The 144,179-nt window shown below is 46.7% G+C and overlaps 1 protein-coding gene across 1 annotated transcript; it reads left to right on the top strand.

Annotated features, from left to right (window-relative positions):
• Positions 1-25,714: 25,714 nt before the first annotated feature.
• GABARAP (GABA type A receptor-associated protein) lies at positions 25,715-141,773 on the top strand. Its single transcript, XM_073654631.1, has 4 exons — positions 25,715-25,895; positions 28,942-29,020; positions 29,095-29,213; positions 141,510-141,773. The coding sequence occupies exons 1-4, from the start codon at positions 25,806-25,808 to the stop codon at positions 141,573-141,575; spliced, it is 354 nt and encodes a 117-aa protein (XP_073510732.1). The 5' UTR covers positions 25,715-25,805; the 3' UTR covers positions 141,576-141,773.
• The last annotated feature ends 2,406 nt before the right edge of the window (positions 141,774-144,179 follow it).

Here is a 144,179-nt window from a genome sequence, read left to right as displayed (position 1 = left end):
GTCAGTAATGAGCCGGTTCTTCCTCTCTCATCCACTAGAGGACAGTAATAAGCCGGTACTTCCTCTCTATTCCACTAGAGGACAGTAGTGAGCCGGTTTTTCCACTCTCCTCCACGAGAGGTCAGTAATGAGCCGGTTCTTCCTCTGTCCTTTACTAGAGGACAGTAATGAGCCAGTTCTTCCGCTCTCTTCCACTAGAGGACAGTAGTGAGCCAGTTCTTCTTCTCTCCTTCACTAGAGGTCATTAATGAGGCGGTTCTTCCTCTCTCCTCCACTAGAGGTCATTAATAAGCCGTTTCTTCCTCTCTCCTCCACTAGAGGACAGTAATGAGCCAGTTCTTCCTCTCTCTTCCACTAGAGGACAGTAGTGAGCCAGTTCTTCTTCTCTCCTTCACTAGAGGTCATTAATGAGCCGGTTCTTCCTCTCTCCTCCACTAGAGGTCATTAATAAGCCGTTTCTTCCTCTCTCCTCCACTAGAGGACAGTAATGAGCCAGTTCTTCCTCTCTCCTCCACTAGAGGACAGCAGTGAGCCGGTTCTTCCTCTCTCCTCCACTAGAGGTCAGTAATGAGCCGGTACTTCCTCTCGTCTCCACTAGAGGACAGTAATGAGCCGGTTCTTCCTCTCTCATAAACTAAAGGTCAGTAATGAGGCAGTTCTTCCTCTCTCCTCCACTAGAGGTCAGTAATGAGCCGGTTCTTCCTCTCTCCTCCACTGTAGGACAGTAATGAGCCTGTTCTTCCTCTCTCCTCCACTATAGGACAGTAATGAGCCGATTCTTTCTCTCTCCTCCACTAGAGGACAGTAATGAGCCAGTTCTTCCACTCTCCTCCACTAGAGGTTAGTAATGAGCCGGTTCTTCCTCTCTCCTCCACTAGAGGTCAGTAATGAGCCGGACCATCCTCTCTCCTCCACTAGAGGTCAGTAATGAGCCGGTTCTTCCTCTCTCCTCCACTAGAGGACAGTAATGAGCCGGTTTATCCTCTCTCCTCCACTAGAGGTCAGTAGTGAGCCAGTTCTTCCTCTCTCCTTTACTAGAGGACAGTAATGAGCCGGTTCGTCCTCTATCCTCCACTAGAGGTTAGTAATGAGCCGGTTCTTCCTCACTCCTCCACTAGAGGTCAGTAATGAGCCAGTTCTTCCTCTCTCCCTTACTAGAGGACAGTAATGAGCTGGTTCTTCCTCTCTCCTCCACTAGAGGACAGTAATGAGCCGGTTCTTCCTCTCTCCTCCACTAGAGGGCAGTAGTCAGCCGGTTCATCTTCTCTCCTCCACTAGAGGTCAGTAATGAGCCAGTTCTTCCTCTCTTCTTTACTAGAGGACAGTAATGAGCCGGTTCTTCCTGTCTCCTCCACTAGAGGACAGTAATGAATTGGTTCTTCCTCTCTCCTCCACTAGAGGACAGTAATGAGCCGGTTCTTCCTCTCTCCTCCACTAGAGGGCAGTAGTGAGCCGGTTCATCTTCTGTCCTCCACTATAGGACAGTAGTGAGCCGGTACTTCCACTCTCCTCCACTAGAGGTTAGTAATGAGCAGGTTCTATCTCTCTCCTCCACTAGAGGACAATAATGAGCCGGTTCTTCCTCTCTCCTCCACTAGAGGACAGTAATGAGCCAGTTCTTCCTCTCTCCTTTACTAGAGGACAGTAATGAGCCGGTTCATCCTCTCTCCTCCACTAGAGGTCAGTAATGAGCCAGTTCTTCCTTTCGCCTTTATTAGAGGACAGTAATGAGCCGGTTCTTCCTCTCTCCTCCACTAGAGGTCAGTAATGAGCCAGTTCTTCCTCTCTCCTTTACTAGAGGACAGTAATGAGCCGGTTCATCCTTTCTCCTCCACTAGAGGTCAGGATTGAGCCAGTTCTTCCTCTCTCTTTTACTAGAGGACAGTAATGAGCCGGTTCTTCCTCTCTCCTCCACTAGAGGACAGTAATGAGCCGGTTCTTCCTCTCCTCTCCGCTAGAGGTCAGTAATGAGCCGGTTCTTCCTCTCTCCTCCACTAGAGGTTAGTAATGAGCCGGTTCTTTCTCACTCCTCCACTAGAGGTCAGTAATGAGCCGGTACTTCCTCTCTCCCCCACTAGAGGACAGTAATGAGCCGGTTCTTCCTCTCTCCTCCACTAGAGGTCAGTAATGAGCCAGTTCTTCCTCTCTCTTCCACTAGAGGTCAGTAATGAGCCAGTTCTTCCTCTCTCCTTTACTAGAGGACAGTAATGAGCCGGTTCTTCCTCTCTCTTCCACTAGAGGTCAGTAATGAGCCAGTTCTTCCTCTCTACTCCACTAGAGGACAGTAATGAGCCGGTTCTTCCTCTCTCCTCCACTAGAGGACAGTAATGAGCCTATTCTTTTTCTCTACTCCACTAGAGGTCAGTAATGAGCCAGTTCTTCCTCTCTCCTTTACCAGCGGTCAGTAGTGAGCCAGTTCATCCTCTCTCCTCCACTAGAGGTCAGTAATGAGCAGGATCTTCCTTCTCTCCTCCACTAGAGGTCAGTAATGAGCCGGTTCTTCCTCTCTCCTCCACTAGAGGTTAGTAATGAGCCGGTTCTTCCTCTCTCCTCCACTAGAGGACAGTAATGAGCCGGTTCTTCCTCTCTCCTCCTCTAGAGGTCAGTAATGAGCCAGTTCTTCCTCTCTTCTCCACTAGAGGACAGTAGTGAGCCGGATCTTCCTCTCTCCTCCACTAGAGGTCAGTAATGAGCCGGTTCTTTCTCACTCCTCCACTAGAGGTCAGTAATGAGCCGGTTCTTCCTCTCTCCCCCACTAGAGAAAAGTAATGAGCCGGTTCTTCCTCTCTCCTCCACTAGAGGTCAGTAATGAGCCAGTTCTTCCTCTCTCCTCCACTAGAGGTCAGTAATGAGCCGGCTGATCCTCTCTCTTCCACTAGAGGTCAGTAATGAGCCAGTTCTTCCTCTCTCCTTTACTAGTGGACAGTAATGAGCCGGTTCTTCCTCTCTCTTCCACTAGAGGTCAGTAATGAGCCAGTTCTTCCTCTCTCCTCCACTAGAGGACAGTAATGAGCCGGTTCTTCCTCTCTCCTCCACTAGAGGACAGTAATGAGCCTATTCTTTCTCTCTACTCCACTAGATGTCAGCAATGAGCTAGTTCTTGATCTCTCCTTTACCAGCGGTCAGTAGTGAGCTAGTTCATCCTCTCTCCTCCACTAGAGGTCAGTAATGAGCAGGATCTTCCTTCTCTCCTCCACTAGAGGTCAGTAATGAGCCGGTTCTTCCTCTCTCCTCCACTAGAGGTCAGTAATGAGCCGGTTCTTCCTCTCTCCTCCACTAGAGGACAATAATGAGCCGGTTCTTCCTCTCTCCTCCTCTAGAGGTCAGTAATGAGCCAGTTCTTCCTCTCTCCTCCACTAGAGGACAGTAGTGAGCCGGATCTTCCTCTCTCCTCCACTAGAGGTCAGTAATGAGCCGGTTCTTCCTCTCTCCTCCACTAGAGGTCAGGAATGAGCCGGTTCTTCCTCTCTCCTCCACTAGAGCAGGGTTCCCCAACTCCAGTCCTCAAGGCCCATCAACAGGTCATGTTTTCAGGATTTCCTTAGTATTACACAGGTGATAATTGCATCACCTGCACATGCAATAATTCCATCACCTGTGCAATACTAAGGAAATCCTGAAAACATGACCTGTTGGTGGGCCTTGAGGACTGGAGTTGGGGAACCCTGCACTAGAGGACAGTAATAAGCCGTTTCTTCTTCTCTCCTCCACTAGAGGACAGTAATGAGCCGGTTCTTCCTCTCTCCTGCACTAGAGGACAGTAGTGAGCCGGTTCTTCCTCTGTCCTCCACTAGAGGACAGTAGTGAGCCGGTTCTTCCTCTCTCCTCCACTAGAGGACAGTAATGAGCCGGTTCTTCCTCTCTCCTCCACTAGAGGACAGTAGTGAACTGGTTCTTCCTCTGTCCTCCACTAGAGGACAGTAATCAGCCGGTTCTTCCTCTCTCCTCCACTAGAGGTTAGTAATGAGCCGGTTCTTTCTCACTCCTCCACTAGAGGTCAGTAATGAGCCGGTTCTTCCTTTCGCCTTTATTAGAGGACAGTAATGAGCCGGTTCTTCCTCTCTCCTCCACTAGAGGTCAGTAATGAGCCAGTTCTTCCTCTCTCCTTTACTAGAGGACAGTAATGAGCCGGTTCATCCTCTCTCCTCCACTAGAGGTCAGGATTGAGCCAGTTCTTCCTCTCTCCTTTATTAGAGGACAGTAATGAGCCGGTTCTTCCTCTCTCCTCCACTAGAGGACAGTAATGAGCCGGTTCTTCCTCTCCTCTCCGCTAGAGGTCAGTAATGAGCCGGTTCTTTCTCACTCCTCCACTAGAGGTCAGTAATGAGCCGGTTCTTCCTCTCTCCCCCACTAGAGAAAAGTAATGAGCCGGTTCTTCCTCTCTCCTCCACTAGAGGTCAGTAATGAGCCAGTTCTTTCTCTCTCCTCCACTAGAGGACAGTAATGAGCCGGTTCTTCCTCTCTCTTCCACTAGAGGTCAGTAATGAGCCAGTTCTTCCTCTCTCCTTTACTAGTGGACAGTAATGAGCCGGTTCTTCCTCTCTCTTCCACTAGAGGTCAGTAATGAGCCAGTTCTTCCTCTCTCCTCCACTAGAGGACAGTAATGAGCCGGTTCTTCCTCTCTCCTCCACTAGAGGACAGTAATGAGCCTATTCTTTCTCTCTACTCCACTAGATGTCAGCAATGAGCCAGTTCTTCCTCTCTCCTTTACCAGCGGTCAGTAGTGAGCTAGTTCATCCTCTCTCCTCCACTAGAGGTCAGTAATGAGCAGGATCTTCCTTCTCTCCTCCACTAGAGGTCAGTAATGAGCCGGTTCTTCCTCTCTCCTCCACTAGAGGTCAGTAATGAGCCGGTTCTTCCTCTCTCCTCCACTAGAGGACAATAATGAGCCGGTTCTTCATCTCTCCTCCTCTAGAGGTCAGTAATGAGCCAGTTCTTCCTCTCTCCTCCACTAGAGGACAGTAGTGAGCCGGATCTTCCTCTCTCCTCCACTAGAGGTCAGTAATGAGCCGGTTCTTCCTCTCTCCTCCACTAGAGGTCAGGAATGAGCCAGTTCTTCCTCTCTCCTCCACTAGAGGACAGTAATAAGCCGTTTCTTCTTCGCTCCTCCACTATAGGACAGTAATGAGCCGGTTCTTCCTCTCTCCTGCACTAGAGGACAGTAGTGAGCCGGTTCTTCCTGTGTCCTCCACTAGAGGACAGTAGTGAGCCGGTTCTTCCTCTCTCCTCCACTAGAGGACAGTAATGAGCCGGTTCTTCCTCTCTCCTCCACTAGAGGACAGTAGTGAGCTGGTTCTTCCTCTGTCCTCCACTAGAGGACAGTAATCAGCCGGTTCTTCCTCTCTCCTCCACTAGAGGTTAGTAATGAGCCGGTTCTTTCTCACTCCTCCACTAGAGGTCAGTAATGAGCCGGTTCTTCCTCTCTCCCCCACTAGAGGTCAGTAATGAGTCGGCTCTTCCTCTCACCTCCACTAGAGGTCAGTAGTGAGCCGGTTCTTCCTCTCTCCTCCACTAGAGGACAGTAGTGAGCCGGATCTTCGTCTCTCTTCCACTAGAGGTCAGTAATGAGCTGGTTCTTCCTCTCTACTCCACTAGAGGTCAGTAATGAGCCGGTTCTTCCTATCTCCTCCACTAGAGGTCAGTAATGAGCCAGTTCTTCCTCTCTCCTTTACTAGAGGACAGTAATGAGCCCGTTCTTCCTCTCTCCTCCACTAGAGGTCAGTAATGAGCCAGTTCTTCCTCTCTACTCCACTAGAGGACAGCAATGAGCCGGTTCTTCCTCTCTCCTCCACTAGAGGACAGTAATGAGCCGGTTCTTTCTCTATACTCCACTAGAGGTCAGTAATGAGCCAGTTCTCCCTCTCTCCTTTACCAGCGGTCAGTAGTGAGCCGGTTCATCCTCTCTCCTCCACTAGAGGTCAGTAATGAGCCGGATCTTCCTTCTCTCCTCCACTAGAGGTCAGTAATGAGCCTGTTCTTCCTCTCTCCTCCACTAGAGGACAGTAATCAGCCGGTTCTTCCTCTCTCCACCACTAGAGGTCAGTAATGAGCCAGTTCTTCCTCTCTCCTCCACTAGAGGACAGTAGTGAGCCGTTTCTTCCTCTCTCCTCCACTAGAGGTCAGTAGTGAGCCAGTTCTTCCTCTCTCCTTTACTAGAGGACAGTAATGAGCCGGTTCTTCCTCTCTCCTCCACTAGAGGTTAGTAATGAGCCGGTTCTTCCTCTCTCCTCCACTAGAGGTCAGTAATGAGCCAGTTCTTCCTCTTTCCTTTACTAGAGGACAGAAAAGAGCTGGTTCTTCCTCTCTCCTATACTAGAGGACAGTAATGAGCCGGTTCTTCCTCTCTCTTCCACTAGAGGGCAGTAGTGAGCCGGTTCATCTTCTCTCCTCCACTAGAGGACAGTAATGCGCCATTTCTTCCTGTCTCCTTTACTAGAGGACAGTAATGAGCCGGTTCTTCCTGTCTCCTCCACTAGAGGACAGTAATGAGCTGGTTCTTCCTCTCTCCTCCACTAGAGGTCAGTAGTGAGCCAGTTCTTTCTCTCCCTCCACGAGAAGACAGTAATAAGCCAGTTATTCCTCTCTCCTCCTTTAGAGGACAGTAATGAGCCGGTTCTTCTACTCTCTTCCACTAGAGGAAAGTAATGAGCCGGTTCTTCCTCTCTCCTCCACTAGAGGTCAGTAATGAGCCGGTTCTTCCTCTCTCCTCCACTAGAGGTCAGTAATGAGCCGGCTCTTCCTCTCTCCTCCACTAGAGCACAGTAATGAGCCGGTTCTTCCTCTCACCTCCACTAGAGGTCAGTATTGAGCGGGTTCTTCCTCTCTCCTCTACTAGAGGACAGTAATGAGCCGGTTCTTCCTCTCTCCTCCACTAGAGGTCAGTAATTTGCCAGTTCTTCCTGTCTCCTCCACTAGAGGACAGTAATGAGCCGGTTATTCCTCTCTCCTCCACTAGAGGACAGTAGTGAGCCGGTTCTTCCTCTCTCCTCCACTAGAGTTCAGTAATGAGCCGTTTCTTCCTCTCTCCTCCACTACAGATCAGTAATGAACCTTTACTTCCTCTCTCCTCCACTAGAGGTCAGTAATAAGCCGGTTCTTCCTCTCTCATCCACTAGAGGTCAGTAATGAGCCAGTTCTTCCTCTCTCCTCAACTAGAGGACACTAATGAGCCGGTTCTTCCTCTCTCCTCCACTAGAGGACAGTAATAAGCCGGTTCTTCCTCTCTCCTCCACTAGAGGTCAGTAATGAGCCAGTTCTTCCTCTCTCCTCCACTAGAGGTCAGTAATGATCCGGTTCTTCCTCTCTCCTCCACTAGAGGACAGTAATGAGGCGATTCTTCCTCTTTCCTCCACTAGAGGTTATTAATGAGCCGGTTCTTCCTCTCTCCTCCACTAGAGGACAGTAATCAGCCGGTTCTTCCTCTCTCCACCACTAGAGGTCAGTAATGAGTCAGTTCTTCCTCTCTACTCCACTAGAGGACAGTAGTGAGCCGTTTCTTCCTCTCTCCTCCACTAGAGGTCAGTAGTGAGCCAGTTCTTCCTCTCTCCTTTACTAGAGGACAGTAATGAGCCGGTTCTTCCTCTCTCCTCCACTAGAGGTTAGTAATGAGCCGGTTCTTCCTCTCTCCTCCACTAGAGGTCAGTAATGAGCCAGTTCTTCCTCTTTCCTTTACTAGAGGACAGTAAAGAGCTGGTTCTTCCTCTCTCCTCCACTAGAGGACAGTAATGAGCCGGTTCTTCCTCTCTCTTCCACTAGGGGGCAGTAGTGAGCCGGTTCATCTTCTCTCCTCCACTAGAGGACATTAATGCGCCATTTCTTCCTGTCTCCTTTACTAGAGGACAGTAATGAGCCGGTTCTTCCTGTCTCCTCCACTAGAGGACAGTAATGAGCTGGTTCTTCCTCTCTCCTCCACTAGAGGTCAGTAGTGAGCCAGTTCTTTCTCTCCCTCCACGAGAAGACAGTAATAAGCCAGTTATTCCTCTCTCCTCCTTTAGAGGACAGTAATGAGCCGGTTCTTCTACTCTCTTCCACTAGAGGAAAGTAATGAGCCGGTTCTTCCTCTCTCCTCCACTAGAGGTCAGTAATGAGCCGGTTCTTCCTCTCTCCTCCACTAGAGGTCAGTAATGAGCCGGCTCTTCCTCTCTCCTCCACTAGAGCACAGTAATGAGCCGGTTCTTCCTTTCACCTCCACTAGAGGTCAGTATTGAGCGGGATCTTCCTCTCTCCTCTACTAGAGGACAGTAATGAGCCGGTTCTTCCTCTCTCCTCCACTAGAGGTCAGTAATTTGCCAGTTCTTCCTGTCTCCTCCACTAGAGGACAGTAATGAGCCGGTTATTCCTCTCTCCTCCACTAGAGGACAGTAGTGAGCCGGTTCTTCCTCTCTCCTCCACTAGAGGTCAGTAATGAGCCGTTTCTTCCTCTCTCCTCCACTACAGATCAGTAATGAACCTTTACTTCCTCTCTCCTCCACTAGAGGTCAGTAATAAGCCGGTTCTTCCTCTCTCATCCACTAGAGGTCAGTAATGAGCCAGTTCTTCCTCTCTCCTCAAATAGAGGACACTAATGAGCCGATTCTTCCTCTCTCCTCCACTAGAGGACAGTAATAAGCCGGTTCTTCCTCTCTCCTCCACTAGAGGTCAGTAATGAGCCAGTTCTTCCTCTCTCCTCCACTAGAGGTCAGTAATGAACCGGTTCTTCCTCTCTCCTCCACTAGAGGACAGTAATGAGGCGATTCTTCCTCTTTCCTCCACTAGAGGTTATTAATGAGCCGGTTCTTCCTCTCTCCTCCTCTAGAGGACAGTAGTGAGCCGATTCTTCCTCTCTCCTCCACTAGAGGACAGTAATGAGCCAGTTGTTCTTCCTCTCTCCTCCACTGGAGGTCAGTAATGGGCCGGTCCTTCCTCTCTCCTCCAATAGATGTCAGTAATGAGCCGGTTCTTCCTCTCTCATCCACTAGAGGACAGTAATGAGTCAGTTCTTCCTCTGTCCTTTACTAGAGGACAGTAATGAGCCAGTTCTTCCTCTCTCTTCCACTAGAGGACAGTAATGAGCCGGTTCTTCCTCTCTCATAAACTAAAGGTCAGTAATGAGGCAGTTCTTCCTCTCTCCTCCACTAGAGGTCAGTCATGAGCCGGTTCTTCCTCTCTCCTCCACTATAGGACAGTAGTGAGCCGGTTCTTTCTCTCTCCTCCACTAGAGGACAGTAATGAGCCAGTTCTTCCACTCTCCTCCACTAGAGGTTAGTAATGAGCCGGTTCTTCCTCTCTCCTCCACTAGAGGTCAGTAATGGGCCGGACCATCCTCTCTCCTCCACTAGAGGTCAGGAATGAGCCAGTTCTTCCTCTCTCCTCCACTAGAGGTTAGTAATGAGCCGGTTCTTCCTCTCTCCTCCACTAGAGGTCAGTAATGAGCCGGACCATCCTCTCTCCTCCACTAGAGGTCAGTAATGAGCCAGTTCTTCCTCTGTCCTCCACTAGAGGACAGTAATGAGCCGGTTCATCCTCTCTCCTCCACTAGAGGTCAGTAGTGAGCCAGTTCTTCCTCTCTCCTTTACTAGAGGACAGTAATGAGCCGGTTCTTCCTCTCTCCTCCACTAGAGGTTTGTAATGAGCCGGTTCTTCCTCTCTCCTCCACTAGAGGTCAGTAATGAGCCAGTTCTTCCTCTCTTCTTTACTAGAGGACAGTAATGATCTGGTTCTTCCTCTCTCCTCCACTAGAGGACAGTAATGAGCCGGTTCTTCCTCTCTCCTTTACTAGAGTACAGTAATGAGCTGGTTCTTCCTCTCTCCTCCACTAGAGGACAGTAATGAGCCGGTTCTTCCTCTCTCCTCCACTAGAGGCCAGTTGTGAGCCGGTTCATCTTCTCTCCTCCACTACAGGACAGTAATGAGCCGATTCTTCCACTCTCCTCCACTAGAGGTTAGTAATGAGCAGGTTCTATCGCTCTCCTCCACTAGAGGACAGTAATGAGCCGGTTCTTCCTCTCTCCTCCACTAGAGGACAGTAATGAGCCAGTTCTTCCTCTCTCCTTTACTAGAGGACAGTAATGAGCCGGTTCATCCTCTCTCCTTCACTAGAGGTCAGTAATGAGCCAGTTCTTCCTCTCTCCTTTATTAGAGTACAGTAATGAGCCGGTTCTTCCTCTCTCCTCCACTAGAGGTCAGTAATGAGCCAGTTCTTTCTCTCTCCTTTACTAGAGGACAGTAATGAGCCGGTTCTTCTTCTCTCCTCCACTAGAGGACAGTAATGAGCCGGTTCTTTCTCTCCTCTCCGCTAGAGGTCAGTATTGAGCCAGTTCTTCCTCTCTCCTCCACTAGAGGTTAGTAATGAGCCGGTTCTTTCTCACTCCTCCACTAGAGGTCAGTAATGAGCCGGTTCTTCCTCTCTCCCCCACTAGAGGACAGTAATGAGCCGGTTCTTCCTCTCTCCTCCAATAGATGTCAGTAATGAGCCAGTTCTTCCTCTCTACTCCACTAGAGGTCAGTAATGAGCCAGTTCTTCCTCTCTCCTTTACTAGAGGTCAGTAATGAGCCAGTTCTTCCTCTCTCCTTTACTAGAGGACAGTAATGAGCCGGTTCTTCCTCTCTCCTCCACTAGAGGTCAGTAATGAGCCAGTTCTTCCTCTCTCCTTTACTAGAGGACAGTAATGAGCCGGTTCATCCTCTCTCCTCCACTAGAGGTCAGTAATGAGCCAGTTCTTCCTCTCTCCTTTACTAGAGGACAGTAATGAGCCGGTTCTTCCTCTCTCCTCCACTAGAGGTCAGTAATGAGCCAGTTCTTCCTCTCTCCTTTACTAGAGGACAGTAATGAGCCGGTTCTTCCTCTCTCCTCCACTAGAGGTTAGTAATTAGCCGGTTCTTTCTCACTCCTCCACTAGAGGTCAGTAATGAGCCGGTTCTTCCTCTCTCCCCCACTAGAGGACAGTAATGAGCCGGTTCTTCCTCTCTCCTCCACTAGAGGTCAGTAATGAGCCAGTTCTTCCTCTCTCCTCCACTAGAGGTCAGTAATGAGCCGGTTCATCCTCTCTCTTCCACTAGAGGTCAGTAATGAGCCAGTTCTTCCTCTCTCCTTTACTAGAGGACAGTAATGAGCCGGTTCTTCTTCTCTGCTCCACTAGAGGTCAGTAATGAGCCAGTTCTTCCTCTCTACTCCACTAGAGGACAGTAATGAGCCGGTTCTTCCTCTCTCCTCCACTAGAGGACAGTAATGAACCGGTTCTTTCTCTCTACGCCACTAGAGGTCAGTAATGAGCCAGTTCTTCCTCTCTCCTTTACCAGCGGTCAGTAGTGAGCCGGTTCATCCTCTCTCCTCCACTAGAGGTCAGTAATGAGCCGGATCTTCCTTCTCTCCTCCACTAGAGGTCAGTAATGAGCCGGTTCTTCCTCTCTCCTCCACTAGAGGACAGTAATCAGGCGGTTCTTCCTCTCTCCTCCACTAGAGGTCAGTAATGAGCCAGTTCTTCCTCTCTCTTCCACTAGAGGACAGTAGTGAGCCGGTTCTTCCTCTTTCCTCCACTAGAGGTCAGTAATGAGCCGGTTCTTCCTCTCTCCTCCACTAGAGGTCAGTAATGAGCCGGTTCTTCCTCTCTCCTCCACTAGAGGACAGTAATGAGCCGGTTCTTCCTCTCTCTTCCACTAGAGGTCAGTAATGAGCCAGTTCTTCCTCTCTACTCCACTAGAGGACAGTAATGAGCCGGTTCTTCCTCTCTCCTCCACTAGAGGACAGTAATGAGCTTATTCTTTTTCTCTACTCCACTAGAGGTCAGTAATGAGCCAGTTCTTCCTCTCTCCTTTACCAGCGGTCAGTAGTGAGCCAGTTCATCCTCTCTCCTCCACTAGAGGTCAGTAATGAGCAGGATCTTCCTTCTCTCCTCCACTAGAGGTCAGTAATGAGCCGGTTCTTCCTCTCTCCTCCACTAGAGGTTAGTAATGAGCCGGTTCTTCCTCTCTCCTCCACTAGAGGACAGTAATGAGCCGGTTCTTCCTCTCTCCTCCTCTAGAGGTCAGTAATGAGCCAGTTCTTCCTCTCTTCTCCACTAGAGGACAGTAGTGAGCCGGATCTTCCTCTCTCCTCCACTAGAGGTCAGTAATGAGCCGGTTCTTTCTCACTCCTCCACTAGAGGTCAGTAATGAGCCGGTTCTTCCTCTCTCCCCCACTAGAGAAAAGTAATGAGCCGGTTCTTCCTCTCTCCTCCACTAGAGGTCAGTAATGAGCCAGTTCTTCCTCTCTCCTCCACTAGAGGTCAGTAATGAGCCGGCTGATCCTCTCTCTTCCACTAGAGGTCAGTAATGAGCCAGTTCTTCCTCTCTCCTTTACTAGTGGACAGTAATGAGCCGGTTCTTCCTCTCTCTTCCACTAGAGGTCAGTAATGAGCCAGTTCTTCCTCTCTCCTCCACTAGAGGACAGTAATGAGCAGGTTCTTCCTCTCTCCTCCACTAGAGGACAGTAATGAGCCTATTCTTTCTCTCTACTCCACTAGATGTCAGCAATGAGCCAGTTCTTGATCTCTCCTTTACCAGCGGTCAGTAGTGAGCTAGTTCATCCTCTCTCCTCCACTAGAGGTTAGTAATGAGCAGGATCTTCCTTCTCTCCTCCACTAGAGGTCAGTAATGAGCCGGTTCTTCCTCTCTCCTCCACTAGAGGTCAGTAATGAGCCGGTTCTTCCTCTCTCCTCCACTAGAGGACAATAATGAGCCGGTTCTTCCTCTCTCCTCCTCTAGAGGTCAGTAATGAGCCAGTTCTTCCTCTCTCCTCCACTAGAGGACAGTAGTGAGCCGGATCTTCCTCTCTCCTCCATTAGAGGTCAGTAATGAGCCGGTTCTTCCTCTCTCCTCCACTAGAGGTCAGGAATGAGCCGGATCTTCCTCTCTCCTCCACTAGAGGACAGTAATAAGCCGTTTCTTCTTCTCTCCTCCACTAGAGGACAGTAATGAGCCGGTTCTTCCTCTCTCCTGCACTAGAGGACAGTAGTGAGCCGGTTCTTCCTCTGTCCTCCACTAGAGGACAGTAGTGAGCCGGTTCTTCCTCTCTCCTCCACTAGAGGACAGTAATGAGCCGGTTCTTCCTCTCTCCTCCACTAGAGGACAGTAGTCAGCCGGTTCTTCCTCTCTCCTCCACTAGAGGTTAGTAATGAGCCGGTTCTTTCTCACTCCTCCACTAGAGGTCAGTAATGAGCCGCTTCTTCCTTTCGCCTTTATTAGAGGACAGTAATGAGCCGGTTCTTCCTCTCTCCTCCACTAGAGGTCAGTAATGAGCCGGTTCTTCCTTTCGCCTTTATTAGAGGACAGTAATGAGCCGGTTCTTCCTCTCTCCTCCACTAGAGGTCAGTAATGAGCCAGTTCTTCCTCTCTCCTTTACTAGAGGACAGTAATGAGCCGGTTCATCCTCTCTCCTCCACTAGAGGTCAGGATTGAGCCAGTTCTTCCTCTCTCCTTTACTAGAGGACAGTAATGAGCCGGTTCTTCCTCTCTCCTCCACTAGAGGACAGTAATGAGCCGGTTCTTCCTCTCCTCTCCGCTAGAGGTCAATAATGAGCCGGTTCTTTCTCACTCCTCCACTAGAGGTCAGTAATGAGCCGGTTCTTCCTCTCTCCCCCACTAGAGAAAAGTAATGAGCCGGTTCTTCCTCTCTCCTCCACTAGAGGTCAGTAATGAGCCAGTTCTTTCTCTCTCCTCCACTAGAGGTCAGTAATGAGCCGGCTCATCCTCTCTCTTCCACTAGAGGTCAGTAATGAGCCAGTTCTTCCTCTCTCCTTTACTAGTGGACAGTAATGAGCCGGTTCTTCCTCTCTCTTCCACTAGAGGTCAGTAATGAGCCAGTTCTTCCTCTCTCCTCCACTAGAGGACAGTAATGAGCCGGTTCTTCCTCTCTCCTCCACTAGATGTCAGCAATGAGCCAGTTCTTCCTCTCTCCTTTACCAGCGGTCAGTAGTGAGCTATTTCATCCTCTCTCCTCTACTAGAGGTCAGTAATGAGCAGGATCTTCCTTCTCTCCTCCACTAGAGGTCAGTAATGAGCCGGTTCTTCCTCTCTCCTCCACTAGAGGTCAGTAATGAGCCGGTTCTTCCTCTCTCCTCCACTAGAGGACAATAATGAGCCGGTTCTTCCTCTCTCCTCCTCTAGAGGTCAGTAATGAGCCAGTTCTTCCTCTCTCCTCCACTAGAGGACAGTAGTGAGCCGGATCTTCCTCTCTCCTCCACTAGAGGTCAGTAATGAGCCGGTTCTTCCTCTCTCCTCCACTAGAGGTCAGGAATGAGCCAGTTCTTCCTCTCTCCTCCACTAGAGGACAGTAATAAGCCGTTTCTTCTTCTCTCCTCCACTAGAGGACAGTAATGAGCCGGTTCTTCCTCTCTCCTGCACTAGAGGACAGTAGTGAGCCGGTTCTTCCTCTGTCCTCCACTAGAGGACAGTAGTGAGCCGGTTCTTCCTCTCTCCTCCACTAGAGGACAGTAATGAGCCGGTTCTTCCTCTCTCCTCCACTAGAGGACAGTAGTGAGCTGGTTCTTCCTCTGTCCTCCACTAGAGGACAGTAATCAGCCGGTTCTTCCTCTCTCCTCCACTAGAGGTTAGTAATGAGCCGGTTCTTTCTCACTCCTCCACTAGAGGTCAGTAATGAGCCGGTTCTTCCTCTCTCCCCCACTAGAGGTCAGTAATGAGTCGGCTCTTCCTCTCACCTCCACTAGAGGTCAGTAGTGAGCCGGTTCTTCCTCTCTCCTCCACTAGAGGATAGTAGTGAGCCGGATCTTCGTCTCTCTTCCACTAGAGGTCAGTAATGAGCTGGTTCTTCCTCTCTACTCCACTAGAGGTCAGTAATGAGCCGGTTCTTCCTATCTCCTCCACTAGAGGTCAGTAATGAGCCAGTTCTTCCTCTCTCCTTTACTAGAGGACAGTAATGAGCCGGTTCTTCCTCTCTCCTCCACTAGAGGTCAGTAATGAGACAGTTCTTCCTCTCTACTCCACTAGAGGACAGCAATGAGCCGGTTCTTCCTCTCTCCTCCACTAGAGGACAGTAATGAGCCGGTTCTTTCTCTATACTCCACTAGAGGTCAGTAATGAGCCAGTTCTCCCTCTCTCCTTTACCAGCGGTCAGTAGTGAGCCGGTTCATCCTCTCTCCTCCACTAGAGGTCAGTAATGAGCCGGATCTTCCTTCTCTCCTCCACTAGAGGTCAGTAATGAGCCTGTTCTTCCTCTCTCCTCCACTAGAGGACAGTAATCAGCCGGTTCTTCCTCTCTCCACCACTAGAGGTCAGTAATGAGCCAGTTCTTCCTCTCTCCTCCACTAGAGGACAGTAGTGAGCCGTTTCTTCCTCTCTCCTCCACTAGAGGTCAGTAGTGAGCCAGTTCTTCCTCTCTCCTTTACTAGAGGACAGTAATGAGCCGGTTCTTCCTCTCTCCTCCACTAGAGGTTAGTAATGAGCCGGTTCTTCCTCTCTCCTCCACTAGAGGTCAGTAATGAGCCAGTTCTTCCTCTTTCCTTTACTAGAGGACAGTAAAGAGCTGGTTCTTCCTCTCTCCTCCACTAGAGGACAGTAATAAGCCGGTTCTTCCTCTCTCTTCCACTAGAGGGCAGTAGTGAGCCGGTTCATCTTCTCTCCTCCACTAGAGGACAGTAATGCGCCATTTCCTCCTGTCTCCTTTACTAGAGGACAGTAATGAGCCGGTTCTTCCTGTCTCCTCCACTAGAGGACAGTAATGAGCTGGTTCTTCCTCTCTCCTCCACTAGAGGTCAGTAGTGAGCCAGTTCTTTGTCTCCCTCCACGAGAAGACAGTAATAAGCCAGTTATTCCTCTCTCCTCCTTTAGAGGACAGTAATGAGCCGGTTCTTCTACTCTCTTCCACTAGAGGAAAGTAATGAGCCGGTTCTTCCTCTCTCCTCCACTAGAGGTCAGTAATGAGCCGGTTCTTCCTCTCTCCTCCACTAGAGGTCAGTAATGAGCCGGCTCTTCCTCTCTCCTCCACTAGAGCACAGTAATGAGCCGGTTCTTCCTCTCACCTCCACTAGAGGTCAGTATTGAGCGGGTTCTTCCTCTCTCCTCTACTAGAGGACAGTAATGAGCCGGTTCTTCCTCTCTCCTCCACTAGAGGTCAGTAATTTGCCAGTTCTTCCTGTCTCCTCCACTAGAGGACAGTAATGAGCCGGTTATTCCTCTCTCCTCCACTAGAGGACAGTAGTGAGCCGGTTCTTCCTCTCTCCTCCACTAGAGGTCAGTAATGAGCCGTTTCTTCCTCTCTCCTCCACTACAGATCAGTAATGAACCTTTACTTCCTCTCTCCTCCACTAGAGGTCAGTAATAAGCCGGTTCTTCCTCTCTCATCCACTAGAGGTCAGTAATGAGCCAGTTCTTCCTCTCTCCTCAACTAGAGGACACTAATGAGCCGGTTCTTCCTCTCTCCTCCACTAGAGGACAGTAATAAGCCGGTTCTTCCTCTCTCCTCCACTAGAGGTCAGTAATGAGCCAGTTCTTCCTCTCTCCTCCACTAGAGGTCAGTAATGAGCCGGTTCTTCCTCTCTCCTCCACTAGAGGACAGTAATGAGGCGATTCTTCCTCTTTCCTCCACTAGAGGTTATTAATGAGCCGGTTCTTCCTCTCTCCTCCACTAGAGGACAGTAATCAGCCGGTTCTTCCTCTCTCCACCACTAGAGGTCAGTAATGAGCCAGTTCTTCCTCTCTCCTCCACTAGAGGACAGTAGTGAGCCGTTTCTTCCTCTCTCCTCCACTAGAGGTCAGTAGTGAGCCAGTTCTTCCTCTCTCCTTTACTAGAGGACAGTAATGAGCCGGTTCTTCCTCTCTCCTCCACTAGAGGTTAGTAATGAGCCGGTTCTTCCTCTCTCCTCCACTAGAGGTCAGTAATGAGCCAGTTCTTCCTCTTTCCTTTACTAGAGGACAGTAAAGAGCTGGTTCTTCCTCTCTCCTCCACTAGAGGACAGTAATGAGCCGGTTCTTCCTCTCTCTTCCACTAGGGGGCAGTAGTGAGCCGGTTCATCTTCTCTCCTCCACTAGAGGACAGTAATGCGCCATTTCTTCCTGTCTCCTTTACTAGAGGACAGTAATGAGCCGGTTCTTCCTGTCTCCTCCACTAGAGGACAGTAATGAGCTGGTTCTTCCTCTCTCCTCCACTAGAGGTCAGTAGTGAGCCAGTTCTTTCTCTCCCTCCACGAGAAGACAGTAATAAGCCAGTTATTCCTCTCTCCTCCTTTAGAGGACAGTAATGAGCCGGTTCTTCTACTCTCTTCCACTAGAGGAAAGTAATGAGCCGGTTCTTCCTCTCTCCTCCACTAGAGGTCAGTAATGAGCCGGTTCTTCCTCTCTCCTCCACTAGAGGTCAGTAATGAGCCGGCTCTTCCTCTCTCCTCCACTAGAGCACAGTAATGAGCCGGTTCTTCCTCTCACCTCCACTAGAGGTCAGTATTGAGCGGGATCTTCCTCTCTCCTCTACTAGAGGACAGTAATGAGCCGGTTCTTCCTCTCTCCTCCACTAGAGGTCAGTAATTTGCCAGTTCTTCCTGTCTCCTCCACTAGAGGACAGTAATGAGCCGGTTATTCCTCTCTCCTCCACTAGAGGACAGTAGTGAGCCGGTTCTTCCTCTCTCCTCCACTAGAGGTCAGTAATGAGCCGTTTCTTCCTCTCTCCTCCACTACAGATCAGTAATGAACCTTTACTTCCTCTCTCCTCCACTAGAGGTCAGTAATAAGCCGGTTCTTCCTCTCTCATCCACTAGAGGTCAGTAATGAGCCAGTTCTTCCTCTCTCCTCAAATAGAGGACACTAATGAGCCGATTCTTCCTCTCTCCTCCACTAGAGGACAGTAATAAGCCGGTTCTTCCTCTCTCCTCCACTAGAGGTCAGTAATGAGCCAGTTCTTCCTCTCTCCTCCACTAGAGGTCAGTAATGAGCCGGTTCTTCCTCTCTCCTCCACTAGAGGACAGTAATGAGGCGATTCTTCCTCTTTCCTCCACTAGAGGTTATTAATGAGCCGGTTCTTCCTCTCTCCTCCTCTAGAGGACAGTAGTGAGCCGATTCTTCCTCTCTCCTCCACTAGAGGACAGTAATGAGCCAGTTGTTCTTCCTCTCTCCTCCACTGGAGGTCAGTAATGGGCCGGTCCTTCCTCTCTCCTCCAATAGATGTCAGTAATGAGCCGGTTCTTCCTCTCTCATCCACTAGAGGACAGTAATGAGTCAGTTCTTCCTCTGTCCTTTACTAGAGGACAGTAATGAGCCAGTTCTTCCTCTCTCTTCCACTAGAGGACAGTAATGAGCCGGTTCTTCCTCTCTCATAAACTAAAGGTCAGTAATGAGGCAGTTCTTCCTCTCTCCTCCACTAGAGGTCAGTCATGAGCCGGTTCTTCCTCTCTCCTCCACTATAGGACAGTAATGAGCCGGTTCTTTCTCTCTCCTCCACTAGAGGACAGTAATGAGCCAGTTCTTCCACTCTCCTCCACTAGAGGTTAGTAATCAGCCGGTTCTTCCTCTCTCCTCCACTAGAGGTCAGTAATGGGCCGGACCATCCTCTCTCCTCCACTAGAGGTCAGGAATGAGCCAGTTCTTCCTCTCTACTCCACTAGAGGTTAGTAATGAGCCGGTTCTTCCTCTCTCCTCCACTAGAGGTCAGTAATGAGCCGGACCATCCTCTCTCCTCCACTAGAGGTCAGTAATGAGCCAGTTCTTCCTCTGTCCTCCACTAGAGGACAGTAATGAGCCGGTTCATCCTCTCTCCTCCACTAGAGGTCAGTAGTGAGCCAGTTCTTCCTCTCTCCTCCACTAGAGGTCAGTAATGAGCCAGTTCTTCCTCTCTCCTCCACTAGAGGACAGTAATGAGCCGGTTCTTCCTCTGTCCTCCACTAAAGGACAGTAGTGAGCCGGTTCTTCCTCTGTCCTCCACTAGAGGACAGTAGTGAGCCGGTTCTTCCTCTCTCCTCCACTAGAGGACAGTAATGAGCCGGTTCTTCCTCTCTCCTCCACTAGAGGACAGTAGTGAGCCGGCTCTTCGTCTCTCCTCCACTAGAGGTCAGTAATGAGCTGGTTCTTCCTCTCTCCTCCACTAGAGGTCAGTAATGAGCCGGTTCTTCCTCTCTCCTTTACTAGAGGACAGTAATGAGCCGGTTCTTCCTCTCTCCTCCACTAGAGGTCAGTAATGAGCCAGTTCTTCCTCTCTCCTTTACTAGAGGACAGTAATGAGCCGGTTCATCCTCTCTCCTCCACTAGAGGTCAGTAATGAGCCAGTTCTTCCTCTCTCCTTTACTAGAGGACAGTAATGAGCCGGTTCTTCCTCTCTCCTCCACTAGAGGTCAGTAATGAGCCAGTTCTTCCTCTCTCCTTTACTAGAGGACAGTAATGAGCCGGTTCTTCCTCTCTCCTCCACTAGAGGTTAGTAATTAGCCGGTTCTTTCTCACTCCTCCACTAGAGGTCAGTAATGAGCCGGTTCTTCCTCTCTCCCCCACTAGAGGACAGTAATGAGCCGGTTCTTCCTCTCTCCTCCACTAGAGGTCAGTAATGAGCCAGTTCTTCCTCTCTCTTCCACTAGAGGTCAGTAATGAGCCAGTTCTTCCTCTCTCCTTTACTAGAGGACAGTAATGAGCCGGTTCTTCTTCTCTGCTCCACTAGAGGTCAGTAATGAGCCAGTTCTTCCTCTCTACTCCACTAGAGGACAGTAATGAGCCGGTTCTTCCTCTCTCCTCCACTAGAGGACAGTAATGAACCGGTTCTTTCTCTCTACGCCACTAGAGGTCAGTAAAGAGCCAGTTCTTCCTCTCTCCTTTACCAGCGGTCAGTAGTGAGCCGGTTCATCCTCTCTCCTCCACTAGAGGTCAGTAATGAGCCGGATCTTCCTTCTCTCCTCCACTAGAGGTCAGTAATGAGCCGGTTCTTCCTCTCTCCTCCACTAGAGGACAGTAATCAGGCGGTTCTTCCTCTCTCCTCCACTAGAGGTCAGTAATGAGCCAGTTCTTCCTCTCTCTTCCACTAGAGGACAGTAGTGAGCCGGTTCTTCCTCTTTCCTCCACTAGAGGTCAGTAATGAGCCGGTTCTTCCTCTCTCCTCCACTAGAGGTCAGTAATGAGCCGGTTCTTCCTCTCTCCTCCACTAGAGGACAGTAATAAGCCGTCTCTTCTTCTCTCCTCCACTAGAGGACAGTAATGAGCCAGTACTTCCTCTCTCCTCCACTAGAGGTCAGTAATGAGCCGGTTCTTCCTCTGTCCTCCACTAGAGGACAGTAATGAGCCAGTTCTTCCTCTCTCCTCCACTAGAGGACAGTAATGAGCCAGTTCTTCCTCTCTCCTCCACTAGAGGACAGTAGTGAGCCGGTTCTTCCTCTCTCCTCCACTAGAGGACAGTAATGAGCCGGTTCTTCCTCTCTCCTCCACTAGAGGACAGTAGTGAGCCGGATCTTCGTCTCTCCTCCACTAGAGTTCAGTAATGAGCTGGTTCTTCCTCTCTCCTCTACTAGAGGACAGTAGTGAGCCGGATCTTCCTCTCTCCTCCACTAGAGGTCAGTAATGAGCTGGTTCTTCCTCTCTCCTCCACTAGAGGACAGTAATGAGCCGGTTCTTCCTCTCTCCTCCACTAGAGGTCAGTAATGAGCCGGTTCTTTCTCTCTCCTCCACTAGAGGTCAGTAATGAGCCGGTACTTCCTCTCTCCTCCACAAGAGGTCAGTAATGAGCCGGTACTTCCTCTCTCCTCCACAAGAGGTCAGTAGTGAGCCAGTTCTTCCTCTCTCCTTTACTAGAGGACAGTAATGAGCCGGTTCTTCCTCTCTCCTCCACTAGAGGTTAGTAATGAGCCGGTTCTTCCTCTCTCCTCCACTAGAGGTCAGTAATGAGCCAGTTATTCCTCTCTCCTCCACTAGAGGACAGTAATGAGCCGGTTCTTCCTCTCTCATAAACTAAAGGTCAGTAATGAGGCAGTTCTTCCTCTCTCCTCCACTAGAGGTCAGTCATGAGCCGGTTCTTCCTCTCTCCTCCACTATAGGACAGTAATGAGCCGGTTCTTTCTCTCTCCTCCACTAGAGGACAGTAATGAGCCAGTTCTTCCACTCTCCTCCACTAGAGGTTAGTAATGAGCCGGTTCTTCCTCTCTCCTCCACTAGAGGTCAGTAATGGGCCGCACCATCCTCTCTCCTCCACTAGAGGTCAGGAATGAGCCAGTTCTTCCTCTCTCCTCCACTAGAGGTTAGTAATGAGCCGGTTCTTCCTCTCTCCTCCACTAGAGGTCAGTAATGAGCCGGACCATCCTCTCTCCTCCACTAGAGGTCAGTAATGAGCCAGTTCTTCCTCTGTCCTCCACTAGAGGACAGTAATGAGCCGGTTCATCCTCTCTCCTCCACTAGAGGTCAGTAGTGAGCCAGTTCTTCCTCTCTCCTTTACTAGAGGACAGTAATGAGCCGGTTCTTCCTCTCTCCTCCACTAGAGGTTAGTAATGAGCCGGTTCTTCCTCTCTCCTCCACTAGAGGTCAGTAATGAGCCAGTTCTTCCTCTCTCCTTTACTAGAGGACAGTAATGATCTGGTTCTTCCTCTCTCCTCCACTAGAGGACAGTAATGAGCCGGTTCTTCCTCTCTCCTTTACTAGAGTACAGTAATGAGCTGGTTCTTCCTCTCTCCTCCACTAGAGGACAGTAATGAGCCGGTTCTTCCTCTCTCCTCCACTAGAGGCCAGTTCTGAGCCGGTTCATCTTCTCTCCTCCACTACAGGACAGTAATGAGCCGATACTTCCACTCTCCTCCACTAGAGGTTAGTAATGAGCAGGTTCTATCGCTCTCCTCCACTAGAGGACAGTAATGAGCCGTTTCTTCCTCTCTCCTCCACTAGAGGACAGTAATGAGCCAGTTCTTCCTCTCTCCTTTACTAGAGGACAGTAATGAGCCGGTTTATCCTCTCTCCTCCACTAGAGGTCAGGAATGAGCCAGTTCTTCCTCTCTCCTTTATTAGAGTACAGTAATGAGCCGGTTCTTCCTCTCTCCTCCACTAGAGGTCAGTAATGAGCCAGTTCTTTCTCTCTCCTTTACTAGAGGACAGTAATGAGCCGGTTCTTCTTCTCTCCTCCACTAGAGGACAGTAATGAGCCGGTTCTTTCTCTCCTCTCCGCTAGAGGTCAGTATTGAGCCAGTTCTTCCTCTCTCCTCCACTAGAGGTTAGTAATGAGCCGGTTCTTTCTCACTCCTCCACTAGAGGTCAGTAATGAGCCGGTTCTTCCTCTCTCCCCCACTAGAGGACAGTAATGAGCCGGTTCTTCCTCTCTCCTCCAATAGATGTCAGTAATGAGCCAGTTCTTCCTCTCTCCTCCACTAGAGGTCAGTAATGAGCCAGTTCTTCCTCTCTCCTTTACTAGAGGTCAGTAATGAGCCAGTTCTTCCTCTCTCCTTTACTAGAGGACAGTAATGAGCCGGTTCTTCCTCTCTCCTCCACTAGAGGTCAGTAATGAGCCGGTACTTCCTCTCTCCTCCACTAGAGGACAGTAATGAGCCGGTTCTTTCTCTCTACTCCACTAGAGGTCAGTAATGAGCCAGTTCTTCCTCTCTTCTTTACCAGCGGTCAGTAGTGAGCCAGTTCATCCTCTCTCCTCCACTAGAGGTCAGTAATGAGCCGGATCTTCCTTCTCTCCTCCACTAGAGGTCAGTAATGAGCCTGTTCTTCCTCTCTCCTCCACTAGAGGTCAGTAATGAGCCGGTTCATCCTCTCTCCTCCACTAGAGGTCAGTAATGAGCCGGTTCTTCCTCTCTCCTCCACTAGAGGACAGTAATGAGCCGGTTCTTCCTCTCTCCTCCACTAGAGGTCAGTAATGAGCCAGTTCTTCCTCTCTCCTCCACTAGAGGACAGTAGTGAGCCGATTCTTCCTCTCTCCTCCACTAGAGGTCAGTAATGAGCCTATTTTTCCTCTCTCCTCCGCTAGAGGTCAGTAATGAGCCGGTTCTTCCTCTCTCCTCCACTAGAGGACAGTAATGAGCCGGTTCTTCCTCTCTCCTCCACTAGAGGACAGTAATGAGCCGGTTCTTCCTCTGTCCTCCACTAAAGGACAGTAGTGAGCCGGTTCTTCCTCTGTCCTCCAGTAGAGGACAGTAGTGAGCCGGTTCTTCCTCTCTCCTCCACTAGAGGACAGTAATGAGCCGGTTCTTCCTCTCTCCTCCACTAGAGGACAGTAGTGAGCCGGCTCTTCGTCTCTCCTCCACTAGAGGTCAGTAATGAGCTGGTTCTTCCTCTCTCCTCCACTAGAGGTCAGTAATGAGCCGGTTCTTCCTCTCTCCTTTACTAGAGGACAGTAATGAGCCGGTTCTTCCTCTCTCCTCCACTAGAGGTCAGTAATGAGCCAGTTCTTCCTCTCTCCTTTACTAGAGGACAGTAATGAGCCGGTTCATCCTCTCTCCTCCACTAGAGGTCAGTAATGAGCCAGTTCTTCCTCTCTCCTTTACTAGAGGACCGTAATGAGCCGGTTGTTCCTCTCTCCTCCACTAGAGGTCAGTAATGAGCCAGTTCTTCCTCTCTCCTTTACTAGAGGACAGTAATGAGCCGGTTCTTCCTCTCTCCTCCACTAGAGGTTAGTAATTAGCCGGTTCTTTCTCACTCCTCCACTAGAGGTCAGTAATGAGCCGGTTCTTCCTCTCTCCCCCACTAGAGGACAGTAATGAGCCGGTTCTTCCTCTCTCCTCCACTAGAGGTCAGTAATGAGCCAGTTCTTCCTCTCTCCTCCACTAGAGGTCAGTAATGAGCCGGTTCATCCTCTCTCTTCCACTAGAGGTCAGTAATGAGCCAGTTCTTCCTCTCTCCTTTACTAGAGGACAGTAATGAGCCGGTTCTTCTTCTCTGCTCCACAAGAGGTCAGTAATGAGCCAGTTCTTCCTCTCTACTCCACTAGAGGACAGTAATGAGCCGGTTCTTCCTTTCTCCTCCACTAGAGGACAGTAATGAACCGGTTCTTTCTCTCTACGCCACTAGAGGTCAGTAATGAGCCAGTTCTTCCTCTCTCCTTTACCAGCGGTCAGTAGTGAGCCGGTTCATCCTCTCTCCTCCACTAGAGGTCAGTAATGAGCCGGATCTTCCTTCTCTCCTCCACTAGAGGTCAGTAATGAGCCGGTTCTTCCTCTCTCCTCCACTAGAGGACAGTAATCAGGCGGTTCTTCCTCTCTCCTCCACTAGAGGTCAGTAATGAGCCAGTTCTTCCTCTCTCTTCCACTAGAGGACAGTAGTGAGCCGGTTCTTCCTCTTTCCTCCACTAGAGGTCAGTAATGAGCTGGTTCTTCCTCTCTCCTCCACTAGAGGTCAGTAATGAGCCGGTTCTTCCTCTCTCCTCCACTAGAGGACAGTAATAAGCCGTCTCTTCTTCTCTCCTCCACTAGAGGACAGTAATGAGCCGGTTCTTCCTCTCTCCTCCACTAGAGGACAGTAGTGAGCCGCTTCTTCCTCTCTCCTCCACTAGAGTACAGTAGTGAGCCGGTTCTTCCTCTCTCCTCCACTAGATGACAGTAATGAGCCGGTTCTTCCTCTCTCCTCCACTAGAGGACAGTAATGAGCCAGTACTTCCTCTCTCCTCCACTAGAGGTCAGTAATGAGCCGGTTCTTCCTCTGTCCTCCACTAGAGGACAGTAATGAGCCAGTTCTTCCTCTCTCCTCCACTAGAGGACAGTAGTGAGCCGGTTCTTCCTCTCTCCTCCACTAGAGGACAGTAATGAGCCGGTTCTTCCTCTCTCCTCCACTAGAGGACAGTAGTGAGCCGGATCTTCGTCTCTCCTCCACTAGAGTTCAGTAATGAGCTGGTTCTTCCTCTCTCCTCTACTAGAGGACAGTAGTGAGCCGGATCTTCCTCTCTCCTCCACTAGAGGTCAGTAATGAGCTGGTTCTTCCTCTCTCCTCCACTAGAGGTCAGTAATGAGCCGGTTCTTTCTCTCTCCTCCACTAGAGGTCAGTAATGAGCCGGTACTTCCTCTCTCCTCCACAAGAGGTCAGTAATGAGCCGGTACTTCCTCTCTCCTCCACAAGAGGTCAGTAATGAGCCGATTCTTCCTCTCTCCTCCACAAGAGGTCAGTAATGAGCCGGTACTTCCTCTCTCCTCCACAAGAGGTCAGTAATTAGCCGGTACTTCCTCTCTCCTCCACAAGAGGTCAGTAATGAGCCGGTTCTTCCTCTCTCCTCCACTAGAGGTCAGTAATGAGCCGGTTCTTCCTCTCTCCTCCACTAGAGGTCAGTAATGAGCCGGTTCTTCCTCTCTCCTTTACTAGAGGTCAGTAATGAGCCGGTTCTTCCTCTCTCCTTTACTAGAGGACAGTAATGAGCCGGTTCTTCCTCTCTCCTCCACTAGAGGTCAGTAATGAGCCGGTTCTTTCTCTCTCCTCCACAAGAGGTCAGTAATGAGCCGGTACTTCCTCTCTCCTCCACAAGAGGTCAGTAATGAGCCGGTTCTTCCACTCTCCTCCACTAGAGGTCATTAATGAGCCGGTTCGTCCTCTCTCCTCCACTACAGAACAGTAGAGAGTCAGTTCTGCTTCTGTCGTCCACCAGGTGGCAGTGATGAGAATGTTAGTCACTCATGTGACAGGGGGCGTGTCTGCTTGTGTTGTCGATGCTGTAGTGTCCAGGATTGGCTGAATTTTACGTCACTGACAGTGCTGTTGATCTTGGACTGTGATTGGTCACATGCTGTCCGTCATTGACGTGCCCTCGCCATATTGTTGGAGTTTCCCGTGACGTGGGCGGCTGTTGTTGGGCAGCTTGTGCTCTAGGGGCGTGTCCTCAGTGTGATGTGGGCGTGGTATAGTGCGGAAGCGGAGGGGGCGGGGCTGTTTATCTGTCTCCGTCAGTCTCAGCTGCAGCCGCCGACATGAAGTTCGTGTATAAGGAGGAGCACGCGTTCGAGAAGCGGCGGTCAGAGGGCGAGAAGATCCGCAAGAAGTACCCGGACCGAGTGCCGGTGAGCGGGGGCGGAGCGAGGGCGGGGCCTCGGGGGTGGGAGGGGGGAAGAGGGACGGGGGCCCCCAGAGAGAGAGGGAGAGAGGGCCCCCCAGAGAGAGGGGGACCGGGCCCCCTAGAGAGAGACAGAGAGGGATGGGGGCCCCCAGAGAGAGATCGAGAGAGGGCCCCCCAGAGAGAGAGACAGAGAGGGATGGGGGCCCCCTAGAGAGAGACAGAAGGAGCACCCTAGAGAGAGACAGAGGGGGCCCCCCAGAGAGAGAGGGCCGGGGCCCCCCAGAGAGAGAGGGCCGGGGCCCCCCAGAGAGAGAGGGCCGGGGTCCCCCAGAGAGAGAGGGCCGGGGCCCCCCAGAGAGAGAGGGCGAGAGGGCCCCCTAGAGAGAGACAGAGAGGGATGGGGCCCCCCAGAGAGAGAGGGCCGGGGCCCCTCAGAGAGACGGAGAGAGAGGGAGAGAGGGCCCCCCAGAGAGAGACAGAGGGGGATGGGGGCCCCCCAGAGAGAGACAGAGGGGGATGGGGGCCCCCCAGAGAGAGAGACAGAGGGGGATGGGGGCCCCCCAGAGAGAGAGACAGAGGGGGATGGGGGCCCCCCAGAGAGAGAGACAGAGGGGGATGGGGGCCCCCCAGAGAGAGACAGAGAGAGGGATGGGGCCCCCCCCAGAGAGAGACAGAGAGAGGGATGGGGGCCCCCCCCCAGAGAGAGACAGAGAGAGGGATGGGGGCCCCCCCCCAGAGAGAGACAGAGAGAGGGATGGGGGCCCCCCCCCAGAGAGAGACAGAGAGAGGGATGGGGGCCCCCCCCAGAGAGAGACAGAGAGAGGGATGGGGGCCCCCCCCCAGAGAGAGACAGAGAGAGGGATGGGGGCCCCCCCCCAGAGAGAGACAGAGAGAGGGATGGGGGCCCCCCCCCAGAGAGAGACAGAGAGAGGGATGGGGGCCCCCCCCCAGAGAGAGACAGAGAGAGGGATGGGGGCCCCCCCCCAGAGAGAGACAGAGAGAGGGATGGGGGCCCCCCCCCAGAGAGAGGGATGGGGGCCCCCCCCCAGAGAGAGGGATGGGGGCCCCCCCCCAGAGAGAGGGATGGGGGCCCCCCCCCAGAGAGAGAGACCGAGAGAGGGCCCCCCAGAGAGAGAGACAGAGAGGGATGGGGGCCCCCCAGAGAGAGAGGGATGGGGGCCCCCCAGAGAGAGAGGGGGATGGGGGCCCCCAGAGAGAGACCGAGAGGGATGGGGGCCCCCAGAGAGAGAGGGCCGGGGCCCCCCAGAGAGAAGGAGAGAGAGGGATGGGCCCCCCCAGAGAGAGGGCGAGAGGGCCCCCTAGAGAGAGACAGAGAGGGATGGGGCCCCCCAGAGAGAGAGGGCCGGGGCCCCTCAGAGAGACGGAGAGAGAGGGAGAGAGGGCCCCCCAGAGAGAGACAGAGGGGGATGGGGGCCCCCCAGAGAGAGACAGAGGGGGATGGGGGCCCCCCAGAGAGAGAGACAGAGGGGGATGGGGGCCCCCCAGAGAGAGAGACAGAGGGGGATGGGGGCCCCCCAGAGAGAGAGACAGAGGGGGATGGGGGCCCCCCAGAGAGAGACAGAGAGAGGGATGGGGGCCCCCCCCAGAGAGAGACAGAGAGAGGGATGGGGGCCCCCCCCCAGAGAGAGACAGAGAGAGGGATGGGGGCCCCCCCCCAGAGAGAGACAGAGAGAGGGATGGGGGCCCCCCCCCAGAGAGAGACAGAGAGAGGGATGGGGGCCCCCCCCCAGAGAGAGACAGAGAGAGGGATGGGGGCCCCCCCCAGAGAGAGACAGAGAGAGGGATGGGGGCCCCCCCCCAGAGAGAGACAGAGAGAGGGATGGGGGCCCCCCCCCAGAGAGAGACAGAGAGAGGGATGGGGGCCCCCCCCCAGAGAGAGACAGAGAGAGGGATGGGGGCCCCCCCCCAGAGAGAGACAGAGAGAGGGATGGGGGCCCCCCCCCAGAGAGAGACAGAGAGAGGGATGGGGGCCCCCCCCCAGAGAGAGGGATGGGGGCCCCCCCCCAGAGAGAGGGATGGGGGCCCCCCCCCAGAGAGAGGGATGGGGGCCCCCCCCCAGAGAGAGAGACCGAGAGAGGGCCCCCCAGAGAGAGAGACAGAGAGGGATGGGGGCCCCCCAGAGAGAGAGGGATGGGGGCCCCCCAGAGAGAGAGGGGGATGGGGGCCCCCAGAGAGAGACCGAGAGGGATGGGGGCCCCCAGAGAGAGAGGGCCGGGGCCCCCCAGAGAGAAGGAGAGAGAGGGATGGGCCCCCCCAGAGAGAGGGAGAGAGGGCCCCCCAGAGACAGGGGGACGGGGCCCCCCATGGAGAGACAGGGGGACGGGGCCCCCCATGGAGAGACAGGGGGACGGGGCCCCCCATGGAGAGACAGGGGGACGGGGCCCCCCATGGAGAGACAGGGGGACGGGGCCCCCCATGGAGAGACAGGGGGACGGGGCCCCCCATGGAGAGACAGGGGGACGGGGCCCCCTAGAGAGAGGGGGATGGGGGCCCCCCAGAGAGAGGGGGATGGGGGCCCCCCAGAGAGAGAGGGATGGGGGCCCCCCAGAGAGAGAGGGATGGGGGCCCCCCAGAGAGAGAGGGATGGGGGCCCCCCAGAGAGAGAGGGATGGGGGCCCCCCAGAGAGAGAGGGATGGGGGCCCCCCAGAGAGAGAGGGATGGGGGCCCCCCAGAGAGAGAGGGATGGGGGCCCCCCAGAGAGAGAGGGATGGGGGCCCCCCAGAGAGAGAGGGATGGGGGCCCCCCAGAGAGAGAGGGATGGGGGCCCCCCAGAGAGAGACAGAGAGGGATGGGGGCCCCCCCAGAGAGAGGGGGACCGGGCCCCCCAGATTGAGACAGGAAGGGATGTGGGCCCCCCCAGAGAGAGGGGGACCGGGCCCCCCAGATTGAGACAGGAAGGGATGGGGGCCCCCCCAGAGAGAGAGCGGGGGGGATGGGGCCCCCCCAGAGAGAGAGAGGAAAAAAGGACTGGGTCCCCTGAGAATGTGGAGAGGAGCTGAGTTACTGGATGCTAATGCTTTGTTGTCAGGTGATTGTGGAGAAGGCTCCTAAGGCGAGGATCGGAGACCTCGACAAGAAGAAATATCTGGTGCCCTCCGATTTGACAGGTATCAGTGCTGCCCCCTGCACCCCACCCCACCCCGCTGTCACCACTTCTGACTGAAAAACCCCTTCTGGTCAGTCGGCCAGTTCTACTTTCTCATCAGAAAAAGGATTCACTTACGTGCAGAGGACGCCCTGTTCTTCTTTGTCAACAACGTGATCCCCCCAACAAGCGCCACCATGGGACAACTCTATCAGGTGAGAATGAATAGCAGAGTTGAGTGTGTACAGTACAGGAATAGTAGATACAGGACAGGATGGAGGTGTAGTGTAGAGCTGTGTACAGTACAGGAATAGTAGATACAGGACAGGATGGAGGTGTAGTGTAGAGCTGTGTGTACAGTACAGGAATAGTAGATACAGGACAGGATGGAGGTGTAGTGTAGAGCTGTGTACAGTACAGGAATAGTAGATACAGGACAGGATGGAGGTGTAGTGTAGAGCTGTGTACAGTACAGGAATAGTAGATACAGGACAGGATGGAGGTGTAGTGTAGAGCTGTGTGTACAGTACAGGAATAGTAGATACAGGACAGGATGGAGGTGTAGTGTAGAGCTGTGTGTACAGTACAGGAATAGTAGATACAGGACAGGATGGAGGGGTAGTGTAGAGCTGTGTGTACAGTACAGGAATAGTAGATACAGGACAGGATGGAGGGGTAGTGTAGAGCTGTGTGTACAGTACAGGAATAGTAGATACAGGACAGGATGGAGGGGTAGTGTAGAGCTGTGTGTACAGTACAGGAATAGTAGATACAGGACAGGATGGAGGGGTAGTGTAGAGCTGTGTGTACAGTACAGGAATAGTAGATACAGGACAGGATGGAGGGGTAGTGTAGAGCTGTGTGTACAGTACAGGAATAGTAGATACAGGACAGGATGGAGGGGTAGTGTAGAGCTGTGTGTACAGTACAGGAATAGTAGATACAGGACAGGATGGAGGGGTAGTGTAGAGCTGTGTGTACAGTACAGGAATAGTAGATACAGGACAGGATGGAGGGGTAGTGTAGAGCTGTGTGTACAGTACAGGAATAGTAGATACAGGACAGGATGGAGGGGTAGTGTAGAGCTGTGTGTACAGTACAGGAATAGTAGATACAGGACAGGATGGAGGTGTAGTGTAGAGCTGTGTGTACAGTACAGGAATAGTAGATACGGGACAGGATGGAGGTGTAGTGTAGAGCTGTGTGTACAGTACAGGAATAGTAGATACGGGACAGGATGGAGGAGTAGTGTAGAGCTGTGTGTACAGTACAGGAATAGTAGATACGGGACAGGATGGAGGTGTAGTGTAGAGCTGTGTGTACAGTACAGGAATAGTAGATACGGGACAGGATGGAGGAGTAGTGTAGAGCTGTGTGTACAGTACAGGAATAGTAGATACGGGACAGGATGGAGGTGTAGTGTAGAGCTGTGTGTACAGTACAGGAATAGTAGATACGGGACAGGATGGAGGTGTAGTGTAGAGCTGTGTGTACAGGAATAGTAGATACAGGACAGGATGGAGGTGTAGTGTAGAGCTGTGTACAGTACAGGAATAGTAGATACAGGACAGGATGGAGGTGTAGTGTAGAGCTGTGTGTACAGTACAGGAATAGTAGATACAGCACAGGATGGAGGTGTAGTGTAGAGCTGTATGTACAGTATAGGAATAGTAGATACAGCACAGGATGGAGGTGTAGTGTAGAGCTATGTGTACAGTATAGGAATAGTAGATACAGGACAGGATGGAGGTGTAGTGTAGAGCTGTGTGTACAGTACAGGAATAGTAGATACAGCACAGGATGGAGGTGTAGTGTAGAGCTGTGTGTACAGTACAGGAATAGTAGATACAGGACAGGATGGAGGTGTAGTGTAGAGCTGTGTGCAGTACAGGAATAGTAGATACAGGACAGGATGGAGGTGTAGTGTAGAGCTGTGTACAGTACAGGAATAGTAGATACAGGACAGGATGGAGGTGTAGTGTAGAGCTGTGTGTACAGTACAGGAATAGTAGATATAGGACAGGATGGAGGTGTAGTGTAGAGCTGTGTGTGCAGTACAGGAATAGTAGATACAGGACAGGATGGAGGTGTAGTGTAGAGCTGTGTGCAGTACAGGAATAGTAGCTACAGGACAGGATGGAGGTGTAGTGTAGAGCTGTGTACAGTACAGGAATAGTAGATACAGGACAGGATGGAGGTGTAGTGTAGAGCTGTGTGTACAGTACAGGAATAGTAGATACAGGACAGGATGGAGGTGTAGTATAGAGCTGTGTGTACAGTACAGGAATAGTAGATACAGGACAGGATGGAGGTGTAGTGTAGAGCTGTGTGTACAGTACAGGAATAGTAGATACAGGACAGGATGGAGGTGTAGTGTAGAGCTGTGTGTACAGTACAGGAATAGTAGATACAGGACAGGATGGAGGCGTAGTGTAGAGCTGTGTACAGGAATAGTAGATACAGGACAGGATGGAGGTGTAGTGTAGAGCTGTGTGTACAGTACAGGAATAGTAGATACAGGACAGGATGGAGGTGTAGTGTAGAGCTGTGTAAGGTACAGGAATAGTAGATACAGGACAGGATGGAGGTGTAGTGTAGAGCTGTGTGTACAGTACAGGAATAGTAGATACAGGACAGGATGGAGGTGTAGTGTAGAGCTGTGTGTACAGTACAGGAATAGTAGATACAGGACAGGATGGAGGTGTAGTGTAGAGCTGTGTGTACAGTACAGGAATAGTAGATACAGGACAGGATGGAGGTGTAGTGTAGAGCTGTGTGTACAGTACAGGAATAGATACAGGACAGGATGGAGGTGTAGTGTAGAGGTGTGTACAGTACAGGAATAGTAGATACAGGACAGGATGGAGGTGCAGTGTAGAGCTGTGTGTACAGTACAGGAATAGTAGATACAGGACAGGATGGAGGTGTAGTGTAGAGCTGTGTGTACAGTACAGGAATAGTAGATACAGGACAGGATGGAGGTGTAGTGTAGAGCTGTGTATACAGTACAGGAATAGTAGATACAGGACAGGATGGAGGTGTAGTGTAGAGCTGTGTACAGGAATAGTAAATACAGGACAGGATGGAGGCGTAGTGTAGAGCTGTGTACAGGAATAGTAGATACAGGACAGGATGGAGGTGTAGTGTAGAGCTGTGTGTACAGTACAGGAATAGTAGATACAGGACAGGATGGAGGTGTAGTGTAGAGCTGTGTGTACAGTACAGGAATAGTAGATACAGGACAGGATGGAGGTGTAGTGTAGAGCTGTGTGTACAGTACAGGAATAGTAGATACAGGACAGGATGGAGGTGTAGTGTAGAGCTGTGTGTACAGTACAGGAATAGTAGATACAGGACAGGATGGAGGTGTAGTGTAGAGCTGTGTGTACAGTACAGGAATAGTAGATACAGGACAGGATGGAGGTGTAGTGTAGAGGTGTGTACAGTACAGGAATAGTAGATACAGGACAGGATGGAGGTGCAGTGTAGAGCTGTGTGTACAGTACAGGAATAGTAGATACAGGACAGGATGGAGGTGTAGTGTAGAGCTGTGTGTACAGTACAGGAATAGTAGATACAGGACAGGATGGAGGTGTAGTGTAGAGCTGTGTATACAGTACAGGAATAGTAGATACAGGACAGGATGGAGGTGTAGTGTAGAGCTGTGTACAGGAATAGTAAATACAGGACAGGATGGAGGTGTAGTGTAGAGCTGTTTATACAGTACAGGAATAGTAGATACAGGACAGGATGGAGGGGTAGTGTAGAGCTGTGTACAGTACAGGAATAGTAGATACAGGACAGGATGGAGGGGTAGTGTAGAGCTGTGTGTACAGTACAGGAATAGTAGATACAGGACAGGATGAAGGTGTAGTGTAGAGCTGTGTACAGGAATAGTAGATACAGGACAGGATGAAGGTGTAGTGTAGAGCTGTGTACAGGAATAGTAGATACAGGACAGGATGGAGGTGTAGTGTAGAGCTGTGTACAGTACAGGAATAGTAGATAAAGGACAGGATGGAGGTGTAGTGTAGAGCTGTGTACAGGAATAGTAGATACAGGACAGGATGGAGGTGTAGTGTAGAGCTGTGTGTACAGTACAGGAATAGTAGATACAGGACAGGATGGAGGTGTAGTGTAGAGCTGTGTACAGTACAGGAATAGTAGATAAAGGACAGGATGGAGGTGTAGTGTAGAGCTGTGTACAGGAATAGTAGATACAGGACAGGATGGAGGTGTAGTGTAGAGCTGTGTGTACAGTACAGGAATAGTAGATACAGGACAGGATGGAGGTGTAGTGTAGAGCTGTGTACAGGAATAGTAGATACAGGACAGGATGGAGGTGTAGTGTAGAGCTGTGTACAGTACAGGAATAGTAGATAAAGGACAGGATGGAGGTGTAGTGTAGAGCTGTGTACAGGAATAGTAGATACAGGACAGGATGGAGGTGTAGTGTAGAGCTGTGTGTACAGTATAGGAATAGTAGATACAGGACAGGATGGAGGTGTAGTGTAGAGCTGTGTGTACAGTACAGGAATAGTAGATACAGGACAGGATGGAGGTGTAGTGTAGAGCTGTGTGTACAGTACAGGAATAGTAGATACAGGACAGGATGGAGGCGTAGTGTAGAGCTGTGTACAGGAATAGTAGATACAGGACAGGATGGAGGTGTAGTGTAGAGCTGTGTGTACAGTACAGGAATAGTAGATACAGGACAGGATGGAGGTGTAGTGTAGAGCTGTGTGTACAGTACAGGAATAGTAGATACAGGACAGGATGGAGGGGTAGTGTAGAGCTGTGTACAGGAATAGTAAATACAGGACAGGATGGAGGTGTAGTGTAGAGCTGTGTATACAGTACAGGAATAGTAGATACAGGACAGGATGGAGGTGTAGTGTAGAGCTGTGTACAGGAATAGTAAATACAGGACAGGATGGAGGTGTAGTGTAGAGATGTGTACAGGAATAGTAGATACAGGACAGGATGGAGGGGTAGTGTAGAGCTGTTTATACAGTACAGGAATAGTAGATAAAGGACAGGATGGAGGGGTAGTGTAGAGCTGTGTACAGTACAGGAATAGTAGATAAAGGACAGGATGGAGGTGTGTAGAGCTGTGTACAGGAATAGTAGATACAGGACAGGATGGAGGTGTAGTGTAGAGCTGTGTACAGTACAGGAATAGTAGATAAAGGACAGGATGGAGGTGTAGTGTAGAGCTGTGTACAGGAATAGTAGATACAGGACAGGATGGAGGTGTAGTGTAGAGCTGTGTGTACAGTATAGGAATAGTAGATACAGGACAGGATGGATGTGTAGTGTAGAGCTGTGTGTACAGTACAGGAATAGTAGATACAGGACAGGATGGAGGTGTAGTGTAGAGCTGTGTGTACAGTACAGGAATAGTAGGTACAGGACAGGATGGAGGTGTAGTGTAGAGCTGTGTACAGTACAGGAATAGTAGATACAGGACAGGATGGAGGTGTAGTGTAGAGCTGTGTACAGTACAGGAATAGTAGATACAGGACAGGATGGAGGTGTAGTGTAGAGCTGTTTATACAGTACAGGAATAGTAGATACAGGACAGGATGGAGGGGTAGTGTAGAGCTGTGTACAGTACAGGAATAGTAGATACAGGACAGGATGGAGGTGTAGTGTAGAGCTGTGAGTACAGTACAGGAATAGTAGATACAGGACAGGATGGAGGTGTAGTGTAGAGCTGTGTACAGGAATAGTAGATACAGGACAGGATGGAGGTGTAGTGTAGAGCTGTGTACAGTACAGGAATAGTAGATACAGGACAGGATGGAGGTGTAGTGTAGAGCTGTGTACAGTAGAGGAATAGTAGATAAAGGACAGGATGGAGGTGTAGTGTAGAGCTGTGTACAGGAATAGTAGATACAGGACAGGATGGAGGTGTAGTGTAGAGCTGTGTGTACAGTACAGGAATAGTAGATACAGGACAGGATGGAGGTGTAGTGTAGAGCTGTGTACAGTACAGGAATAGTAGATAAAGGACAGGATGGAGGTGTAGTGTAGAGCTGTGTACAGGAATAGTAGATACAGGACAGGATGGAGGTGTAGTGTAGAGCTGTGTGTACAGTACAGGAATAGTAGATACAGGACAGGATGGAGGTGTAGTGTAGAGCTGTGTACAGGAATAGTAGATACAGGACAGGATGGAGGTGTAGTGTAGAGCTGTGTACAGGAATAGTAGATACAGGACAGGATGGAGGTGTAGTGTAGAGCTGTGTACAGTACAGGAATAGTAGATACAGGACAGGATGGAGGTGTAGTGTAGAGCTGTGTACAGGAATAGTAGATACAGGACAGGATGGAGGTGTAGTGTAGAGCTGTGTGTACAGTACAGGAATAGTAGATACAGGACAGGATGGAGGTGTAGTGTAGAGCTGTGTGTACAGTACAGGAATAGTAGATACAGGACAGGATGGAGGTGTAGTGTAGAGCTGTGTACAGTACAGGAATAGTAGATAAAGGACAGGATGGAGGTGTAGTGTAGAGCTGTGTACAGGAATAGTAGATACAGGACAGGATGGAGGTGTAGTGTAGAGCTGTGTGTACAGTACAGGAATAGTAGATACAGGACAGGATGGAGGTGTAGTGTAGAGCTGTGTGTACAGTACAGGAATAGTAGATACAGGACAGGATGGAGGTGTAGTGTAGAGCTGTGTGTACAGTACAGGAATAGTAGATACAGGACAGGATGGAGGCGTAGTGTAGAGCTGTGTACAGGAATAGTAGATACAGGACAGGATGGAGGTGTAGTGTAGAGCTGTGTGTACAGTACAGGAATAGTAGATACAGGACAGGATGGAGGTGTAGTGTAGAGCTGTGTAAGGTACAGGAATAGTAGATACAGGACAGGATGGAGGTGCAGTGTAGAGGTGTGTACAGTACAGGAATAGTAGATACAGGACAGGATGGAGGTGTAGTGTAGAGCTGTGTGTACAGTACAGGAATAGTAGATACAGGACAGGATGGAGGTGTAGTGTAGAGCTGTGTGTACAGTACAGGAATAGTAGATACAGGACAGGATGGAGGCGTAGTGTAGAGCTGTGTACAGGAATAGTAGATACAGGACAGGATGGAGGTGTAGTGTAGAGCTGTGTGTACAGTACAGGAATAGTAGATACAGGACAGGATGGAGGTGTAGTGTAGAGCTGTGTGTACAGTACAGGAATAGTAGATACAGGACAGGATGGAGGTGTAGTGTAGAGCTGTGTATACAGTACAGGAATAGTAGATACAGGACAGGATGGAGGTGTAGTGTAGAGCTGTGTACAGGAATAGTAAATACAGGACAGGATGGAGGTGTAGTGTAGAGATGTGTACAGGAATAGTAGATACAGGACAGGATGGAGGGGTAGTGTAGAGCTGTTTATACAGTACAGGAATAGTAGATACAGGACAGGATGGAGGGGTAGTGTAGAGCTGTGTACAGTACAGGAATAGTAGATACAGGACAGGATGGAGGGGTAGTGTAGAGCTGTGTACAGGAATAGTAGATACAGGACAGGATGGAGGTGTAGTGTAGAGCTGTGTACAGGAATAGTAGATAAAGGACAGGATGGAGGTGTAGTGTAGAGCTGTGTACAGGAATAGTAGATACAGGACAGGATGGAGGTGTAGTGTAGAGCTGTGTGTACAGTACAGGAATAGTAGATACAGGACAGGATGGAGGTGTGTAGAGCTGTGTACAGGAATAGTAGATACAGGACAGGATGGAGGTGTAGTGTAGAGCTGTGTACAGGAATAGTAGATACAGGACAGGATGGAGGTGTAGTGTAGAGCTGTGTACAGTACAGGAATAGTAGATAAAGGACAGGATGGAGGTGTAGTGTAGAGATGTGTACAGGAATAGTAGATACAGGACAGGATGGAGGTGTAGTGTAGAGCTGTGTGTACAGTACAGGAATAGTAGATACAGGACAGGATGGAGGTGTAGTGTAGAGCTGTGTGTACAGTACAGGAATAGTAGATACAGGACAGGATGGAGGTGTAGTGTAGAGCTGTGTGTACAGGAATAGTAGATACAGGACAGGATGGAGGTGTAGTGTAGAGCTGTGTGTACAGTACAGGAATAGTAGATACAGGACAGGATGGAGGTGTAGTGTAGAGCTGTGTGTACAGTACAGGAATAGTAGATACAGGACAGGATGGAGGTGTAGTGTAGAGCTGTGTGTACAGTACAGGAATAGTAGATACAGGACAGGATGGAGGTGTAGTGTAGAGCTGTGTGTACAGTACAGGACTAGTAGATACAGGACAGGATGGGGGTGTAGTGTAGAGCTGTGTACAGTACAGGAATAGTAGATACAGGACAGGATGGGGGTGTAGTGTAGAGCTGTGTACAGTACAGGAATAGTAGATACAGGACAGGATGGAGGTGTAGTGTAGAGCTGTGTACAGTACAGGAATAGTAGATACAGGACAGGATGGAGGTGTAGTGTAGAGCTGTGTACAGTACAGGAATAGTAGATACAGGACAGGATGGAGGTGTAGTGTAGAGCTGTGTACAGTACAGGAATAGCAGATACAGGACAGGATGGAGGTGTAGTGTAGAGCTGTGTACAGTACAGGAATAGCAGATACAGGACAGGATGGAGGTGTAGTGTAGAGCTGTGTACAGTACAGGAATAGCAGATACAGGGCAGGATGGAGGTGTAGTGTAGAGCTGTGTGTACAGTACATAGTAGGTACAGGACAGGATGGAGGTGTAGTGTAGAGCTGTGTGTACAGTACAGGAATAGTAGATACAGGACAGGATGGAGGTGTAGTGTAGAGCTGTGTACAGTACAGGAATAGTAGATACAGGACAGGATGGAGGTGTAGTGTAGAGCTGTGTGTACAGTACAGGAATAGATACAGGACAGGATGGAGGTGTAGTGCAGAGCTGTGTACAGTACAGGAATAGTAGATACAGGACAGGATGGAGGTGTAGTGTAGAGCTGTGTGTACAGTACAGGAATAGTAGATACAGGACAGGATGGGGGTGTAGTGTAGAGCTGTGTACAGTACAGGAATAGTAGATACAGGACAGGATGGGGGTGTAGTGTAGAGCTGTGTACAGTACAGGAATAGTAGATACAGGACACGATGGAGGTGTAGTGTAGAGCTGTGTGTACAGTACAGGAATAGTAGATACAGGACAGGATGGAGGTGTAGTGTAGAGCTGTGTACAGTACAGGAATAGTAGATACAGGACAGGATGGAGGTGTAGTGTAGAGCTGTGTACAGTACAGGAATAGTAGATACAGGACAGGATGGAGGTGTAGTGTAGAGCTGTGTACAGTACAGGAATAGTAGATACAGGACAGGATGGAGGTGTAGTGTAGAGCTGTGTACAGTACAGGAATAGCAGATACAGCACAGGATGGAGGTGTAGTGTAGAGCTGTCTGTACAGTATAGGAATAGTAGATACAGGACAGGATGGAGGTGTAGTGTAGAGCTGTGTGTACAGTACAGGAATAGTAGATACAGGACAGGATGGAGGTGTAGTGTAGAGCTGTGTGTACAGTACAGGAATAGTAGATACAGGACAGGATGGAGGTGTAGTGTAGAGCTGTGTACAGTACAGGAATAGTAGATACAGGACAGGATGGAGGTGTAGTGTAGAGCTGTGTGTACAGTACAGGAATAGATACAGGACAGGATGGAGGTGTAGTGTAGAGCTGTGTGTACAGTATAGGAATAGTAGATACAGGACAGGATGGAGGTGTAGTGTAGAGCTGTGTGTACAGTACAAGAATAGTAGATACAGGACAGGATGGAGGTGTAGTGTAGAGCTGTGTGTACAGTACAGGAATAGCAGATACAGGGCAGGATGGAGGTGTAGTGTAGAGCTGTGTACAGTACAGGAATAGCAGATACAGGGCAGGATGGAGGTGTAGAGCTGTGTGTACAGTACAGGAATAGTAGATACAGGGCAGGATGGAGGTGTAGTGTAGAGCTGTGTGTACAGTACAGTAATAGTAGGTACAGGGCAGGATGGAGGTGTAGTGTAGAGCTGTGTGTACAGTACAGGAATAGTATCTACAGGGCAGGATGGAGGTGTAGTGTAGAGCTGTGTGTACAGTACAGGAATAGTAGGTACAGGGCAGGATGGAGGTGTAGTGTAGAGCTGTGTGTACAGTACAGGAATAGTAGGTACAGGACAGGATGGAGGTGTAGTGTAGAGCTGTGTACAGTACAGGAATAGATAAAGGACAGGATGGAGGTGTAGTGCAGAGCTGTGTACAGTACAGGAATAGTAGATACAGGACAGGATGGAGGTGTAGTGTAGAGCTGTGTGTACAGTACAAGAATAGTAGATACAGGACAGGATGGAGGTGTAGTGTAGAGCTGTGTACAGTACAGGAATAGCAGATACAGGGCAGGATGGAGGTGTAGTGTAGAGCTGTGTGTACAGGAATAGTAGATACAGGACAGGATGGAGGTGTAGAGCTGTGTGTACAGTACAGGAATAGTAGATACAGGGCAGGATGGAGGTGTAGTGTAGAGCTGTGTGTACAGTACAGGAATAATAGGTACAGGACATGATGGAGGTGTAGTGTAGAGCTGTGTGTACAGTACAGGAATAGTAGATACAGGACAGGATGGAGGTGCAGTGTAGAGCTGTGTGTACAGTATAGGAATAGTAGATACAGGACAGGATGGAGGTGTAGTGTAGAGCTGTGTACAGTACAGGAATAGTAGATACAGGACAGGATGGAGGTGTAGTGTAGAGCTGTGTACAGTACAGGAATAGTAGATACAGGACAGGATGGAGGTGTAGTGTAGAGCTGTGTACAGTACAGGAATAGTAGATACAGGACAGGATGGAGGTGTAGTGTAGAGCTGTGTACAGTACAGGAATAGTAGATACAGGACAGGATGGAGGTGTAGTGTAGAGCTGTGTACAGTACAGGAATAGCAGATACAGGGCAGGATGGAGGTGTAGTGTAGAGCTGTGTACAGTACAGGAATAGTAGATACAGGGCAGGATGGAGGTGTAGTGTAGAGCTGTGTGTACAGTACATAGTAGGTACAGGACAGGATGGAGGTGTAGTGTAGAGCTGTGTGTACAGTACAGGAATAGTAGATACAGGACAGGATGGAGGTGTAGTGTAGAGCTGTGTACAGTACAGGAATAGTAGATACAGGACAGGATGGAGGTGTAGTGTAGAGCTGTGTACAGTACAGGAATAGTAGATACAGGGCAGGATGGAGGTGTAGTGTAGAGCTGTGTGTACAGTACATAGTAGGTACAGGACAGGATGGAGGTGTAGTGTAGAGCTGTGTGTACAGTACAGGAATAGTAGATACAGGACAGGATGGAGGTGTAGTGTAGAGCTGTGTACAGTACAGGAATAGTAGATACAGGACAGGATGGAGGTGTAGTGTAGAGCTGTGTACGGTACAGGAATAGTAGATACAGGACAGGATGGAGGTGTAGTGTAGAGCTGTGTACAGTACAGGAATAGTAGATACAGGACAGGATGGAGGTGTAGTGTAGAGCTGTGTACAGTACAGGAATAGCAGATACAGGGCAGGATGGAGGTGTAGTGTAGAGCTGTGTGTACACTACAGGAATAGTAGATACAGGGCAGGATGGAGGTGTAGTGTAGAGCTGTGTGTACAGTACATAGTAGGTACAGGACAGGATGGAGGTGTAGTGTAGAGCTGTGTGTACAGTACAGGAATAGTAGATACAGGACAGGATGGAGGTGTAGTGTAGAGCTGTGTACAGTACAGGAATAGTAGATACAGGACAGGATGGAGGTGTAGTGTAGAGCTGTGTGTACAGTACAGGAATAGATACAGGACAGGATGGAGGTGTAGTGTAGAGCTGTATACAGGACAGGATGGAGGTGTAGTGTAGAGCTGTGTGTACAGTACAGGAATAGTAGATACAGGACAGGATGGAGGTGTAGAGCTGTGTGTACAGTACAGGAATAGTAGATACAGGGCAGGATGGAGGTGTAGTGTAGAGCTGTGTGTACAGTACAGGAATAGTAGGTACAGGGAAGGATGGAGGTGTAGTGTAGAGCTGTGTGTACAGTACAGGAATAGTAGGTACAGGACATGATGGAGGTGTAGTGTAGAGCTGTGTGTACAGTACAGGAATAGTAGATACAGGACAGGATGGGGGTGTAGTGTAGAGCTGTGTACAGTACAAGAATAGTAGATACAGGACAGGATGGGGGTGTAGTGTAGAGCTGTGTGTACAGTACAGGAATAGTAGATACAGGACAGGATGGAGGTGTAGTGTAGAGCTGTGTGTACAGTACAGGAATAGTAGATACAGGACAGGATGGAGGTGTAGTGTAGAGCTGTGTGTACAGTATAGGAATAGTAGATACAGGACATGATGGAGGTGTAGTGTAGAGCTGTGTACAGTACAGGAATAGTAGATACAGGACAGGATGGAGGTGTAGTGTAGAGCTGTGTACAGTACAGGAATAGTAGATACAGGACAGGATGGAGGTGTAGTATAGAGCTGTGTACAGTACAGGAATAGTAGATACAGGACAGGATGGAGGTGTAGTGTAGAGCTGTGTACAGTACAGGAATAGTAGATACAGGACAGGATGGAGGTGTAGTGTAGAGCTGTGTACAGTACAGGAATAGCAGATACAGGGCAGGATGGAGGTGTAGTGTAGAGCTGTGTACAGTACAGGAATAGTAGATACAGGGCAGGATGGAGGTGTAGTGTAGAGCTGTGTGTACAGTACATAGTAGGTACAGGACAGGATGGAGGTGTAGTGTAGAGCTGTGTGTACAGTACAGGAATAGTAGATACAGCACAGGATGGAGGTGTAGTGTAGAGCTGTGTACAGTACAGGAATAGTAGATACAGCACAGGATGGAGGTGTAGTGTAGAGCTGTGTACAGTACAGGAATAGTAGATACAGGACAGGATGGAGGTGTAGTGTAGAGCTGTGTACAGTACAGGAATAGTAGATACAGGGCAGGATGGAGGTGTAGTGTAGAGCTGTGTGTACAGTACAGGAATAGTAGATACAGGACAGGATGGAGGTGTAGTGTAGAGCTGTGTGTACAGTACAGGAATAGTAGATACAGGACAGGATGGAGGTGCAGTGTAGAGCTGTGTACAGTACAGGAATAGTAGATACAGGACAGGATGGAGGTGTAGTGTAGAGCTGTGTGTACATTACAGGAATAGTAGATACAGGGCAGGATGGAGGTGTAGTGTAGAGCTGTGTGTACAGTACAGGAATAGTAGATACTGGACAGGATGGAGGTGTAGTGTAGAGCTGTGTTTACAGTACAGGAATAGTAGATACAGGACAGGATGGAGGTGTAGTGTAGAGCTGTGTGTACAGTACAGGAATAGTAGATAAAGGACAGGATGGAGGTGTAGTGTAGAGCTGTGTACAGTACAGGAATAGTAGATACAGGACAGGATGGAGGTGTAGTGTAGAGCTGTGTACAGTACAGGAATAGCAGAAACAGGACAGGATGGAGGTGTAGTGTAGAGCTGTGTGTACAGTACAGGAATAGTAGATACAGGGCAGGATGGAGGTGTAGTGTAGAGCTGTGTGTACAGTACATAGTAGGTACAGAACAGGATGGAGGTGTAGTGTAGAGCTGTGTGTACAGTACAGGAATAGTAGATACAGGACAGGATGGAGGTGTAGTGTAGAGCTGTGTACAGTACAGGAATAGTAGATACAGGACAGGATGGAGGTGTAGTGTAGAGCTGTGTGTACAGTACAGGAATAGTAGATACAGGACAGGATGGAGGTGTAGTGTAGAGCTGTATACAGGACAGGATGGAGGTGTAGTGTAGAGCTGTGTGTACAGTACAGGAATAGTAGATACAGGACAGGATGGAGGTGTAGTGTAGAGCTGTGTGTACAGTACAGGAATAGTAGATACAGGGCAGGATGGAGGTGTAGTGTAGAGCTGTGTGTACAGTACAGGAATAGTAGGTACAGGGAAGGATGGAGGTGTAGTGTAGAGCTGTGTGTACAGTACAGGAATAGTAGGTACAGGGAAGGATGGAGGTGTAGTGTAGAGCTGTGTGTACAGTACAGGAATAGTAGATACAGGACAGGATGGGGGTGTAGTGTAGAGCTGTGTGTACAGTACAAGAATAGTAGATACAGGACAGGATGGGGGTGTAGTGTAGAGCTGTGTGTACAGTACAGGAATAGTAGATACAGGACAGGATGGAGGTGTAGTGTAGAGCTGTGTGTACAGTACTAGAATAGTAGATACAGGACAGGATGGAGGTGTAGTGTAGAGCGGTGTGTACAGTATAGGAATAGTAGGTACAGGACATGATGGAGGTGTAGTGTAGAGCTGTGTGTACAGTACAGGAATAGTAGATACAGGACAGGATGGAGGTGTAGTGTAGAGCTGTGTGTACAGTATAGGAATAGTAGATACAGGACAGGATGGAGGTGTAGTGTAGAGCTGTGTGTACAGTATAGGAATAGTAGATACAGGACAGGATGGAGGTGTAGTGTAGAGCTGTGTACAGTACAGGAATAGTAGATACAGGACAGGATGGAGGTGTAGTGTAGAGCTGTGTACAGTACAGGAATAGTAGATACAGGGCAGGATGGAGGTGTAGTGTAGAGCTGTGTGTACAGTACATAGTAGGCACAGGACAGGATGGAGGTGTAGTGTAGAGCTGTGTGTACAGTACAGGAATAGTAGATACAGCACAGGATGGAGGTGTAGTGTAGAGCTGTGTACAGTACAGGAATAGCAGATACAGGACAGGATGGAGGTGTAGTGTAGAGCTGTCTGTACAGTACAGGAATAGTAGATACAGGACAGGATGGAGGTGTAGTGTAGAGCTGTGTACAGTACAGGAATAGTAGATACAGGACAGGATGGAGGTGTAGTGTAGAGCTGTGTACAGTACAGGAATAGTAGATACAGGACAGGATGGAGGTGTAGTGTAGAGCTGTGTACAGTACAGGAATAGTAGATACAGGACAGGATGGAGGTGTAGTGTTGAGCTGTGTACAGTACAGGAATAGTAGATACAGGACAGGATGGAGGTGTAGTGTAGAGCTGTGTACAGTACAGGAATAGTAGATACAGGACAGGATGGAGGTGTAGTGTAGAGCTGTGTACAGTACAGGAATAGCAGATACAGGGCAGGATGGAGGTGTAGTGTAGAGCTGTGTGTACAGTACAGGAATAGTAGATACAGGACAGGATGGAGGTGTAGTGTAGAGCTGTGTGTACAGTACATAGTTGGTACAGGACAGGATGGAGGTGTAGTGTAGAGCTGTGTACAGTACAGGAATAGTAGATACAGGACAGGATGGAGGTGTAGTGTAGAGCTGTGTGTACAGTACAGGAATAGATACAGGACAGGATGGAGGTGTAGTGTAGAGCTGTATACAGGACAGGATGGAGGTGTAGTGTAGAGCTGTGTGTACAGTACAGGAATAGTAGATACAGGACAGGATGGAGGTGTAGTGTAGAGCTGTGTGTACAGTACAGGAATAGTAGATACAGGGCAGGATGGAGGTGTAGTGTAGAGCTGTGTGTACAGTACAGGAATAGTAGATACTGGACAGGATGGAGGTGTAGTGTAGAGCTGTGTTTACAGTACAGGAATAGTAGATACAGGACAGGATGGAGGTGTAGTGTAGAGCTGTGTGTACAGTACAGGAATAGTAGATAAAGGACAGGATGGAGGTGTAGTGTAGAGCTGTGTACAGTACAGGAATAGTAGATACAGGACAGGATGGAGGTGTAGTGTAGAGCTGTGTGTACAGTACAGGAATAGTAGATACAGGACAGGATGGAGGTGTAGTGTAGAGCTGTGTGTACAGTACAGGAATAGTAGATACAGGACAGGATGGAGGTGTAGTGTAGAGCTGTGTACAGTACAGGAATAGTAGATACAGGACAGGATGGAGGTGTAGTGTAGAGCTGTGTGTACAGTACAGGAATAGTAGATACAGGATAGGATGGAGGTGTAGTGTAGAGCTGTGTACAGTACAGGAATAGTAGATACAGGACAGGATGGGGGTGTAGTGTAGAGCTGTATGTACAGTACAGGAATAGTAGATACAGGGCAGGATGGAGGTGTAGTGTAGAGCTGTGTACAGTACAGGAATAGTAGATATAGGACAGGATGGAGGTGTAGTGTAGAGCTGTGTGTACAGTACAGGAATAGTAGATACAGGACAGGATGGAGGTGTAGTGTAGAGCTGTGTACAGTACAGGAATAGTAGATACAGGACAGGATGGAGGTGTAGTGTAGAGCTGTGTGTACAGTACAGGAATAGTAGATACAGGACAGGATGGAGGTGTAGTGTAGAGCTGTGTACAGGAATAGTAGATACAGGTCAGGATGGAGGTGTAGTGTAGAGCTGTGTACAGTACAGGAATAGTAGATACAGGACAGGATGGAGGTGCAGTGTAGAGCTGTGTGTACAGTACAGGAATAGTAGATACAGGACAGGATGGAGGTGTAGTGTAGAGCTGTGTGTACAGTACAGGAATAGTAGATACAGGACAGGATGGAGGTGTAGTGTAGAGCTGTGTACAGTACAGGAATAGTAGATACAGGACAGGATGGAGGTGTAGTGTAGAGCTGTGTACAGTACAGGAATAGTAGATACAGGACAGGATGGAGGTGCAGTGTAGAGCTGTGTACAGGAATAGTAGATACAGTACAGGATGGAGGTGCAGTGTAGAGCTGTGTGTACAGTACAGGAATAGTAGATACAGGACAGGATGGAGGTGTAGTGTGGAGCTGTGTGTACAGTACAGGAATAGTAGATACAGGACAGGATGGAGGTGTAGTGTAGAGCTGTGTGTACAGTACAGGAATAGTAGATACAGGACAGGATGGAGGTGTAGTGCAGAGCTGTGTACAGTACAGGAATAGTAGATACAGGACAAGATGGAGGTGTAGTGTAGAGCTGTGTGTACAGTACAGGAATAGTAGATACAGGACAGGATGGAGGTGTAGTGTAGAGCTGTGTACAGTACAGGAATAGTAGATACAGGACAGGATGGGGGTGTAGTGTAGAGCTGTATGTACAGTACAGGAATAGTAGATACAGGGCAGGATGGAGGTGTAGTGTAGAGCTGTGTACAGTACAGGAATAGTAGATATAGGACAGGATGGAGGTGTAGTGTAGAGCTGTGTGTACAGTACAGGAATAGTAGATACAGGACAGGATGGAGGTGTAGTGTAGAGCTGTGTACAGTACAGGAATAGTAGATACAGGACAGGATGGAGGTGTAGTGTAGAGCTGTGTGTACAGTACAGGAATAGTAGATACAGGACAGGATGGAGGTGTAGTGTAGAGCTGTGTACAGGAATAGTAGATACAGGTCAGGATGGAGGTGTAGTGTAGAGCTGTGTACAGTACAGGAATAGTAGATACAGGACAGGATGGAGGTGTAGTGTAGAGCTGTGTGTACAGTACAGGAATAGTAGATACAGGACAGGATGGAGGTGTAGTGTAGAGCTGTGTACAGTACAGGAATAGTAGATACAGGACAGGATGGAGGTGTAGTGTAGAGCTGTGTGTACAGTACAGGAATAGTAGATACAGGACAGGATGGAGGTGTAGTGTAGAGCTGTGTGTACAGTACAGGAATAGTAGATACAGGACAGGATGGAGGTGCAGTGTAGAGCTGTGTACAGTACAGGAATAGTAGATACAGGACAGGATGGAGGTGTAGTGTAGAGCTGTGTGTACATTACAGGAATAGTAGATACAGGGCAGGATGGAGGTGTAGTGTAGAGCTGTGTGTACAGTACAGGAATAGTAGATACTGGACAGGATGGAGGTGTAGTGTAGAGCTGTGTTTACAGTACAGGAATAGTAGATACAGGACAGGATGGAGGTGTAGTGTAGAGCTGTGTGTACAGTACAGGATTAGTAGATAAAGGACAGGATGGAGGTGTAGTGTAGAGCTGTGTACAGTACAGGAATAGTAGATACAGGACAGGATGGAGGTGTAGTGTAGAGCTGTGTACAGTACAGGAATAGCAGAAACAGGACAGGATGGAGGTGTAGTGTAGAGCTGTGTGTACAGTACAGGAATAGTAGATACAGGGCAGGATGGAGGTGTAGTGTAGAGCTGTGTGTACAGTACATAGTAGGTACAGAACAGGATGGAGGTGTAGTGTAGAGCTGTGTGTACAGTACAGGAATAGTAGATACAGGACAGGATGGAGGTGTAGTGTAGAGCTGTGTACAGTACAGGAATAGTAGATACAGGACAGGATGGAGGTGTAGTGTAGAGCTGTGTGTACAGTACAGGAATAGATACAGGACAGGATGGAGGTGTAGTGTAGAGCTGTATACAGGACAGGATGGAGGTGTAGTGTAGAGCTGTGTGTACAGTACAGGAATAGTAGATACAGGACAGGATGGAGGTGTAGTGTAGAGCTGTGTGTACAGTACAGGAATAGTAGATACAGGGCAGGATGGAGGTGTAGTGTAGAGCTGTGTGTACAGTACAGGAATAGTAGGTACAGGGAAGGATGGAGGTGTAGTGTAGAGCTGTGTGTACAGTACAGGAATAGTAGGTACAGGGAAGGATGGAGGTGTAGTGTAGAGCTGTGTGTACAGTACAGGAATAGTAGATACAGGACAGGATGGGGGTGTAGTGTAGAGCTGTGTGTACAGTACAAGAATAGTAGATACAGGACAGGATGGGGGTGTAGTGTAGAGCTGTGTGTACAGTACAGGAATAGTAGATACAGGACAGGATGGAGGTGTAGTGTAGAGCTGTGTGTACAGTACAAGAATAGTAGATACAGGACAGGATGGAGGTGTAGTGTAGAGCTGTGTGTACAGTATAGGAATAGTAGGTACAGGACATGATGGAGGTGTAGTGTAGAGCTGTGTGTACAGTACAGGAATAGTAGATACAGGACAGGATGGAGGTGTAGTGTAGAGCTGTGTGTACAGTATAGGAATAGTAGATACAGGACAGGATGGAGGTGTAGTGTAGAGCTGTGTGTACAGTATAGGAATAGTAGATACAGGACAGGATGGAGGTGTAGTGTAGAGCTGTGTACAGTACAGGAATAGTAGATACAGGACAGGATGGAGGTGTAGTGTAGAGCTGTGTACAGTACAGGAATAGTAGATACAGGGCAGGATGGAGGTGTAGTGTAGAGCTGTGTGTACAGTACATAGTAGGCACAGGACAGGATGGAGGTGTAGTGTAGAGCTGTGTGTACAGTACAGGAATAGTAGATACAGCACAGGATGGAGGTGTAGTGTAGAGCTGTGTACAGTACAGGAATAGCAGATACAGGACAGGATGGAGGTGTAGTGTAGAGCTGTCTGTACAGTACAGGAATAGTAGATACAGGACAGGATGGAGGTGTAGTGTAGAGCTGTGTACAGTACAGGAATAGTAGATACAGGACAGGATGGAGGTGTAGTGTAGAGCTGTGTACAGTACAGGAATAGTAGATACAGGACAGGATGGAGGTGTAGTGTAGAGCTGTGTGTACAGTACAGGAATAGATACAGGACAGGATGGAGGTGTAGTGTAGAGCTGTGTGTACAGTACAGGAATAGTAGATACAGGACAGGATGGAGGTGTAGTGTAGAGCTGTGTACAGTACAGGAATAGTAGATACAGGACAGGATGGAGGTGTAGTGTAGAGCTGTGTACAGTACAGGAATAGCAGATACAGGGCAGGATGGAGGTGTAGTGTACAGCTGTGTGTACAGTACAGGAATAGTAGATACAGGACAGGATGGAGGTGTAGTGTAGAGCTGTGTGTACAGTACATAGTAGGTACAGGACAGGATGGAGGTGTAGTGTAGAGCTGTGTACAGTACAGGAATAGTAGATACAGGACAGGATGGAGGTGTAGTGTAGAGCTGTGTGTACAGTACAGGAATAGATACAGGACAGGATGGAGGTGTAGTGTAGAGCTGTATACAGGACAGGATGGAGGTGTAGTGTAGAGCTGTGTGTACAGTACAGGAATAGTAGATACAGGACAGGATGGAGGTGTAGTGTAGAGCTGTGTGTACAGTACAGGAATAGTAGATACAGGGCAGGATGGAGGTGTAGTGTAGAGCTGTGTGTACAGTACAGGAATAGTAGATACTGGACAGGATGGAGGTGTAGTGTAGAGCTGTGTTTACAGTACAGGAATAGTAGATACAGGACAGGATGGAGGTGTAGTGTAGAGCTGTGTGTACAGTACAGGAATAGTAGATAAAGGACAGGATGGAGGTGTAGTGTAGAGCTGTGTACAGTACAGGAATAGTAGATACAGGACAGGATGGAGGTGTAGTGTAGAGCTGTGTGTACAGTACAGGAATAGTAGATACAGGACAGGATGGAGGTGTAGTGTAGAGCTGTGTGTACAGTACAGGAATAGTAGATACAGGACAGGATGGAGGTGTAGTGTAGAGCTGTGTACAGTACAGGAATAGTAGATACAGGACAGGATGGAGGTGTAGTGTAGAGCTGTGTGTACAGTACAGGAATAGTAGATACAGGATAGGATGGAGGTGTAGTGTAGAGCTGTGTACAGTACAGGAATAGTAGATACAGGACAGGATGGGGGTGTAGTGTAGAGCTGTATGTACAGTACAGGAATAGTAGATACAGGGCAGGATGGAGGTGTAGTGTAGAGCTGTGTACAGTACAGGAATAGTAGATATACGACAGGATGGAGGTGTAGTGTAGAGCTGTGTGTACAGTACAGGAATAGTAGATACAGGACAGGATGGAGGTGTAGTGTAGAGCTGTGTACAGTACAGGAATAGTAGATACAGGACAGGATGGAGGTGTAGTGTAGAGCTGTGTGTACAGTACAGGAATAGTAGATACAGGACAGGATGGAGGTGTAGTGTAGAGCTGTGTACAGGAATAGTAGATACAGGTCAGGATGGAGGTGTAGTGTAGAGCTGTGTACAGTACAGGAATAGTAGATACAGGACAGGATGGAGGTGTAGTGTAGAGCTGTGTGTACAGTACAGGAATAGTAGATACAGGACAGGATGGAGGTGTAGTGTAGAGCTGTGTACAGTACAAGAATAGTAGATACAGGACAGGATGGAGGTGTAGTGTAGAGCTGTGTGTAAAGTACAGGAATAGTAGATACAGGACAGGATGGAGGTGTAGTGTAGAGCTGTGTACAGGAATAGTAGATACAGGACAGGATGGAGGTGCAGTGTAGAGCTGTGTGTACAGTACAGGAATAGTAGATACAGGACAGGATGGAGGTGTAGTGTAGAGCTGTGTGTACAGTACAGGAATAGTAGATACAGGACAGGATGGAGGTGTAGTGTAGAGCTGTGTACAGTACAGGAATAGTAGATACAGGACAGGATGGAGGTGTAGTGTAGAGCTGTGTACAGTACAGGAATAGTAGATACAGGACAGGATGGAGGTGCAGTGTAGAGCTGTGTACAGGAATAGTAGATACAGTACAGGATGGAGGTGCAGTGTAGAGCTGTGTGTACAGTACAGGAATAGTAGATACAGGACAGGATGGAGGTGTAGTGTGGAGCTGTGTGTACAGTACAGGAATAGTAGATACAGGACAGGATGGAGGTGTAGTGTAGAGCTGTGTGTACAGTACAGGAATAGTAGATACAGGACAGGATGGAGGTGTAGTGCAGAGCTGTGTACAGTACAGGAATAGTAGATACAGGACAAGATGGAGGTGTAGTGTAGAGCTGTGTGTACAGTACAGGAATAGTAGATACAGGACAGGATGGAGGTGTAGTGTAGAGCTGTGTACAGTACAGGAATAGTAGATACAGGACAGGATGGGGGTGTAGTGTAGAGCTGTATGTACAGTACAGGAATAGTAGATACAGGGCAGGATGGAGGTGTAGTGTAGAGCTGTGTACAGTACAGGAATAGTAGATATAGGACAGGATGGAGGTGTAGTGTAGAGCTGTGTGTACAGTACAGGAATAGTAGATACAGGACAGGATGGAGGTGTAGTGTAGAGCTGTGTACAGTACAGGAATAGTAGATACAGGACAGGATGGAGGTGTAGTGTAGAGCTGTGTGTACAGTACAGGAATAGTAGATACAGGACAGGATGGAGGTGTAGTGTAGAGCTGTGTACAGTAATAGTAGATACAGGTCAGGATGGAGGTGTAGTGTAGAGCTGTGTACAGTACAGGAATAGTAGATACAGGACAGGATGGAGGTGTAGTGTAGAGCTGTGTGTACAGTACAGGAATAGTAGATACAGGACAGGATGGAGGTGTAGTGTAGAGCTGTGTACAGTACAAGAATAGTAGATACAGGACAGGATGGAGGTGTAGTGTAGAGCTGTGTGTAAAGTACAGGAATAGTAGATACAGGACAGGATGGAGGTGTAGTGTAGAGCTGTGTACAGGAATAGTAGATACAGGACAGGATGGAGGTGCAGTGTAGAGCTGTGTGTACAGTACAGGAATAGTAGATACAGGACAGGATGGAGGTGTAGTGTAGAGCTGTGTGTACAGTACAGGAATAGTAGATACAGGACAGGATGGAGGTGTAGTGTAGAGCTGTGTACAGTACAGGAATAGTAGATACAGGACAGGATGGAGGTGTAGTGTAGAGCTGTGTACAGTACAGGAATAGTAGATACAGGACAGGATGGAGGTGCAGTGTAGAGCTGTGTACAGGAATAGTAGATACAGTACAGGATGGAGGTGCAGTGTAGAGCTGTGTGTACAGTACAGGAATAGTAGATACAGGACAGGATGGAGGTGTAGTGTGGAGCTGTGTGTACAGTACAGGAATAGTAGATACAGGACAGGATGGAGGTGTAGTGTAGAGCTGTGTGTACAGTACAGGAATAGTAGATACAGGACAGGATGGAGGTGTAGTGCAGAGCTGTGTACAGTACAGGAATAGTAGATACAGGACAAGATGGAGGTGTAGTGTAGAGCTGTGTGTACAGTACAGGAATAGTAGATACAGGACAGGATGGAGGTGTAGTGTAGAGCTGTGTACAGTACAGGAATAGTAGATACAGGACAGGATGGAGGTGTAGTGTAGAGCTGTGTGTACAGTACAGGAATAGTAGATACAGGACAGGATGGAGGTGCAGTGTAGAGCTGTGTACAGTACAGGAATAGTAGATACAGGACAGGATGGAGGTGTAGTGTAGAGCTGTGTGTACAGTACAGGAATAGTAGATACAGGACAGGATGGAGGTGTAGTGTAGAGCTGTGTGTACAGTACAGGAATAGTAGATACAGGACAGGATGGAGGTGTAGTGTAGAGCTGTGTACAGTACAGGAATAGTAGATACAGGACAGGATGGAGGTGTAGTGTAGAGCTGTGTACAGTACAGGAATAGTAGATACAGGACAGGATGGAGGTGCAGTGTAGAGCTGTGTACAGGAATAGTAGATACAGTACAGGATGGAGGTGCAGTGTAGAGCTGTGTGTACAGTACAGGAATAGTAGATACAGGACAGGATGGAGGTGTAGTGTGGAGCTGTGTGTACAGTACAGGAATAGTAGATACAGGACAGGATGGAGGTGTAGTGTAGAGCTGTGTGTACAGTACAGGAATAGTAGATACAGGACAGGATGGAGGTGTAGTGCAGAGCTGTGTACAGTACAGGAATAGTAGATACAGGACAAGATGGAGGTGTAGTGTAGAGCTGTGTGTACAGTACAGGAATAGTAGATACAGGACAGGATGGAGGTGTAGTGTAGAGCTGTGTACAGTACAGGAATAGTAGATACAGGACAGGATGGGGGTGTAGTGTAGAGCTGTATGTACAGTACAGGAATAGTAGATACAGGGCAGGATGGAGGTGTAGTGTAGAGCTGTGTACAGTACAGGAATAGTAGATATAGGACAGGATGGAGGTGTAGTGTAGAGCTGTGTGTACAGTACAGGAATAGTAGATACAGGACAGGATGGAGGTGTAGTGTAGAGCTGTGTACAGTACAGGAATAGTAGATACAGGACAGGATGGAGGTGTAGTGTAGAGCTGTGTGTACAGTACAGGAATAGTAGATACAGGACAGGATGGAGGTGTAGTGTAGAGCTGTGTACAGGAATAGTAGATACAGGTCAGGATGGAGGTGTAGTGTAGAGCTGTGTACAGTACAGGAATAGTAGATACAGGACAGGATGGAGGTGTAGTGTAGAGCTGTGTGTACAGTACAGGAATAGTAGATACAGGACAGGATGGAGGTGTAGTGTAGAGCTGTGTACAGTACAAGAATAGTAGATACAGGACAGGATGGAGGTGTAGTGTAGAGCTGTGTGTAAAGTACAGGAATAGTAGATACAGGACAGGATGGAGGTGTAGTGTAGAGCTGTGTACAGGAATAGTAGATACAGGACAGGATGGAGGTGCAGTGTAGAGCTGTGTGTACAGTACAGGAATAGTAGATACAGGACAGGATGGAGGTGTAGTGTAGAGCTGTGTGTACAGTACAGGAATAGTAGATACAGGACAGGATGGAGGTGTAGTGTAGAGCTGTGTACAGTACAGGAATAGTAGATACAGGACAGGATGGAGGTGTAGTGTAGAGCTGTGTACAGTACAGGAATAGTAGATACAGGACAGGATGGAGGTGCAGTGTAGAGCTGTGTACAGGAATAGTAGATACAGTACAGGATGGAGGTGCAGTGTAGAGCTGTGTGTACAGTACAGGAATAGTAGATACAGGACAGGATGGAGGTGTAGTGTGGAGCTGTGTGTACAGTACAGGAATAGTAGATACAGGACAGGATGGAGGTGTAGTGTAGAGCTGTGTGTACAGTACAGGAATAGTAGATACAGGACAGGATGGAGGTGTAGTGCAGAGCTGTGTACAGTACAGGAATAGTAGATACAGGACAAGATGGAGGTGTAGTGTAGAGCTGTGTGTACAGTACAGGAATAGTAGATACAGGACAGGATGGAGGTGTAGTGTAGAGCTGTGTACAGTACAGGAATAGTAGATACAGGACAGGATGGAGGTGTAGTGTAGAGCTGTGTGTACAGTACAGGAATAGTAGATACAGGACAGGATGGAGGTGCAGTGTAGAGCTGTGTACAGTACAGGAATAGTAGATACAGGACAGGATGGAGGTGTAGTGTAGAGCTGTGTGTACAGTACAGGAATAGTAGATACAGGACAGGATGGAGGTGTAGTGTAGAGCTGTGTACAGGAATAGTAGATACAGGACAGGATGGAGGTGTAGAGCTGTGTGTACAGTACAGGAATAGTAGATACAGGACAGGATGGAGGTGTAGTGTAGAGCTGTGTACAGTACAGGAATAGTAGATACAGGACAGGATGGAGGTGCAGTGTAGAGCTGTGTACAGGAATAGTAGATACAGTACAGGATGGAGGTGCAGTGTACAGCTGTGTGTACAGTACAGGAATAGTAGATACAGGACAGGATGGAGGTGTAGTGTGGAGCTGTGTGTACAGTACAGGAATAGTAGATACAGGACAGGATGGAGGTGTAGTGTGGAGCTGTGTGTACAGTACAGGAATAGTAGATACAGGACAGGATGGAGGTGTAGTGTGGAGCTGTGTGTACAGTACAGGAATAGTAGATACAGGACAGGATGGAGGTGTAGTGTGGAGCTGTGTGTACAGTACAGGAATAGTAGATACAGGACAGGATGGAGGTGTAGTGTGGAGCTGTGTGTACAGTACAGGAATAGTAGATACAGGACAGGATGGAGGTGTAGTGTAGAGCTGTGTGTACAGTACAGGAATAGTAGATACAGGACAGGATGGAGGTGTAGTGCAGAGCTGTGTACAGTACAGGAATAGTAGATACAGGACAAGATGGAGGTGTAGTGTAGAGCTTTGTGTACAGTACAGGAATAGTAGATACAGGACAGGATGGAGGTGTAGTGTAGAGCTGTGTACAGTACAGGAATAGTAGATACAGGACAGGATGGAGGTGTAGTGTAGAGCTGTGTGTACAGTACAGGAATAGTAGATACAGGACAGGATGGAGGTGCAGTGTAGAGCGGTGTACAGTACAGGAATAGTAGATACAGGACAGGATGGAGGTGTAGTGTAGAGCTGTGTACAGTACAGGAATAGTAGATACAGGACAGGATGGAGGGGTAGTGTAGAGCTGTGTACAGTACAGGAATAGTGATACAGGACAGGATGGAGGTGTAGTGTAGAGCGGTGTACAGTACAGGAAGAGTAGATACAGGACAGGATGGAGGTGTAGTGTAGAGCTGTGTACAGTATAGGAATAGTAGATACAGGACAGGATGGAGGTGTAGTGTAGAGCTGTATACAGTACAGGAATAGTAGATACAGGACAGGATGGAGGTGTAGTGTAGAGCTGTATACTGGACAGGATGGAGGTGTAGTGTAGAACTGTGTACAGTACAGGAATAGTAGATACAGGACAGGATGGAGGTGTAGTGTAGAGCTGTGTACAGTACAGGAATAGTAGATACAGGACAGGATGGAGGTGTAGAGCTGTGTACAGTACAGGAATAGTAGATACGGGACAGGATGGAGGTGTAGTGTAGAGCTGTGTGTACAGTACAGGAATAGTAGATACTGGACAGGATGGAGGTGTAGTGTAGAGCTGTGTGTACAGTACAGGAATAGTAGATACAGGACAGGATGGAGGTGTAGTGTAGAGCTGTGTAAGGTACAGGAATAGTAGATACAGGACAGGATGGAGGTGTAGTGTAGAGCTGTGTGTACAGTACAGGAATAGTAGATACAGGACAGGATGGAGGTGTAGTGTAGAGCTGTGTACAGTACAGGAATAGTAGATACAGGACAGGATGGAGGTGTAGTGTAGAGCTGTGTACAGGAATAGTAGATACAGGACAGGATGGAGGTGTAGTGTAGAGCTGTGTACAGTACAGGAATAGTAGATACAGGACAGGATGGAGGTGTAGTGTAGAGCTGTGTGTACAGTACAGGAATAGTAGATACAGGACAGGATGGAGGTGTAGTGTAGAGCTGTGTGTACAGTACAAGAATAGTAGATACAGGACAGGATGGAGGTGTAGTGTAGAGCTGTGTACAGTACAGGAATAGTAGATACAGGACAGGATGGAGGTGTAGTGTAGAGCTGTGTACAGTACAGGAATAGTAGATACAGGACAGGATGGAGGTGTAGTGTAGAGCTGTGTGTACAGTACAGGAATAGTAGATACAGGACAGGATGGAGGTGTAGTGTAGAGCTGTGTGTACAGTACAGGAATAGTAGATACAGGACAGGATGGAGGTGTAGTGTAGAGCTGTGTGTACAGTACAGGAATAGTAGATACAGGACAGGATGGAGGTGTAGTGTAGAGCTGTGTGTACAGTACAGGAATAGTAGATACAGGACAGGATGGAGGTGTAGTGTAGAGCTGTGTGTACAGTACAGGAATAGTAGATACAGGACAGGATGGAGGTGTAGTGTAGAGCTGTGTGTACAGTACAGGATTAGTAGATACAGGACAGAATGGAGGTGTAGTGTAGAGCTGTGTACAGTACAGGAATAGTAGATACAGGACAGGATGGAGGTGTAGTGTAGAGCTGTGTACAGTACAGGAATAGTAGATACAGGACAGGATGGAGGTGTAGTGTAGAGCTGTGTACAGTACAGGAATAGTAGATACAGGACAGGATGGAGGTGTAGTGTAGAGCTGTGTACAGTACAGGAATAGTAGATACAGGACAGGATGGAGGTGTAGTGTAGAGCTGTGTACAGGAATAGTAGATACAGTACAGGATGGAGGTGCAGTGTAGAGCTGTGTGTACAGTACAGGAATAGTAGATACAGGACAGGATGGAGGTGTAGTGTGGAGCTGTGTGTACAGTACAGGAATAGTAGATACAGGACAGGATGGAGGTGTAGTGTGGAGCTGTGTGTACAGTACAGGAATAGTAGATACAGGACAGGATGGAGGTGTAGTGTGGAGCTGTGTGTACAGTACAGGAATAGTAGATACAGGACAGGATGGAGGTGTAGTGTGGAGCTGTGTGTACAGTACAGGAATAGTAGATACAGGACAGGATGGAGGTGTAGTGTGGAGCTGTGTGTACAGTACAGGAATAGTAGATACAGGACAGGATGGAGGTGTAGTGTAGAGCTGTGTGTACAGTACAGGAATAGTAGATACAGGACAGGATGGAGGTGTAGTGCAGAGCTGTGTACAGTACAGGAATAGTAGATACAGGACAAGATGGAGGTGTAGTGTAGAGCTGTGTGTACAGTACAGGAATAGTAGATACAGGACAGGATGGAGGTGTAGTGTAGAGCTGTGTACAGTACAGGAATAGTAGATACAGGACAGGATGGAGGTGTAGTGTAGAGCTGTGTGTACAGTACAGGAATAGTAGATACAGGACAGGATGGAGGTGCAGTGTAGAGCTGTGTACAGTACAGGAATAGTAGATACAGGACAGGATGGAGGTGTAGTGTAGAGCTGTGTACAGTACAGGAATAGTAGATACAGGACAGGATGGAGGGGTAGTGTAGAGCTGTGTACAGTACAGGAATAGTGATACAGGACAGGATGGAGGTGTAGTGTAGAGCGGTGTACAGTACAGGAAGAGTAGATACAGGACAGGATGGAGGTGTAGTGTAGAGCTGTGTACAGTATAGGAATAGTAGATACAGGACAGGATGGAGGTGTAGTGTAGAGCTGTATACAGTACAGGAATAGTAGATACAGGACAGGATGGAGGTGTAGTGTAGAGCTGTATACTGGACAGGATGGAGGTGTAGTGTAGAACTGTGTACAGTACAGGAATAGTAGATACAGGACAGGATGGAGGTGTAGTGTAGAGCTGTGTACAGTACAGGAATAGTAGATACAGGACAGGATGGAGGTGTAGAGCTGTGTACAGTACAGGAATAGTAGATACGGGACAGGATGGAGGTGTAGTGTAGAGCTGTGTGTACAGTACAGGAATAGTAGATACTGGACAGGATGGAGGTGTAGTGTAGAGCTGTGTGTACAGTACAGGAATAGTAGATACAGGACAGGATGGAGGTGTAGTGTAGAGCTGTGTAAGGTACAGGAATAGTAGATACAGGACAGGATGGAGGTGTAGTGTAGAGCTGTGTGTACAGTACAGGAATAGTAGATACAGGACAGGATGGAGGTGTAGTGTAGAGCTGTGTACAGTACAGGAATAGTAGATACAGGACAGGATGGAGGTGTAGTGTAGAGCTGTGTACAGGAATAGTAGATACAGGACAAGATGGAGGTGTAGTGTAGAGCTGTGTACAGTACAGGAATAGTAGATACAGGACAGGATGGAGGTGTAGTGTAGAGCTGTGTGTACAGTACAGGAATAGTAGATACAGGACAGGATGGAGGTGTAGTGTAGAGCTGTGTGTACAGTACAAGAATAGTAGATACAGGACAGGATGGAGGTGTAGTGTAGAGCTGTGTACAGTACAGGAATAGTAGATACAGGACAGGATGGAGGTGTAGTGTAGAGCTGTGTACAGTACAGGAATAGTAGATACAGGACAGGATGGAGGTGTAGTGTAGAGCTGTGTGTACAGTACAGGAATAGTAGATACAGGACAGGATGGAGGTGTAGTGTAGAGCTGTGTGTACAGTACAGGAATAGTAGATACAGGACAGGATGGAGGTGTAGTGTAGAGCTGTGTGTACAGTACAGGAATAGTAGATACAGGACAGGATGGAGGTGTAGTGTAGAGCTGTGTACAGTACAGGAATAGTAGATACAGGACAGGATGGAGGTGTAGTGTAGAGCTGTGTGTACAGTACAGGATTAGTAGATACAGGACAGAATGGAGGTGTAGTGTAGAGCTGTGTACAGTACAGTAATAGTAGATACAGGACAGGATGGAGGTGTAGTGTAGAGCTGTGTACAGGAATAGTATATACAGGACAGGATGGAGGTGCAGTGTAGAGCTGTGTGTACAGTACAGGAATAGTAGATACAGGACAGGATGGAGGTGTAGTGTAGAGCTGTGTACAGTACAGGAATAGTAGATACAGGATAGGATGGAGGTGTAGTGTAGAGCTGTGTACAGTACAGGAATAGTAGATACAGGATAGGATGGAGATGTAGTGTAGAGCTGTGTACAGTACAGGAATAGTAGATACAGGACAGGATGGACGTGTAGTGTAGAGCTGTGTGTACAGTATAGGAATAGTAGATACAGGACAGGATGGAGGTGTAGTGTAGAGCTGTGTGTACAGTACAGGAATAGTAGATACAGGACTTGATGGAGGTGTAGTGTAGAGCTGTGTGTACAGTACAGGAATAGTAGATACAGGACAGGATGGAGGTGTAGTGTAGAGCTGTGTACAGTACAGGAATAGTAGATACAGGACAGGATGGAGGTGTAGTGTAGAGCTGTGTACAGTACAGGAATAGTAGATACAGGACAGGATGGAGGTGTAGTGTAGAGCTGTGTACAGGAATAGTAGATACAGTACAGGATGGAGGTGCAGTGTAGAGCTGTGTGTACAGTACAGGAATAGTAGATACAGGACAGGATGGAGGTGTAGTGTACAGCTGTGTGTACAGTACAGGAATAGTAGATACAGGACAGGATGGAGGTGTAGTGTAGAGCTGTGTACAGTACAGGAATAGTAGATACAGGACAGGATGGAGGGGTAGTGTAGAGCTGTGTACAGTACAGGGATAGTAGATACAGGACAGGATGGAGGGGTAGTGTAGAGCTGTGTACAGTACAGGAATAGTAGATACAGGACAGGATGGAGGGGTAGTGTAGAGCTGTGTACAGTACAGGAATAGTAGATACAGGACAGGATGGAGGGGTAGTGTAGAGCTGTGTACAGGAATAGTAGATACAGGACAGGATGGAGGTGTATTGTAGAGCTGTGTACAGTACAGGAATAGTAGATAAAGGACAGGATGGAGGTGTAGTGTAGAGCTGTGTACAGGAATAGTAAATACAGGACAGGATGGACGTGTAGTGTAGAGCTGTGTGTACAGTATAGGAATAGTAGATACAGGACAGGATGGAGGTGTAGTGTAGAGCTGTGTGTACAGTACAGGAATAGTAGATACAGGACAGAATGGAGGTGTAGTGTAGAGCTGTGTACAGTACAGGAATAGTAGATACAGGACAGGATGGAGGTGTAGTGTAGAGCTGTGTACAGTACAGGAATAGTAGATACAGGACAGGATGGAGGTGTAGTGTAGAGCTGTGTACAGTACAGGAATAGTAGATACAGGACAGGATGGAGGTGTAGAGCTGTGTACAGTACAGGAATAGTAGATACAGGACAGGATGGAGGTGTAGTGTAGAGCTGTTTGTACAGTACAGGAATAGTAGGTAAAGGACAGGATGGAGGTATAGTGTAGAACTGTGTGTACAGTACAGGAATAGTAGATACAGGACAGGATGGAGGTGTAGTGTAGAGCTGTGTAAGGTACAGGAATAGTAGATACAGGACAGGATGGAGGTGTAGTGTAGAGCTGTGTGTACAGTACAGGAATAGTAGATACAGGACAGGATGGAGGTGTAGTGTAGAGCTGTGTACAGTACAGGAATAGTAGATACAGGACAGGATGGAGGTGTAGTGTAGAGCTGTGTACAGGAATAGTAGATACAGGACAGGATGGAGGTGTAGTGTAGAGCTGTGTACAGTACAGGAATAGTAGATACAGGACAGGATGGAGGTGTAGTGTAGAGCTGTGTGTACAGTACAGGAATAGTAGATACAGGACAGGATGGAGGTGTAGTGTAGAGCTGTGTGTACAGTACAAGAATAGTAGATACAGGACAGGATGGAGGTGTAGTGTAGAGCTGTGTGTACAGTACAGGAATAGTAGATACAGGACAGGATGGAGGTGTAGTGTAGAGCTGTGTACAGTACAGGAATAGTAGATACAGGATAGGATGGAGATGTAGTGTAGAGCTGTGTACAGTACAGGAATAGTAGATACAGGACAGGATGGAGGTGTAGTGTAGAGCTGTGTACAGGAATAGTAGATACAGTACAGGATGGAGGTGCAGTGTAGAGCTGTGTGTACAGTACAGGAATAGTAGATACAGGACAGGATGGAGGTGTAGTGTACAGCTGTGTGTACAGTACAGGAATAGTAGATACAGGACAGGATGGAGGTGTAGTGTAGAGCTGTGTACAGTACAGGAATAGTAGATACAGGACAGGATGGAGGGGTAGTGTAGAGCTGTGTACAGTACAGGGATAGTAGATACAGGACAGGATGGAGGGGTAGTGTAGAGCTGTGTACAGTACAGGAATAGTAGATACAGGACAGGATGGAGGGGTAGTGTAGAGCTGTGTACAGTACAGGAATAGTAGATACAGGACAGGATGGAGGGGTAGTGTAGAGCTGTGTACAGGAATAGTAGATACAGGACAGGATGGAGGTGTATTGTAGAGCTGTGTACAGTACAGGAATAGTAGATAAAGGACAGGATGGAGGTGTAGTGTAGAGCTGTGTACAGGAATAGTAAATACAGGACAGGATGGACGTGTAGTGTAGAGCTGTGTGTACAGTATAGGAATAGTAGATACAGGACAGGATGGAGGTGTAGTGTAGAGCTGTGTGTACAGTACAGGAATAGTAGATACAGGACAGGATGGAGGGGTAGTGTAGAGCTGTGTACAGTACAGGGATAGTAGATACAGGACAGGATGGAGGGGTAGTGTAGAGCTGTGTACAGTACAGGAATAGTAGATACAGGACAGGATGGAGGGGTAGTGTAGAGCTGTGTACAGTACAGGAATAGTAGATACAGGACAGGATGGAGGGGTAGTGTAGAGCTGTGTACAGGAATAGTAGATACAGGACAGGATGGAGGTGTATTGTAGAGCTGTGTACAGTACAGGAATAGTAGATAAAGGACAGGATGGAGGTGTAGTGTAGAGCTGTGTACAGGAATAGTAAATACAGGACAGGATGGACGTGTAGTGTAGAGCTGTGTGTACAGTATAGGAATAGTAGATACAGGACAGGATGGAGGTGTAGTGTAGAGCTGTGTGTACAGTACAGGAATAGTAGATACAGGACAGAATGGAGGTGTAGTGTAGAGCTGTGTACAGTACAGGAATAGTAGATACAGGACAGGATGGAGGTGTAGTGTAGAGCTGTGTACAGTACAGGAATAGTAGATACAGGACAGGATGGAGGTGTAGTGTAGAGCTGTGTACAGTACAGGAATAGTAGATACAGGACAGGATGGAGGTGTAGAGCTGTGTACAGTACAGGAATAGTAGATACAGGACAGGATGGAGGTGTAGTGTAGAGCTGTTTGTACAGTACAGGAATAGTAGGTAAAGGACAGGATGGAGGTATAGTGTAGAACTGTGTGTACAGTACAGGAATAGTAGATACAGGACAGGATGGAGGTGTAGTGTAGAGCTGTGTAAGGTACAGGAATAGTAGATACAGGACAGGATGGAGGTGTAGTGTAGAGCTGTGTGTACAGTACAGGAATAGTAGATACAGGACAGGATGGAGGTGTAGTGTAGAGCTGTGTACAGTACAGGAATAGTAGATACAGGACAGGATGGAGGTGTAGTGTAGAGCTGTGTACAGGAATAGTAGATACAGGACAGGATGGAGGTGTAGTGTAGAGCTGTGTACAGTACAGGAATAGTAGATACAGGACAGGATGGAGGTGTAGTGTAGAGCTGTGTGTACAGTACAGGAATAGTAGATACAGGACAGGATGGAGGTGTAGTGTAGAGCTGTGTGTACAGTACAAGAATAGTAGATACAGGACAGGATGGAGGTGTAGTGTAGAGCTGTGTGTACAGTACAGGAATAGTAGATACAGGACAGGATGGAGGTGTAGTGTAGAGCTGTGTACAGTACAGGAATAGTAGATACAGGATAGGATGGAGATGTAGTGTAGAGCTGTGTACAGTACAGGAATAGTAGATACAGGACAGGATGGACGTGTAGTGTAGAGCTGTGTGTACAGTATAGGAATAGTAGATACAGGACAGGATGGAGGTGTAGTGTAGAGCTGTGTGTACAGTACAGGAATAGTAGATACAGGACTTGATGGAGGTGTAGTGTAGAGCTGTGTGTACAGTACAGGAATAGTAGATACAGGAGAGGATGGAGGTGTAGTGTAGAGCTGTGTGTACAGTACAGGAATAGTAGATACAGGACAGGATGGAGGTGTAGTGTAGAGCTGTGTACAGTACAGGAATAGTAGATACAGGACAGGATGGAGGTGTAGTGTAGAGCTGTGTACAGTACAGGAATAGTAGATACAGGACAGGATGGAGGTGTAGTGTAGAGCTGTGTACAGGAATAGTAGATACAGTACAGGATGGAGGTGCAGTGTAGAGCTGTGTGTACAGTACAGGAATAGTAGATACAGGACAGGATGGAGGTGTAGTGTACAGCTGTGTGTACAGTACAGGAATAGTAGATAAAGGACAGGATGGAGGTGTAGTGTAGAGCTGTGTACAGTACAGGAATAGTAGATACAGGACAGGATGGAGGTGTAGTGTAGAGCTGTGTGTACAGTACAGGAATAATAGATACAGGACAGGATGGAGGGGTAGTGTAGAGCTGTGTGTACAGTACAAGGATAGTAGATACAGGACAGGATGGAGGGGTAGTGTAGAGCTGTGTACAGGAATAGTAGATACAGGACAGGATGGAGGTGTATTGTAGAGCTGTGTACAGTACAGGAATAGTAGATAAAGGACAGGATGGAGGTGTAGTGTAGAGCTGTGTACAGGAATAGTAAATACAGGACAGGATGGACGTGTAGTGTAGAGCTGTGTGTACAGTATAGGAATAGTAGATACAGGACAGGATGGAGGTGTAGTGTAGAGCTGTGTGTACAGTACAGGAATAGTAGATACAGGACAGAATGGAGGTGTAGTGTAGAGCTGTGTACAGTACAGGAATAGTAGATACAGGACAGGATGGAGGTGTAGTGTAGAGTTGTGTGTACAGTACAGGAATAGTAGATACAGGACAGGATGGAGGTGTAGTGTAGAGCTGTGTGTACAGTACAGGAATAGTAGATACAGGACAGGATGGAGGTGTAGTGTAGAGCTGTGTGTACAGTACAGGAATAGTAGATACAGGACAGGATGAAGGTGTAGTGTAGAGCTGTGTACAGTACAGGAATAGTAGATACAGGACAGGATGGAGGTGTAGTGTAGAGCTGTCTGTACAGTATAGGAATAGTAGATACAGGACAGGATGGAGGTGTAGTGTAGAGCTGTGTACAGTACAGGAATAGTAGATACAGGACAGGATGGAGGTGTAGAGCTGTGTGTACAGTACAGGAATAGTAGATACAGGACAGGATGGAGGTGTAGTGTAGAGCTGTGTACAGTGCAGGAATAGTAGATACAGGACAGGATGGAGGTGTAGTGTAGAGCTGTGTACAGTACAGGAATAGTAGATACAGGACAGGATGGAGGTGTAGTGTAGAGCTGTGTTCAGTACAGGAATAGTAGATACAGGACAGGATGGAGGTGTAGTGTAGAGCTGTGTACAGTACAGGAATAGTAGATACAGGACAGGATGGAGGTGTAGAGCTGTGTGTACAGTACAGGAATAGATAAAGGACAGGATGGAGGTGTAGTGCAGAGCTGTGTACAGTGCAAGAATAGTAGATACAGGACAGGATGGAGGTGTAGTGTAGAGCTGTCTGTACAGTACAGGAATAGTAGATACAGGGCAGGATGGAGGTGTAGTGTAGAGCTGTGTGTACAGTACAGGAATAGTAGGTACAGGGAAGGATGGAGGTGTAGTGTAGAGCTGTGTGTACAGTACAGGAATAGTAGATACAGGACAGGATGGAGGTGTAGTGTAGAGCTGTGTGTACAGTACAGGAATAGTAGATACAGGACAGGCTGGAGGTGTAGTGTAGAGCTGTGTGTACAGTACAGGAATAGTAGATACAGGACAGGATGGAGGTGTAGTGTAGAGCTGTGTGTACAGTACAGGAATAGTAGATACAGGACAGGATGGAGATGTAGTGTAGAGCTGTGTACAGTACAGGAATAGTAGATACAGGACAGGATGGAGGTGTAGTGTAGAGCTGTGTACAGTACAGGAATAGTAGATACAGGACAGGATGGAGGTGTAGTGTAGAGCTGTGTACAGTACAGGAATAGTAGATACAGGACAGGATGGAGGTGTAGTGTAGAGCTGTGTACAGTATAGGAATAGTAGATACAGGACAGGATGGAGGTGTAGTGTAGAGCTGTATACAGTACAGGAATAGTGGATACAGGACAGGATGGAGGTGTAGTGTACAGCTGTATACAGGACAGGATGGAGGTGTAGTGTAGAGCTGTGTGTACAGTACAGGAATAGTAGATACAGGACAGGATGGAGGTGTAGTGTAGAACTGTGTACAGTACAGGAATAGTAGATACAGGACAGGATGGAGGTGTAGAGCTGTGTACAGTACAGGAATAGTAGATACGGGACAGGATGGAGGTGTAGTGTAGAGCTGTGTGTACAGTACAGGAATAGTAGATACAGGACAGGATGGAGGTGTAGTGTAGAGCTGTGTACAGTACAGGAATAGTAGATACAGGACAGGATGGAGGTGTAGTGTAGAGCTGTGTGTACAGTACAGGAATAGTAGATACAGGACAGGATGGAGGTGTAGTGTAGAGCTGTGTGTACAGTACAGGAATAGTAGATACAGGACAGGATGGAGGTGTAGTGTAGAGCTGTGTACAGTACAGGAATAGTAGATACAGGACAGGATGGAGGTGTAGTGTAGAGCTGTGTGTACAGTACAGGAATAGTAGATACAGGACAGGATGGAGGTGTAGTGTAGAGCTGTGTGTACAGTACAGGAATAGTAGATACAGGACAGGATGGAGGTGTAGTGTAGAGCTGTGTACAGTACAGGAATAGTAGATACAGGACAGGATGGAGGTGTAGTGTAGAGCTGTGTACAGTACAGGAATAGTAGATACAGGACAGGATGGAGGTGTAGTGTAGAGCTGTGTGTACAGTACAGGAATAGTAGATACAGGACAGGATGGAGGTGTAGTGTAGAGCTGTGTGTACAGTACAGGAATAGTAGATACAGGACAGGATGGAGGTGTAGTGTAGAGCTGTGTGTACAGTACAGGAATAGTAGATACAGGACAGGATGGAGGTGTAGTGTAGAGCTGTGTGTACAGTACAGGAATAGTAGATACAGGACAGGATGGAGGTGTAGTGTAGAGCTGTGTACAGGAATAGTAGATACAGGACAGGATGGAGGTGTAGTGTAGAGCTGTGTACAGTACAGGAATAGTAGATACAGGACAGGATGGAGGTGTAGTGTAGAGCTGTGTGTACAGTACAGGAATAGTAGATACAGGACAGGATGGAGGTGTAGTGTAGAGCTGTGTGTACAGTACAGGAATAGTAGATACAGGACAGGATGGAGGTGTAGTGTAGAGCTGTGTGTACAGTACAGGAATAGTAGATACAGGACAGGATGGAGGTGTAGTGTAGAGCTGTGTACAGTACAGGAATAGTAGATACAGGACAGGATGGAGGTGTAGTGTAGAGCTGTGTGTACAGTACAGGAATAGTAGATACAGGACAGGATGGAGGTGTAGTGTAGAGCTGTGTACAGGAATAGTAGATACAGGACAGGATGGAGGTGCAGTGTAGAGCTGTGTGTACAGTACAGGAATAGTAGATACAGGACAGGATGGAGGTGTAGTGTAGAGCTGTGTACAGTACAGGAATAGTAGATACAGGACAGGATGGAGGTGTAGTGTAGAGCTGTGTGTACAGTACAGGAATAGTAGATACATGACAGGATGGAGGGGTAGTGTAGAGCTGTGTACAGTACAGGAATAGTAGATACAGGACAGGATGGAGGGGTAGTGTAGAGCTGTGTGTACAGTACAGGAATAGTAGATACAGGACAGGATGGAGGGGTAGTGTAGAGCTGTGTGTACAGTACAGGAATAGTAGATACAGGACAGGATGGAGGTGTAGTGTAGAGCTGTGTGTACAGTACAGGAATAGTAGATACGGGACAGGATGGAGGTGTAGTGTAGAGCTGTGTACAGGAATAGTAGATACAGGACAGGATGGAGGTGTAGTGTAGAGCTGTGTACAGTACAGGAATAGTAGATACAGGACAGGATGGAGGTGTAGTGTAGAGCTGTGTGTACAGTACAGGAATAGTAGATACAGGACAGGATGGAGGTGTAGTGTAGAGCTGTGTGTACAGTACAGGAATAGTAGATACAGGACAGGATGGAGGTGTAGTGTAGAGCTGTGTGTAAAGTACAGGAATAGTAGATACAGGACAGGATGGAGGTGTAGTGTAGAGCTGTGTACAGTACAGGAATAGTAGATACAGGACAGGATGGAGGTGTAGTGTAGAGCTGTGTGTACAGTACAGGAATAGTAGATACAGGACAGGATGGAGGTGTAGTGTAGAGCTGTGTACAGGAATAGTAGATACAGGACAGGATGGAGGTGCAGTGTAGAGCTGTGTGTACAGTACAGGAATAGTAGATACAGGACAGGATGGAGGTGTAGTGTAGAGCTGTGTACAGTACAGGAATAGTAGATACAGGACAGGATGGAGGTGTAGTGTAGAGCTGTGTGTACAGTACAGGAATAGTAGATACATGACAGGATGGAGGGGTAGTGTAGAGCTGTGTACAGTACAGGAATAGTAGATACAGGACAGGATGGAGGGGTAGTGTAGAGCTGTGTACAGTACAGGAATAGTAGATACAGGACAGGATGGAGGTGTAGTGTAGAGCTGTGTACAGTACAGGAATAGTAGATACAGGACAGGATGGAGGTGTAGTGTAGAGCTGTGTACAGTACAGGAATAATACATACAGGACAGGATGGAGGTGTAGTGTAGAGCTGTGTACAGTACAGGAATAGTAGATACAGGACAGGATGGAGGTGTAGTGTAGAGCTGTGTACTGTACAGGAATAGTAGATACAGGACAGGATGGAGGTGTAGTGTAGAGCTGTCTGTACAGTATAGGAATAGTAGATACAGGACAGGATGGAGGTGTAGTGTAGAGCTGTGTACAGTACAGGAATAGCAGATACAGGACAGGATGGAGGTGTAGTGTAGAGCTGTGTACAGTACAGGAATAGTAGATACAGGACAGGATGGAGGTGTAGAGCTGTGTGTACAGTACAGGAATAGTAGATACAGGACAGGATGGAGGTGTAGTGTAGAGCTGTGTACAGTACAGGAATAGTAGGTACAGGACAGGATGGAGGTGTAGTGTAGAGCTGTGTGTACAGTACAGGAATAGTAGATACAGGACAGGATGGAGGTGTAGAGCTGTGTGTACAGTACAGGAATAGTAGATACAGGACAGGATGAAGGTGTAGTGTACAGCTGTGTACAGTACAGGAATAGTAGATACAGGACAGGATGGAGTTGTAGAGCTGTGTGTACAGTACAGGAATAGTAGATACAGGACAGGATGGAGGTGTAGAGCTGTGTGTACAGTACAGGAATAGTAGATACAGGACAGGATGGAGGTGTAGTGTAGAGCTGTGTACAGTACAGGAATAGTAGATACAGGACAGGATGGAGGTGTAGTGTAGAGCTGTGTACAGTACAGGAATAGTAGATACAGGACAGGATGGAGGTGTAGTGTAGAGCTGTGTGTACAGTACAGGAATAGTAGATGCAGGGCAGGATGAAGCTGTAGTGTACAGCTGTGTACAGTACAGGAATATTAGATACAGGACAGGATGGAGTTGTAGAGCTGTGTGTACAGTACAGGAATAGTAGATACAGGACAGGATGGAGGTGTAGTGTACAGCTGTGTACAGTACAGGAATAGTAGATACAGGACAGGATGGAGTTGTAGAGCTGTGTGTACAGTACAGGAATAGTAGATACAGGACAGGATGGAGGTCTAGTGTAGAGCTGTGTGTACAGGAATAGTAGATAAAGGACAGGATGGAGGTGTAGTGTAGAGCTGTGTTCAGTACAGGAATAGTAGATACAGGACAGGATGGAGGTGTAGTGTAGAGCTGTGTACAGTACAGGAATAGTAGATACAGGACAGGATGGAGGTGTAGTGTAGAGCTGTGTGTACAGTACAGAAATAGTAGATACATGACAGGATGGAGGTGTAGTGTAGAGCTGTGTGTACAGTACAGAAATAGTAGATACAGGACAGGATGGAGGTGTAGTATAGAGCTGTGTGTACAGTACAGAAATAGTAGATACAGGACAGGATGGAGGTGTAGTGTAGAGCTGTGTACTGTACAAGAATAGTAGATACAGGACAGGATGGAGGTGTAGTGTAGAGCTGTCTGTACAGTACAGGAATAGTAGATACAGGACAGGATGGAGGTGTAGTGTAGAGCTGTGTACAGTACAGGAATAGTAGATACAGGACAGGATGGAGGTGTAGTGTAGAGCTGTGTACAGTACAGAAATAGTAGATACATGACAGGATGGAGGTGTAGTGTAGAGCTGTGTACAGTACAGGAATAGTATATACAGGACAGGATGGAGGTGTAGTGTAGAGCTGTGTGTACAGGAATAGTAGATACAGGACAGGATGGAGGTGTAGTGTAGAGCTGTGTACAGTACAAGAATAGTAGATACAGGACAGGATGGAGGTGTAGTGTAGAGCTGTCTGTACAGTACAGAAATAGTAGATACAGGACAGGATGGAGGTGTAGTGTAGAGCTCTGTGTACAGTACCGGAATAGTAGATACAGGACAGGATGGAGGTGTAGTGTAGAGCTGTGTGTACAGTACAGGAATAGTAGATACAGGACAAGATGGAGGTGTAGTGTAGAGCTGTGTTCAGTACAGGAATAGTAGATACAGGACAGGATGAAGGTGTAGTGTACAGCTGTGTACAGTACAGGAATAGTAGATACAGGACCGGATGGAGTTGTAGAGCTGTGTGTACAGTACAGGAATAGTAGATACAGGACAGGATGGAGGTGTAGTGTAGAGCTGTGTGTACAGTACAGGAATAGTAGATGCAGGACAAGATGGAGGTGTAGTGTAGAGCTGTGTGTACAGTACAGGAATAGTAGATAAAGGACAGGATGGAGGTGTAGTGTAGAACTGTGTGTGCAGTACAGGAATAGTAGATACAGGACAGGATGGAGGTGTAGTGTAGAGCTGTGTGTACAGTACATAAATAGTAGATACAGGACAGGATGGAGGTGTAGTGTAGAGCTGTGTCTACAGTACAGGAATAGTAGATACAGGACAGGATGGAGGTGTAGTGTAGAGCTGTGTATACAGTCCTGGAATAGTAGCTACAGGACAGGATGGAGGTGTAGTGTAGAGCTGTGTACAGTACAGGAATAGCAGATACAGGACAGGATGGAGGTGTTGTGTGGAGCTGTGTGTACAGTACAGGAATAGTAGATACATCACAGGATGAAGGTGTAGTGTGGAGCTGTGTGTACAGTACAGGAATAGTAGATACAGGACAAGATGGAGGTGTAGTGTAGAGCTGTGTGTGCAGTACAGGAATAGTAGATACAGGACAGGATGGAGGTGTAGTTTAGAGCTGTTTTCAGTACAGAAATAGTAGATACTGGACAGGATGGAGGTGTAGTGTAGAGCTGTGTGTTCAGTACAGGTATAGTAGATACAGGACAGGATGGAGGTGTAGTGTAGAGCTGTTTACAGTACAGGAATAGTAGATACAGGACAGGATGGAGGTGTAGTGTAGAGCTGTGCGTACAGGAATAGTAGATACAGGACAGGATGGAGGTGTAGTGTAGAGCTGTGCGTACAGGAATAGTAGATACAGGACAGGATGGAGGTGTAGTGTAGAGCTGTGTGTACAGTACAGGAATAGTAGATACAGGACAAGATGGAGGTGTAGTGTAGAGCTGTGTTCAGTACAGGAATAGTAGATACAGGACAGGATGAAGGTGTAGTGTACAGCTGTGTACAGTACAGGAATAGTAGATACAGGACCGGATGGAGGTGTAGTGTAGAGCTGTGTACAGTATAGTAATAGTAGATACAGGACAGGATGGAGGTGTAGTGTAGAGCTGTGCGTACAGGAATAGTAGATACAGGACAGGATGGAGGTGTAGTGTAGAGCTGTGTACAGTATAGTAATAGTAGATACAGGACAGGATGGAGGTGTAGTGTAGAGCTGTGTACAGTATAGTAATAGTAGATACAGGACAGGATGGAGGTGTAGTGTAGAGCTGTGTGTACAGTACAGGAATAGTAGATACAGGACAGTATGGAGGTGTAGTGTAGAGCTGTGTGTACAGTACAGGAATAGTAGATACAGGACAGGATGGAGGTGTAGTGTAGAGCTGTGTACAGTACAGAAATAGTAGATACAGGACAGGATGGAGGTGTAGTGTAGAGCTGTGTACAGTACAGGAATAGTAGATACAGGACAGGATGGTGGTGTAGTGTAGAGCTGTGTACAGGAATAGTAGATTCGGGACAGGATGGAGGTGTAGTGTAGAGCTGTGTGTACAGTACAGAAATAGTAGATACAGGACAGGATGGAGGTGTAGTGTAGAGCTGTGTACAGTACAGGAATAGTAGATACAGGACAGGATGGAGGTGTAGTGTAGAGCTGTGTACAGTACAGGAATAGTAGATACAGGGCAGGATGGAGGTGTAGTGTAGAGCTGTGTGTACAGTACAGAAATAGTAGATACAGGACAGGATGGAGGTATAGTGTTGAACTGTGTGTACAGTACAGGAATAGTAGATACAGGACAGGATGGAGGTGTAGAGCTGTGTGTACAGTACAGGAATAGTAGATACAGGACAGGATGGAGGTGTAGTGTACAGCTGTGTACAGTACAGGAATAGTAGATACAGGACCGGATGGAGTTGTAGAGCTGTGTGTACAGTACAGGAATAGTAGATACAGGACAGGATGGAGGTGTAGTGTACAGCTGTGTACAGTACAGGAATAGTAGATACAGGACAGGATGGAGGTGTAGTGTAGAGCTGTGTGTACATGAATAGTAGATACAGGACAGGATGGAGGTGTAGTGTAGAGCTGTGTTCAGTACAGGAATAGTAGATACAGGACAGGATGGAGGTGTAGTGTAGAGCTGTGTACAGTACAGGAATAGTAGATACAGGACAGGATGGAGGTGTAGTGTAGAGCTGTGTACAGTACAGGAATAGTAGATACAGGACAGGATGGAGGTGTAGTGTAGAGCTGTGTACAGTACAGGAATAGTAGATACAGGACAGGATGGAGGTGTAGTGTAGAGCTGTGTGTACAGTACAGAAATAGTAGATACATGACAGGATGGAGGTGTAGTGTAGAGCTGTGTGTACAGTACAGAAATAGTAGATACAGGACAGGATGGAGGTGTAGTATAGAGCTGTGTATACAGTACAGAAATAGTATATACAGGACAGGATGGAGGTGTAGTGTAGAGCTGTGTACAGTACAGGAATAGTATATACAGGACAGGATGGAGGTGTAGTGTAGAGCTGTGTGTACAGTACAGGAATAGTAGATACAGGACAGGATGGAGGTGTAGTGTAGAGCTGTGTACAGTACAAGAATAGTAGATACAGGACAGGATGGAGGTGTAGTGTAGAGCTGTCTGTACAGTACAGAAATAGTAGATACAGGACAGGATGGAGGTGTAGTGTAGAGCTCTGTGTACAGTACCGGAATAGTAGATACAGGACAGGATGGAGGTGTAGTGTAGAGCTGTGTGTACAGTTCAGGAATAGTAGATACAGGACAAGATGGAGGTGTAGTGTAGAGCTGTGTACAGTACAGGAATAGTAGATACAGGACAAGATGGAGTTGTAGTGTAGAGCTGTGTTCAGTACAGGAATAGTAGATACAGGACAGGTTGGAAGTGTAGTGTAGAGCTATGTACAGTACAGGAATAGTAGATACAGGACAGGATGGAGGTGTAGTGTAGAGCTGTGTGTACAGTACAGGAATAGTAGATACAGGACAGGATGGAGGTGTAGTTTTGAGCTGTGTACAGTACAGGAATAGTAGATAAAGGACAGGATGGAGGTGTAGTGTAGAACTGTGTGTGCAGTACAGGAATAGTAGATACAGGACAAGATGGAGGTGTAGTGTAGAGCTGTGTGTACAGTACATAAATAGTAGATACAGGACAGGATGGAGGTGTAGTGTAGAGCTGTGTCTACAGTACAGGAATAGTAGATACAGGACAGGATGGAGGTGTAGTGTAGAGCTGTGTGTACAGTACAGGAATAGTAGATACAGGACAGGATGGAGGTGTAGTGTAGAGCTGTGTGTGCAGTACAGGAATAGTAGATACAGGACAGGATGGAGGTGTAGTTTAGAGCTGTTTTCAGTACAGGAATAGTAGATACTGGACAGGATGGAGGTGTAGTGTAGAGCTGTGTGTTCAGTACAGGTATAGTAGATACAGGACAGGATGGAGGTGTAGTGTAGAGCTGTTTACAGTACAGGAATAGTAGATACAGGACAGGATGGAGGTGTAGTGTAGAGCTGTTTACAGTACAGGAATAGTAGATACAGGACAGGATGGAGGTGTAGTGTAGAGCTGTGCGTACAGGAATAGTAGATACAGGACAGGATGGAGGTGTAGTGTAGAGCTGTGCGTACAGGAATAGTAGATACAGGACAGGATGGAGGTGTAGTGTAGAGCTGTGTACAGTATAGTAATAGTAGATACAGGACAGGATGGAGGTGTAGTGTAGAGCTGTGTACAGTATAGGAATAGTAGATACAGGACAGGATGGAGGTGTAGTGTAGAGCTGTGTACAGTATAGTAATAGTAGATACAGGACAGGATGGAGGTGTAGTGTAGAGCTGTGTACAGTATAGTAATAGTAGATACAGGACAGGATGGAGGTGTAGTGTAGAGCTGTGTGTACAGTACAGGAATAGTAGATACAGGACAGTATGGAGGTGTAGTGTAGAGCTGTGTGTACAGTACAGGAATAGTAGATACAGGACAGGATGGAGGTGTAGTGTAGAGCTGTGTACAATACAGGAATAGTAGATACAGGACAGGATGGAGGTGTAGTGTAGAGCTGTGTGTACAGTACAGAAATAGTAGATACAGGACAGGATGGAGGTGTAGTGTAGAGCTGTGTACAGTACAGAAATAGTAGATACAGGACAGGATGGAGGTGTAGTGTAGAGCTGTGTACAGTACAGGAATAGTAGATACAGGACAGGATGGTGGTGTAGTGTAGAGCTGTGTACAGTACAGGAATAGTAGATACAGGACAGGATGGAGGTGTAGTGTAGAGCTGTGTACAGGAATAGTAGATACAGGACAGGATGGTGGTGTAGTGTAGAGCTGTGTACAGGAATAGTAGATTCAGGACAGGATGGAGGTGTAGTGTAGAGCTGTGTGTACAGTACAGAAATAGTAGATACAGGACAGGATGGAGGTGTAGTGTAGAGCTGTGTACAGTACAGAAATAGTAGATAGAGGGCAGGATGGAGGTGTAGTGTAGAGCTGTGTGTACAGTACAGAAATAGTAGATATAGGACAGGATGGAGGTGTAGTGTTGAACTGTGTGTACAGTACAGAAATAGTAGATACAGGACAGGATGAAGGTTTAGTGTTGAACTGTGTGTACAGTACAGGAATAGTAGATACAGGACAGGATGAAGGTGTAGTGTACAGCTGTGTACAGTACAGGAATAGTAGATACAGGACCGGATGGAGTTGTAGAGCTGTGTGTACAGTACAGGAATAGTAGATACAGGACAGGATGGAGGTGTAGTGTACAGCTGTGTGTACATGAATAGTAGATACAGGACAGGATGGAGGTGTAGTGTAGAGCTGTGTTCAGTACCGGAATAGTAGATACAGGACAGGATGGAGGTGTAGTGTAGAGCTGTGTACAGTACAGGAATAGTAGATACAGGACAGGATGGAGGTGTAGTGTAGAGCTGTGTACAGTACAGGAATAGTAGATACAGGACAGGATGGAGGTGTAGTGTAGAGCTGTGTGTACAGTACAGAAATAGTAGATACATGACAGGATGGAGGTGTAGTGTAGAGCTGTGTGTACAGTACAGAAATAGTAGATACAGGACAGGATGGAGGTGTAGTATAGAGCTGTGTATACAGTACAGAAATAGTATATACAGGACAGGATGGAGGTGTAGTGTAGAGCTGTGTACAGTACAGGAATAGTATATACAGGACAGGATGGAGGTGTAGTGTAGAGCTGTGTGTACAGTACAAGAATAGTAGATACAGGACAGGATGGAGGTGTAGTGTAGAGCTGTCTGTACAGTACAGAAATAGTAGATACAGGACAGGATGGAGGTGTAGTGTAGAGCTCTGTGTACAGTACCGGAATAGTAGATACAGGACAGGATGGAGGTGTAGTGTAGAGCTGTGTGTACAGTACAGGAATAGTAGATACAGGACAAGATGGAGGTGTAGTGTAGAGCTGTGTACAGTACAGAAATAGTAGATACAGGACAGGTTGGAAGTGTAGTGTAGAGCTATGTACAGTACAGGAATAGTAGATACAGGACAGGATGGAGGTGTAGTGTAGAGCTGTGTGTACAGTACAGGAATAGTAGATACAGGACAGGATGGAGGTGTAGTGTAGAACTGTGTGTGCAGTACAGGAATAGTAGATACAGGACAGGATGGAGGTGTAGTGTAGAGCTGTGTGTACAGTACATAAATAGTAGATACAGGACAGGATGGAGGTGTAGTGTAGAGCTGTGTCTACAGTACAGGAATAGTAGATACAGGACAGGATGGAGGTGTAGTGTAGAGCTGTGTGTACAGTACAGAAATAGTAGATACAGGACAGGATGGAGGTGTAGTGTAGACCTGTGTGTGCAGTACAGGAATAGTAGATACAGGACAAGATGGAGGTGTAGTGTAGATCTGTGTGTGCAGTACAGGAATAGTAGATACAGGACAGAATGGAGGTGTAGTGTAGAGCTGTTTACAGTACAGGAATAGTAGATACAGGACAGGATGGAGGTGTAGTGTAGAGCTGTGCGTACAGGAATAGTAGATACAGGACAGGATGGAGGTGTAGTGTAGAGCTGTGCGTACAGGAATAGTAGATACAGGACAGGATGGAGGTGTAGTGTAGAGCTGTGTACAGTATAGTAATAGTAGATACAGGACAGGATGGAGGTGTAGTGTAGAGCTGTGTACAGTATAGGAATAGTTGATACAGGACAGGATGGAGGTGTAGTGTAGAGCTGTGTACAGTACAGGAATAATAGATACAGGACAGGATGGAGGTGTAGTGTAGAGCTGTGTGTACAGTACAGGAATAGTAGATACAGGACAGGATGGAGGTGTAGTGTAGAGCTGTGTGTACAGTACAGGAATAGTAGATACAGGACAGGATGGAGGTGTAGTTTAGAGCTGTTTTCAGTACAGGAATAGTAGATACTGGACAGGATGGAGGTGTAGTGTAGAGCTGTGTGTTCAGTACAGGTATAGTAGATACAGGACAGGATGGAGGTGTAGTGTAGAGCTGTTTACAGTACAGGAATAGTAGATACAGGACAGGATGGAGGTGTAGTGTAGAGCTGTGCGTACAGGAATAGTAGATACAGGACAGGATGGAGGTGTAGTGTAGAGCTGTGTACAGTATAGTAATAGTAGATACAGGACAGGATGGAGGTGTAGTGTAGAGCTGTGTACAGTATAGGAATAGTAGATACAGGACAGGATGGAGGTGTAGTGTAGAGCTGTGTACAGTACAGGAATAATAGATACAGGACAGGATGGAGGTGTAGTGTAGAGCTGTGTGTACAGTACAGGAATAGTAGATACAGGACAGGATGGAGGTGTAGTGTAGAGCTGTGTGTACAGTACAGGAATAGTAGATACAGGACAGGATGGAGGTGTAGTGTAGAGCTGTGTACAATACAGGAATAGTAGATACAGGACAGGATGGAGGTGTAGTGTAGAGCTGTGTACAGTACAGAAATAGTAGATACAGGACAGGATGGAGGTGTAGTGTAGAGCTGTGTGTACAGTACAGGAATAGTAGATACAGGACAGGATGGTGGTGTAGTGTAGAGCTGTGTACAGGAATAGTAGATTCAGGACAGGATGGAGGTGTAGTATAGAGCTGTGTACAGTACAGAAATAGTAGATACAGGACAGGATGGAGGTGTAGTGTAGAGCTGTGTGTACAGTACAGAAATAGTAGATACAGGACAGGATGGAGGTTTAGTGTTGAACTGTGTGTACAGTACAGGAATAGTAGATACAGGACAGGATGAAGGTGTAGTGTACAGCTGTGTACAGTACAGGAATAGTAGATACAGGACCGGATGGAGTTGTAGAGCTGTGTGTACAGTACAGGAATAGTAGATACAGGACAGGATGGAGGTGTAGTGTACAGCTGTGTACAGTATAGGAATAGTAGATACAGGACCGGATGGAGTTGTAGAGCTGTGTGTACAGTACAGGAATAGTAGATACAGGACAGGATGGAGGTGTAGTGTACAGCTGTGTACAGTACAGGAATAGTAGATACAGGACAGGATGGAGGTGTAGTGTAGAGCTGTGTGTACATGAATAGTAGATACAGGACAGGATGGAGGTGTAGTGTAGAGCTGTGTTCAGTACAGGAATAGTAGATAAAGGACAGGATGGAGGTGTAGTGTAGAGCTGTGTACAGTACAGGAATAGTAGATACAGGACAGGATGGAGGTGTAGTGTAGAGCTGTGTGTACAGTACAGAAATAGTAGATACAGGACAGGATGGAGGTGTAGTTTTGAGCTGTGTACAGTACAGGAATAGTAGATAAAGGACAGGATGGAGGTGTAGTGTAGAGCTGTGTGTACAGTACTGGAATAGTAGATACATGACAGGATGGAGGTGTAGTGTAGAGCTGTGTGTACAGTACAGGAATAGTAGATACAGGACAGGATGGAGGTGTAATGTAGAGTTGTGTGTACAGTACAGGAATAGTAGATACAGGACAGGATGGAGGTGTAGTGTAGAGTTGTGTGTACAGTACAGGAATAGTAGATACAGGACAGGATGGAGGTGTAGTGTAGAGGTGTGTGTACAGTACAGGAATAGTAGATACAGGACAGGATGGAGGTGTAGTGTAGAGCTGTCTGTACAGTACAGAAATAGTAGATACAGAACAGGATGGAGGTGTAGTGTAGATCTGTGTGTACAGTACTGGAATAGTAGATACAGGACAGGATGGAGGTGTAGTGTAGAGCTGTGTGTACAGTACAGAAATAGTAGATACAGGACAGGATGGAAGTGTGTAGAGCTGTGTACAGTACTGAAATAGTAGATACAGGACAGGATAGAGGTGTAGTGTAGAGCTGTGTGTACAGTACAGGAATAGTACATACAGGACAGGATGGAGGTGTAGTGTAGAGCTGTGTGTACAGTACAGAAATAGATACAGGACAGGATGGAGGTGTAGTGTAGAGCTGTGTGTACAGTACTGAAATAGTAGATACAGGACAGGATGGAGATGTAGTGTAGAGCTGTGTGTACAGTACAGGAATAGTACATACAGGACAGGATGTAGGTGTAGTGTAGAGCTGTGTGTACAGTACTGAAATAGTAGATACAGGACAGGATGGAGATGTAGTGTAGAGCTGTGTGTACAGTACAGGAATAGTACATACAGGACAGGATGTAGGTGTAGTGTAGAGCTGTGTGTACAGTACCGGAATAGTAGATACAGGACAGGATGGAGGTGTAGTGTAGAGCTGTGTGTACAGTACCGGAATAGTAGATACAGGACAGGATGTAGGTGTAGTGTAGATCTGTGTGTGCAGTACAGGAATAGTAGATACAGGACAGAATGGAGGTGTAGTGTAGTGCTGTGTGTACAGTACAGAAATAGTAGATACAGGACAGGATGGAGGTGTAGTGTAGAGCTGTGTGTACAGTACAGAAATAGTAGATACAGGACAGGATGGAGGTGTAGTTTTGAGCTGTGTGTACAGTACAGGAATAGTAGATACAGGACAGGATGGAGGTGTAGTGTAGAGCTGTGTGCAGTACAGGTATATTAGATACAGGACAGGATGGAGGTGTAGTTTTGAGCTGTGTGTACAGTACAGGAATAATAGATACAGGACAGGATGGAGGTGTAGTGTAGAGCTGTGTGCAGTACAGGTTTATTAGATACAGGACAGGATGGAGGTGTAGTGTAGAGCTGTGTGTACAGTACAGGAATAGCAGATACAGGACAGGATGGAGGTGTAGTGTAGAGCTGTGTGTACAGTACAGGAATAGTAGATACAGGACAGGATGGAGGTGTAGTGTAGAGCTGTGTGTACAGTACCGGAATAGTAGATACAGGACAGGATGGAGGTGTAGTGTAGAGCTGTGTGTACAGTACAGGAATAGTAGATACAGGACAAGATGGAGGTGTAGTGTAGAGCTGTGTGTGCAGTACAGGAATAGTAGATACAGGACAGGATGGAGGTGTAGTGTAGAGCTGTTTTCAGTACAGGAATAGTAGATACTGGACAGGATGGAGGTGTAGTGTAGAGCTGTGTGTACAGTACAGGTATAGTAGATACAGGACAGGATGGAAGTGTAGAGCTGTGTACAGTACAGGAATAGTAGATACAGGACAGGATGGAGGTGTAGTGTAGAGCTATGTGTACAGCACAGGAATAGATACAGGACAGGGTGGAGGTGTAGTGTAGAGCTGTGTTCAGTACAGGAATAGTAGATACAGGACAGGATGGAGGTGTAGTGTAGTGCTGTGTTCAGTACAGGAATAGTAGATACAGGACAGGATGGAGGTGTAGTGTAGAGCTGTGTACAGTACAGGTATAGTAGATACAGGACAGGATGGAGGTGTAGTGTAGAGCTGTTTACAGTACAGGAATAGTAGATACAGGACAGAATGGAAGTGTAGTGTAGAGCTATGTACAGTACAGGAATAGTAGATACAGGACATGATGGAGGTGTAGTGTAGAGCTGTGTGTACAGTACAGAAATAGTAGATACAGGACAGGATGGAGGTGTAGTTTTGAGCTGTGTGTACAGTACAGGAATAGTAGATACAGGACAGGATGGAGGTGTAGTGTAGAGCTGTGTGCAGTACAGGTATATTAGATACAGGACAGGATGGAGGTGTAGTTTTGAGCTGTGTACAGTACAGGAATAGTAGATACAGGACAGGATGGAGGTGTAGTGTAGAGCTGTGTGCAGTACAGGTATATTAGATACAGGACAGCATGGAGGTGTAGTGTAGAGCTGTGTGTACAGTACAGGAATAGCAGATACAGGACAGGATGGAGGTGTAGTGTAGAGCTGTGTGTACAGTACAGGAATAGTAGATACAGGACAGGATGGAGGTGTAGTGTAGAGCTGTGTGTACAGTACAGGAATAGTAGATACAGGACAAGATGGAGGTGTAGTGTAGAGCTGTGTACAGTACAGGAATAGTAGATACAGGACAGGATGAAGGTGTAGTGTAGAGCTGTGTGTACAGTACAGGAATAGTAGATACAGGTCAGGATGGGGGTATAGTGTAGAGCTGTTTGTACAGTACAGGAATACTAGATACAGGACAGGATGGAGGTGTAGTGTAGAGCTATGTGTACAGTACAGGAATAGATACAGGACAAGGTGGAGGTGTAGTGTAGAGCTGTGTACTGTACAGGAATAGTAGATACAAGACAGGATGGAGGTGTGTAGAGCTGTGTACAGTATAGGAATAGTAGATACAGGACAAGGATGGAGGTGTAGTGTAGAGCTGTGTGTACAGTACAGGAATAGATACAGGACAGGGTGGAGGTGTAGTGTAGAGCTGTGTACAGTACAGGAATAGTAGATACAGGACAGGATGAAGCTGTAGTGTAGAGCTGTGTACAGTACAGGAATAGTAGATACAGGACAGGATGGAGTTGTAGAGCTGTGTACAGTACAGGAATAGTAGATACAGGACAGGATGGAGGTGTAGTGTAGAGCTGTGTGTACAGTACATAAATAGTAGATACAGGACAAGATGAAGGTGTAGTGTAGATCTGTGTGTACAGTACAGGAATAGTAGATACAGGACAGGATGGAGGTGTAGTGTAGAGCTGTGTGTACAGTACAGGAATAGTAGATGCAGGGCAGGATGAAGTTGTAGTGTACAGCTGTGTACAGTACAGGAATAGTAGATACAGGACAGGATGAAGGTGTAGTGTAGAGCTGTGTGTACAGTACAGGAATAGTAGATACAGGACAGGATGGAGGTGTAGTGTAGAGCTGTGTGTACAGTACAGGAATAGTAGATACAGGATGGAGGTGTAGTGTAGAGCTGTGTGTACAGTATAGGAATAGTAGATACAGGACAGGATGGAGGTGTAGTGTAGAGCTGTGTACAGTACAGGAATAGTAGATACAGGACAGGATGGAGGTGTAGTGTAGAGCTGTGTACAGTACAGGAATAGTAGATACAGGACAGGATGGAGGTGTAGTGTAGAGCTGTGTACAGTACAGGAATAGTAGATACAGGACAGGATGGAGGTGTAGTGTAGAGCTGTGTACAGGGCAGGAATAGTAGATACAGGACAGGATGGAGGTGTAGTGTAGAGCTGTGTACAGTACAGGAATAGCAGATACAGGGCAGTATGGAGGTGTAGTGTAGAGCTGTGTACAGTACAGGAATAGTAGATACAGGGCAGGATGGAGGTGTAGTGTAGAGCTGTGTGTACAGTACATAGTAGGTACAGGACAGGATGGAGGTGTAGTGTAGAGCTGTGTACAGTACAGGAATAGTAGATACAGGACAGGATGGAGGTGTAGTGTAGAGCTGTGTACAGTACAGGAATAGTAGATACAGGACAGGATGGAGGTGTAGTGTAGAGCTGTGTACAGTACAGGAATAGTAGATACAGGACAGGATGGAGGTGTAGTGTAGAGCTGTGTACAGTACAGGAATAGCAGATACAGGGCAGGATGGAGGTGTAGTGTAGAGCTGTGTGTGCAGTACAGGAATAGTAGATACAGGGCAGGATGGAGGTGTAGTGTAGAGCTGTGTGTACAGTACATAGTAGGTACAGGACAGGATGGAGGTGTAGTGTAGAGCTGTGTGTACAGTACAGGAATAGTAGATACAGGACAGGATGGAGGTGTAGTGTAGAGCTGTGTACAGTACAGGAATAGTAGATACAGGACAGGATGGAGGTGTAGTGTAGAGCTGTGTGTACAGTACAGGAATAGATACAGGACAGGATGGAGGTGTAGTGTAGAGCTGTATACAGGACAGGATGGAGGTGTAGTGTAGAGCTGTGTGTACAGTACAGGAATAGTAGATACAGGACAGGATGGAGGTGTAGTGTAGAGCTGTGTGTACAGTACAGGAATAGTAGATACAGGGCAGGATGGAGGTGTAGTGTAGAGCTGTGTGTACAGTACAGGAATAGTAGGTACAGGGAAGGATGGAGGTGTAGTGTAGAGCTGTGTGTACAGTACAGGAATAGTAGGTACAGGGAAGGATGGAGGTGTAGTGTAGAGCTGTGTGTACAGTACAGGAATAGTAGATACAGGACAGGATGGGGGTGTAGTGTAGAGCTGTGTGTACAGTACAAGAATAGTAGATACAGGACAGGATGGGGGTGTAGTGTAGAGCTGTGTGTACAGTACAGGAATAGTAGATACAGGACAGGATGGAGGTGTAGTGTAGAGCTGTGTGTACAGTACAGGAATAGTAGATACAGGACAGGATGGAGGTGTAGTGTAGAGCTGTATACAGGACAGGATGGAGGTGTAGTGTAGAGCTGTGTGTACAGTACAGGAATAGTAGATACAGGACAGGATGGAGGTGTAGTGTAGAGCTGTGTACAGTACAGGTATAGTAGATACAGGACAGGATGGAGGTGTAGAGCTGTGTACAGTACAGGAATAGTAGATACGGGACAGGATGGAGGTGTAGTGTAGAGCTGTGTGTACAGTACAGGAATAGTAGATACTGGACAGGATGGAGGTGTAGTGTAGAGCTGTGTTTACAGTACAGGAATAGTAGATACAGGACAGGATGGAGGTGTAGTGTAGAGCTGTGTGTACAGTACAGGAATAGTAGTTAAAGGACAGGATGGAGGTATAGTGTAGAACTGTGTGTACAGTACAGGAATAGTAGATACAGGACAGGATGGAGGTGTAGTGTAGAGCTGTGTAAGGTACAGTAATAGTAGATACAGGACAGGATGGAGGTGTAGTGTAGAGCTGTGTGTACAGTACAGGAATAGTAGATACAGGACAGGATGGAGGTGTAGTGTAGAGCTGTGTGTACAGTACAGGAATAGTAGATACAGGACAGGATGGAGGTGTAGTGTAGAGCTGTGTACAGTACAGCAATAGTAGATATAGGACAGGATGGAGGTGTAGTGTAGAGCTGTGTGTACAGTACAGGAATAGTAGATACAGCACAGGATGGAGGTGTAGTGTAGAGCTGTGTACAGTGCAGGAATAGCAGATACAGGACAGGATGGAGGTGTAGTGTAGAGCTGTGTACAGTACAGGAATAGCAGATACAGCACAGGATGGAGGTGTAGTGTAGAGCTGTGTACAGTACAGGAATAGCAGATACAGCACAGGATGGAGGTGTAGTGTAGAGCTGTCTGTACAGTATAGGAATAGTAGATACAGGACAGGATGGAGGTGTAGTGTAGAGCTGTGTACAGTACAGGAATAGTAGATACAGGACAGGATGGAGGTGTAGTGTAGAGCTGTGTGTACAGTACAGGAATAGTAGATACAGGACAGGATGGAGGTGTAGTGTAGAGCTGTGTACAGTACAGGAATAGTAGATACAGGACAGGATGGAGGTGTAGTGTAGAGCTGTGTGTACAGTACAGGAATAGATACAGGACAGGATGGAGGTGTAGTGCAGAGCTGTGTACAGTACAGGAATAGTAGATACAGGACAGGATGGAGGTGTAGTGTAGAGCTGTGTGTACAGTACAAGAATAGTAGATACAGGACAGGATGGAGGTGTAGTGTAGAGCTGTGTACAGTACAGGAATAGCAGATACAGGGCAGGATGGAGGTGTAGTGTAGAGCTGTGTACAGTACAGGAATAGCAGATACAGGGCAGGATGGAGGTGTAGAGCTGTGTGTACAGTACAGGAATAGTAGATACAGGGCAGGATGGAGGTGTAGTGTAGAGCTGTGTGTACAGTACAGGAATAGTAGGTACAGGGCAGGATGGAGGTGTAGTGTAGAGCTGTGTGTACAGGGCAGGATGGAGGTGTAGTGTAGAGCTGTGTGTACAGTACAGGAATAGTAGGTACAGGGCAGGATGGAGGTGTAGTGTAGAGCTGTGTGTACAGTACAGGAATAGTAGGTACAGGGCAGGATGGAGGTGTAGTGTAGAGCTGTGTGTACAGTACAGGAATAGTAGATACAGGACAGGATGGAGGTGTAGTGTAGAGCTGTGTACAGTACAGGAATAGTATATACAGGACAGAGTGTAGTGTAGAGCGGTGTACAGTACAGGAATAGTAGATACAGGACAGGATGGAGGTGTAGTGTAGAGCTGTGTGTACAGTACAAGAATAGTAGATACAGGACAGGATGGAGGTGTAGTGTAGAGCTGTGTACAGTACAGGAATAGCAGATACAGGGCAGGATGGAGGTGTAGTGTAGAGCTGTGTGTACAGGAATAGTAGATACAGGACAGGATGGAGGTGTAGAGCTGTGTGTACAGTACAGGAATAGTAGATACAGGGCAGGATGGAGGTGTAGTGTAGAGCTGTGTGTACAGTACAGGAATAGTAGGTACAGGGAAGGATGGAGGTGTAGTGTAGAGCTGTGTGTACAGAACAGGAATAGTAGGTACAGGACATGATGGAGGTGTAGTGTAGAGCTGTGTGTACAGTACAGGAATAGTAGATACAGGACAGGATGGGGGTGTAGTGTAGAGCTGTGTGTACAGTACAAGAATAGTAGATACAGGACAGGATGGGGGTGTAGTGTAGAGCTGTGTGTACAGTACAGGAATAGTAGATACAGGACAGGATGGAGGTGTAGTGTAGAGCTGTGTGTACAGTACAGGAATAGTAGATACAGGACAGGATGGAGGTGTAGTGTAGAGCTGTGTGTACAGTATAGGAATAGTAGATACAGGACAGGATGGAGGTGTAGTGTAGAGCTGTGTGTACAGTACAGGAATAGTAGATACAGCACAGGATGGAGGTGTAGTGTAGAGCTGTGTTTACAGTACAGGAATAGTAGATACAGGATAGGATGGAGGTGTAGTGAAGAGCTGTGTGTACAGTACAGGAATAGTAGGTACAGGGCAGGATGGAGGTGTAGTGTAGAGCTGTGTACAGTACAGGAATAGCAGATACAGGACAGGATGGAGGTGTAGTGTAGAGCTGTGTACAGTACAGGAATAGCAGATACAGGACAGGATGGAGGTGTAGTGTAGAGCTGTCTGTACAGTACAGGAATAGATACAGGACAGGATGGAGGTGTAGTGTAGAGCTGTGTGTACAGTACAGGAATAGTAGATACAGGACAGGATGGGGGTGTAGTGTAGAGCTGTGTGTACAGTACAAGAATAGTAGATACAGGACAGGATGGGGGTGTAGTGTAGAGCTGTGTGTACAGTACAGGAATAGTAGATACAGGACAGGATGGAGGTGTAGTGTAGAGCTGTGTGTACAGTACAGGAATAGTAGATACAGGACAGGATGGAGGTGTAGTGTAGAGCTGTGTGTACAGTATAGGAATAGTAGATACAGGACAGGATGGAGGTGTAGTGTAGAGCTGTGTACAGTACAGGAATAGTAGATACAGGACAGGATGGAGGTGTAGTGTAGAGCTGTGTACAGTACAGGAATAGTAGATACAGGACAGGATGGAGGTGTAGTGTAGAGCTGTGTACAGTACAGGAATAGTAGATACAGGACAGGATGGAGGTGTAGTGTAGAGCTGTGTACAGTACAGGAATAGTAGATACAGGACAGGATGGAGGTGTAGTGTAGAGCTGTGTACAGTACAGGAATAGTAGATACAGGACAGGATGGAGGTGTAGTGTAGAGCTGTGTACAGTACAGGAATAGTAGATACAGGACAGGATGGAGGTGTAGTGTAGAGCTGTGTGTACAGTACAGGAATAGTAGATACAGGACAGGATGGAGGTGTAGTGTAGAGCTGTGTGTACAGTACAGGAATAGTAGATACAGGACAGGATGGAGGTGTAGTGTAGAGCTGTGTGTACAGTATATGAATAGTAGATACAGGACAGGATGGAGGTGTAGTGTAGAGCTGTGTACAGTACAGGAATAGTAGATACAGGACAGGATGGAGGTTTAGTGTAGAGCTGTGTACAGTACAGGAATAGCAGATACAGGGCAGGATGGAGGTGTAGTGTAGAGCTGTGTACAGTACAGGAATAGTAGATACAGGGCAGGATGGAGGTGTAGTGTAGAGCTGTGTGTACAGTACATAGTAGGCACAGGACAGGATGGAGGTGTAGTGTAGAGCTGTGTGTACAGTACAGGAATAGTAGATACAGGACAGGATGGAGGTGTAGTGTAGAGCTGTGTACAGTACAGGAATAGCAGATACAGGACAGGATGGAGGTGTAGTGTAGAGCTGTCTGTACAGTACAGGAATAGTAGATACAGGACAGGATGGAGGTGTAGTGTAGAGCTGTCTGTACAGTACAGGAATAGTAGATACAGGACAGGATGGAGGTGTAGTGTAGAGCTGTGTACAGTACAGGAATAGTAGATACAGGACAGGATGGAGGTGTAGTGTAGAGCTGTGTACAGTACAGGAATAGTAGATACAGGACAGGATGGAGGTGTAGTGTAGAGCTGTGTACAGTACAGGAATAGTAGATACAGGACAGGATGGAGGTGTAGTGTAGAGCTGTGTACAGTACAGGAATAGCAGATACAGGGTAGGATGGAGGTGTAGTGTAGAGCTGTGTGTACAGTACAGGAATAGTAGATACAGGGCAGGATGGAGGTGTAGTGTAGAGCTGTGTGTACAGTACATAGTAGGTACAGGACAGGATGGAGGTGTAGTGTAGAGCTGTGTGTACAGTACAGGAATAGTAGATACAGGACAGGATGGAGGTGTAGTGTAGAGCTGTGTGTACAGTACAGGAATAGTAGATACAGGACAGGATGGAGGTGTAGTGTAGAGCTGTGTGTACAGTACAGGAATAGTAGATACAGGACAAGATGGAGGTGTAGTGTAGAGCTGTGTACAGTACAGGAATAGTAGATACAGGACAGGATGGAGGTGTAGTGTAGAGCTGTGTGTACAGTACAGGAATAGATACAGGACAGGATGGAGGTGTAGTGTAGAGCTGTATACAGGACAGGATGGAGGTGTAGTGTAGAGCTGTGTGTACAGTACAGGAATAGTAGATACAGGACAGGATGGAGGTGTAGTGTAGAGCTGTGTGTACAGTACAGGAATAGTAGATACAGGGCAGGATGGAGGTGTAGTGTAGAGCTGTGTGTACAGGACAGGAATAGTAGATACTGGACAGGATGGAGGTGTAGTGTAGAGCTGTGTTTACAGTACAGGAATAGTAGATACAGGACAGGATGGAGGTGTAGTGTAGAGCTGTGTGTACAGTACAGGAATAGTAGATAAATGACAGGATGGAGGTATAGTGTAGAACTGTGTGTACAGTACAGGAATAGTAGATACAGGACAGGATGGAGGTGTAGTGTAGAGCTGTGTAAGGTACAGGAATAGTAGATACAGGACAGCATGGAGGTGTAGTGTAGAGCTGTGTGTACAGTACAGGAATAGTAGATACAGGACAGGATGGAGGTGTAGTGTAGAGCTGTGTGTACAGTACAGGAATAGTAGATACAGGACAGGATGGAGGTGTAGTGTAGAGCTGTGTGTACAGTACAGGAATAGTAGATACAGGACAGGATGGAGGTGTAGTGTAGAGCTGTGTACAGTACAGGAATAGTAGATATAGGACAGGATGGAGGTGTAGTGTAGAGCTGTGTGTACAGTACAGGAATAGTAGATACAGGACAGGATGGAGGTGTAGTGTAGAGCTGTGTGTACAGTACAGGAATAGTAGATACAGGACAAGATGGAGGTGTAGTGTAGAGCTGTGTACAGTACAGGAATAGTAGATACAGGACAGGATGGAGGTGTAGTGTAGAGCTGTGTGTACAGTACAGGAATAGTAGATACAGGACAGGATGGAGGTGTAGTGTAGAGCTGTGTGTACAGTACAGGAATAGTAGATACAGGGCAGGATGGAGGTGTAGTGTAGAGCTGTATACAGGACAGGATGGAGGTGTAGTGTAGAGCTGTGTACAGTACAGGAATAGTAGATACAGGACAGGATGGGGGTGTAGTGTAGAGCTGTATGTACAGTACAGGAATAGTAGATACAGGGCAGGATGGAGGTGTAGTGTAGAGCTGTGTACAGTACAGGCATAGTAGATATAGGACAGGATGGAGGTGTAGTGTAGAGCTGTGTGTACAGTACAGGAATAGTAGATACAGGACAGGATGGAGGTGTAGTGTAGAGCTGTGTACAGGAATAGTAGATACAGGACAGGATGGAGGTGTAGTGTAGAGCTGTGTACAGTACAGGAATAGTAGATACAGGACAGGATGGAGGTGTAGTGTAGAGCTGTGTACAGTACAGGAATAGTAGATACAGGACAGGATGGAGGTGTAGTGTAGAGCTGTGTGTACAGTACAGGAATAGTAGATACAGGACAGGATGGAGGTGTAGTGTAGAGCTGTGTACAGTACAAGAATAGTAGATACAGGACAGGATGGAGGTGTAGTGTAGAGCTGTGTGTAAAGTACAGGAATAGTAGATACAGGACAGGATGGAGGTGTAGTGTAGAGCGGTGTACAGGAATAGTAGATACAGGACAGGATGGAGGTGCAGTGTTGAGCTGTGTGTACAGTACAGGAATAGTAGATACAGGACAGGATGGAGGTGTAGTGTAGAGCTGTGTGTACAGTACAGGAATAGTAGATACAGGACAGGATGGAGGTGTAGTGTAGAGCGGTGTACAGTACAGGAATAGTAGATACAGGACAGGATGGAGGTGTAGTGTAGAGCTGTGTACAGTACAGGAATAGTAGATACAGGACAGGATGGAGGTGCAGTGTAGAGCTGTGTACAGGAATAGTAGATACAGTACAGGATGGAGGTGCAGTGTACAGCTGTGTACAGTACAGGAATAGTAGATACAGGACAGGATGGAGGTGTAGTGTAGAGCTGTGTGTACAGTACAGGAATAGTAGATACGGGACAGGATGGAGGTGTAGTGCAGAGCTGTGTACAGTACAGGAATAGTAGATACAGGACAAGATGGAGGTGTAGTGCTGTGTGTACAGTACAGGAATAGTAGATACAGGACAGGATGGAGGTGTAGTGTAGAGCTGTGTACAGTACAGAAATAGTAGATACAGGACAGGATGGAGGTGTAGTGTAGAGCTGTGTGTACAGTACAGGAATAGTAGATACAGGACAGGATGGAGGTGTAGTGTAGAGCTGTGTACAGGAATAGTAGATACAGGACAGGATGGAGGTGTAGTGTAGAGCTGTGTACAGTACAGGAATAGTAGATACAGGACAGGATGGAGGTGTAGTGTAGAGCTGTGTGTACAGTACAGGAATAGTAGATACAGGACAGGATGGAGGTGTAGTGTAGAGCTGTGTACAGTACAAGAATAGTAGATACAGGACAGGATGGAGGTGTAGTGTAGAGCTGTGTGTAAAGTACAGGAATAGTAGATACAGGACAGGATGGAGGTGTAGTGTAGAGCTGTGTACAGGAATAGTAGATACAGGACAGGATGGAGGTGCAGTGTAGAGCTGTGTGTACAGTACAGGAATAGTAGATACAGGACAGGATGGAGGTGTAGTGTAGAGCTGTGTGTACAGTACAGGAATAGTAGATACAGGACAGGATGGAGGTGTAGTGTAGAGCTGTGTACAGTACAGGAATAGTAGATACAGGACAGGATGGAGGTGCAGTGTAGAGCTGTGTACAGGAATAGTAGATACAGTACAGGATGGAGGTGCAGTGTAGAGCTGTGTGTACAGTACAGGAATAGTAGATACAGGACAGGATGGAGGTGTAGTGTGGAGCTGTGTGTACAGTACAGGAATAGTAGATACAGGACAGGATGGAGGTGTAGTGTGGAGCTGTGTGTACAGTACAGGAATAGTAGATACAGGACAGGATGGAGGTGTAGTGTGGAGCTGTGTGTACAGTACAGGAATAGTAGATAAAGGACAGGATGGAGGTGTAGTGCAGAGCTGTGTACAGTACAGGAATAGTAGATACAGGACAAGATGGAGGTGTAGTGTAGAGCTGTGTGTACAGTACAGGAATAGTAGATACAGGACAGGATGGAGGTGTAGTGTAGAGCTGTGTACAGTACAGGAATAGTAGATACAGGACAGGATGGAGGTGTAGTGTAGAGCTGTGTGTACAGTACAGGAATAGTAGATACAGGACAGGATGGAGGTGCAGTGTAGAGCTGTGTACAGTACAGGAATAGTAGATACAGGACAGGATGGAGGTGTAGTGTAGAGCTGTGTGTACAGTACAGGAATAGTAGATACAGGACAGGATGGAGGTGTAGTGTAGAGCTGTGTACAGGAATAGTAGATACAGGACAGGATGGAGGTGTAGTGTAGAGCTGTGTACAGTACAGGAATAGTAGATTCAGGACAGGATGGAGGTGTAGTGTAGAGCTGTGTGTACAGTACAGGAATAGTAGATACAGGACAGGATGGAGGTGTAGTGTAGAGCTGTGTACAGTACAAGAATAGTAGATACAGGACAGGATGGAGGTGTAGTGTAGAGCTGTGTGTAAAGTACAGGAATAGTAGATACAGGACAGGATGGAGGTGTAGTGTAGAGCTGTGTACAGGAATAGTAGATACAGGACAGGATGGAGGTGCAGTGTAGAGCTGTGTGTACAGTACAGGAATAGTAGATACAGGACAGGATGGAGGTGTAGTGTAGAGCTGTGTACAGTACAGGAATAGTAGATACAGGACAGGATGGAGGTGTAGTGTAGAGCTGTGTACAGTACAGGAATAGTAGATACAGGACAGGATGGAGGTGCAGTGTAGAGCTGTGTACAGGAATAGTAGATACAGTACAGGATGGAGGTGCAGTGTAGAGCTGTGTGTACAGTACAGGAATAGTAGATACAGGACAGGATGGAGGTGTAGTGTGGAGCTGTGTGTACAGTACAGGAATAGTAGATACAGGACAGGATGGAGGTGTAGTGTGGAGCTGTGTGTACAGTACAGGAATAGTAGATACAGGACAGGATGGAGGTGTAGTGTGGAGCTGTGTGTACAGTACAGGAATAGTAGATACAGGACAGGATGGAGGTGTAGTGTAGAGCTGTGTGTACAGTACAGGAATAGTAGATACAGGACAGGATGGAGGTGTAGTGCAGAGCTGTGTACAGTACAGGAATAGTAGATACAGGACAAGATGGAGGTGTAGTGTAGAGCTGTGTGTACAGTACAGGAATAGTAGATACAGGACAGGATGGAGGTGTAGTGTAGAGCTGTGTACAGTACAGGAATAGTAGATACAGGACAGGATGGAGGTGTAGTGTAGAGTTGTGTGTACAGTACAGGAATAGTAGATACAGGACAGGATGGAGGTGCAGTGTAGAGCTGTGTGTGCAGTACAGGAATAGTAGATACATGACAGGATGGAGGTGTAGTGTAGAGCTGTGTACAGTACAGGAATAGTAGATACAGGACAGGATGGAGGTGTAGTGTAGAGCTGTGTACAGTACAGGAATAGTAGATACAGGACAGGATGGAGGTGTAGAGCTGTGTACAGTACAGGAATAGTAGATACAGGACAGGATGGAGGTGTAGTGTAGAGCTGTTTGTACAGTACAGGAATAGTAGGTAAAGGACAGGATGGAGGTATAGTGTAGAACTGTGTGTACAGTACAGGAATAGTAGATACAGGACAGGATGGAGGTGTAGTGTAGAGCGGTGTAAGGTACAGGAATAGTAGATACAGGACAGGATGGAGGTGTAGTGTAGAGCTGTGTGTACAGTACAGGAATAGTAGATACAGGACAGGATGGAGGTGTAGTGTAGAGCTGTGTACAGTACAGGAATAGTAGATACAGGACAGGATGGAGGTGTAGTGTAGAGCTGTGTACAGGAATAGTAGATACAGGACAGGATGGAGGTGTAGTGTAGAGCTGTGTACAGTACAGGAATAGTAGATACAGGACAGGATGGAGGTGTAGTGTAGAGCTGTGTGTACAGTACAGGAATAGTAGATACAGGACAGGATGGAGGTGTAGTGTAGAGCTGTGTGTACAGTACAAGAATAGTAGATACAGGACAGGATGGAGGTGTAGTGTAGAGCTGTGTGTACAGTACAGGAATAGTAGATACAGGGCAGGATGGAGGTGTAGTGTAGAGCTGTGTACAGTACAGGAATAGTAGATACAGGACAGGATGGAGGTGTAGTGTAGAGCTGTGTGTACAGTACAGGAATAGTAGATACAGGACAGGATGGAGGTGTAGTGTAGAGCTGTGTGTACAGTACAGGAATAGTAGATACAGGACAGGATGGAGGTGTAGTGTAGAGCTGTGTGTACAGTACAGGAATAGTAGATACAGGACAGGATGGAGGTGTAGTGTAGAGCTGTGTACAGTACAGGAATAGTAGATACAGGACAGGATGGAGGTGTAGTGTAGAGCTGTGTGTACAGTACAGGATTAGTAGATACAGGACAGGATGGAGGTGTAGTGTAGAGCTGTGTACAGGAATAGTATATACAGGACAGGATGGAGGTGCAATGTAGAGCTGTGTGTACAGTACAGGAATAGTAGATACAGGACAGGATGGAGGTGTAGTGTAGAGCTGTGTACAGTACAGGAATAGATACAGGATAGGATGGAGATGTAGTGTAGAGCTGTGTACAGTACAGGAATAGTAGATACAGGACAGGATGGACGTGTAGTGTAGAGCTGTGTGTACAGTACAGGAATAGTAGATACAGGACAGGATGGAGGTGTAGTGTAGAGCTGTGTGTACAGTACAGGAATAGTAGATACAGGACTTGATGGAGGTGTAGTGTAGAGCTGTGTGTACAGTACAGGAATAGTAGATACAGGAGAGGATGGAGGTGTAGTGTAGAGCTGTGTGTACAGTATAGGAATAGTAGATACAGGACAGGATGGAGGTGTAGTGTAGAGCTGTGTACCGTACAGGAATAGTAGATACAGGACAGGATGGAGGTGTAGTGTAGAGCTGTGTACAGTACAGGAATAGTAGATACAGGACAGGATGGAGGTGTAGTGTAGAGCTGTGTACAGGAATAGTAGATACAGTACAGGATGGAGGTGCAGTGTAGAGCTGTGTGTACAGTACAGGAATAGTAGATACAGGACAGGATGGAGGTGTAGTGTACAGCTGTGTGTACTGTACAGGAATAGTAGATAAAGGACAGGATGGAGGTGTAGTGTAGAGCTGTGTACAGTACAGGAATAGTAGATACAGGACAGGATGGAGGTGTAGTGTAGAGCTGTGTACAGTACAGGAATAGTAGATACAGGACAGGATGGAGGTGTAGTGTAGAGCTGTGTGTACAGTACAGGAATAATAGATACAGGACAGGATGGAGGGGTAGTGTAGAGCTGTGTGTACAGTACAGGGATAGTAGATACAGGACAGGATGGAGGGGTAGTGTAGAGCTGTGTACAGTACAGGAATAGTAGATACAGGACAGGATGGAGGGGTAGTGTAGAGCTGTGTACAGTACAGGAATAGTAGATACAGGACAGGATGGAGGTGTAGTGTAGAGCTGTGTACAGGAATAGTAGATACAGGACAGGATGGAGGTGTATTGTAGAGCTGTGTACAGTACAGGAATAGTAGATAAAGGACAGGATGGAGGTGTAGTGTAGAGCTGTGTACAGGAATAGTAAATACAGGACAGGATGGACGTGTAGTGTAGAGCTGTGTGTACAGTATAGGAATAGTAGATACAGGACAGGATGGAGGTGTAGTGTAGAGCTGTGTGTACAGTACAGGAATAGTAGATACAGGACAGAATGGAGGTGTAGTGTAGAGCTGTGTACAGTACAGGAATAGTAGATACAGGACAGGATGGAGGTGTAGTGTAGAGCTGTGTGTACAGTACAGGAATAGTAGATACAGGACAAGATGGAGGTGTAGTGTAGAGCTGTGTGTACAGTACAGGAATAGTAGATGCATGACAGGATGGAGGTGTAGTGTAGAGCTGTGTACAGTACAGGAATAGTAGATACAGGACAGGATGAAGGTGTAGTGTAGAGCTGTGTACAGTACAGGAATAGTAGATACAGGACAGGATGGAGGTGTAGTGTAGAGCTGTCTGTACAGTATAGGAATAGTAGATACAGGACAAGATGGAGGTGTAGTGTAGAGCTGTGTACAGTACAGGAATAGTAGATACAGGACAGGATGGAGGTGTAGAGCTGTGTGTACAGTACAGGAATAGTAGATACAGGACAGGATGGAGGTGTAGTGTAGAGCTGTGTACAGTACAGGAATAGTAGATACAGGACAGGATGGAGGTGTAGTGTAGAGCTGTGTACAGTACAGGAATAGTAGATACAGGACAGGATGGAGGTGTAGTGTAGAGCTGTGTTCAGTACAGGAATAGTAGATACAGGACAGGATGGAGGTGTAGTGTAGAGCTGTGTACAGTACAGGAATAGTAGATACAGGACAGGATGGAGGTGTAGAGCTGTGTGTACAGTACAGGAATAGTAGATACAGGACAGGATGGAGGTGTAGTGTAGAGCTGTGTGTACAGTACAGGAATAGTAGATACAGGACCGGATGGAGGTGTAGTGTAGAGCTGTGTACAGTACAGGAATAGTAGATACAGGACAGGATGGAGGTGTAGTGTAGAGCTGTGTACAGTACAGGAATAGTAGATACAGGACAGGATGGAGGTGTAGTGTAGAGCTGTGTTCAGTACAGGAATAGTAGATACAGGACAGGATGGAGGTGTAGTGTAGAGCTGTGTGTACAGTACAGGAATAATAGATACAGGACAGGATGGAGGGGTAGTGTAGAGCTGTGTGTACAGTACAGGGATAGTAGATACAGGACAGGATGGAGGGGTAGTGTAGAGCTGTGTACAGTACAGGAATAGTAGATACAGGACAGGATGGAGGTGTAGTGTAGAGCTGTGTACAGGAATAGTAGATACAGGACAGGATGGAGGTGTATTGTAGAGCTGTGTACAGTACAGGAATAGTAGATAAAGGACAGGATGGAGGTGTAGTGTAGAGCTGTGTACAGGAATAGTAAATACAGGACAGGATGGACGTGTAGTGTAGAGCTGTGTGTACAGTATAGGAATAGTAGATACAGGACAGGATGGAGGTGTAGTGTAGAGCTGTGTGTACAGTACAGGAATAGTAGATACAGGACAGAATGGAGGTGTAGTGTAGAGCTGTGTACAGTACAGGAATAGTAGATACAGGACAGGATGGAGGTGTAGTGTAGAGTTGTGTGTACAGTACAGGAATAGTAGATACAGGACAGGATGGAGGTGTAGTGTAGAGCTGTGTGTACAGTACAGGAATAGTAGATGCATGACAGGATGGAGGTGTAGTGTAGAGCTGTGTGTACAGTACAGGAATAGTAGATACAGGACCGGATGGAGGTGTAGTGTAGAGCTGTGTACAGTACAGGAATAGTAGATACAGGACAGGATGGAGGTGTAGAGCTGTGTACAGTACAGGAATAGTAGATACGGGACAGGATGGAGGTGTAGTGTAGAGCTGTATACAGGACAGGATGGAGGTGTAGTGTAGAGCTGTGTGTACAGTACAGGAATAGTAGATACAGGACAGGATGGAGGTGTAGTGTAGAACTGTGTACAGTACAGGAATAGTAGATACAGGACAGGATGGAGGTGTAGAGCTGTGTACAGTACAGGAATAGTAGATACGGGACAGGATGGAGGTGTAGTGTAGAGCTGTGTGTACAGTACAGGAATAGTAGATACAGGACAGGATGGAGGTGTAGTGTAGAGCTGTGTACAGTACAGGAATAGTAGATACAGGACAGGATGGAGGTGTAGTGTAGAGCTGTTTGTACAGTACAGGAATAGTAGATAAAGGACAGGATGGAGGTATAGTGTAGAACTGTGTGTACAGTACAGGAATAGTAGATACAGGACAGGATGGAGGTGTAGTGTAGAGCTGTGTAAGGTGCAGGAATAGTAGATACAGGACAGGATGGAGGTGTAGTGTAGAGCTGTATACAGGACAGGATGGAGGTGTAGTGTAGAGGTGTGAGTACAGTACAGTAATAGTAGATACAGGACAGGATGGAGGTGTAGTGTAGAGCTGTGTACAGTACAGGAATAGTAGATACAGGACAGGATGGAGGTGTAGTGTAGAGCTGTGTGTACAGTACAGGAATAGTAGATACAGGACAGGATGGAGGTGTAGTGTAGAGCTGTGTACAGTACAGGAATAGTAGATACAGGACAGGATGGAGGTGTAGTGTAGAGCTGTGTGTACAGTACAGGAATAGTAGATACAGGACAGGATGGAGGTGTAGTGTAGAGCTGTGTACAGTACAGGAATAGTAGATACAGGACCGGATGGAGGTGTAGTGTAGAGCTGTGTACAGTACAGGAATAGTAGATACAGGACAGGATGGAGGTGTGGTGTAGAGCTGTGTGTACAGTACAGGAATAGTAGATACAGGACAGGATGGAGGTGTAGTGTAGAGCTGTGTACAGTACAGGAATAGTAGATACAGGACAGGATGGAGGTGTAGTGTAGAGCTGTGTGTACAGTACAGGAATAGTAGATACAGGACAGGATGGAGGTGTAGTGTAGAGCTGTGTACAGGAATAGTAGATACAGGACAGGATGGAGGTGTAGTGTAGAGCTGTGTACAGTACAGGAATAGTAGATACAGGACAGGATGGAGGTGTAGTGTAGAGCTGTGTGTACAGTACAGGAATAGTAGATACAGGACAGGATGGAGGTGTAGTGTAGAGCTGTGTGTACAGTACAGGAATAGTAGATACAGGACAGGATAGAGGTGTAGTGTAGAGCTGTGTGTACAGTACAGGAATAGTAGATACAGGACAGGATGGAGGTGTAGTGTAGAGCTGTGTACAGTACAGGAATAGTAGATACAGGACAGGATGGAGGTGTAGTGTAGAGCTGTGTGTACAGTACAGGAATAGTAGATACAGGACAGGATGGAGGTGTAGTGTAGAGCTGTGTACAGGAATAGTAGATACAGGACAGGATGGAGGTGCAGTGTAGAGCTGTGTGTACAGTACAGGAATAGTAGATACAGGACAGGATGGAGGTGTAGTGTAGAGCTGTGTACAGTACAGGAATAGTAGATACAGGACAGGATGGAGGTGTAGTGTAGAGCTGTGTACAGTACAGGAATAGTAGATACATGACAGGATGGAGGGGTAGTGTAGAGCTGTGTACAGTACAGGAATAGTAGATACAGGACAGGATGGAGGTGTAGTGTAGAGCTGTATACAGGACAGGATGGAGGTGTAGTGTAGAGCTGTGTGTACAGTACAGGAATAGTAGATACAGGACAGGATGGAGGTGTAGTGTAGAGCTGTGTACAGTACAGGAATAGTAGATACAGGACAGGATGGAGGTGTAGTGTAGAGCTGTTTGTACAGTACAGGAATAGTAGATAAAGGACAAGATGGAGGTATAGTGTAGAACTGTGTGTACAGTACAGGAATAGTAGATACAGGACAGGATGGAGGTGTAGTGTAGAGCTGTGTAAGGTGCAGGAATAGTAGATACAGGACAGGATGGAGGTGTAGTGTAGAGCTGTATACAGGACAGGATGGAGGTGTAGTGTAGAGGTGTGAGTACAGTACAGGAATAGTAGATACAGGACAGGATGGAGGTGTAGTGTAGAGCTGTGTACAGTACAGGAATAGTAGATACAGGACAGGATGGAGGTGTAGTGTAGAGCTGTGTGTACAGTACAGGAATAGTAAATACAGGACAGGATGGAGGTGTAGTGTAGAGCTGTGTACAGTACAGGAATAGTAGATACAGGACAGGATGGAGGTGTAGTGTAGAGCTGTGTGTACAGTACAGGAATAGTAGATACAGGACAGGATGGAGGTGTAGTGTAGAGCTGTGTACAGTACAGGAATAGTAGATACAGGACAGGATGGAGGTGTAGTGTAGAGCTGTGTGTACAGTACAGGAATAGTAGATACAGGACAGGATGGAGGTGTAGTGTAGAGCTGTGTGTACAGTACAGGAATAGTAGATACAGGACAGGATGGAGGTGTAGTGTAGAGCTGTGTACAGTACAGGAATAGTAGATACAGGACAGGATGGAGGGGTAGTGTAGAGCTGTGTACAGTACAGGAATAGTAGATACAGGACAGGATGGAGGTGTAGTGTAGAGCTGTATACAGGACAGGATGGAGGTGTAGTGTAGAGCTGTGTGTACAGTACAGGAATAGTAGATACAGGACAGGATGGAGGTGTAGTGTAGAGCTGTGTACAGTACAGGAATAGTAGATACAGGACAGGATGGAGGTGTAGTGTAGAGCTGTGTGTACAGTACAGGAATAGTAGATACAGGACAGGATGGAGGTGTAGTGTAGAGCTGTGTGTACAGTACAGGAATAGTAGATACAGGACAGGATGGAGGTGTAGTGTAGAGCTGTGTGTACAGTACAGGAATAGTAGATACAGGACAGGATGGAGGTGTAGTGTAGAGCTGTGTGTACAGTACAGGAATAGTAGATACAGGACAGGATGGAGGTGTAGTGTAGGGCTGTGTGTACAGTACAGGAATAGTAGATACAGGACAGGATGGAGGTGTAGTGTAGAGCTGTGTACAGTACAGGAATAGTAGATACAGGACAGGATGGAGGTGTAGTGTAGAGCTGTGTGTACAGTACAGGAATAGATACAGGACAGGATGGAGGTGTAGTGTAGAGCTGTGTGTACAGTACAGGAATAGTAGATACAGGACAGGATGGAGGTGTAGTGTAGAGCTGTGTGTACAGTACAGGAATAGTAGATACATGACAGGATGGAGGGGTAGTGTAGAGCTGTGTACAGTACAGGAATAGTAGATACAGGACAGGATGGAGGGGTAGTGTAGAGCTGTGTACAGTACAGGAATAGTAGATACAGGACAGGATGGAGGTGTAGTGTAGGGCTGTGTACAGTACAGGAATAGTAGATACAGGACAGGATGGAGGTGTAGTGTAGAGCTGTGTACAGTACAGGAATAATACATACAGGACAGGATGGAGGTGTAGTGTAGAGCTGTGTACAGTACAGGAATAGTAGATACAGGACAGGATGGAGGTGTAGTGTAGAGCTGTGTACAGTACAGGAATAGTAGATACAGGACAGGATGGAGGTGTAGTGTAGAGCTGTCTGTACAGTATAGGAATAGTAGATACAGGACAGGATGGAGGTGTAGTGTAGAGCTGTGTACAGTACAGGAATAGCAGATACAGGACAGGATGGAGGTGTAGTGTAGAGCTGTGTACAGTACAGGAATAGTAGATACAGGACAGGATGGAGGTGTAGAGCTGTGTGTACAGTACAGGAATAGTAGATACAGGACAGGATGGAGGTGTAGTGTAGAGCTGTGTACAGTACAGGAATAGTAGGTACAGGACAGGATGGAGGTGTAGTGTAGAGCTGTGTGTACAGTACAGGAATAGTAGATACAGGACAGGATGGAGGTGTAGAGCTGTGTGTACAGTACAGGAATAGTAGATACAGGACAGGATGAAGGTGTAGTGTACAGCTGTGTACAGTACAGGAATAGTAGATACAGGACAGGATGGAGGTGTAGTGTAGAGCTGTGTACAGTACAGGAATAGTAGATACAGGACAGGATGGAGTTGTAGAGCTGTGTACAGGAATAGTAGATACAGGACAGGATGGAGGTGTAGAGCTGTGTGTACAGTACAGGAATAGTAGATACAGGACAGGATGGAGGTGTAGTGTAGAGCTGTGTACAGTACAGGAATAGTAGATACAGGACAGGATGGAGGTGTAGTGTAGAGCTGTGTACAGTACAGGAATAGTAGATACAGGACAGGATGGAGGTGTAGTGTAGAGCTGTGTGTACAGTACAGGAATAGTAGATGCAGGGCAGGATGAAGCTGTAGTGTACAGCTGTGTACAGTACAGGAATATTAGATACAGGACAGGATGGAGTTGTAGAGCTGTGTGTACAGTACAGGAATAGTAGATACAGGACAGGATGGAGGTGTAGTGTACAGCTGTGTACAGTACAGGAATAGTAGATACAGGACAGGATGGAGTTGTAGAGCTGTGTGTACAGTACAGGAATAGTAGATACAGGACAGGATGGAGGTGTAGTGTAGAGCTGTGTTCAGTACAGGAATAGTAGATACAGGACAGGATGGAGGTGTAGTGTAGAGCTGTGTACAGTACAGGAATAGTAGATACAGGACAGGATGGAGGTGTAGTGTAGAGCTGTGTGTACAGTACAGAAATAGTAGATACATGACCGGATGGAGGTGTAGTGTAGAGCTGTGTGTACAGTACAGAAATAGTAGATACAGGACAGGATGGAGGTGTAGTATAGAGCTGTGTGTACAGTACAGAAATAGTATATACAGGACAGGATGGAGGTGTAGTGTAGAGCTGTGTACAGTACAAGAATAGTAGATACAGGACAGGATGGAGGTGTAGTGTAGAGCTGTCTGTACAGTACAGGAATAGTAGATACAGGACAGGATGGAGGTGTAGTGTAGAGCTGTGTACAGTACAGGAATAGTAGATACAGGACAGGATGGAGGTGTAGTGTAGAGCTGTGTGTACAGTACAGAAATAGTAGATACATGACAGGATGGAGGTGTAGTGTAGAGCTGTGTACAGTACAGGAATAGTATATACAGGACAGGATGGAGGTGTAGTGTGGAGCTGTGTGTACAGTACAGGAATAGTAGATACAGGACAGGATGGAGGTGTAGTGTAGAGCTGTGTACAGTACAAGAATAGTAGATACAGGACAGGATGGAGGTGTAGTGTAGAGCTGTCTGTACAGTACAGAAATAGTAGATACAGGACAGGATGGAGGTGTAGTGTAGAGCTCTGTGTACAGTACCGGAATAGTAGATACAGGACAGGATGGAGGTGTAGTGTAGAGCTGTGTGTACAGTACAGGAATAGTAGATACAGGACAAGATGGAGGTGTAGTGTAGAGCTGTGTACAGTACAGGAATAGTAGATACAGGACAAGATGGAGGTGTAGTGTAGAGCTGTGTTCAGTACAGGAATAGTAGATACAGGACAGGATGGAAGTGTAGTGTAGAGCTATGTACAGTACAGGAATAGTAGATACAGGACAGGATGGAGGTGTAGTGTAGAGCTGTGTGTACAGTACATAGTAGATACAGGACAGGATGGAGGTGTAGTTTTGAGCTGTGTGTACAGTACAGGAATATTAGATAAAGGACAGGATGGAGGTGTAGTGTAGAACTGTGTGTGCAGTACAGGAATAGTAGATACAGGACAGGATGGAGGTGTAGTGTAGAGCTGTGTGTACAGTACATAAATAGTAGATACAGGACAGGATGGAGGTGTAGTGTAGAGCTGTGTGTACAGTACAGGATTAGTAGATACAGGACAGGATGGAGGTGTAGTGTAGAGCTGTGTACAGGAATAGTATATACAGGACAGGATGGAGGTGCAGTGTAGAGCTGTGTGTACAGTACAGGAATAGTAGATACAGGACAGGATGGAGGTGTAGTGTAGAGCTGTGTACAGTACAGGAATAGTAGATACAGGAGAGGATGGAGGTGTAGTGTAGAGCTGTGTGTACAGTACAGGAATAGTACATACAGGAGAGGATGGAGGTGTAGTGTAGAGCTGTGTGTACAGTACAGGAATAGTAGATACAGGACAGGATGGAGGTGTAGTGTAGAGCTGTGTACAGTACAGGAATAGTAGATACAGGACAGGATGGAGGTGAAGTGTAGAGCTGTGTACAGGACAAGAATAGTAGATACAGGACAGGATGGAGGTGTAGTGTAGAGCTGTCTGTACAGTACAGAAATAGTAGATACAGGACAGGATGGAGGTGTAGTGTAGAGCTCTGTGTACAGTACCGGAATAGTAGATACAGGACAGGATGGAGGTGTAGTGTAGAGCTGTGTGTACAGTACAGGAATAGTAGATACAGGACAGGATGGAGGTGTAGTGTAGAGCTGTGTACAGTACAGGAATAGTAGATACAGGACAGGATGGAGGTGTAGTGTAGAGCTGTGTACAGGAATAGTAAATACAGGACAGGATGGACGTGTAGTGTAGAGCTGTGTGTACAGTATAGGAATAGTAGATACAGGACAGGATGGAGGTGTAGTGTAGAGCTGTGTGTACAGTACAGGAATAGTAGATACAGGACAGAATGGAGGTGTAGTGTAGAGCTGTGTACAGTACAGGAATAGTAGATACAGGACAGGATGGAGGTGTAGTGTAGAGTTGTGTGTACAGTACAGGAATAGTAGATACAGGACAGGATGGAGGTGTAGTGTAGAGCTGTGTGTACAGTACAGGAATAGTAGATACATGACAGGATGGAGGTGTAGTGTAGAGCTGTGTACAGTACAGGAATAGTAGATACAGGACAGGATGAAGGTGTAGTGTAGAGCTGTGTACAGTACAGGAATAGTATATACAGGACAGGATGGAGGTGTAGAGCTGTGTGTACAGTACAGGAATAGTAGATACAGGACAGGATGGAGGTGTAGTGTAGAGCTGTGTACAGTACAGGAATAGTAGATACAGGACAGGATGGAGGTGTAGTGTAGAGCTGTGTACAGTACAGGAATAGTAGATACAGGACAGGATGGAGGTGTAGTGTAGAGCTGTGTTCAGTACAGGAATAGTAGATACAGGACAGGATGGAGGTGTAGTGTAGAGCTGTGTACAGTACAGGAATAGTAGATACAGGACAGGATGGAGGTGTAGAGCTGTGTACAGTACAGGAATAGTAGATACAGGACAGAATGGAGGTGTAGTGTAGAGCTGTGTGTACAGTACAGGAATAGATAAAGGACAGGATGGAGGTGTAGTGCAGAGCTGTGTACAGTGCAAGAATAGTAGATACAGGACAGGATGGAGGTGTAGTGTAGAGCTGTCTGTACAGTACAGGAATAGTAGATACAGGGCAGGATGGAGGTGTAGTGTAGAGCTGTGTGTACAGTACAGGAATAGTAGGTACAGGGAAGGATGGAGGTGTAGTGTAGAGCTGTGTGTACAGTACAGGAATAGTAGATACAGGACAGGATGGAGGTGCAGTGTAGAGCTGTGTACAGGAATAGTAGATACAGGACAGGATGGAGGTGCAGTGTAGAGCTGTGTGTACAGTACAGGAATAGTAGATACAGGACAGGATGGAGGTGTAGTGTAGAGCTGTGTACAGTACAGGAATAGTAGATACAGGACAGGATGGAGGTGTAGTGTAGAGCTGTGTGTACAGTACAGGAATAGTAGATACATGACAGGATGGAGGTGTAGTGTAGAGCTGTGTACAGTACAGGAATAGTAGATACAGGACAGGATGGAGGTGCAGTGTAGAGCTGTGTACAGTATAGGAATAGTAGATACAGGACAGGATGGAGGTGTAGTGTAGAGCTGTATACAGTACAGGAATAGTAGATACAGGACAGGATGGAGGTGTAGTGTAGAGCTGTATACAGGACAGGATGGAGGTGTAGTGTAGAGCTGTGTGTACAGTACAGGAATAGTAGATACAGGACAGGATGGAGGTGTAGTGTAGAACTGTGTACAGTACAGGAATAGTAGATACAGGACAGGATGGAGGTGTAGAGCTGTGTACAGTACAGGAATAGTAGATACAGGACAGGATGGAGGTGGTGTAGAGCTGTGTGTACAGTACAGGAATAGTAGATACAGGACAGGATGGAGGTGTAGTGTAGAGCTGTGTACAGTACAGGAATAGTAGATACAGGACAGGATGGAGGTGTAGTGTAGAGCTGTATACAGGACAGGATGGAGGTGTAGTGTAGAGCTGTGTGTACAGTACAGGATTAGTAGATACAGGACAGGATGGAGGTGTAGTGTAGAACTGTGTACAGTACAGGAATAGTAGATACAGGACAGGATGGAGGTGTAGAGCTGTGTACAGTACAGGAATAGTAGATACGGGACAGGATGGAGGTGTAGTGTAGAGCTGTGTGTACAGTACAGGAATAGTAGATACAGGACAGGATGGAGGTGTAGTGTAGAGCTGTGTACAGTACAGGAATAGTAGATACAGGACAGGATGGAGGTGTAGTGTAGAGCTGTGTACAGTATAGGAATAGTAGATACAGGACAGGATGGAGGTGTAGTGTAGAGCTGTATACAGTACAGGAATAGTAGATACAGGACAGGATGGAGGTGTAGTGTAGAGCTGTATACAGGACAGGATGGAGGTGTAGTGTAGAGGTGTGAGTACAGTACAGGAATAGTAGATACAGGACAGGATGGAGGTGTAGTGTAGAGCTGTGTACAGTACAGGAATAGTAGATACAGGACAGGATGGAGGTGTAGTGTAGAGCTGTGTGTACAGTACAGGAATAGTAGATACAGGACAGGATGGAGGTGTAGTGTAGAGCTGTGTACAGGAATAGTAGATACAGGACAGGATGGAGGTGTAGTGTAGAGCTGTGTACAGTACAGGAATAGTAGATACAGGACAGGATGGAGGTGTAGTGTAGAGCTGTGTGTACAGTACAGGAATAGTAGATACAGGACAGAATGGAGGTGTAGTGTAGAGCTGTGTACAGTACAGGAATAGTAGATACAGGACAGGATGGAGGTGTAGTGTAGAGTTGTGTGTACAGTACAGGAATAGTAGATACAGGACAGGATGGAGGTGTAGTGTAGAGCTGTGTGTACAGTACAGGAATAGTAGATACATGACAGGATGGAGGTGTAGTGTAGAGCTGTGTACAGTACAGGAATAGTAGATACAGGACAGGATGAAGGTGTAGTGTAGAGCTGTGTACAGTACAGGAATAGTATATACAGGACAGGATGGAGGTGTAGTGTAGAGCTGTGTACAGTACAGGAATAGTAGATACAGGACGGGATGGAGGTGTAGTGTAGAGCTGTGTACAGTACAGGAATAGTAGATACAGGACAGGATGGAGGTGTAGAGCTGTGTGTACAGTACAGGAATAGTAGATACAGGACAGGATGGAGGTGTAGTGTAGAGCTGTGTACAGTACAGGAATAGTAGATACAGGACAGGATGGAGGTGTAGTGTAGAGCTGTGTACAGTACAGGAATAGTAGATACAGGACAGGATGGAGGTGTAGTGTAGAGCTGTGTTCAGTACAGGAATAGTAGATACAGGACAGGATGGAGGTGTAGTGTAGAGCTGTGTACAGTACAGGAATAGTAGATACAGGACAGGATGGAGGTGTAGAGCTGTGTACAGTACAGGAATAGTAGATACAGGACAGAATGGAGGTGTAGTGTAGAGCTGTGTGTACAGTACAGGAATAGATAAAGGACAGGATGGAGGTGTAGTGCAGAGCTGTGTACAGTGCAAGAATAGTAGATACAGGACAGGATGGAGGTGTAGTGTAGAGCTGTCTGTACAGTACAGGAATAGTAGATACAGGGCAGGATGGAGGTGTAGTGTAGAGCTGTGTGTACAGTACAGGAATAGTAGGTACAGGGAAGGATGGAGGTGTAGTGTAGAGCTGTGTGTACAGTACAGGAATAGTAGATACAGGACAGGATGGAGGTGCAGTGTAGAGCTGTGTACAGGAATAGTAGATACAGGACAGGATGGAGGTGCAGTGTAGAGCTGTGTGTACAGTACAGGAATAGTAGATACAGGACAGGATGGAGGTGTAGTGTAGAGCTGTGTACAGTACAGGAATAGTAGATACAGGACAGGATGGAGGTGTAGTGTAGAGCTGTGTGTACAGTACAGGAATAGTAGATACATGACAGGATGGAGGTGTAGTGTAGAGCTGTGTACAGTACTGGAATAGTAGATACAGGACAGGATGGAGGTGCAGTGTAGAGCTGTGTACAGTATAGGAATAGTAGATACAGGACAGGATGGAGGTGTAGTGTAGAGCTGTATACAGTACAGGAATAGTAGATACAGGACAGGATGGAGGTGTAGTGTAGAGCTGTATACAGGACAGGATGGAGGTGTAGTGTAGAGCTGTGTGTACAGTACAGGAATAGTAGATACAGGACAGGATGGAGGTGTAGTGTAGAACTGTGTACAGTACAGGAATAGTAGATACAGGACAGGATGGAGGTGTAGAGCTGTGTACAGTACAGGAATAGTAGATACAGGACAGGATGGAGGTGGTGTAGAGCTGTGTGTACAGTACAGGAATAGTAGATACAGGACAGGATGGAGGTGTAGTGTAGAGCTGTGTACAGTACAGGAATAGTAGATACAGGACAGGATGGAGGTGTAGTGTAGAGCTGTATACAGGACAGGATGGAGGTGTAGTGTAGAGCTGTGTGTACAGTACAGGATTAGTAGATACAGGACAGGATGGAGGTGTAGTGTAGAACTGTGTACAGTACAGGAATAGTAGATACAGGACAGGATGGAGGTGTAGAGCTGTGTACAGTACAGGAATAGTAGATACGGGACAGGATGGAGGTGTAGTGTAGAGCTGTGTGTACAGTACAGGAATAGTAGATACAGGACAGGATGGAGGTGTAGTGTAGAGCTGTGTACAGTACAGGAATAGTAGATACAGGACAGGATGGAGGTGTAGTGTAGAGCTGTGTACAGTATAGGAATAGTAGATACAGGACAGGATGGAGGTGTAGTGTAGAGCTGTATACAGTACAGGAATAGTAGATACAGGACAGGATGGAGGTGTAGTGTAGAGCTGTATACAGGACAGGATGGAGGTGTAGTGTAGAGGTGTGAGTACAGTACAGGAATAGTAGATACAGGACAGGATGGAGGTGTAGTGTAGAGCTGTGTACAGTACAGGAATAGTAGATACAGGACAGGATGGAGGTGTAGTGTAGAGCTGTGTGTACAGTACAGGAATAGTAGATACAGGACAGGATGGAGGTGTAGTGTAGAGCTGTGTACAGGAATAGTAGATACAGGACAGGATGGAGGTGTAGTGTAGAGCTGTGTACAGTACAGGAATAGTAGATACAGGACAGGATGGAGGTGTAGTGTAGAGCTGTGTGTACAGTACAGGAATAGTAGATACAGGACAGGATGGAGGTGTAGTGTAGAGCTGTGTGTACAGTACAGGAATAGTAGATACAGGACAGGATGGAGGTGTAGTGTAGAGCTGTGTGTACAGTACAGGAATAGTAGATACAGGACAGGATGGAGGTGTAGTGTAGAGCTGTGTACAGGAATAGTAGATACAGGACAGGATGGAGGTGCAGTGTAGAGCTGTGTGTACAGTACAGGAATAGTAGATACAGGACAGGATGGAGGTGTAGTGTAGAGCTGTGTACAGTACAGGAATAGTAGATACATGACAGGATGGAGGGGTAGTGTAGAGCTGTGTACAGTACAGGAATAGTAGATACAGGACAGGATGGAGGTGTAGTGTAGAGCTGTATACAGGACAGGATGGAGGTGTAGTGTAGAGCTGTGTGTACAGTACAGGAATAGTAGATACAGGACAGGATGGAGGTGTAGTGTAGAACTGTGTACAGTACAGGAATAGTAGATACAGGACAGGATGGAGGTGTAGAGCTGTGTACAGTACAGGAATAGTAGATACAGGACAGGATGGAGGTGGTGTAGAGCTGTGTGTACAGTACAGGAATAGTAGATACAGGACAGGATGGAGGTGTAGTGTAGAGCTGTGTACAGTACAGGAATAGTAGATACAGGACAGGATGGAGGTGTAGTGTAGAGCTGTATACAGGACAGGATGGAGGTGTAGTGTAGAGCTGTGTGTACAGTACAGGATTAGTAGATACAGGACAGGATGGAGGTGTAGTGTAGAACTGTGTACAGTACAGGAATAGTAGATACAGGACAGGATGGAGGTGTAGAGCTGTGTACAGTACAGGAATAGTAGATACGGGACAGGATGGAGGTGTAGTGTAGAGCTGTGTGTACAGTACAGGAATAGTAGATACAGGACAGGATGGAGGTGTAGTGTAGAGCTGTGTACAGTACAGGAATAGTAGATACAGGACAGGATGGAGGTGTAGTGTAGAGCTGTGTACAGTATAGGAATAGTAGATACAGGACAGGATGGAGGTGTAGTGTAGAGCTGTATACAGTACAGGAATAGTAGATACAGGACAGGATGGAGGTGTAGTGTAGAGCTGTATACAGGACAGGATGGAGGTGTAGTGTAGAGGTGTGAGTACAGTACAGGAATAGTAGATACAGGACAGGATGGAGGTGTAGTGTAGAGCTGTGTACAGTACAGGAATAGTAGATACAGGACAGGATGGAGGTGTAGTGTAGAGCTGTGTGTACAGTACAGGAATAGTAGATACAGGACAGGATGGAGGTGTAGTGTAGAGCTGTGTACAGGAATAGTAGATACAGGACAGGATGGAGGTGTAGTGTAGAGCTGTGTACAGTACAGGAATAGTAGATACAGGACAGGATGGAGGTGTAGTGTAGAGCTGTGTGTACAGTACAGGAATAGTAGATACAGGACAGGATGGAGGTGTAGTGTAGAGCTGTGTGTACAGTACAGGAATAGTAGATACAGGACAGGATGGAGGTGTAGTGTAGAGCTGTGTGTACAGTACAGGAATAGTAGATACAGGACAGGATGGAGGTGTAGTGTAGAGCTGTGTACAGTACAGGAATAGTAGATACAGGACAGGATGGAGGTGTAGTGTAGAGCTGTGTGTACAGTACAGGAATAGTAGATACAGGACAGGATGGAGATGTAGTGTAGAGCTGTGTACAGGAATAGTAGATACAGGACAGGATGGAGGTGCAGTGTAGAGCTGTGTGTACAGTACAGGAATAGTAGATACAGGACAGGATGGAGGTGTAGTGTAGAGCTGTGTACAGTACAGGAATAGTAGATACATGACAGGATGGAGGTGTAGTGTAGAGCTGTATACAGGACAGGATGGAGGTGTAGTGTAGAGCTGTGTGTACAGTACAGGAATAGTAGATACAGGACAGGATGGAGGTGTAGTGTAGAACTGTGTACAGTACAGGAATAGTAGATACAGGACAGGATGGAGGTGTAGAGCTGTGTACAGTACAGGAATAGTAGATACGGGACAGGATGGAGATGTAGTGTAGAGCTGTGTGTACAGTACAGGAATAGTAGATACAGGACAGGATGGAGGTGTAGTGTAGAACTGTGTGTACAGTACAGGAATAGTAGATACAGGACAGGATGGAGGTGTAGTGTAGAGCTGTGTAAGGTGCAGGAATAGTAGATACAGGACAGGATGGAGGTGTAGTGTAGAGCTGTATACAGGACAGGATGGAGGTGTAGTGTAGAGCTGTGTACAGTACAGGAATAGTAGATACAGGACAGGATGGAGGTGTAGTGTAGAGCTGTGTACAGTACAGGAATAGTAGATACAGGACAGGATGGAGGTGTAGTGTAGAGCTGTGTACAGTACAGGAATAGTAGATACAGGACAGGATGGAGGTGTAGTGTAGAGCTGTGTGTACAGTACAGGAATAGTAGATACAGGACAGGATGGAGGTGTAGTGTAGAGCTGTGTACAGTACAGGAATAGTAGATACAGGACAGGATGGAGGTGTAGTGTAGAGCTGTGTACAGTACAGGAATAGTAGATAAAGGACAGGATGGAGGTGTAGTGTAGAACTGTGTGTGCAGTACAGGAATAGTAGATACAGGACAGGATGGAGGTGTAGTGTAGAGCTGTGTCTACAGTACAGGAATAGTAGATACAGGACAGGATGGAGGTGTAGTGTAGAGCTGTGTCTACAGTACAGGAATAGTAGATACAGGACAGGATGGAGGTGTAGTGTAGAGCTGTGTGTACAGTACAGGAATAGTAGATACAGGACAAGATGGAGGTGTAGTGTAGAGCTGTGTGTGCAGTACAGGAATAGTAGATACAGGACAGGATGGAGGTGTAGTTTAGAGCTGTTTTCAGTACAGGAATAGTAGATACTGGACAGGATGGAGGTGTAGTGTAGAGCTGTATACAGGACAGGATGGAGGTGTAGTGTAGAGCTGTGTGTTCAGTACAGGTATAGTAGATACAGGACAGGATGGAGGTGTAGTGTAGAGCTGTTTACAGTACAGGAATAGTAGATACAGGACAGGATGGAGGTGTAGTGTAGAGCTGTGCGTACAGGAATAGTAGATACAGGACAGGATGGAGGTGTAGTGTAGAGCTGTGTGTACAGGAATAGTAGATACAGGACAGGATGGAGGTGTAGTGTAGAGCTGTGTACAGTATAGTAATAGTAGATACAGGACAGGATGGAGGTGTAGTGTAGAGCTGTGTACAGTATAGGAATAGTAGATACAGGACAGGATGGAGGTGTAGTATAGAGCTGTGTACAGTATAGTAATAGTAGATACAGGACAGGATGGAGGTGTAGTGTAGAGCTGTGTACAGTATAGTAATAGTAGATACAGGACAGGATGGAGGTGTAGTGTAGAGCTGTGTAGAGTATAGGAATAGTAGATACAGGACAGGATGGAGGTGTAGTGTAGAGCTGTGTACAGTACAGGAATAATAGATACAGGACAGGATGGAGGTGTAGTGTAGAGCTGTGTGTACAGTACAGGAATAGTAGATACAGGACAGTATGGAGGTGTAGTGTAGAGCTGTGTGTACAGTACAGGAATAGTAGATACAGGACAGGATGGAGGTGTAGTGTAGAGCTGTGTACAATACAGGAATAGTAGATACAGGACAGGATGGAGGTGTAGTGTAGAGCTGTGTGTACAGTACAGAAATAGTAGATACAGGACAGGATGGAGGTGTAGTGTAGAGCTGTGTACAGTACAGGAATAGTAGATACAGGACAGGATGGTGGTGTAGTGTAGAGCTGTGTACAGGAATAGTAGATTCAGGACAGGATGGAGGTGTAGTGTAGAGCTGTGTGTACAGTACAGAAATAGTAGATACAGGACAGGATGGAGGTGTAGTGTTGAACTGTGTGTACAGTACAGAAAAAGTAGATACAGGACAGGATGGAGGTTTAGTGTTGAACTGTGTGTACAGTACAGGAATAGTAGATACAGGACAGGATGAAGGTGTAGTGTACAGCTGTGTACAGTACAGGAATAGTAGATACAGGACCGGATGGAGTTGTAGAGCTGTGTGTACAGTACAGGAATAGTAGATACAGGACAGGATGGAGGTGTAGTGTACAGCTGTGTACAGTACAGGAATAGTAGATACAGGACCGGATGGAGTTGTAGAGCTGTGTGTACAGTACAGGAATAGTAGATACAGGACAGGATGGAGGTGTAGTGTACAGCTGTGTACAGTACAGGAATAGTAGATACAGGACAGGATGGAGGTGTAGTGTAGAGCTGTGTGTACATGAATAGTAGATACAGGACAGGATGGAGGTGTAGTGTAGAGCTGTTTTCAGTACAGGAATAGTAGATACAGGACAGGATGGAGGTGTAGTGTAGAGCTGTGTACAGTACAGGAATAGTAGATACAGGACAGGATGGAGGTGTAGTGTAGAGCTGTGTACAGTACAGGAATAGTAGATACAGGACAGGATGGAGGTGTAGTGTAGAGCTGTGTGTACAGTACAGAAATAGTAGATACATGACAGGATGGAGGTGTAGTGTAGAGCTGTGTGTACAGTACAGAAATAGTAGATACAGGACAGGATGGAGGTGTAGTATAGAGCTGTGTATACAGTACAGAAATAGTATATACAGGACAGGATGGAGGTGTAGTGTAGAGCTGTGTACAGTACAGGAATAGTATATACAGGACAGGATGGAGGTGTAGTGTAGAGCTGTGTGTACAGTACAGGAATAGTAGATACAGGACAGGATGGAGGTGTAGAGCTGTGTACAGTACAAGAATAGTAGATACAGGACAGGATGGAGGTGTAGTGTAGAGCTGTTTTCAGTACAGGAATATTAGATACTGGACAGGATGGAGGTGTAGTGTAGAGCTGTGTGTTCAGTACAGGTATAGTAGATACAGGACAGGATGGAGGTGTAGTGTAGAGCTGTTTACAGTACAGGAATAGTAGATACAGGACAGGATGGAGGTGTAGTGTAGAGCTGTGCGTACAGGAATAGTAGATACAGGACAGGATGGAGGTGTAGTGTAGAGCTGTGCGTACAGGAATAGTAGATACAGGACAGGATGGAGGTGTAGTGTAGAGCGGTGTACAGTATAGTAATAGTAGATACAGGACAGGATGGAGGTGTAGTGTAGAGCTGTGTACAGTATAGGAATAGTAGATACAGGACAGGATGGAGGTGTAGTGTAGAGCTGTGTACAGTACAGAAATAGTAGATACAGGACAGGATGGAGGTGTAGTGTAGAGCTGTGTGTACAGTACAGGAATAGTAGATACAGGACAGGATGGTGGTGTAGTGTAGAGCTGTGTACAGTAATAGTAGATTCAGGACAGGATGGAGGTGTAGTATAGAGCTGTGTACAGTACAGAAATAGTAGATACAGGACAGGATGGAGGTGTAGTGTAGAGCTGTGTGTACAGTACAGAAATAGTAGATACAGGACAGGATGGAGGTGTAGTGTTGAACTGTGTGTACAGTACAGGAATAGTAGATACAGGACAGGATGAAGGTGTAGTGTACAGCTGTGTACAGTACAGGAATAGTAGATACAGGACCGGATGGAGTTGTAGAGCTGTGTGTACAGTACAGGAATAGTAGATACAGGACAGGATGGAGGTGTAGTGTACAGCTGTGTACAGTACAGGAATAGTAGATACAGGACCGGATGGAGTTGTAGAGCTGTGTGTACAGTACAGGAATAGTAGATACAGGACAGGATGGAGGTGTAGTGTAGAGCTGTGTGTACAGTACAGGAATAGTAGATACAGGACAGGATGGAGGTGTAGTGTAGAGCTGTGTGTACATGAATAGTAGATACAGGACAGGATGGAGGTGTAGTGTAGAGCTGTGTTCAGTACAGGAATAGTAGATAAAGGACAGGATGGAGGTGTAGTGTAGAGCTGTGTACAGTACAGGAATAGTAGATACAGGACAGGATGGAGGTGTAGTGTAGAGCTGTGTGTACAGTACAGAAATAGTAGATACAGGACAGGATGGAGGTGTAGTTTTGAGCTGTGTGTACAGTACAGGAATAGTAGATAAAGGACAGGATGGAGGTGTAGTGTAGAGCTGTGTGTACAGTACTGGAATAGTAGATACATGACAGGATGGAGGTGTAGTGTAGAGCTGTGTGTACAGTACTGGAATAGTAGATACATGACAGGATGGAGGTGTAGTGTAGAGCTGTGTGTACAGTACAGAAATAGTAGATACAGGATGGGATGGAGGTGTAGTGTAGAGCTGTGTACAGTACAGAAATAGTAGATACAGGACAGGATGGAGGTGTAGTGTAGAGCTGTGTGTACAGTACAGGAATAGTAGATACAGGACAGGATGGAGGTGTAGTGTAGAGTTGTGTGTACAGTACAGGAATAGTAGATACAGGACAGGATGGAGGTGTAGTGTAGAGTTGTGTGTACAGTACAGGAATAGTAGATACAGGACAGGATGGAGGTGTAGTGTAGAGCTGTGTGTACAGTACAGGAATAGTAGATACAGGACAGGATGGAGGTGTAGTGTAGAGCTGTCTGTACAGTACAGAAATAGTAGATACAGGACAGGATGGAGGTGTAGTGTAGAGCTGTGTGTACAGTACCGGAATAGTAGATACAGGACAGGATGGAGGTGTAGTGTAGAGCTGTGTGTACAGTACAGGAATAGTAGATACAGGACAAGATTGAGGTGTAGTGTAGAGCTATGTACAGTACAGGAATAGTAGATACAGGACAGGATGGAAGTGTAGAGCTGTGTGTACAGTACAGGAATAGTAGATACAGGACAGGATGGAGGTGTAGTGTAGAGCTGTGTGTACAGTACAGGAATAGTAGGTACAGGACAGGATGGAGGTGTAGTGTAGAGCTGTGTGTACAGTACAGAAATAGTAGATAAAGGACAGGATGGAGGTGTAGTGTAGAGCTGTGTTTACAGTACAGGAATAGTAGATACAGGACAGGATGGAGTGTAGTGTAGAGCTGTGTGTACAGTACAGGAATAGTAGATACAGGACAGGATGGAGGTGTAGTGTGGAGCTGTGTACAGTACAGGAATAGTAGATACAGGACAGGATGGAGGTGTAGTGTAGAGCTGTGTACGGTACAGGAATAGTAGATACAGGACAGGATGGAGGTGTAGTGTAGAGCTGTGTGTACGGTACAGGAATAGTAGATACAGGACAGGATGGAGGTGTAGTGTAGAGCTGTGTGTACAGTACAGAAATAGCAGATACAGGACTGGATGGAGGTGTAGTGTAGAGCTGTGTGTACAGTACAGGAATAGTAGATAAAGGACAGGATGGAGGTGTAGTGTAGAGCTGTGTACAGTACAGGAATAGGAGATACAGGACAGGATGGAGGTGTAGTATAGAGCTGTGTGTACAGTACAGGAATAGTAGATACAGGACAGGATGGAGTGTAGTGTAGAGCTGTGTGTACAGTACAGGAATAGTAGATACAGGACAGGATGGAGGTGTAGTGTGGAGCTGTGTACAGTACAGGAATAGGAGATACAGGACAGGATGGAGGTGTAGTATAGAGCTGTGTGTACAGTACAGGAATAGTAGATACAGGACAGGATGGAGGTGTAGTGTGGAGCTGTGTACAGTACAGGAATAGTAGATACAGGACAGGATGCAGGTGTAGTGTAGAGCTGTGTGTACGGTACAGGAATAGTAGATACAGGACAGGATGGAGGTGTAGTGTAGAGCTGTGTGTACGGTACAGGAATAGTAGATACAGGACAGGATGGAGGTGTAGTGTAGAGCTGTGTGTACGGTACAGGAATAGTAGATACAGGACAGGATGGAGGTGTAGTGTAGAGCTGTGTACAGTACAGGAATAGGAGATACAGGACAGGATGGTAGTGTAGTGTAGAGCTGTGTACAGTACAGGAATAGTAGATACAGGACAGGATGGAGGTGTAGTGTAGGGCTGTGTGTGCAGTACAGGAATAGTAGATACAGGACAGGATGGAGGTGTAGTGTAGAGCTGTGTGTACAGTACAGGAATAGTAGATACAGGACAGGATGGAGGTGTAGTGTAGAGCTGTGTACAGTACAGGAGTAGTAGATACAGGACAGGATGGACGTGTAGTATAGAGCTGTGTGTACAGTACAGGAATAGTAGATACAGGACAGGATGGAGGTGTAATGTAGAGCTGTGTACAGTACAGGAATAGTAGATACAGGACAGGATGGAGGTGTAGTGTAGAGCTGTGTACAGGAATAGTAGATACAGGACAGGATGCAGGTGTAGTGTAGAGCTGTGTACAGGAATAGTAGATACAGGATAGGATGGAGGTGTAGTGTAGAGCTGTGTACAGTACAGGAATAGTAGATACAGGACAGGATGGAGGTGTAGTGTAGAGCTTTGTACAGGACAGGATGGAGGTGTAGGGTAGAGCTGTGTACAGGACAGGAATAGTAGATACAGGACAGGATGGAGGTGTAGTGTAGAGCTGTGTACAGGAATAGTAGATACAGGACAGGATGGAGGTGTAGTGTAGAGCTGTGTGTACAGTACAGGAATAGTAGATACAGGACAGGATGGAGGTGTAGTGTAGAGCTGTGTACAGTACAGGAATAGTAGATACATGACAGAATGGAGGTGTAGTGTAGAGCTGTGTATAAGGTACAGGAATAGTAAATACAGGACAGGATGGAGGTGTAGTGTAGAGCTGTGTGTACAGTACAGGTATAGTAGATACAGCACAGGATGGAGGTGTAGTGTAGAGCTGTGTACAGGAATATTAGATACAGGACAGGATGGGGTGTAATGTAGAGCTGTGTACAGTACAGGAATAGTAGATACAGGACAGGATGGAGGTGTAATGTAGAGCTGTGTACAGTACAGGAATAGTAGATACAGGACAGGATGGAGGTGTAGTGTAGAGCTGTGTGTACAGTACAGGAATAGTAGATACAGGACAGGATGGAGGTGTAGTGTAGAGCTGTGTGTACAGTACAGGAATAGTAGATACAGGACAGGATGGAGGTGTAGTGTAAAGCGGTGTGTGCAGTACAGGAATAGTAGAAATAGGACAGGATGGAGGTGTAGTGTAGAGCTGTGTACAGTACAGGAATAGTAGATACAGGACAGGATGGAGGTGTAGGGTGCAGCTGTGTCCAGTATAGGAATAGTAGATACAGGACAGGATGGAGGTGTAGTGTAGAGCTGTGTGTACAGTACAGGAATAGTAGTTACAGGACAGGATGGAGGTGTAGTGTAGAGCTGTGTACAGGAATAGTAGATACAGGACAGAATGGAGGTGTAGTGTAGAGCTGTGTATAAGGTACAGGAATAGTAAATACAGGACAGGATGGAGGTGTAGTGTAGAGCTGTGTGTACAGTACAGGAATAGTAGATACAGGACAGGATGGAGGTGTAGTGTAGAGCTGTGTACAGGAATAGTAGATACAGGACAGGATGGAGGTGTAGTGTAGAGCTGTGTACAGTACAGGAATAGTAGATACAGGACAGGATGGAGGTGTAGTGTAAAGCTGTGTGTGCAGTACAGGAATAGTAGATACAGGACAGGATGGAGGTGTAGTGTAAAGCTGTGTGTGCAGTACAGGAATAGTAGATACAGGACAGGATGGAGGTGTAGTGTAGAGCTGTGTACAGTACAGGAATAGTAGATACAGGACAGGATGGAGGTGTAGGGTACAGCTGTGTCCAGTATAGGAATAGTAGATACAGGACAGGATGGAGGTGTAGGGTACAGCTGTGTCCAGTATAGGAATAGTAGATACAGGACAAGATGGAGGTGTAGTATAGAGCTGTGTGTACAGTACAGGAATAGATACAGGACAGGATGGAGGTGTAGTGTAGAGCTGTGTACAGTACAGGAATATTAGATACAGGACAGGATGGAGGTGTAATGTAGAGCTGTGTACAGTACAGGAATAGTAGATACAGTACAGGATGGAGGTGTAATGTAGAGCTGTGTACAGTACAGGAATAGTAGATACAGGACAGGATGGAGGTGTAGTGTAGAGCTGTGTGTACAGTACAGGAATAGTAGATACAGGACAGGATGGAGGTGTAGTGTAGAGCTGTGTGTGCAGTACAGGAATAGTAGATACTGGACATTATGGAGGTGTAGTGTAGAGCTGTGTACAGTACAGGAATAGTAGATACAGGACAGGATGTAGGTGTAGTGTAGAGCTGTGTACAGGAATAGTAGATACAGGACAGGATGGAGGTGTAGAGCTGTGTGTACAGTACAGGAATAGTAGATACCGGACAGGATGGAGGTGTAGTGTAGAGCTGTGTACAGTACAGGAATAGTAATTACAGGACAGGATGGAGGTGTAGTGTAGAGCTGTGTACAGGAATAGTAGATACAGGACAGAATGGAGGTGTAGAGCTGTGTGTACAGTACAGGAATAGTAGATACAGGACAGGATGGAGGTGTAGTGTAGAGCTGTGTACAGTACAGGAATAGCAGATACAGAACAGGATGGTGGTGTAGTGTAGAGCTGTGTGTACAGTACAGGAATAATAGATACAGGACAGGATGGAGGTGTAGTGTAAAGCTGTGTGTGCAGTACAGGAATAGTAGATACAGGACAGGATGGAGGTGTAATGTAAAGCTGTGTGTACAGTACAGGAATAGTAGATACAGCACAGGATGGAGGTGTAGTGTAGAGCTGTGTACAGGAATAGTAGATACAGGACAGGATGGAGGTGTAGTGTAGAGCTGTGTGTACAGTACAGGAATAGTAGGTACAGGACAGGATGGAGGTGTAGTGTAGAGCTGTGTGTACAGTACAGGAATAGTAGGGACAGGATGGAGGTGTAGAGTAGAGCTGTGTGTACAGTACAGGAATAGTAGATACAGGACAGGATGGAGGTGTAGTGTAGAGCTGTGTACAGTACAGGAATAGTAGATACAGGACAGGATGGAGTTGTAGTGTAGAGCTGTGTGTGCAGTACAGGAATAGTAGATACAGGACAGGATGGAGGTGTAGAGCTGTGTGTGCAGTACAGGAATAGTAGATACAGGACAGGATGGAGGTGTAGTGTAGAGCTGTGTGTACAGTGCAGGAATAGTAGATACAGGACAGGATGGAGGTGTAGTGTAAAGCTGTGTATACAGTACAGGAATAGTAGATGCAGCACAGGATGGAGGTGTAGTGTAGAGCTGTGTGTACAGTGCAGGAATAGTAGATACAGGACAGGATGGAGGTGTAGTGTAGAGCTGTGTACAGGAATAGTAGATACAGGACAGGATGGAGGTGTAGTGTAGAGCTGTGTGTACAGTACAGGAATAGTAGATACAGGACAGAATGGAGGTGTAGTGTAGAGCTGTGTATAAGGTACAGGAATAGTAAATACAGGACAGGATGGAGGTGTAGTGTAAAGCGGTGTGTGCAGTACAGGAATAGTAGAAACAGGACAGGATGGAGGTGTAGTGTAGAGCTGTGTACAGTACAGGAATAGTAGATACAGGACAGGATGGAGGTGTAGGGTGCAGCTGTGTCCAGTATAGGAATAGTAGATACAGGACAGAATGGAGGTGTAGTGTAGAGCTGTGTGTACAGTACAGGAATAGTAGTTACAGGACAGGATGGAGGTGTAGTGTAGAGCTGTGTACAGGAATAGTAGATACAGGACAGAATGGAGGTGTAGTGTAGAGCTGTGTATAAGGTACAGGAATAGTAAATACAGGACAGGATGGAGGTGTAGTGTAGAGCTGTGTGTACAGTACAGGAATAGTAGATACAGGACAGGATGGAGGTGTAGTGTAGAGCTGTGTACAGGAATAGTAGATACAGGACAGGATGGAGGTGTAGTGTAGAGCTGTGTACAGTACAGGAATAGTAGATACAGGACAGGATGGAGGTGTAGTGTAAAGCTGTGTGTGCAGTACAGGAATAGTAGATACAGGACAGGATGGAGGTGTAGTGTAAAGCTGTGTGTGCAGTACAGGAATAGTAGATACAGGACAGGATGGAGGTGTAGTGTAGAGCTGTGTACAGTACAGGAATAGTAGATACAGGACAGGATGGAGGTGTAGGGTACAGCTGTGTCCAGTATAGGAATAGTAGATACAGGACAGGATGGAGGTGTAGGGTACAGCTGTGTCCAGTATAGGAATAGTAGATACAGGACAAGATGGAGGTGTAGTATAGAGCTGTGTGTACAGTACAGGAATAGATACAGGACAGGATGGAGGTGTAGTGTAGAGCTGTGTACAGTACAGGAATATTAGATACAGGACAGGATGGAGGTGTAATGTAGAGCTGTGTACAGTACAGGAATAGTAGATACCGGACAGGATGGAGGTGTAGTGTAGAGCTGTGTACAGTACAGGAATAGTAGTTACAGGACAGGATGGAGGTGTAGTGTAGAGCTGTGTACAGGAATAGTAGATACAGGACAGAATGGAGGTGTAGAGCTGTGTGTACAGTACAGGAATAGTAGATACCGGACAGGATGGAGTTGTAGAGCTGTGTGTACAGTACAGGAATAGTAGATACAGGACAGGATGGAGGTGTAGTGTAGAGCTGTGTACAGTACAGGAATAGCAGATACAGAACAGGATGGTGGTGTAGTGTAGAGCTGTGTGTACAGTACAGGAATAATAGATACAGGACAGGATGGAGGTGTAGTGTAAAGCTGTGTGTGCAGTACAGGAATAGTAGATACAGGACAGGATGGAGGTGTAGTGTAAAGCTGTGTGTACAGTACAGGAATAGTAGATACAGCACAGGATGGAGGTGTAGTGTAGAGCTGTGTACAGGAATAGTAGATACAGGACAGGATGGAGGTGTAGTGTAGAGCTGTGTGTACAGTACAGGAATAGTAGGTACAGGACAGGGTGGAGGTGTAGTGTAGAGCTGTGTGTACAGTACAGGAATAGTAGGTACAGGACAGGATGGAGGTGTAGTGTAGATCTGTGTACAGGAATAGTAGATACAGGACAGTATGGAGGTGTAGTGTAGAGCTGTGTATAGTACAGGAATAGTACATACAGGACAGAATGGAGGTGTAGTGTAGAACTGTGTACAGTACAGGAATAGTAGATACAGGACAGGATGGAGGTGTAGAGCTGTGTGTGCAGTACAGGAATAGTAGATACAGGACAGGATGGAGGTGTAGTGTAGAGCTGTGTGTACAGTACAGGAATAGTAGGGACAGGACAGGATGGAGGTGTAGTGTAGAGCTGTGTGTACAGTACAGGAATAGTAGGGACAGGATGGAGGTGTAGAGTAGAGCTGTGTGTACAGTACAGGAATAGTAGATACAGGACAGGATGGAGGTGTAGTGTAGAGCTGTGTACAGTACAGGAATAGTAGATACAGGACAGGATGGAGTTGTAGTGTAGAGCTGTGTGTGCAGTACAGGAATAGTAGATACAGGACAGGATGGAGGTGTAGAGCTGTGTGTGCAGTACAGGAATAGTAGATACAGGACAGGATGGAAGTGTAGTGTAGAGCTGTGTGTACAGTGCAGGAATAGTAGATACAGGACAGGATGGAGGTGTAGTGTAAAGCTGTGTGTACAGTACAGGAATAGTAGATGCAGCACAGGATGGAGGTGTAGTGTAGAGCTGTGTGTACAGTGCAGCAATAGTAGATACAGGACAGGATGGAGGTGTAGTGTAAAGCTGTGTGTACAGTACAGGAATAGTAGATACAGCACAGGATGGAGGTGTAGTGTAGAGCTGTGTACAGGAATAGTAGATACAGGACAGGATGGAGGTGTAGTGTAGAGCTGTGTGTACAGTACAGGAATAGTAGATACAGGACAGAATGGAGGTGTAGTGTAGAGCTGTGTATAAGGTACAGATATAGTAAATACAGGACAGGATGGAGGTGTAGTGTAGAGCTGTGTGTACAGTACAGGAATAGTAGATACAGGACAGGATGGAGGTGTAGTGTAGAGCTGTGTACAGGAATAGTAGATAAAGGACAGGATGGAGGTGTAGTGTAGATCTGTGTGTACAGTACAGGAATAGTAGATACAGGACAGGATGGAGGTGTAGTGTAGATCTGTGTACAGGAATAGTAGATACAGGACAGGATGGAGGTGTAGTGGAGAGCTGTGTGTACAGTACAGGAATAGTAGATACAGGACAGGATGGAGGTGTAGTGTAGAGCTGTGTACACTACAGGAATAGATACAGGACAGAATGGAGGTGTAGTGTAGAGCTGTGTATAAGGTACAGGAATAGTAAATACAGGACAGGATGGAGTTGTAGTGTAGAGCTGTGTGTACAGTACAGGAATAGTAGATATAGAACAGGATGGAGGTGTAGAGCTGTGTGTACAGTACAGGAATAGTAGATACCGGACAGGATGGAGGTGTAGTGTAGAGCTGTGTACAGGAATAGTATATACAGGACAGGATGGAGGTGTAGAGCTGTGTGTACAGTACAGGAATAGTAGATACCGGACAGGATGGAGGTGTAGAGCTGTGTGCAGTACAGTAACAGTAGATACAGGACAGAATGGAGGTGTAGTGTAGAGCTGTGTGTACAGTACTGGAATAGTAGATACAGGACAGGATGGAGGTGTAGTGTAGAACTGTACAGTAAAGGAATAGTAGATAAAGGACAGGATGGAGGTGTAGTGTAGAGCTGTGTACAGTACAGGAATAGTAGATACAGGACAGGATGGAGGTGTAGTGTAGAGCTGTGTACAGTACAGGAATAGATACAGGACAGGATGGAGGTGTAGGGTAGAGCTGTGTACAGTACAGGAATAGTAGATACAGGACAGGATGGAGGTGTAGTGTAGAACTGTGTACAGTACAGGAATAGTAGATGCAGGACAGGATGGAGGTGTATTGTAGAGCTGTGTACAGTACAGGAATAATAGATACAGGAATAGTAGATACAGGACAGGATGGAGGTGTAGTGTAGAACTGTGTACAGTACAGGAATAGTAGATACAGGACAGGATGGAGGTGTAGTGTAGAGCTGTGTGCAGTATAGGATTAGTAGAAACTGGACAGCAGGATGGAGGTGTAGTGTAGCGCTGTGTGTACAGGAATAGTAGATACAGGACAGGATGGAGTTGTAGTGTAAAGCTGTGTACAGTATTGGAATAGTAGATACAGGACAGGATGGAGGTGTAGTGTAGAACTGTGTACAGTACAGGAATAGTAGATACAGGACAGGATGGAGGTGTAGTGTAGCGCTGTGTACAGTATAGGAATAGTAGATACAGGACAGGATGGAGGTGTAGTGTAGAACTGTGTACAGTACAGGAATAGTAGATACAGGACAGGATGGAGTTGTAGTGTAAAGCTGTGTACAGTATTGGCATAGTAGAAACAGGACAGGATGGAGGTGTAGTGTAGACCTGTGTACAGTATTGGAATAGTATATACAGGACAGGATGGAGGTGTAGTGTAGAGCTGTGTGTACAGGAATAGTAGATACAGGACAGGATGGAGGTGTAGTGTAGAGCTGTGTGTACAGGAATAGTAGATACAGGGCAGGATGGAGGTGTAGTGTAGAGCTGTGTACAGTATAGGAATAGTAGATACAGGACAGGATGGAGGTGTAGTGTAGAGCTGTGTACAGTATAGGAATAGTAGATACAGGACAGGATGGAGGTGTAGTGTAGAGCTGTGTGTACAGTATAGGAATAGTAGATACAGGACAGGATGGAGTTGTAGTGTAGAGCTGTGTGTACAGTAAAGGAATAGTAGATAAAGGACAGGATGGAGGTGTAGTGTAGAGCTGTGTACAGTACAGGAATAGTAGATAAAGGACAGGATGGAGGTGTAGTGTAGAGCTGTGTACAGGAATAGTAGATACAGGACAGGATGGAGGTGTAGTGTAGAGCTATGTGTACAGTATAGGAATAGTAGATACAGGACAGGATGGAGGTGTAGTGTAGAGCTGTGTGTACAGTACAGGAATAGTAGATACAGGACAGGATGGAGGTGTAGTGTAGAGCTGTGTGTACAGTACAGGAATAGTAGATACAGGACAGGATGGAGGTGTAGTGTAGAGCTGTGTGTACAGGAATAGTAGATACAGGACAGGATGGAGGTGTAGTGTAGCGCTGTGTACAGTATAGGAATAGTAGATACAGGACAGGATGGAGGTGTAGTGTAGAACTGTGTACAGTACAGGAATAGTAGATACAGGACAGAATGGAGGTGTAGTGTAGAGCTGTGTACAGTACAGGAATAGTAGATACAGGACAGGATGGAGGTGTAGTGTAGAGCTGTGTGTACAGGAATAGTAGATACAGGACAGGATGGAGGTGTAGTGTAGAGCTGTGTACAGTACAGGAATAGTAGATACAGGACAGGATGGAGGTGTAGTGTAGAGCTGTGTGTACAGTACAGTAATAGTAGATACAGGACAGGATGGAGGTGTAGTGTAGAGCTGTGTACAGTATAGGAATAGTAGATACAGGACAGGATGGAGGTGTAGTGTAGAGCTGTGTGTACAGTATAGGAATAGTAGATACAGGACAGGATGGAGTTGTAGTGTAGAGCTGTGTGTACAGTAAAGGAATAGTAGATAAAGGACAGGATGGAGGTGTAGTGTAGAGCTGTGTACAGTACAGGAATAGTAGATAAAGGACAGGATGGAGGTGTAGTGTAGAGCTGTGTGTACAGGAATAGTAGATACAGGACAGGATGGAGGAGTAGTGTAGAGCTGTGTAATGGAATAGTAGATACAGGACAGGAAGGAGGTAGTGTAGAGCTGTGTACAGTACAGGAATAGTAGATACAGGACAGGATGGAGGTGTAGTGTAGAGCTGTGTACAGTACAGGAATAGTAGATACAGGACAGGATGGAGGTGTAGTGTAGAGCTGTGTACAGTACAGGAATAGTACATACTGAACAGGATGGAGGTGTAGTGTAGAGCTGTGTGTACAGTATAAGAATAGTAGATACAGGACAGGATGGAGGTGTAGTGTAGAGCTGTGTGTACAGTATAGGAATAGTAGATACAGGACAGGATGGAGGTGTAGTGTAGAGCTGTGTGTACAGTACAGGAATAGTAGATACAGCACAGGATGGAGGTGTAGTGTAGAGCTGTGTACAGGAATAGTAGATACAGGACAGGATGGAGGTGTAGTGTAGAGCTGTGTATACAGTACAGGAATAGTAGATACAGGACAGGATGAAGGTGTAGTGTAGAGCTGTGTGTACAGTACAGGAATAGTAGATACAGGACAGGATGGAGGTGTAGTGTAGCGCTGTGTACAGTATAGGAATAGTAGATACAGGACAGGATGGAGGTGTAGTGTAGAACTGTGTACAGTACAGGAATAGTAGATACAGGACTGGATGGAGGTGTAGTGTAGAGCTGTGTGTACAGTATAGGAATAGTAGATACAGGACAGGATTGAGGTGTAGTGTAGAGCTGTGTGTACAGTATAGGAATAGTAGATACAGGACAGGATGGAGGTGTAGTGTAGACCTGTGTGTACAGGAATAGTAGATACAGGACAGGATGGAGGTGTAGTGTAGCGCTGTGTACAGTATAGGAATAGTAGATACAGGACAGGATGGAGGTGTAGTGTAGAACTGTGTACAGTACAGGAATAGTAGATACAGGACAGAATGGAGGTGTAGTGTAGAGCTGTGTGTACAGGAATAGTAGATACAGGACAGGATGGAGGTGTAGTGTAGAGCTGTGTACAGTACAGGAATAGTAGATACAGGACAGGATGGAGGTGTAGTGTAGAGCTGTGTGTACAGGAATAGTAGATACAGGGCAGGATGGAGGTGTAGTGTAGAGCTGTGTACAGTACAGGAATAGTAGATACAGGACAGGATGGAGGTGTAGTGTAGAGCTGTGTACAGTACAGGAATAGTAGATACAGGACAGGATGGAGGTGTAGTGTAGAGCTGTGTACTGGAATAGTAGATACAGGACAGGATGGAGGTGTAGTGTAGAGCTGTGTACAGTACAGGAATAGTAGATACAGGACAGGATGTAGGTGTAGTTGTGTGTACAGTACTGGAATAGTAGATACAGGACAGGAAGGAGGTATAGTGTAGAGCTGTGTGTACAGTACAGGAATAGTAGATACAGGACAGGATGGAGGTGTAGAGCTGTGTACAGTACAGGAATAGTAGATACAGGACAGGATGGAGGTGTAGAGCTGTGTGTACAGTACAGGAATAGTAGATACAGGACAGGATGGAGTTGTAGTGTAGAGCTGTGTGTACAGTACAGGAATAGTAGATACAGGACAGGTTGGAGGTGTAGTGTAGAGCTATGTGTACAGTACAGGAATAGTAGATACAGGACAGGATGGAGGTGCAGTGTAGAGCTGTGTACAGTACAGGAATAGTAGATATTGGACAGGATGGAGGTGTAGTGTAGAGCTGTGTACAGTACTGGAATAGTGGATACAGGACAGGATGGAGGTGTAGTGTAGAGCTGTGTGTACAGTACAGGAATAGATGCAGGACAGGATGGAGGTGTAGTGTAGAGCTGTGTTTACAGTACAGGAATAGATGCAGGACAGGATGGAGGTGTAGTGTAGAGCTGTGTGTACAGTATAGGAATAGTAGATACAGGACAGGATGGAGGTCTAGTGTAGAGCTGTGTACAGTACTGGAATAGTAGATACAGGACAGGATGGAGGTGTACAGCTGCGTGTACAGTACAGGAATAGTAGATACAGGACAGGATGGAGGTGTAGTGTAGAGCTGTGTTGTGTACAGTACTGGAATAGTAGATACAGGACAGGATGGAGGTGTAGTGCAGAGCTGTGTACAGTACAGGAATAGTACGTACAGGACAGGATGGAGGTGTAGTGTAGAGCTGTGTACAGTACAGGAATAGATACAGGACAGGATGGAGGTGTAGCGTAGAACTGTGTTCACTACAGAAATAGTAGATACAGGACAGGATGGAGGTGTAGTGTAGAGCCTTGTACAGTATAAGAATAGTAGATACAGGACAGGATGGAGGTGTAGTGTAGAGCTGTGTGTACAATACAGGACAGGATGGAGGTGTAGTGTAGAGCTGTGTATAGTTCTGGAATAGTAGATACAGGACAGGATGGAGGTGTAGTGTAGAGCTGTGTACAGAACAAGAATAGTAGATACAGGACAGGATGGAGGTGTAGTGTAGAGTGGTGTGTACAGTACAGGAATAGTAGATACAGGACATTATGGAGGTGTAGTGTAGAGCTGTGTGTACAGTAATAGTAGATACAGGACAGGATGGAGGTGTAGTGTAGAGCTGTGTGTACAGTACAGGAATAGTAGATACAGGACAGGATGGAGGTGTAGTGTAGAGCTGTGTGTACAGTACAGGAATAGATACAGGACAGGATGGAGGTGTAGTGTAGAGCTGTGTGTACAGGAATAGTAGATACAGGACATGATGGAGGTGTAGTGTAGCGCTGTGTACAGTATAGGAATAGTAGATACAGGACAGGATGGAGGTGTAGTGTAGAACTGTGTGTACAGTATAGGAATAGTAGATACAGGACAGGATGGAGTTGTAGTGTAAAGCTGTGTACAGTACAGGAATAGTAGATACAGGACAGGATGGAGGTGTAGTGTAGAACTGTGTACAGTACAGGAATAGTACATACAGGACCGGATGGAGGTGTAGTGTAGAGCTGTGTGTACAGTATAGGAATAGTAGATACAGGACAGGATTGAGGTGTAGTGTAGAGCTGTGTGTACAGTATAGGAATAGTAGATACAGGACAGGATGGAGGTGTAGTGTAGAACTGTGTACAGTACAGGAATAGTACGTACAGGACAGGATGGAGGTGTAGTGTAGAGCTGTGTTGTGTACAGTACTGGAATAGTAGATACAGGACAGGATGGAGGTGTAGTGCAGAGCTGTGTATAGTACAGGAATAGTACGTACAGGACAGGATGGAGGTGTAGTGTAGAACTGTGTTCACTACAGAAATAGTAGATACAGGACAGGATGGAGGTGTAGTGTAGAGCTGTGTGTACTGTACAGGAATAGCAGATACAGGACAGGATGGAGGTGTAGTGTAGAGCTGTGTGTACAGTACAGGAATAGTAGATACAGGACAGGATGGAGGTGTAGTGTAGAGCGGTGTATACTGGACAGAAATAGTAGATGCAGGACAGGATGGAGGTGTAGTGTAGAGCTGTGTATACAGTACAGGAATAGTAGATACAGGACAGGATGGAGGTGTAGTGTAGAGCTGTGTACAGGAATAGTAGTTACAGGACAGGATGGAGGTGTAGTGTAGAGCTGTGCTTACAGTACAGGAATAGTAGATACAGGACAGGATGGAGGTGTAATGTAGAGCTGTGTGTACAGTACAGGAATAGTAGATACAGGACAGGATGGAGGTGTAGTGTAGAGCTGTGTGTACAGTACAGGAATAGTACATACAGGACAGGATGGAGGTGTAGTGTAGAGGTGTGTACAGTACAGGAGTAGTAGATACAGGACACTATGGAGGTGTAGTGTAGAGCTGTGTGTACAGTACAGGAATAGTAAACACAGGACAGGATGGAGGTGTAGTGTAGAGCTGTGTACAGTACAGGAATAGTAGATACAGGACAGGATGGAGGTGTAATGTAGAGCTGTGTGTAAAGTACAGGAATAGTAGATACAGGACACGATGGAGGTGTAGTGTAGAGCTGTGTGTACAGTACAGGAATAGTCGACACAGGACAGGATGGAGGTGTAATGTAGAGCTGTGTGTACAGTACAGGAATAGTAAACACAGGACAGGATGGAGGTGTAATGTAGAGCTGTGTACAGTACAGGAATAGTAGATACAGGACAGGATGGAGGTGTAGTGTAGAGGTGTGTACAGTACAGGATTAGTAGATACAGGATGGAGGTGTAGTGTAGAGCTGTGTGTACAGTACAGGAATAGTAGATACAGGACAGGAAGGAGGTGTAGTGTAGAGCTGTGTACAGTACAGGAATAGTAGATACAGGACAGGATGGAGGTGTAGTGTAGAGTTATGTACAGTTCAGGATTAGTAGATACAGGACAGGATGGAGGTGGTGTAGAGCTGTGTGTACAGTACAGGAATAGTAGATACAGGACAGGATGGAGGTGTAGTGTAGAGCTGTGTACAGTACAGGAATAGTAGATACAGGACAGGATGGAGTTGTAGTGTAGAGCTGTGTGTACAGTACAGGAATAGTAGATACAGGACAGGATGGAGGTGTAGTGTAGAGCTGTGTACAGTACAGGAATAGTAGATACAGGACAGGATGGAGGTGTAGTGTAGAGCCCTGTACAGTATAAGAATAGTAGATACAGGACAGGATGGAGGTGTAGTGTAGAGCTGTGTGTACAGTACAGGAATAGTAGATAAAGGACAGGATGGAGGTGTAGTGTAGAGCTGTGTAGAGTACAGGAATAGTCGATACAGGACAGGATGGAGGTGTAGTGTAGAGCTGTGTACAGTACAGGAATAGTAGATACAGGACAGGATGGAGGTGTAGTGTAGAGCTGTGTGTACAGTACAGGAATAGTAGATACAGGACAGGATGGAGGTGTAGTGTAGAGTGGTGTATACTGGACAGAAATAGTAGATGCAGGACAGGATGGAGGTGTAGTGTAGAGCTGTGTATACAGTACTGGAATAGTAGATACAGGACAGGATGGAGGTGTAGTGTAGAGCTGTGTACAGTACAGGAGTAGTAGATACTGGACAGGATGGAGGTGTAGTGTAGAGCTGTGTACAGTACAGGAATAGTAGATACAGGACAGGATGGAGGTGTAGTGTAGAGCTGTGTGTACAGTACAGGAATAGTAGATACAGGACAGGATGGAGATGTAGTGTAGAGCTGTGTGTACAGTACAGGAATAGTAGATACAGGACAGGATGGAGGTGTAGTGTAGAGCTGTGTGTACAGTACAGGAATAGTAGATACAGGACAGGATGGAGGTGTAGTGTAGAGCTGTGTACAGTACAGGAATAGTAGATACAGGACAGGATGGAGGTGTAGTGTAGAGCTGTGTACAGTACAGGAATAGTAGATACAGGACAGGATGGAGGTGTAGTGTAGAGCTGTATACAGTACAGGAATAGTAGATACAGGACAGGATGGAGGTGTAGTGTAGAGCTGTGTGCAGTACAGGAATAGTAGATACAGGACAGGATGGAGGTGCAGTGTAGAGCTGTGTACAGTACAGGAATAGTAGATACAGGACAGGATGGAGGTGTAGTGTCGAGCTGTGTGTACAGTACAAGAATAGTAGATACAGGACAGGATGGAGGTGTAGTGTCGAGCTGTGTACAGTACAGGAATAGTAGATACAGGACAGGATGGAGGTGTAGTGTAGAGCTGTGTACAGTACAGGAATAGTAGATACCGAACAGGATGGAGGTGTAGTGTAGAGCTGTGTATAGTACAGGAATAGTAAATGCAGGACAGGATGAAGGTGTAGTGTAGAGCTGTGTGTACAGTGTAGGAATAGTAGATACAGGACAGGATGGAGGTGTAGTGTAGAGCTGTGTACAGAACAGGAATAGTAGATTCAGGACAGGATGGAGGTGTAGTGTAGAGCTGTGTGTACAGTACAGGAATAGTAGATACAGGACAGGAAGGAGGTGTAGTGTAGAGCTGTGTACAGTACAGGAATAGTAGATACAGGACAGGATGGAGGTGTAGTGTAGAGCTGTGTATACTGGACAGAAATAGTAGATACAGGACAGGATGAAGGTGTGGTGTACAGCTGTGTACAGGAATAGTAGATACAGGACAGGATGGAGGTGTAGTGTAGAGCTGTATACAGGAATAGTAGATACAGGACAGGATGGAGGTGTAGTGTAGAGCTGTGTACAGTGCAGGAATAGTAGATACAGGACAGGATGGAGGTGTAGTGTAGATCTGTGTGTACAGTACTGGAATAGTAGATACAGGACAGGATGGAGGTGTAATGTAGAGCTGTGTGTACAGTACTGGAATAGTAGATACAGGACAGGATGGAGGTGTAGTGTAGAGCTGTGTGTACAGTACAGGAATAGTAGATACAGGACAGGATGGAGGTGTAGTGTAGAGATGTGTGTACAGTACAGGAATAGTAGATACAGGACAGGATGGAGGTGTAGTGTAGAGCTGTGTGTACAGTACAGGAATAGCAGATAAAGGACAGGATGGAGGTGTAGTGTAGAGCTGTGTACAGTACAGGAATAGTAGATACAGGACAGGATGGAGGTGTAATGTAGAGCTGTGTGTACAGTACAGGAATAGTAGGTACAGGACAGGATGGAGGTGTAGTGTAGAGCTGTGTACAGTACAGGAATAGTAGATACAGGACAGGATGGAGGTGTAGCGTAGAACTGTGTTCACTACAGAAATAGTAGATACAGGACAGGATGGAGGTGTAGTGTAGAGCCTTGTACAGTATAAGAATAGTAGATACAGGACAGGATGGAGGTGTAGTGTAGAGCTGTGTACAGAACAAGAATAGTAGATACAGGACAGGATAGACGTGTATTGTGTAGAGTGGTGTGTACAGTACAGGAATAGTAGATACAGGACAGGATGGAGGTGTAGTGTAGAGCTGTGTGTACAGGAATAGTAGATACAGGACAGGATGGAGGTGTAGTGTAGAGCTGTGTGTACAGTACAGGAATAGTAGATACAGGACAGGATGGAGGTGTAGTGTAGAGCTGTGTGTACAGTACAGGAATAGTAGTTACAGGACAGGATGGAGGTGTAGTGTAGAGCTGTGTGTACAGTACAGGAATAGTAGATACAGGACAGGATGGAGGTGTAGTGTAGAGCTGTGTGTACAGTACAGGAATAGTAGATACAGGACAGGATGGAGGTGTAGTGTAGAGCTGTGTACAGTACAGGAATAGTAGATACAGGACAGGATGTAGGTGTAGTGTAGAGCTGTGTGTACAGTACAAGAATAGCAGATACAGGACAGGATGGAGGTGTAGTGTAGAGCTGTGTACAGTACAGGAATAGTAGATACAGGACAGGATGGAGGTGTAGTGTAGAGCTGTGTATACTGGACAGAAATAGTAGATACAGGACAGGATGAAGGTGTGGTGTACAGCTGTGTATACAGTACAGGAATAGTAGATACAGGACAGGATGGAGGTGTAGTGTAGAGCTGTATACAGGAATAGTAGATACAGGACAGGATGGAGGTGTAATGTAGAGCTGTGTGTACAGTACTGGAATAGTAGATACAGGACAGGATGGAGGTGTAGTGTAGAGCTGTGTGTACAGTGTAGGAATAGTAGATACAGGACAGGATGGAGGTGTAGTGTAGAGCTGTGTGTACAGTACAGGAATAGTAGATACAGGACAGGATGGAGGTGTAGTGTTGAGCTGTGTGTACAGTACAGGAATAGTAGAGACAGGACGGTGGTGTAGTGTAGAGCTTTGTGTACAGTACAGGATTAGTAGATAAAGGACAGGCTTGAGGTGTAGTGTAGAGCTGTGTGTACAGTACAGGAATAGTAGATACAGGACAGGATGGAGGTGTAGTGTAGAGCTGTGTGTACAGTACAGGAATAGTAGATACAGGACAGGATGGAGGTGTAGTGTAGAGCTGTGTGTACAGTACAGGAATAGTAGATAAAGGACAGGATGGAGGTGTAGTGTAGAGCTGTGTAGAGTACAGGAATAGTAGATACAGGACAGGATGGAGGTGTAGTGTAGAGCAGTGTACAGTACAGGAATAGTAGATATAGGACAGGATGGAGGTGTAGTGTAGAGCTGTGTGTACAGTACAGGAATAGCAGATACAGGATGGAGGTGTAGTGTAGAGCTGTGTGTACAGTATAGGAATAGTAGATACAGGACAGGATGGAGGTGTAGTGTAGAGCGGTGTATACTGGACAGAAATAGTAGATGCAGGACAGGATGGAGGTGTAGTGTAGAGCTGTGTGTACAGTACAGAAATAGTAGATACAGGACAGGATGGAGGTGTAGTGTAGAGCTGTGTAGAGTACAGGAATAGTAGATACAGGACAGGATGGAGGTGTAGTGTAGAGCGGTGTACAGTACAGGAATAGTAGATATAGGACAGGATGGAGGTGTAGTGTAGAGCTGTGTGTACAGTACAGGAATAGCAGATACAGGATGAAGGTGTAGTGTAGAGCTGTGTGTACAGTATAGGAATAGTAGATGCAGGACAGGATGGAGGTGTAATGTAGAGCTGTGTGTACAGTACAGGAATAGTAGATGCAGGACAAGATGGAGGTGTAGTGTCGAGCTGTGTGTACAGTACAGGAATAGTAGGTACAGGACAGGATGGAGGTTTAGTGTAGAGCGGTGTGTACAGTACAGGAATAGTAGATACAGGACAGGATGGAGGTGTCGTGTAGAGATTGGTGTACAGTACAGGAATAGTAGATACAGGACAGGATGGAGGTGTAGTGTAATGCTGTGTACAGTACTGGAATAGTAGATACCGAACAGGATGGAGGTGTAGTGTAGAGCTGTGTATAGTACAGGAATAGTAAATGCAGGACAGGATGAAGGTGTAGTGTAGAGCTGTGTGTACAGTGTAGGAATAGTAGATACAGGACAGGATGGAGGTGTAGTGTAGAGCTGTGTACAGAACAGGAATAGTAGATTTAGGACAGGATGGAGGTGTAGTGTAGAGCTGTGTGTACAGTACAGGAATAGTAGATACAGGACAGGAAGGAGGTGTAGTGTAGAGCTGTGTGTACAGTACAGGAATAGTAGATACAGGACAGGATGGAGGTGTAGTGTAGAGCTGTGTGTACAGTACAGGAATAGTAGATTCAGGACAGGATGGAGGTGTAGTGTAGAGCTGTGTGTACAGTACAGGAATAGTAGGTACAGGACAGGATGGAGGTGTAGTGTAGAGCTGTGTACAGTGTAGGAATAGTAGATACAGGACAGGCTTGAGGTGTAGTGTAGAGCGGTGTACAGTACAGGAATAGTAGATACAGGACAGGATGGAGGTGTAGTGTAGAGCTGTGTACAGTACAGGAATAGTAGATACAGGACAGGATGGAGGTGTAGTGTAGAGCTGTGCTTACAGTACAGGAATAGTAGATACAGGACAGGATGGAGGTGTAATGTAGAGCTGTGTGTACAGTACAGGAATAGTAAACACAGGACAGGATGGAGGTGTAATGTAGAGCTGTGTGTACAGTACAGGAATAGTAGATACAGGACAGGATGGAGGTGTAGTGTAGAGCTGTGTACAGTACAGGAATAGTAGATACAGGACAGGATGGAGGTGTAGTGTAGAGCTGTGCTTACAGTACAGGAATAGTAGATACAGGACTGGATGGAGGTGTAGTGTAGAGCTGTGTGTACAGTACAGGAATAGTAGATAAAGGACAGGATGGAGGTGTAGTGTAGAGCTGTGTGTACAGTACAGGAATAGTACATACAGGACAGGATGGAGGTGTAGTGTAGAGGTGTGTACAGTACAGGAATAGTCGACACAGGACAGGATGGAGGTGTAATGTAGAGCTGTGTGTACAGTACAGGAATAGTAAACACAGGACAGGATGGAGGTGTAATGTAGAGCTGTGTGTACAGTACAGGAATAGTAGATACAGGACAGGATGGAGGTGTAGTGTAGAGCTGTGTGTACAGTACAGGAATAGTAGATACAGGATAGGATGGAGGTGTAATGTAGAGCTGTGTACAGTACAGGAATAGTAGTTACAGGACAGGATGGAGGTGTAGTGTAGTGCTGTGTGTACAGTACAGGAATAGTAGATACAGGACAGGATGGAGGTGTAGTGTAGAGCTGTGTGTACAGTACAGGAATAGTAGATACAGGACAGGATGGAGGTGTAGTGTAGAGCTGTGTACAGTACAGGAATAGTAAACACAGGACAGGATGGAGGTGTAGTGTAGAGCTGTGTGTACAGTACAGGAATAGTAGATACAGGACAGGCTTGAGGTGTAGTGTCGAGCTGTGTACAGTACAGGAATAGTAGATACATGACAAGATGGAGGTGTAGTGTAGAGCTGTCTACAGTACAGGAATAGTAGATACAGGACAGGATGGAGGTGTAGTGTAGAGCTGTGTGTACAGTACAGGAATAGTAGATACAGGACAGGATGGAGGTGTAGTGTAATGCTGTGTACAGTACTGGAATACTAGATACCGGACAGGATGGAGGTGTAGTGTAGAGCTGTGTGTATAGTACAGGAATAGTAGATGCAGGACAGGATGAAGGTGTAGTGTAGAGCTGAGTACAGTACAGGAATAGTAGAGACAGGACGGTGGTGTAGTGTAGAGCTTTGTGTACAGTACAGGAATAGTAGATTCAGGACAGGATGGAGGTGTAGTGTAGAGCTGTGTGTACAGTACAGGAATAGATACAGGACAGGAAGGAGGTGTAGTGTAGAGCTGTGTACAGTACAGGAATAGTAGATACAGGACAGGATGGAGGTGTAGTGTAGAGTTATGTACAGTACAGGATTAGTAGATACAGGACAGGACGGAGGTGGTGTAGAGCTGTGTGTACAGTACAGGAATAGTAGATACAGGACAGGATGGAGGTGTAGTGTAGAGCTGTGTGTACAGTACAGGAATAGTAGATACAGGACAGGATGGAGGTGTAATGTAGAGCTGTGTACAGTACAGGAATAGTAGTTACAGGACAGGATGGAGGTGTAGTGTAGTGCTGTGTGTACTGTACAGGAATAGTAGATACAGGACAGGATGGAGGTGTAGTGTAGAGCTGTGTGTACAGTACAGGAATAGTAGATACAGGACAGGATGGAGGTGTAGTGTAGAGCTGTGTGTACAGTACAGGAATAGTAGATAAAGGACAGGATGGAGGTGTAGTGTAGAGCTGTGTAGAGTACAGGAATAGTAGATACAGGACAGGATGGAGGTGTAGTGTAGAGCGGTGTACAGTACAGGAATAGTAGATATAGGACAGGATGGAGGTGTAGTGTAGAGCTGTGTGTACAGTACAGGAATAGCAGATACAGGATGGAGGTGTAGTGTAGAGCTGTGTGTACAGTATAGGAATAGTAGATACAGGACAGGATGGAGGTGTAGTGTAGAGCGGTGTATACTGGACAGAAATAGTAGATGCAGGACAGGATGGAGGTGTAGTGTAGAGCTGTGTATACAGTACTGGAATAGTAGATACAGGACAGGATGGAGGTGTAGTGTAGAGCTGTGTATACAGTACAGGAATAGTAGACACAGGACAGGATGGAGGTGTAATGTAGAGCTGTGTGTACAGTACAGGAATAGTAGATGCAGGACAAGATGGAGGTGTAGTGTCGAGCTGTGTGTACAGTACAGGAATAGTAGGTACAGGACAGGATGGAGGTGTAGTGTAGAGCGGTGTGTACAGTACAGGAATAGTAGATACAGGACAGGATGGAGGTGTCGTGTAGAGCTGTGTGTACAGTACAGGAATAGTAGATACAGGACAGGATGGAGGTGTAGTGTAGAGCTGTGTACAGTACAGGAGTAGTAGATACAGGACAGGATGGAGGTGTAGTGTAGAGCTGTGTGTACAGTACAGGAATAGTAGATACAGGACAGGATGGAGGTGTAGTGTAGAGCTGTGTGTACAGTACAGGAATAGATACAGGACAGGATGGAGGTGTAGTGTAGAGCTGTGTGTACAGTACAGGAATAGTAGATACAGGACAGGATGGAGGTGTAGTGTAATGCTGTGTACAGTACTGGAATAGTAGATAAGGACAGGATGAAGTTGCTGTGTGTATAGTACAGGAATAGTAGATACAGGACAGGATGGAGGTGTAGTGTAGAGCTGTGTACAGTACAGGAATAGTAGATACAGGACAGGATGGAGGTGTAGTGTAGAGCTGCGTACAGTACAGGAATAGTAGATACAGGACAGGATGGAGGTGTAGTGTAGAGCTGCGTACAGTACAGGAATAGTAGATACAGGACAGGATGGAGGTGTAGTGTAGAGCTGTGTGTACAGTACAGGAATAGTAGATACAGGACAGGATGGAGGTGCAGTGTAGAGCTGTGTGTACAGTACAGGAATAGTAGATACAGGACAGGATGGAGGTGTAGTGTAGAGCTGTGTACAGTACAGGAATAGTAGATACAGGACAGGAAGGAGGTGTAGTGTAGAGCTGTGTACAGTATAGGAATAGTAGATACAGGACAGGATGGAGGTGTAGTGTAGAGCTGTGTACAGTACAGGAATAGTAGATACAGGACAGGATGGAGGTGTAGTGTAGAGGTGTGTACAGTACAGGATTAGTAGATACAGGACAGGATGGAGGTGTAGTGTAGAGCTGTGTGTACAGTACAGGAATAGTAGATACAGGACAGGATGGAGGTGTAGTGTAATGCTGTGTACAGTACTGGAATAGTAGATACCGGACAGGATGGAGGTGTAGTGTAGAGCTGTGTATAGTACAGGAATAGTAGATACCGGACAGGATGGAGGTGTAGTGTAGAGCTGTGTGTACAGTACAGGAATAGTAGGTACAGGACAGGATGGAGGTGTAGTGTAGAGCTGTGTACAGTACAGGAATAGTAGGTACAGGACAGGATGGAGGTGTAGTGTAGAGCTTTGTGTACAGTACAGTAATAGTAGATATAGGACAGGATGGAGGTGTAGTGTAGAGCTGTGTGTACAGTACAGGAATAGTAGGTACAGGACAGGATGGAGGTGTAGTGTAGAGCTGTGTCTATAGTACAGGAATAGTACATACAGGACAGGATGGAGGTGTAGTGTAGATATGTGTGTACAGTACAGGAATAGATGCAGGACAGGATGGAAGTGTAGTGTAGAGCTGTGTACAGGAATAGTAGAAACAGGATGGAGGTGTAGTGTAGAGATGTGTACAGTACAGGAATAGTAGGTACAGGACAGGATGGAGGTGTAGTGTAATGCTGTGTACAGTACAGGAATAGTAGATACAGGACAGGATGGAGGTGTAGTGTAGAGCTGTGTACAGTACAGGAATAGTAGATACAGGACAGGATGGAGGTGTAGTGTAGAGCTGTGTACAGGACAGGATGGAGGTGTAGTGTAGAGGTGTGTACAGTACAGTAATAGCAGATACAGGACAGGATGGAGGTGTAGTGTAGAGCTGCGTACAGTACAGGAATAGTAGATACAGGACAGGATGGAGGTGTAGTGTAGAGCTGCGTACAGTACAGGAATAGTAGATACAGGACAGGATGGAGGTGTAGTGTAGAGCTGTGTGTACAGTACAGGAATAGTAGATACAGGACAGGATGGAGGTGCAGTGTAGAGCTGTGTGTACAGTACAGGAATAGTAGATACAGGACAGGATGGAGGTGTAGTGTAGAGCTGTGTACAGTACAGGAATAGTAGATACAGGACAGGAAGGAGGTGTAGTGTAGAGCTGTGTACAGTATAGGAATAGTAGATACAGGACAGGATGGAGGTGTAGTGTAGAGCTGTGTACAGTACAGGAATAGTAGATACAGGACAGGATGGAGGTGTAGTGTAGAGGTGTGTACAGTACAGGATTAGTAGATACAGGACAGGATGGAGGTGTAGTGTAGAGCTGTGTGTACAGTACAGGAATAGTAGATACAGGACAGGATGGAGGTGTAGTGTAATGCTGTGTACAGTACTGGAATAGTAGATACCGGACAGGATGGAGGTGTAGTGTAGAGCTGTGTATAGTACAGGAATAGTAGATACCGGACAGGATGGAGGTGTAGTGTAGAGCTGTGTGTACAGTACAGGAATAGTAGGTACAGGACAGGATGGAGGTGTAGTGTAGAGCTGTGTACAGTACAGGAATAGTAGGTACAGGACAGGATGGAGGTGTAGTGTAGAGCTTTGTGTACAGTACAGTAATAGTAGATATAGGACAGGATGGAGGTGTAGTGTAGAGCTGTGTGTACAGTACAGGAATAGTAGGTACAGGACAGGATGGAGGTGTAGTGTAGAGCTGTGTCTATAGTACAGGAATAGTACATACAGGACAGGATGGAGGTGTAGTGTAGATATGTGTGTACAGTACAGGAATAGATGCAGGACAGGATGGAAGTGTAGTGTAGAGCTGTGTACAGGAATAGTAGAAACAGGATGGAGGTGTAGTGTAGAGATGTGTACAGTACAGGAATAGTAGGTACAGGACAGGATGGAGGTGTAGTGTAATGCTGTGTACAGTACAGGAATAGTAGATACAGGACAGGATGGAGGTGTAGTGTAGAGCTGTGTACAGTACAGGAATAGTAGATACAGGACAGGATGGAGGTGTAGTGTAGAGCTGTGTACAGGACAGGATGGAGGTGTAGTGTAGAGGTGTGTACAGTACAGTAATAGCAGATACAGGACAGGATGGAGGTGTAGTGTAGAGCGGTGTACAGTACAGGAATAGTAGATACAGGACAGGATGGAGTTGTAGTGTAGAGCTGTGTACAGTACAGGAATAGTAGATACAGGACAGGATGGAGGTGTAGTGTAGAGGTGTGTACAGTACAGTAATAGCAGATACAGGACAGGATGGAGGTGTAGTGTAGAGCGGTGTACAGTACAGGAATAGTAGATACAGGACAGGATGGAGTTGTAGTGTAGAGCTGTGTACAGTACAGGAATAGTAGATACAGGACAGGATGGAGGTGTAGTGTAGAGGTGTGTACAGTACAGGAATAGTAGATGCAGGACAGGATGGAGGTGTAGTGTAGAGCTGTGTATAGTACAGGAATAGTAGATACAGGACAGGATGGAGGTGCAGTGTAGAGCTGTGTGTACAGTACAGGAATAGTAGATACAGGACAGGATGGAGGTGTAGTGTAGAGCTGTGTACAGTACAGGAATAGTAGATACAGGACAGGATGGAGGTGTAGTGTAGAGCTGTGTGTACAGTACAGGAATAGTAGATACCGGACAGGATGGAGGTGTAGTGTAGAGCTGTGTATAGTACAGGAATAGTAGATACAGGACAGGATGGAGGTGTAGTGTCGAGCTGTGTACAGGAATAGTAGATACAGGACAGGATGGAGGTGTAGTGTAGAGCTGTGTGTACAGTACAGGAGTAGTAGATACAGGACAGGATGGAGGTGTCGTGTAGAGCTGTGTGTACAGTACAGGAATAGTAGATACAGGACAGGATGGAGGTGTAGTGTAGAGCTGTGTACAGTACAGGAGTAGTAGATACAGGACAGGATGGAGGTGTAGTGTAGAGCTGTGTGTACAGTACAGGAATAGTAGATACAGGACAGGATGGAGGTGTAGTGTAGAGCTTTGTACAGTACAGGAATAGTATATACAGGACAGGATGGAGGTGTAGTGTAGAGCTGTGTGTACAGTACAGGAATAGTAGATACAGGACAGGATGGAGGTGTAGTGTAGAGCTGTGTACAGTACAGGAATAGTAGATACAGGACAGGATGGAGGTGTAGTGTAGAGCTGTGTACAGTACAGGAATAGTAGATACAGGACAGGATGGAGGTGTAGTGTAGAGCTGTATACAGTACAGGAATAGTAGATACAGGACAGGATGGAGGTGTAGTGTAGAGCTGTGTACAGTACAGGATTAGTAGATACAGGACAGGATGGAGGTGTAGTGTAGAGCTGTGTACAGTACAGGAATAGTAGATACAGGACAGGATGGAGGTGTAGTGTAGAGCTGTGTGTACAGTACAGGAATAGTAGATACAGGACAGGATGGAGGTGTAGTGTAGAGCTGTGTGTACAGTACAGGAATAGTAGATACAGGACAGGATGGAGGTGTAGTGTAGAGCTGTGTACAGTACAGGAATAGTAGATACAGGACAGGATGGAGGTGTAGTGTAGAGCTGTGTGTACAGTACAGGAATAGTAGATACAGGACAGGATGGAGGTGTAGTGTAGGGCTGTGTGTACAGTACAGGAATAGTAGATACAGGACAGGATGGAGGTGTAGTGTAGAGCTGTGTGTACAGTACAGGAATAGTAGATACAGGACAGGATGGAGGTGTAGTGTAGAGCTGTGTGTACAGTACAGGAATAGTAGATACAGGACAGGATGGAGGTGTAGTGTAGAGCTGTGTACAGTACAGGAATAGTAGATACAGGACAGGATGGAGGTGTAGTGTAGAGCTCTGTGTACAGTACAGGAATAGTATATACAGGACAGGATGGAGGTGTAGTGTAGAGCTCTGTGTATAGTACAGGAATAGTAGATACAGGACAGGATGGAGGTGTAGTGTAGGGCTGTGTGTACAGTACAGGAATAGTAGATACAGGACAGGATGGAGGTGTAGTGTAGAGCTGTATACAGTACAGGAATAGTAGATACAGGACAGGATGGAGGTGTAGTGTAGAGCTGTGTACAGTACAGGAATAGTAGATACAGGACAGGATGGAGGTGTAGTGTAGAGCTGTGTACAGTACAGGAATAGTAGATACAGGACAGGATGGAGGTGTAGTGTAGAGCTGTGTACAGTACAGGAATAGTAGATACAGGACAGGATGGAGGTGCAGTGTAGAGCTGTATACAGTACAGGAATAGTAGATACAGGACAGGATGGAGGTGTAGTGTAGAGCTGTGTACAGTACAGGAATAGTAGATACAGGATGGAGGTGTAGTGTAGAGCTGTATGTACAGTACAGGAATAGTAGATACAGGACAGGATGGAGGTGTAGTGTAGAGCTGTGTGTATAGTACAGGAATAGTAGATACAGGACAGGATGGAGGTGTAGTGTAGAGCTGTGTGTACAGTACAGGAATAGTAGATACAGGACAGGATGGAGGTGTAGTGTAGAGCTGTGTGTACAGTACAGGAATAGTAGATGCAGGACAGGATGGAGGTGTAGTGTAGAGCTGTGTATAGTACAGGAATAGTAGATACAGGACAGGATGGAGGTGTAGTGTAGAGCTGTGTGTACAGTACAGGAATAGTATATACAGAACAGGATGGAGGTGTAGTGTAGAGCTGTGTGTACAGTACAGGAATAGTAGATACAGGACAGGATGGAGGTGCAGTGTAGAGCTGTGTGTACAGTACAGGAATAGTAGATACAGGACAGGATGGAGGTGTAGTGTAGAGCTGTGTACAGTACAGGAATAGTAGATACAGGACAGGATGGAGGTGCAGTGTAGAGCTGTGTGTACAGTACAGGAATAGTAGATACAGGACAGGATGGAGGTGTAGTGTAGAGCTGTGTGTACAGTACAGGAATAGTAGATACAGGACAGGAAGGAGGTGTAGTGTAGAGCTGTGTTAAGTACAGGATTAGTAGATACAGGACAGGATGGAGGTGTAGTGTAGAGCTGTGTGTACAGTACAGGATTAGTAGATACAGGACAGGATGGAGGTGTAGTGTAGAGCTGTGTACAGTATAGGAATAGTAGATACATGACAGGATGGAGGTGTAGTGTAGAGCTCTGTACAGTACAGGAATAGTAGATACAGGACAGGATGGAGGTGTAGTGTAGAGCTGTGTGTACAGTACAGGAATAGTAGATACAGGACAGGATGGAGGTGTAGTGTAGAGCTGTGTGTACAGTACAGGAATAGTAGATACAGGACAGGATGGAGGTGTAGTGTAGCAGTTTTTTGCACTGTATAGAAATAATAGAGCTTTTGTATTAGTGACATCTCTGCTCCTTCTTTCTAGGAACACCATGAAGAGGACTGCTTCCTGTACATTGCGTACAGTGATGAGAGTGTATACGGGCAGTAACAGTCGCCCCTCTTCCTATTTCCTTTTGATGGTTTTTGATCTGCCCTTTTTACCTGCTCACTTCAGTTTTCCCTTTTAATCCTGTAATCTTGGTTTAATTGCCCCTCTGGGGCTCTTTATCTTGGGGTTGTAGAGTTATTTCTCCCCTTTCCATCAGCCCTACTGTGGGTTGTTCGTAATAAAATAACTTGACGTGCACTTTGTTCCAACTTGTGTGGGGTGGGGTGTGTGGGGTGGGGTGTGTGTGTGTGTGTGTGTGTGTGGAGGGTGTGTGTGTGTGTGTGTGTGTGGGGTGTGTGTGTGTGTGTGGGGTATGTGTGTGTGTGTGGGGTGTGTGTGTGGGGGGTGTGATTAAGGGAAGAAAAATGTTGATGACTTTAACTCATAGGGGAAAAAAATCAATATAATACATCTATATGTGCGTATGCTATAATGGCTTCGTGTGATGAGAAATAAAATATACAGTCATGACCGAAAGTGTTACGACCCTTGAAATTGTTTAAGAAAATGAAGTATTTTTCCCATAAAACTATTGCAATTACACACCTTTTGTTATACACCTGTTTATTTCCTTTGTGTGTTTATTGGAACTACACAAAAAAAAAAAAAAACAGAAAAAAAGGCAAATTAGTTATAATTTCATGCAAATCCCCTAAGATGGGTCCGACAAAATTGTTGTCATTTTCCTTTAAATTGTGGGTAAAACAACGTTCTTTCAAGCATGTGATGCTCTTTCACACTCACCTGTGGAAAGTAAAAGGTGTGGTCAATATGAAAATCACAGCTGAGACCAGATAAAAAGGGGAGGTGACTCAATATTTGCATTGTGTGTGCCACACTAAGTAAGCATGGAGAATAGAAAGACGAGACCTGTGAGGACTTGAGAACCACAATTGTTGAACACTATAAAGTCTCCAGGTTACAAGTTCATCTCCAGAGATCTTGATGTTCCTTTGTCCACGTTGAGCAACATAAGAAGTTTACAACCCATGGCACTGTAGCTAATCTCCCTGGAAGGCAGAGAAACATTGATGAAAGATTGAAATTGTAGTCTGAATGGTGATGTTCCTTTGTCCACGTTGAGCAACATAATCAATAAGTTTACAACCCATGGCACTGTAGCTGATCTCCCTGGAAGGCAGAGAAACATTGATGAAAGATTGAAATTCTAGTCTGGATGGTGGATAAGCTCCAGTCAAGATCCAAATAAATTCCAGCTGTCCCGCAGGCTGAGTGCTTCTGTGTCAGCGCAGACTATCCGTCCACACCTGAATGAAATACTATGGCCGGAGACCCCACGGCTGACACGAACGTAAAAAAGCTCGAGTGCAGTCTGCCAAAATGTACGTGATTCATACATAGTGTCATCAAACAGAATAGCGTCTATAGCAATAATCAATCAACACAATAATGGAGCTCCCAATAGTGTCTCCATTAAAATGAGGCATAAATAGATGGTTAAAAAATTGAATTTATTAGAAATAAAATATGCATAAAATTAAGCAAAGGTATAAAAATGTAGCAATCAAATAACAAGGCATATGACCAAATAAATTTTTTGTATATAATATTTTCAAATCATCCCTAAATCACTTAAAGTGCCAATAAATTTGAATGAGGAAGAGAAGAAAATTTGTTGGCAAGTGCTTGTGCCTAGATATCAATACTCAAAGTATAGTAGCAGCAACATAAAACAAAGTGCATGTGCTGTAGTGTATTAAAAAATAAATAAGATGCAAGTGCCTGTATTTCATTTATATTAAATACATACTATCAGCTAATCAAGATATTGCACATAGGGAACGAGAGAGTAAGTTTATCAAAAGTTAAGCATAGTGCCACTTACATATTGTAGTTAAGGGGCCTTGCTATCCGGCCACGACGCCGTTTCACCCTGGCTTTTTCAAATGTACGCAAGTCAAAATTCTTCTGGTAAAGTGTCTTGTGGATAGATTAATAGAAAAAAAAGGAGAGGGGTCGCTCACTGGTCTATTCGGGTGCTCTGAAGAAAAGAGTCATCTCAATTGCAAAAAGAACTTCGGCACTCCATACATGAATATATAAGAAATATTGTATCTAGACTAATGTCACTTAGAAAAATGAAGGTTTTTTGCGCATAATTTGGCCAATTTATGTGTGCCCATCAACCGCGACAAGGTCACCTTCATTTTTCTAAGTGACATTAGTCTAGATACAATATTTCTTATATTTTCATGTATGGAGTGCCGAAGTTCTTTTTGCAATTTAGATTACTCTTTTCTTCAGAGCACCCGAATAGACCAGTGAGCGACCCCTCTCCTCTCTTTTCTATTAATCATTTTTGGGATCCCGCTCCTGGAGTATTGCAGCAGGTACGTGTTCACACTATTAGAAGTTTGACAGCCTTTTTTCTGACCATGTGTCCCTCCCATTCAGTCACAGGTGGTTTTAACTAGCTCTACCAGCCCATACATTGTAGGTTAAAAGCCCAAGCAGAGACATATTGTCCATACAGGCTTACAGCCCAAGAGTGGCATATCCAGTGGTAGCATAGCGTAGTTTCCCATCATACGAAGGTGACCTTGTCGCGGTTGATGGGCACACATAAATTGGCCAAATTATGCG

Source organism: Phyllobates terribilis, unplaced genomic scaffold, assembly GCF_046119375.1.
Source record: "Phyllobates terribilis strain yellow unplaced genomic scaffold, ASM4611937v1 Scaffold_11__3_contigs__length_659146591, whole genome shotgun sequence".
Lineage (NCBI taxonomy): Eukaryota > Metazoa > Chordata > Amphibia > Anura > Dendrobatidae > Phyllobates > Phyllobates terribilis.
The sequence above is the reverse complement of the archived record's forward strand: the minus strand, read 5'-3'. Positions and strand labels throughout refer to the sequence as shown.

Bases quoted from the DNA above. Each gene is read 5' to 3' on its own strand.
- GABARAP (XM_073654631.1), top strand. From the start codon at position 25,806: ATGAAGTTCGTGTATAAGGAGGAGCACGCGTTCGAGAAGCGGCGGTCA. The intron at 25,896-28,941 runs GTGAGCGGGGGC...CTTTGTTGTCAG, and splicing joins AGTACCCGGACCGAGTGCCG to GTGATTGTGGAGAAGGCTCC. The intron at 29,214-141,509 runs GTGAGAATGAAT...CCTTCTTTCTAG, and splicing joins CCATGGGACAACTCTATCAG to GAACACCATGAAGAGGACTG.